Source organism: Rhinolophus sinicus, linkage group LG01, assembly GCF_036562045.2.
Source record: "Rhinolophus sinicus isolate RSC01 linkage group LG01, ASM3656204v1, whole genome shotgun sequence".
Taxonomy (NCBI): domain Eukaryota; kingdom Metazoa; phylum Chordata; class Mammalia; order Chiroptera; family Rhinolophidae; genus Rhinolophus; species Rhinolophus sinicus.
In genome coordinates, this window is record NC_133751.1 from 28,290,009 (window position 1) to 28,405,521 (window position 115,513).

At 41.7% G+C, this 115,513-nt stretch overlaps 3 protein-coding genes across 4 annotated transcripts; 1 reads left to right on the top strand and 2 right to left on the bottom strand.

Moving 5' to 3' along the window:
• Positions 1-2,617: 2,617 nt before the first annotated feature.
• On the top strand, positions 2,618-41,995 carry GFM1 (G elongation factor mitochondrial 1). The gene is made up of 18 exons (XM_019731953.2): positions 2,618-2,823; positions 4,104-4,256; positions 5,556-5,688; positions 6,130-6,334; positions 8,259-8,375; positions 10,332-10,482; positions 11,384-11,541; positions 12,125-12,209; positions 14,718-14,855; positions 16,519-16,620; positions 18,753-18,809; positions 21,319-21,456; positions 22,352-22,434; positions 32,629-32,791; positions 34,387-34,531; positions 40,311-40,471; positions 41,382-41,435; positions 41,645-41,995. The coding sequence occupies exons 1-18, from the start codon at positions 2,734-2,736 to the stop codon at positions 41,774-41,776; spliced, it is 2,265 nt and encodes a 754-aa protein (XP_019587512.2). The 5' UTR covers positions 2,618-2,733; the 3' UTR covers positions 41,777-41,995.
• LXN (latexin) lies at positions 22,485-28,536 on the bottom strand. Its single transcript, XM_019731954.2, has 6 exons — positions 28,221-28,536; positions 26,914-26,976; positions 25,650-25,827; positions 25,219-25,355; positions 23,030-23,092; positions 22,485-22,758 (listed from the first exon to the last, which is right to left on the bottom strand). The coding sequence occupies exons 1-6, from the start codon at positions 28,479-28,481 to the stop codon at positions 22,660-22,662; spliced, it is 801 nt and encodes a 266-aa protein (XP_019587513.1). The 5' UTR covers positions 28,482-28,536; the 3' UTR covers positions 22,485-22,659.
• Positions 41,996-48,386: 6,391 nt separating the features above from the next.
• RARRES1 (retinoic acid receptor responder 1) lies at positions 48,387-80,937 on the bottom strand. Of its 2 annotated transcripts, XM_019731951.2 has the most exons (6): positions 80,533-80,937; positions 63,195-63,257; positions 60,485-60,668; positions 57,558-57,694; positions 50,525-50,587; positions 48,387-50,442 (listed from the first exon to the last, which is right to left on the bottom strand). In XM_019731951.2, the coding sequence occupies exons 1-6, from the start codon at positions 80,818-80,820 to the stop codon at positions 50,293-50,295; spliced, it is 885 nt and encodes a 294-aa protein (XP_019587510.1). In that variant the 5' UTR covers positions 80,821-80,937; the 3' UTR covers positions 48,387-50,292. The 2 variants fall into 2 exon arrangements, 1 of the variants encoding a protein (XP_019587510.1); XR_012494549.1 differs by lacking the exons at positions 48,387-50,442; positions 50,525-50,587 and adding an exon at positions 56,534-56,996 and having other exon boundaries at positions 57,462-57,694; positions 80,533-80,929.
• Between the last annotated feature and the right edge of the window lie 34,576 nt (positions 80,938-115,513).

The window sequence follows — 115,513 nt, forward strand, 5'->3', positions numbered from 1 at the left end:
GTCTAGGACTATCTAGTCCAAATAAACAGTCCAAAGTGTCTAAGAGAAAAAGGCAAACTATTTGTGCTGCTTTTGGATAAAATGTGGACAAGTGAAATGAAAAATAATTCATTTTGTTATGAGTTTGTTCACTTTGTTATAGTTATAAGAATAAAGGTTTAAAGCTAAAAAGATCTTTTAAGTATGATATAATTATGAATGTAAGGTTATAAAGTATATTTTAAAAAAAGATTTGTTAAATATTTCTGATAAGTCATGGATTTGGGCAAAGTAATGAATGAATATTTCGTCAGCTATGTCTTCTTCCACGTTTCATAATATAAAATCAATGCTAATAAATAATAGTAGGTTATACAAAACTGAAGTTGAACGTCTCATGATTTAAAATTTCTGAATTTCCCATATTGATCTCATAGGTCAAATAAGTTATTGACTCTATCAATTGTGTAAGATTACAAAATATAAAATGGTGTTTATCTAAATAAAATTGTGATACAGCTGTCTTTTATAGGGGTTTGATCTTACAAAAATATTAAAATACTATTATAAGGACTGAATGTATTAGCTAAAATTTTAGTTTTTCAAATCCTCAGTGAACTTTCAAAAACCTTAAAAAATGTTAAATTAGTCCTTGGATACTTGGACAATTTCTAAGTAAAAATGAAAGCTAAACAAAGCTTTGGTTACTAAAGTTAGTTTATTTTTATTTTTACACATTATAAAATGACTGTTAGTTAACAGGATGTGCAAATGGTTTGGATGATGTCAATATGTGTATTTTGCCACTTTAAAACTTAACAGATAATGTATAATGTGTACTCATAAAAATTGAGCTGGACAGTGTTTGATTTTGTCTTCCAGTTTTCTCTGGCAAAAAGACAAGTTGATTACTTTGGTTAAAAGTGGTATTAATAAAAATAATTAAGAATATACTCAGAATAATAATTACAGAAAATATGAATATGTATATATACACACACACACAAGATAATGAGTATGAATTTTTACTTAAGGAAACTGTTAAAATGGTAATTTCAGTATAATAGATACACTGTTTTATTTAACATAATTATATCTTAATTAAAGTAAAAACCTTAATTTTATTACCATTTACATAATTATGTATTGAATTTATATATGTTAGACAAATACATATAAAGGCTTATAAAGGCAATTTTTTAAAGTCTATAAATGAAAAAATAGTGAATTTATTCATCAAAACAGCTTACAAATACTTTACTGCAAATTAATACATGGATGATATACAAAATGTAAATTTGAAATTCATTATTAAGTCTCTGATTTTTCTTTTTTTTGTCCCTTGTAATTTGCTTTGATTTCTATTTGATGTGATTCATTCATTCATTTAACAAATATTTATTGAGCACCTAGCACACGCAAAGGGATACAGCAATTAAAATAAAATCATTGTCCTCATGGAACTGACATTTTCATTGGGAGCCAAACAATAAACATACATGTAAAATACCAATATATCTAAGAAGTGCTGTGAAGAAAAATGAAGCAGCATGAGAAGAAAGGGAGGAACTTGCTGTTTTAAAAGAGTTGATCTGGGAACACCTGACTGATAGAGGCTGTTTGAACAGAGAGAAGAAAGTGAGGGAAAAGAGCCACGTTGGTATCTGAGGAAAGAGCAAAAGACTGGTCACACAGCAGCAGAGGCCAACGTGGTTGGAGCAAAGGGCAAGGGAAGTAGGACTACAATAGCTTAGCTGTTCACGCAGGGCCTTGTAGGCGCTTACTCAGAGAGCGAAGAGGCCGTTTCAGATTTTTAAAAGAATTAGTTATGAAAAATTTCAAACCTACCCAAAAGTAGAGATAACAGCAACACAGGATGGAGTGTTTTCAGCAGAGAAATGACATGATCTGGCTTAAAAGGACCCTCTAGATACTGCGTTGGGAATATAAACAGCAGCAGGGACTGTTAACTAATTCTGTCCATGTGGCAGTTGCTTGAGAGGTGGGCAGAAGCAGCAGGTTCTGGATCTATTTTTGAAGGTAGTACCTATGGCATATGCTGACAGATTAGAGGTGTCAAAGAGTGCTGTCAAAGTAACACATTTTTGGTATGGGCAACTCAAAGAACAGTTTTCATTTATGTGGAAGGTTTTGGGAGAACGGTCAGAAGCTCCGTTTTGGACATCCTAAGTTTGAGATGCCTCCAAGAGATCTAAGAATCATCAAGGATGCTGTCTTCCATGTGGACTAGACGTAAAACGTTTAACATTGAACAATGACAGAATATATTGAAATGAGAAAAAGCACAAATAATTGATAGTTCATTATTTTTCCACGTTCTTTTCAGGTCATGTCCTACAGACAATTATTTTTTATATTTCTAATAGCACAGATAACAATTTTGCTTTTTTTTTCCACTTAAAGTCTTTATAAACATTTCTCCACTTTGCTATTAATATATCGACAAAACATCCACGTTTAAAGGCTGCATCTTTCTGGAACTTGCAAAGCTTGATTAGCGCCGCAAAGCGACCGCACTTCCTCTTCCAAGTCAGGAGAGGGCGCCCGGGGAACAGAGGGCGCCGCTCTGCTCTGAAGTCCGGAAGCTCCTCCCTCTTTCCTTCCCCGTGTCCTTCGCCCCGGAAGTGCTCTTCCGGCACTGACTGCCGGCGTGACTTTGAACGCTAGCGATTTGGTACGGGTTGCTAAACTGACCCGGAGCCGCGGGACTTTCTCGCCTGTTCTGCGCTTGCCATGAGGCTGCTGGGAGCAGCCGCCACCGCGGCTGTGGGGCGCGGGCCGCTACCGCGGGTCCTCGCCGTCCTGGGCTGGCAGAGAAAGCAGGTATTAGTGCCCAGCGAGGCGAGACTGAACCTGGGACCTCCCGGGACTTTGCGGCCCTGCGGGGTCAGGGATACAGTAGCACCCCTTCCTTCCCTGGCACTTCCCTCTGACAGCTCCGAATACAAGTCGTCCTGCCTCAGCGCTGAAAAGCCCCTCGGTACCTTCACAATCATGAGCAGCGTCTCGGTGCCCTGGGAGGATGGACAGGTCTCCTACTTATGGTTAAACTTCTGGTTTTGGTGTACCTTAAAAAGAAGTGACTGGAGTGAAGGTCAAGGCAGTTGAAAAATTAGTGCGTCCAGGGCTCGAACCCAGGGCTCCCGACTCATTAGCAAGTGCTCTTTTCACTGTAATGTCATTAGGCCGACTGCCCCCTCTTTTAGCCGACCCTGGGCTATTTGATTTGGCGCTCGAACCTCCCGGTTCTTTTCTATGGTCTTGTGTCAGCCTTTTGCGGGGGACGATGAATGATGCAGGATTAGGTAAGAGTTGAGCCTTTCCTATCGTGCAAACCTCGTTTGCTTTGCTCACTGGTATCCCCGGGATTTAATCAACTGAGTGCCTGTCACCCAGGTTCCACTTAATACTTTACTCCCCTTTTCCAAGGTCTTCTTCCCTTTTCTCAGAAGTGGCTGCAGTGCCTTTTTGATGTGTACTCCTATAGGAAGGGTTTACATTGGGCCTTGATTCCTTGAAATGCAGGATTCCTCCCCTCCCCGTACTAAAATGAAGTTTTTAGAAAAATGTCATGAATTGTTTTTGTGTTGAAGAAATTGGAAGCCTTGTGTGGGCTGCCTTGGAGCTATTGACACTGCTGCGTAGAGCATATAAACCCTCAAACATCCTTGCTACGTAGCTGTGAACTACAATAAGGGGGAAGAGAAAAAAAAAAAAATCAAAGTAAAATTGAAACCAAAAACTATTTCCTATTAGTTGTTGGGAGCTGCCTTTCTGATTTTATCAGCCCCAGTGTATATTTTCAAACCTGTCACATACAGTAAAGATACCTGCCACTTTAATTAATTTATTTGAAAATATATTTTCTGCTTTATTTATTTATTTTTAAGAGTGTCTATTTTTCTGTCCTCTCTTGCGGTCTCTCCTTCGGTTACAGGAGTAGCATGTTGAGACATTTACTCCTTTGGTTTTTCCGGGCTATCTCATGTGATGTGTTCTGTGTGTTGAGATTCCTTGGAGGGAAGATATCCACCAAACCCATTCTGATTGCTCAATGTTACCTCGTAAAAAGTGCATTGACTTGAGCTTTCTTGTTTTTTCAGGTTAATTGGAAGGTGTGCCGATGGTGTTCGTCAGGGGTGCTCCCTAATGAAAAGATACGAAATATTGGAATCTCAGCTCACATTGATTCTGGGAAAACCACATTAACAGAACGAGTGCTTTACTACACTGGCAGAATTGCAAAGATGCACGAGGTTTGTGGTTCATGGTGGTTCCAGATTAGTGAGAGCTATTTCTTTTGTAGTTATTGTTTAATAAACTTCACAAAACCTGGAAGATTTAAAGAATAGTAACAGTGATCTTTAACCAAAATCTTATCACAAAGTGGATAGGTCAAGCAGACTTAAAATGTTGCTCTGAGGAATCTGTCTGGAAACCATTTCTGTGGGTATCCTGAGGAGATTGTCCTTTGAGAATGTTAAGTCAATATGTCCCCTTAAGCAGCCGTTAAAATAGTAGCTACATAATTTTCAATGTTATGAAGAGATATTTATAATGTTAAGTGGAAAAAGTGTTTAAAATTATATATAGTATGAGCTTAGTAGTTAAAAAATACATATATCAGAAAAAATTATTTGAGAAAATCTTGAAACTCTTCTGAAGAAATTACATATCAATGAATAACTTAACTCTCCATTTAAAAATATTTCTTCAGGGGCCGGCTGGGTGGTGGTTGGAGTGCTGGGCTCCTAACACCCAGGTGGCTGCTGATTCCATTCCCACATGGCCCAGTCAGCTGCGCCCTCTACATCTAAGATTGTGAACAACAGCTCTCCCTGGAGCTGGGCTGCCCTGAGCAGCTGGAGGTTGGCGTGGGCTGCCCCGGACTGCTGTGTGCTGCCGTGGGCTACCGTGTACCGCCATGAGCGGCCACTGGCCAGCGTAAGTGGCCAGCAGCTGGTGAGAGCTGCCGTGAGCTGCTGTGAGCCACCAACCAATGACCTGCGACTGACTGCTTCAGCGGGGCGTGGGGGTGGGGGGTCGAAAGCTTCATAATACCAGCATGGGCCAGGGAGCTGCGCCCTACACAACTAGACTGAGAAACAATGGCTTGAACCAGAGTGGGGGGCGGGGGAAGGCGAAAGAGGAAGAAAAAAAAATTCAGATAATGATCATCTTAAATCACATATTACAAAAGCTGAATCCTTCCCACTCAGGCCTCAAAATCCACATGTGGCAGAGCAGGGGAAAAGCTGTTCTCTGTACATCTACTCACAGACTAACAGCACGAGGCTGGAACGGTGCAGGAGGAGTGAGATGGCCCTGTGACTGTGCTATGGTAGCAGTTGCTGAGAATGGCAATGAAAAGGGGATTAGGCAGTGAATGGAGGGCAACATCTGTGATCAGTTTTCTACTTCATGAGATGGTGTGACAAATTAGGTTTCTCTGAAAATTACATCAGTTAACTACCTGCGTTCTGGTTCCGTCTCGGTAAAGATCTCTGCTTGTAATGCAGGGACAGAGAAATCTGAATTGCTGTGCTTGTGTTTAGGTGAAAGGTAAAGATGGAGTGGGTGCTGTCATGGATTCCATGGAACTAGAGAGACAAAGAGGAATCACTATTCAGTCAGCGGCCACCTATACCATGTGGAAAGATGTCAATATCAACATTATAGATACTCCTGGTGAGTTGAGTTCTTGGTTTTATTGCAGCTTGTTTGGCAAAAGCATTTAGTTCTTTACTGTGGCACAGCTCATTTTGGCTTACCAAATACTACTCAAAAGTGTGCCTGAATTCTTACTAGAGAAATCTGACTTGGGACCTAGAGCACCTCATCCTTTTGTGGTTTCCCTGAAAAACAGTGCCAATAAATTGTGAGTAGGAGGGTTCTTGCCTTTTACACTCTGCAGCTGATTCCGAAGGAATCTGTGCCCTGTATCTTTTTGAAGTGATCTTGTTTGGTCCCTGGACCTTATGGTGAGTGAATGGTATTGGTGGTTAAAGAATCCATATTCTAATTAGAAGACTTATGTAATGAGCTGAGATACAAAAACTTTTCATTGTGCGTGATATAAAAATTCAGACTGCTCTTTAAGACCCTCACGTATTCCTTTGTCTCATTTAGGGCATGTGGACTTCACAATAGAAGTTGAAAGGGCCCTAAGAGTGTTGGATGGCGCAATCCTTGTCCTCTGTGCGGTTGGAGGGGTGCAGTGCCAGACCATGACTGTGAACCGGCAGATGAAGCGCTACGGTGTTCCTTTTCTAACTTTCATTAACAAACTGGACCGCGTTGGCTCCAACCCAGCCAGGGCCCTGCAGCAGATGAGGTACTGAACCTGAGAAGGAACAGAGAGGGGTGTGATGATCTGGACAACAAACCTTACATCCAGAAGGACAATTAGTTCAGTATCATTAAGCTTTATCCTTACTTCTTTTTTCCTTTCTAAAATGTATTTATGTGAGTGACTTATTACAGTAAATGGAACACTGAAGTCAGTAGTTGGGTTCGTGGTGTGATATCAACTCCCTTCTCTGTAGAATGGGGGAAATATGACTTAAATTGTAGGGAGGTTGAAGGTGAATTCAGAAAACAATCTGGCAATTTATGCTGTTTTGCTCTAATTATAGAAGTTATAATCTAGAGTAGATTCTAAAGCTACTTTGTGTTTATTTAGACAAAGCTAGAGGATCATCTTCAGTTTCAACCTTTACTTGAATTTTAATTAATGCCCTGAAGTAGTATGCTATATTCCCTTGCTTTCAGATGTGCTAAAACAACAGCAACACTTCCTTTCTGTACCAGGTCTAACCCAGTGGTGTTTATAGCATGTTACATTTTGCATATTTCTATATATTTCACATAACCTTTGAAAAGAGAGTTTCACTTTTGACCTTTTGTAATATGTAAATGGAGCTGAAGAGTTCCTACTCAAGTTTTACACGATAGAGCTGGTGGATATAGGCAGCACAGTCTGTGGTAGTGGAAAGACCAGGAGTGATGTGTCTGTCCAGTATTGAGGAACTTTAAGTGACCGTATTGCTGTGTGCACTTAGACGAAAGTGATGTATTTGAGATGAGAGTGAATTTTTTCTTTATTGGGTGTTTGTAATATTTTCTTGGTAGGATGAAACATTTTCACTTTTTATCTTTATTACTTACATTTTACTTATGGTTGGCAACAGAGGGACTCTTTCTACCAAGTCTTTCAGAATTCCAGGAAAATTCTCTTTTAGCATTTATTTGACTACTTTGGTTTGCTCCGCTCCCTTTTACCTGTTTTCTCATTTTGTAACTTCCATTAAACAGATTTTCGGCATCTGGCCTCTGTCTTTTCTACCATGCTTTCTCATCCTTTCTGTCTCCTTCACATTTTGCACTGGGTTATCACAGAATTCTTGAGGTCAGTCTTCCAGCTCACTAATCTGATATTCATCTACATCCCTTCTGTTATTTAGCCTGTCTTTTTCTTTTTAATTGTAACAGTACATAGTTAATTTTCATAAACTTTTTCTTTTACTACAACATCTTTATTAATAGAGGTCGTTGCTTCTCAGACCTTTACATTTTATTTTCGTCTGGTAACTCTCTCCTTGGAGGTTAGTACTGTTTTTTGAGCTTACACCTCTCTTTCAAGCTATTGGTTTCCTTCAAATATTTGGTGATTCCTAGTTACCTATCTGTCCTTTATTATAGATGGGCACCTACAGTCTAGATTAAACAGTGGTATCTAGAGCATGTTTCTTCTCGAGAAAAAAATCCCTGCCTGTGAATGTAACTTCCATTCAGTGGTTGTGCCTGATAGGGGTACAGGCTGATGCTGAGTGTCTGGCTTAAATACCTCATCTGAGAGTTTTCCCCTAAGAACTTTCTTTTGATAGCTGTACTGTTTTGCTAGAGTCAGCTGATTCAAGAATGAGATGTGGGCATAGTTATCCCACCATCTTTTAATATCCTGGCTCACCACCCGTTGACCTATTCTTTCCCCTTGTTTCTGATCCAGGGTATTTTGGGGATCAGATGGGAAAACATTTTAGAGTTCTTTTTGTTGTCTAAAGAGTGTTGTAGCTTCCTGAGCATGATGAGTTTGACTGTCAGTCTGTTCCCAGCTGCTCTATATCTTATGTTCTGACCTGCTGATGACACTCCCAGTTCTCCAACATCTGCCGCTGATTTCTTTTTATATCTGTTTTGTCATTTCAAAGGGATTTGGGGAGGAAAAAGAGGTAACTATATGTATTTTTATTTTTCAGGTCTAAACTAAATCATAATGCAGCGTTTGTGCAGATTCCCATTGGTTTGGAGGGTGATTTTAAAGGTATTATAGATCTTATTGAGGAACGAGCCATCTATTTCGATGGAGACTTTGGGTAAGTATTACAAATACACTGTTAAAATGTTAAATTTTAAAAGGTATCAGAGAGAAGGAAAAGGATGTGTTCTTTAAACATAAACACCTTTTGAAATGTGGCTGGAAGAATATCCTCTAAGATGATTTTGTTTTAATGCTTTTAATCCTGGTTTCTTCCCTTTTTGCTTAGTATTTATTCCAATGGAGAATGTTACTTTTTGTGGCTAATATGTTCATATCACATTATGACACGCATGGAAGCCTTCAGCTTGGGCCAGTAATACCTCATTCATTCATGCATTCATTCATTCTGCAGACTTTTATAGAGCAGCTGTTATGTCCTATGCATTATGATAAAAACTGGGAAGAAAATAGGGATCATAAATATTTCCTCAAGCTATTTCATGGGATTACAAAGATAAAAAGATTAATATGTAAAAAGCAGTTAAAATGGTACAAAAGTAGTTTGGGCAATACAAGAAGTAAATTGGTAAGTGTTTGATATGGTATTTGGTCCCTCGATCAACTTTTGGGTGACCTTTGCATACGAAGCACTATAATTGCTCAGTGGCATTCTGGGAAAATCACCTGGGGAGTTTGTTAAAACACACTATTTTATCTACCTCCAGAGATTCTCATTCAGTAGATCTAGGGTGGGGCCTGGAATTTGCATTCTGGAAAGCTGCCAAGTGATGCTGCTGTTTCTGGTCTGCAGACTAGACTTTGAGTGACACTAATGTGCACAGTGAGGGGAGTCATGAATGAGCCTTTAAGGAGTGGCCCCAATAGTCTGGCAGTTTCTCCAAAAGTACTTTTTGAGGGGTTTCCTTCCTCTGCAGTGGAACTGGGGTTGCTGGTCTGGCAGGTGGGTAAAGGGAGTTGTGATCAGTTAACTGTAGAATTTATCAGCCATCTTGTAGGCAGAGAAAAGCTGGAGGCTGCTCAGTGAATGAAGTGTTTTTCACACTTTTTGTGTGACAGCTGAGTAATGACAACAAAGTTTGTCTATCATTCCTTAGAATGTAGGGCCCTAGAGCTATCTGGTCCATAATAGCGACTCAAAAAATATTTGTAAATAAATGAATAAGTCTGCTTCCCCAGAATTACCAGGGCACAAGTTTCTGTGTTCTACAGTAGAGGCTTTTAAATTTTGTTGTACATCAGAACCACAGATGGGACTTCTTAATACACCTGCCCCCTTTCCCAACCCTAGTCCACTGGGTATGTGTATTTTGAAAGGACTCCACAGATGATTCTAGCATAAGTCTAAGAACCAGAGAGCTTACCAGGAAGGAAGAAATTAAGCTGCAAAGGCCATGAAGAACATTTTTTAGAACAATTTGCAATTGGCTTTTACTTTTTTATTTAGGAATGTGTTTTCTGAAAAGATTGTTATTTTTGACATTGGTTTCCATTTAAAAAATACTTTGAAACCTTTCGTACCACTATTTCTAAATATCAAGTATATCCACTTCTCAGTTGTATATATTTTATCTGTAACTCTTACCTATTTGACCCATAGAGGAATGGAGAACTGGGGCCAATGTTGAAGAGTCTGTCATATTTAGTAACCTTTTTACTACAAAATGGGATATTCTGTGTTAGCGGCTGTGTTACTAATGGAAAGGAATAGAATCAGGTCTCTGATCCTGCTTGTAAGAGACTGATGTTCTGATTAATTTGGTTACTAGAATTTTCAAGGCTCACAGGGGCTTTGGAGTCAGGTCGGCTTGAATCTTGGCTCTTCCACTCACTAGCGGTACAACCTGGAGTCCTATGCTTTGCCTGTTTTGCCCACTGTCTGTCTGAATTTTAAAGATAGCCATTAGTCTTATTTGCCAAATTAACACAAATATATCAAAACGCTTTCTCATCTAAAAAGACTTTTTAGCTATTAGTTTAACTTTTTCATTGGTGCTTTATATATTTCATTGAATATCCTTCAAATATCAAAATAAAACATTTCTTTTCCTAGTCAGATTGTTCGATATGGAGAAATTCCAGCAGAATTCCGGGCAGCGGCAGCTGACCACCGGCAGGAGCTGATTGAATGTGTTGCTAATTCAGATGAGCAGCTTGGTGAGATGTTCCTGGAAGAAAAAATCCCCTCAATTTCAGATTTAAAGGCAAGTGCTCTCAAAATAAGTTTTATATTAAGAAAAAGAGGGCTCTGTTTTTTTGCTTTTCTTTTTTTGTGGGGAGGGGACATGGCATGGGCTTTTATGCATGGGTTTTATTAATGAAATCAGTAGATTTATTTAACATAATTGGTTTCTTCAAAACATTTGGCATGGCATATTATTTTTAAGTAGTGAGTTATGTAGTGTCTTAAAATTGGAAAGGAGTTCTAGTTTGTTCTAGAAAAAATACACTTAAACAGCCAACCACTTGGGTATATATCCTTATTAAGAAGAGAAGATAAATACAGAAATGCTACAGCAGTGAGTATATATGTTCTTTATAAAAGAAAACATCAGTTAATTAAATGTTTTTTAATAGATGATACTTTCATGTGGTTTAAACATTTAAAAAGTATATATACAAAGATACACAGGAAAAGAAATCTCTCACCCATCTCCCGGCTGCCCAGTTCTGTGCTCCTTCCCTAAAATAGGTAAATAGTTATCTATTTACCTATTAGCTAAATAGAGGGTGTGCTTTTATTCTTTTTTTTTTTTTTTGTAGCTATTGCTTTTCCCTCTATCTCACACCATTAGCAGACTGTCTCACACAGTTAGCACACCATTTACACTGTTCTATGTGTGTGTCTATTTTCTATGTGTGTATTTTTTTTGCCCAGTTGAAAATTAGTGACATTCTAAGAGTGTTGAAAGCGGTTTCCTAGCCCTGAAAAAGGCACTGATTTTTTGTTTTTAATTGACCTTAAGTTATAGAGGACCTGATTCTAGTCTCCATTAAAAGCCAGTACTCAAAGGATATTCATTTCATTCATTTCTTGGTTTATAATTGATCTGAAACAAAGTGTGATTTTTAGGAATTACTAATCTTTTTTTTTTTCTTTTGTAGCTTGCAATCCGAAGAGCTACTCTAAATAGGTCATTTACTCCTGTCTTTTTGGGAAGTGCCTTGAAGAACAAAGGAGTGCAGCCTCTTTTAGATGCTGTTTTAGAATACCTCCCAAATCCCTCTGAGGTCCAGAATTATGCTATTCTCAATCAGGAGAAGTAAGTCTTGGAAACTGATTCTTAGTTTATGCAGAAATACTTTGCACTATGAAAAAATATAAGAATGGTTATTGCAGTTATGTTTGTGTTATTTTTCATTATTTACAAAAATCACCATTTCTATTTGGGTAGCAATTTTAGCACATAGAAAAATATTTATTATACCAGTTCCCATATGCTATTTGTGAGTTAGAAATATGATTTGTTTTATTATTCATCAAGGTTTACATCGTAGAAAATTTTCTTATTTGGGACCAGTTGTTCTCAGTCATATAAAAAAAAATAGCTTTAAGAAACAAACTTTTTTAAAAGCTCTCATTGATTATTTTTCTTTTCTTTCTCTATCACACCATTCCTGTTTTGTTTTGTTTTTTAATTTACTCTGGTCCTATCACAGTGTAATCATTAAGCCCAAGAAGTTATTCTTACTGATTTCTTTCAGTGAAATTTCACTGATGTGTGAGGTCCGAAGTGTTTAGCACATATGTGCTTTTTCTCAGATAATACTCTTTGATGAAATAAATTGATATAAAAGAAATATCAAATATTGCATCTCACAGAGTTATATTTCCTTTATTTTAAGTGACTCAAATGAGAGAACCAAAATCTTAATGAACTCCAAAAGAGATAATTCCCACCCATTTGTAGGCCTGGCTTTTAAACTGGAGGTAAGTTGCTTTCTAATGTATTTAACTGCGATATGTAGAAATTTTCTTGTAGGATTTTATTCCTATTACAAAATTACTCTTATGACAGGTTTGGTTATAGGTTTCTCTACTGTCACTTTTTTTTTCACCCTTTTCATACTGTTTAGAAGGAAGTTAGTATGCACAGCACACACTTAAGATGTGGGGGATTATGCTCCATCTCCTTCAGGGAGCAGTGTCTACTTAAGTTATTTAGGATTCTTCTGTTGGGACAGTTGTCTTTTCTCCCTCATTGATTTATTCAATCATTTATACCTGTATGGACTTAAATGGATATTTATTTTGCACTTTGAGTTATAATCTAGTAGTTCGTTACTTGTTTTGTTGGCCAGATTGGCCAGGTTTGACCATTGGAGCTCTTTCCGTTGGCTTCTGTGTCTTTTTAAACATTCCCCAATGTTTTGCTTTTTTGGCTGCTTCCTTTCTTTCTGCCAATACAGGATGATCTAGGCTTTTCATCTATAGTCCCTGCTCCAGCCTTGGAATCAGCCATTTCTTTAGAAGCTGTGGTTCCTTTTATTCGAGAATGGTATCCAAGAAACCCAGATTTGGGCACTAGGTGTGCTTTTTGCTGTGTTGTTGCTTCTGTTATAAATTTTTAAATGGGACAAAAGGTGGATAAGTTGGAAATGTTAACACTGGTTATTTCTGGGATGGAATTATATTTGGGGGGCTTTTCCTAGATTTTATTTTTAAATTTTTACAATATACTTATACTCTATAATGAGAAAAAAGTAATTTTAAATTAAAAAATAGAAATAACATTGCAGTGGCAATTTTTATGCATAAAGCTTTAAAAAATATGTTTAGGAATATTTTCTTAGGATCCACAGAATAGTGATTATTGAGTTAACAGTATGGAATATTTTAATATCAAGTGATTTATATTGCCAAATTGCTTTCATACTTTTAGAATTAATGTAATAGATTATGTCAGTGAATCTTTATCAGCTTTGAATATTATTTATTAGAAAATCATTACTGATTTCATAAATGAAAAATGATATTTTGATATTTCATCTTGCCTTAATTCCTAATGATAGAGAACATTTTTCCATATACTGGATTTATTATGCAGTTGTATTTCCTATTTTGTAATTGTCTCTTATTTCTTTTGTCTTTCATTTTTTAAAATTAAGATCAAAGTTTTCCTTATTTATACACACGTTTTCTAATGTTGATTTTTTTAAAAAAATTAGCACTTTAAAATTTATATAGTTAAATACCAGGTGTGATAAAAAAATATGGTAAATGTTTAAATTTAAAAAAAATTATTACAGTAAAAGACACATTGCCATTAATCCCCTGCAGAATACTCCTCCTCACTTCGAGCACACTTATCCCATTGTTCTTTCTGAAGCAGTTCTGGAAGTCCTCTTTTGTGAGTGTCTTTAGTTGCGCTGTCGTGGCTGCCTCAGTGTCCTGAATGGACTCAAAACATTTACCTTTCATGGTCATTTTGACTTTGGGGAGGAGCCAGAGGACGCACCATAATGTTTTTATTTGACAAAAATTGCTGTACCAGAAGTGATGTGAGACGGAACCTTTTCATTGTGATCAAAAGTTACGGTGAATGGTGTTGCCGAGTGCCATCCGACGGAAAGGCAGGGATCTTCAACATGGGAAGTGGTGCGTTGCACCTCAGTAACAATATGTGACAAGTTTCAACTTGTTCTGTGCAGTCATTTGGGTGTGAGCTACGGTTGAGAGAAGGTGTGTTTTAAAGCGTGCCATAAATCATCCTCCATCATGACAATGTTCCATGTCACATATTGCTTCTGGTATATGGCAATTTCAGTCACATACAAACATTATGGTGTGTCCTCATCCACCTTATTCACCTTATCTGGCACTGTGTGACTTCTGACTCTTCCCCAAAGTCAAAAGGATTCAAGACATCGAGGCAGCCATCACAGCTCAACTAAAGACACTCGGAAAAGAACTTCTAGAACTGCTTCAGAAAGTGGCAAGAACGCTGGGATAAGTGTATTCAAAGCAAGGGGGAGTATTTTGAGGGGGATTAATAGCAATGTGTCTTTTACTGTAATAATATATATATTTTTTAATTTAAACATTCACTGTATTGTTTGACCAGATCTTGTAGATGTATGACACAATTTTACCATTTCTAATGATATTTTTGTTGTCTTTCCAATAATTATACCTTGTTTTTGTCTTATTGTATTAAAATTAACTTATGAAATAATATTAGAAGTCAAAAGGATACTTCTTTATTATATAAATAATTTAAAAAATTTATTTCTAATAACTTATTTCAGAGGAAGCAGAATTAGTATCTTGAATTATAATACCAAAAAGAACAACACAAACATTTAACTTACCTATACTCAAAGTTACTAAAATTGATATGGAGTATGTGGAGGTAGTTTTGAAGATTTCCTCCTAATTTTGATTTATGTTTTGTGTGTTTTTTTATTCTTTCTGCCCTTACCCAATCTTGACTTCTAGGCAGGTCGATTTGGACAGCTAACTTATGTTCGCAATTATCAAGGAGAGTTGAAGAAGGGTGACACCATCTACAACACGAGAACAAGAAAGAAAGTGCGGGTGCAACGGCTGGTTCGCATGCATGCTGACATGATGGAGGCAAGTACCTGGTCATTGTGAGATCAGAAATTTCTCTAGTGCAGATGAAATAGACCTACCTTCTTGGTATCCTGAGCCCCACAAGAAAATCACTTCTAATTGAATGTGTTTTCCTCGCTTCTTCCTTTTTAGTTAGTTGTGCTACAATTCTGATATAGCTCTTTGGTATGGGCTAAATTAGCAGTTGTTAAGAACACAGTTTGTACACTCTGAGTTAGCTATATATTTCCTCTATGGCCAAGGTTAAGGAGAAGGGACAGTTAGTTCCTAAAGACACAGAACACAAATTTAGTACTTTTCTCAAGAACTATCATTACAGAGTGTAATAGTTTTTAGGACAGTGTAACTGTGGTTCTCAGAGGTGAGAGTAATAAATTCACACATAATTTCCCACATTGTTCAGTGAATTTACTTTCTGAAATATGGCAGGTGTGAAAGCTCTATTTGACCTTAGAGCTTTGTATTTGTTGAACCAACCCCTAGAAGGGCCATAATGGTGTTAGAATCCATCTGAAGATTTAAAACCTCGCAAGGTCTGGTCTGGGAGATAAATTTTGACTTGAATTCTTGAATTGGCTCTGAATCTGTCCTGAAATTCTGCAGTCCATACGGTTAGGCCTTGGCAGGAATACTGGGTATATGAGCTTATTTCCTACTCTCGCCCTTTCCCTATTCAGCTCTGTATTCCTGGAGAAATTTATTAGTCTAAGCAAAATCTTCAAACAGTAATTTTTGGTGGCCATAACTTCTTATATCTCCTGGAAGATGAATAGGCAGTCTTTCAAAATTTAACAGCATTGAACACACAATGTGATATATAGATGATGTATTACAGAATTGTACATCTGAAATCTGTGTAACTTCACTAACAATTGTCACCCCAATAAACTTTAATTAAAAAAAAAAAATTTTAACAGCATTGCTGTTTTGTAAAATAGGCAGCAGAGGCAGGCTAGAGGGATTAGTGGTTGTCACAGCTGGTTTATGGGCCAGCAGCTAGGAGAATTATACAGCTATGTAACCATTAAAGGAAGACACACACACACACTCGCTCATTCACAGCCACACCTGTTATGAATGAACTGTCAATATATAAAAACAAAAACTAGGAAGTTTAGAGGCACCAATGCTTTGTTCTTAGATTTCCTGTGTTTTCTTAACTGCGTGCATCTGTGAGAAATTAAGGTTATTTTAAGTACAATGGGCTCCATTCTCCTGCCTTTGTTTTCAAACCTTCCTTTGTTAGTTTTTCTTGTACATATTCGTCATACACATCTGACTGTTGTACTGTGGCAACACACAAAGAACATGCTTTTTAATTCCATAGAAATAACTTCAAGAGCTGCGAGGCTCTCTATTCTGTCAGTCTGTAGATCCTCCAAGTACTGATGCCGTAGTTCTATTTAAATATAATCTGAGTTTCTATTTAAATATAATCTTGTCGCTTGAGATGTGGTTTAAATAAGGGCCTTGGTTAAGATACATCTTGCCATGGTTGATTGTTAGTGTTGCATTGGTTCTGGCTAGTTCATTCTTTATAGAATTTATGGTGAGATCCTGCCATGTTTGTTTATGTACAATGTTTATTGTTCAAGTACTCTTTAGTCACCTGTTCTGATTTGTATTACTTGCAAGTACAAATTTGTGTTATTTCTTTATCTAGGATGTTGAGGAAGTATTTGCCGGAGACATCTGTGCATTGTTTGGCATTGACTGTGCTAGTGGAGACACATTCACAAACAAAGATAATAATGGGCTTTCTATGGTAAGTCGTTTAATTCCAAAGCCGTTGGTCACTTGAGTTTCAGAAGTATGTTTTTATGTAGTACATGTAGTACTTCAGAAAAACAACCACAGAAGTTTTCATTGAGTGCCACAGGCATCAAGTATAGACTGGTTGTGGCTCTCTAAATGTCAGTTAGACAAATGCTCTGTGTCAGCTAACTTATCTGGTTTTTCTTAGTAAAATCATTCCACAATCCTCTAAGGTTTAGCGTGAGGGAAAATTTCCACTAGACACATCTGGACGGTGGAACTCTGACTCGTGTACCCTGAGATCTGCCTCCCCATGGTGGGTGCCTCTCTAATTGCTGTAACCACCATCAGGCTGGTCCCAAAGGAGTGCTCCTTCCTCAATAACTCAGCCACTAGAAAGGAGAACCTTCCCTCAAGAACTGTAAGACCAGACTGCTAACATTTAGGTTAGACATGGGAATAATATAACAGAACGGAATCATACTCTGAAGGCAAGATGCAGTTAATCTGATTTACTGCACACAGCCTCCACTGTGGAACTAGGTCCCTTTTTGTCGCTGAGGGACCCTGAAGGGACGAGCGTGCAGTTAATACACACAGGCCAAGGGAAGACCCCCAACACCGAAATTCTGCCTCTGTAAGCGGAGGGCAGGGAAAGACCGAAGAAAGAGGCTGGCCACTCCAGTCTGGCAATTAACAGAGTTCATTAAAGGAAACTTACATTATAGCCTCTTCTTGGGCAGCTGCAAGATGAAGTGGATATTCTCGACTTGCCTGACAGGCACCGGAGAATTACATAGCGTAGAAAGGGTACTAGTACATGAATGCTACCAGGTATGAAAATTGCTTTACGTGCTTGACCAGGTCAGGACAGGACAACAGCCTGTTTCAAGAACCAGCACCCAGCAGGAGGCAAGGGAGGAGTGCTGATTATATCAGAACGAACATCAAGTAGGATCAGACAGTCTCTAAGGGGGTTTTGTGGTAAGCAATCCCCATTCTGGTCCAGGTCCAGCTCATGGGCCAGACTGCGGTCAAGACATGGAATAGTCTGTCCTCCACACATGGCTCAGGCAGTTCCTGCCTTTGAATTCCCTTCACTCACTTCCTATTTTGCCCCTATAGGATAGCAGGCTGTCCTACCATATGACTGTTTGTTCTTGAGGGTGGTCCCTCCCCTGAATTCAGTAAAGAAAAATATGAATAAGTACAAAGGGAATTGGTAATTTGCAGTGAACAAATTTACAATGGGTTGTTTATGTAAGAACTCGTCCGACCCTAACAGATGAGCACTATAATAGTTCCTAGATCATATGATGAATTCATAATTTTATAGTTTAGTGTCTTTGTATAAAATATTCTCCAATGTCTGGTTTTAATGTTGATTTAAGACAGTACAAAAATCGTTAACTAAATCTGTATAGGCTTTAGGGGGCTCTAGATAAGGGGAATGCTTTGTAAGTAGGATTGACTAGGCTTCCTATACATGCTTGTCATTAGCAGCGTGAAGGGACTGGAGGTTGTGGGAGGTGCTCAGGCTTTGAAGCAAACAGACCTTGGTTAGAGTCTCACGTCTGCCCTATACTACCTACTGGCCCTTGGTCACGCTATTTTACCTTCTTTCCATACCTGTAAGATTTTATTTGTAAAATAAGGATAATAGTATCTGCCTCTCAGAGTTGTGATTGATTAAATGAGGTATCATGTGCATAAAGAATCTAGTGCCCTTTCTCTGTTTCTCTTACCGGTGATCATTGATTAAATAAAGAACTTGTCAGAAGATAGCAACAGTAAATGTAGCCACCAACCAATAAGAATACCACATCTCAGCATTTGGATTCATTGATATGATTATGTTAAATTGAACATGTCAATAAGCTTAAGGGTCTTAAACTGTTAAATAAATATTTTTATTTTGGGAGGGAAGAGATCATATAAGTGGACACCTTTATTTATTTGTTAATATATTAATATATTTATTTAATGCAAACAGACCAAGATATGTATTGTCTAGCCTAAAGATGTTTAATATCTGTCCTTTGTTCTACTGTAAAACAGAATATTAAAATTAATCCACCCCTGACCTTGACCCATACAGTAGTGTATATGAATTCTTCTCTGTTTTTTAAAAAAATATTTCAGGAGTCAATTCATGTTCCTGATCCTGTCATTTCAATAGCAATGAAGCCTTCTAACAAGGTAGGCATTTGACTTAATGCTCAGATTATCACAATAAAGACTTGAGCTCTTTTTCATGGTCTCCACAATGCACATGGTGTCATGTGATAACCAGCAGGCTTACAGTCTCTATTTCCTCTTTTGGTATTGAGATTACCTTTTAAAATTTGCTAGTCTGTTAGTAGTAATTACTCCTCAGTATATTGAAGAAATTGGTGATATTAAACTATTCATAAGACTGCTTAATAACTCTTTACTAAGTAAAAGTATATCATTGGTTCCACAGTGGTAAGTGTGACTTCCTAGATTCAGATCATAATGGGATGGAAAAGGGGAAACAGGCATTTGTCCTAAGTTGAGGAAAACCTCACTCTGAGGACATTAGAATATTGCATAGATTAATTGCCTCATGCATTATAATACATCTCTAGATCTGTGGTAGTTATAAAGGAAACATCTGATTATAACATGGAAAGCCTGCAAACAATACTGTTTTTCTCACTTTCAAACATGACAGATTTATGATGTTATTTGATGTCATTTTAACTTTTTACAAAGCCAACTGCTTGAATAAGTTCTGCATTCACATTGGCTTGCCATTGCAATTAGTCCTGTTCTTGAACTATAATTATTTCTTAAATTGCCTTGACATTCTTAACAATCACGTTAATTTGGCATATTGAAATTAACTCATTTATGCATTGCATTTATGACCTCTTGTCATCTGGGAACTATCATTTATAGAATGTATTCTGATTTGTCTTGTGGATGCATTAACAGCTGCTACTTTTGAGGAACTTGAGATTTTCCAGACCCTCTTCATTATAGAAAGGAGAATGTTGAGGTAGCAAGAAACATTAAATCACTCCATCTCAGAAATTTGAGGAAAGGCAAACCTTACATCTTACCACAGTAAGATGCCACAGTTTCTCCAAGGTCTTTGCTAAATGGTTTGCTTTTCCCTTCAGAATATGCAGGGCTAGAAGTTAAAGATATTATGCTTCTTTATTCCTAAGTTGAGGATTTATGTAAGACTTTTGATGGTTCACAACAATGGAGGGAAATCAAATGCATGAATATCCAAAAGGTATTTTTGGTGTCTCAGGGCTATCTGCTTGCTGGAGTACATTAATTTAAATCAAATAATGAAGTCGATGCATAAAACTCTGAGTCTCCACGGTGGGGGCAGGGATGATCTAGTAAGTTGGGAGGCCCTGGCTCTTGCAGGAAAAAAGGGAAAGACTTTGGAGCTAGACTAACACAGGATTCAGTCTCGGCTTTGCCCTGCACTATCTGTGTGGCCCTGAGCAGGTCGTTTAACTTCTCTGTACCTGCTTGCCTCCACCTGTAAAACGTGGATAATTATGTCTTGCAGCATTGTGGTTAGAACTTGAGATAACATATACAAAACACATAGCACAGCCCCAGACACTTATAATAGCTGGAAGTACTGATGATTCAGGGTTTGTTTGTTTTATTGCTGCTGTAAGAAATTACCACAAACTTAGTGGCTTAAAACATCACAAGTGTATTATTTTATAGTTGCGTAGGTCGGAAATTGGTTCTTAATGCGCTAAAATCAAGATACTGGCAGGGCTGTGTTCCTTTCTGGAGGCTCAAGGGGGCAATTTATTTCCTTGCTTACTCAGATTGTTGGCAGAATTCATCTCCTTGTAGTTGTAGGACTGGGGTCCCCATACCTTGCTGTCACCTGAGGGCTGTTTCTAGCTTCAAGAGGCTGCCCACCTTCCTAGGTTTGTGGCCTCCTTCCTGTTTTCAATGCCAGCAACAGCAAAATGAGTCCCTCTCGTGTTTCAAATATTTCCTGCCTCTTCCCTCTTCACATCTCTCCGACCTACCCTTCTGCATTCCTCTTCCAGTTTTAAAAGCCTGTGTGATTACATTGGGCCCACCAGAATATTCATGTCTGTAACCTTAATCACCTCTGCCAAGTCCCCTTTATCGTGTAAAATAACAATCACAGGTTTGGAGGGATTAGGGCATATTCTTGGAGGGCCATTATTCTGCTTACCACATAGGGAATTACAAGTAAGGAGAATAAAGATGCATCAAACTACATCCAAGCAGATTGTTTTGAAAGTCTCAGTGTTGATCTTCACTCTCCTCTTGAATCTACAATAGTCTTTCTTGGTAAACATGCTGATTCCTTTGATTCTGTAGAGGATTTTTAAAATACACACAGTAACAAGATTCTGCGTTCTCCTTTATGGGCAGTTTTCCACAAATGGACAGTTTTTGTCGATATAATAGGAAAGGGAATAGAGTTAAATCTTGGACTCTTGTTTTGTATCTTGATGTGGAAAGAAAATGCCAACAGCTAGCTAGTCCTGCTCTCTTGGCTGCGTGGTATCCAAGCTCACCTATTACAAGGGTACGGCCTAGGAACTGGGTGGTGGATCGTTTTTATTTCTTCCCTGCTTATGTATTTGATTTCATTCAGTGTGTGCTTTCAACAATGCCATTGCTTATCATGATTAGTAAAATGTGTAACCACTTTCTTTTTTTGAAGAATGATCTGGAAAAATTTTCAAAAGGTATTGGCAGGTTTACAAGAGAAGATCCCACATTTAAAGTCCACTTTGACACTGAGAGCAAAGAGACAATTGTATCTGGAATGGGAGAATTACACCTGGAAATCTATGCTCAGGTAATGAATAACGAAGAAGTTAATTCACTTTATGTCTGTGTTTTGTTAAGCGCAAAAGTCAGTAATTCTCAGTCTAATGTCCATAAACTAATAGTGGTTCTTCAAGCTTCACTCTGGTTTGTATCCAGAAGTGGTATACTGCTTCCTCTACTGTGTGTTGCAAATTAACTATTTTTGATCTCTAAATATTTTTATTGTAAAACATTGCGAACTTTTAGAATCAAGGCTCAGGGGATTTGCAATAAGACCATCCATCCATCCCCAGGTCATGGTTAGTTGGGTGAAGTATATTCTGGTCCCAGCCTTAGGGAGACAACCTGCTGAGAGAAAACTACTGAGAAAGTCAGCCCACCAGTACCCACTGTTCAGGTCATTTCTTGCTTGTTTTCTTCTCAAGTCAGTACTTGAAGATCATTAGAACACAGATAAAAGAATGGGCAGATGGGGCCTGTTCTTTCCTGGGAAGTGTCTGTATATCTGAATGAAAACCAGATATATTGACTTAAGGTTAAAAATTCTGGCTGTGATCATAATTTGAGACATAATTTGATCATAATTTGAAGTTGAGACAGCAGAAGATTCTAACAACAGATTCATACTTGTATACTATTCCACTGAATATATAATAAAATGGAACAAAGATGAAGTGTTAGTGGATATATTAACTGAAGGTAAGTAAGTCAGTCTAAATTAGAATTCACTTATATAAAATGTATAGAAATTTGTATTTAATATCATGTATCTAATCCTTGTAAGATACATAAATGATTTAAGATTTATTATATGCTTACGTATTATGTTTAAATAAATGCTAATAGTTAAGATTCTTAGGATTTTTCTTCTTTCAGTTTTTTAAATTTAAATACACCAAAAAATTATTTCCCGTTCTTTTTAGAGGATGGAAAGAGAATATGGCTGTCCCTGTATCACAGGGAAGCCAAAAGTTGCTTTCAGAGAGACCATTACTGCCCCTGTCCCGTAAGTATGCAACACATTTGAACATGGCGCTTTTACTGTTATTAGGACACTTTCACATCGTGACACTCTTTATTTTGGAAGCTATACAGTTCTGTGCTGTAATCAAGACATTTATAGAAAGTGACACTTTGGGATTTATTTGGCCCCTTAAGCTAGGTATCAATGGACTGACATATACATCCTCAGTAAGCATACTGACACTTCATCCAGTGTTAGGGTCTTCATTCATTCCAGTTGTGCCTCCTTTGGCAGACGACTGTTATGTTTTACTTTAGTACCATATTGTGGATGCCACAGAACTTGCATTTGCCAAGGAATAATCTCCTGCAAGTAAAGGAAACTAATGCTATGATAAAATCCAGAAAACATTTAAGAAAACAGAGTTGGGTTTATATTTTGTTAGAAACAAAATAGTCCTCAAAGAATAGCACAAAACAAATTAAATTGCTACAAGTATAGTATACTTCAACCCTATTTGATTTATATGGATTTACATGAATTCTGATTTAGAGTCAAAATCAATAAGGAATACTGTGGCTATAAAACAAGTCTCAATTTTCAAAGTGGCATCAAATAAAGGTGACTGATACTTTACCTGAGATGCAATGTCATGAAGTAGAATCGTGTAGTCCAACTCAATGAAGTCATCATTTCTTTGCTATAATAAATAAAAACCTGGTGTGTAAAATGTATCATGGCAAAAATAATATTTTAATTTTAAAAATCAGCTTTCATTAGATGATTATAATACTCCCACTTAAGTAAAAATAAAAATTGAATGTCAACAACTTATTTAGACTGACAGAAAAACTTTGTTATAAATAAGTTTGCTTTCAAAGTACAATTAAAAATTAATGATTTTTCATTTGTTAGTCTAAAAATCATTTTCCTTTCTGTTTTTAGTTTCTGAGTTGTGGTAGCTACTTAAAGCATTATAGTCTATAGCTTGTCATTTAAGATTTCTTAATGTTTACAATATTCAGAAAAGTATCATTTAAGGGATACAGTCCTGAAATGAGTGCTTACATTGAAGGAAACTAATTTTCAATTTTATAATAGAAATTCTTTTAAAAAACAAAATAGTAAAATGTAATGAATATAGTTACGATTTTGTTACTAAAACTTTGATCTATGCTGCTTATCGCTTTGCACATATAAAGTATTTATACCATCAACTGCACAGAAATATTGCATTTATATAGTTGAAAACCACAGTCATCAGAGACAAGGCTTTTTAAGGCTTGTAATCGATGGATTGAAAGAAGCCCTAGACTTCAAGGGGCACACAAGCTCCTGTGGCTCCTCTGGTTAATAGTGATTATAGATGTGGCCCTCGGGTCAAGTGAAAGTATACTATTCTTATAGTATCTTGAAGGAATCTTTTCTTTGAATATATCAACAAAGAATGTCTTTTAATCTGAAAATCAGTAGTAAGGTTTCTTACATGTTGGATCTTAATACATAAAAGATATATAATATATATAGCCTGAAGCAGTGGTTAAACCCTTCTGTTGAGATTTTCATTTAATGATTTAAAACTACAATTTGGTGAAGGAATTTTCTTTCATAAAACTACTCGCCTATCTTTGTGCATATTTTGCTATGAAAACATGGCTTGAAAAATCATAATTATGATTATACAGCCTCTGTAACCTGGACCAGTCACTCAATTATTTGAGGCCTCAAGACCCCCATAGAAATGCTGTAACCAGGGTTGATGTCTACAAAAATGCATTCAAAAAAGGCTTTTTCTTAAAATGTTGTTGTAGTATTTGTTAGGTATTTGACATCACACTCTGAGGACTGTAAGTGGGTATCTAATAACTGGTTACCAAAGCCTGTGGAGTAGGGTGCTAGGGTGCTCCAGCTGTCACGCCGTACGTACAGCTGTAACAACAAGCTGTAACAAGTCGATTGGAAAGTCTTTTGTCTTTTATGGAGCTGACTAAAACTGTTTGTTGTGGCTTCCTTTTTTTTTTAATAACTTTTTTTTTATTAGTTTCAGGTGCACAAAACAATGTAACAGTTAGACATTTATCATTTATATCCCTCACATAGTGACAACCTCCCTCCCCCCATCCACTACCCCTCTGACATCACACACAGCCATTACATTTTGTTGTGTCTTCTTGCACACTATTTTTCTTTTTTTCCTTTAGATGCTACCAGTTAACATATTTTTTTTTTCTTCTTAACCCCTTAATAAAGCTAAAATCAAACAATTTATGTCTTTAAGGTCTAGAAAGAGGCAGTTCAGAATAGTCATATCACACGTAAGGAAACACAAGGCTAACAACAAGTTTTAAGATATGAGGTTGTAAATTATGACTAAATGGGTATAAAAGAAAATGATATATAGCAAGCTTCACAAAGACTGAGATGCTAATATTTTTGTCCCAGCTGATCCCTGGGGGAAAATGGCAACCACGACTCTTAAGTAGCTCTGGCAGTACCATTTCAGTAGAGGAAAAAAAGCAGAGATAGTTTCAATATTTCATGACTATAGTAACTTGAACATAAAACTGAGGTTGCCAAAGGAAATACTCTGCATTAAGCTGAGCACAGAACTGAATGCCAAATTGTTTATAACTCAAGACTTTGCTCTCTTGAAACTGAAGCTTCACCTTCTCTGGCCTTGATTGTCACTGACCTTTCCTTCAGAATACCAACTACACTATTTTAAATACAAAATTACCGAAGGGGCACTACTTATCTAATAATGAATTATAAAACTTTCAGTAAACATTAACCCTGTTAATAGTATATTTTATGGAAATTACTTACCACTTGCTTGACAGTTTGAATTTTTACCATTTTATACCATGTGTTTTCAGTAGAATTCTGCCATATTATATAACCACAGGCAACCCAGGCTAAATGTCGAACTGGCTTCATTTCTGGAGCTATATTTCCAAAACTGTCTGGTGAGGGAAACATGATAAATGAAGTTACTTTACATATACAATGTTAACTTTAAAAAAAAAAAAATCTAAATTCTAAGTCATGTCTTAGTTTCCTTCAAATGTGTGCAGAAAATAATTAAGCCATGGATCTATAAAGTTTCAAGGGCTTTTTTATTGAATTAAATTGGTAATGGATATTTTTGCAAAAGCTAGTATATTTCCAACATAATGTTAACATCTGACAATTTTGAGCGCAGATAATTGATATTGATCTTAAAGTTGAAGATCCTTTCCCATGCCATATTTAAATACCTGGAATATTTTGTGCTTCTAGTGGTTCCTTCATGGACTTGAGTCTTTGATAAAATGTGTTATCTTCTTCATCTGGGTTCTTTCCAATTTCTCCTTCAAATGTGAAGTTAACTTCTGGTGCAGTATCTTCTCCCATTGGAGGGTAAAGTACTTCAGCTGTGCAGTTCACTGTCACTTGCTGTTTGAAACATTTTGCAAAAGGTCTTTAAAAAGATCTTTACATGCAGGTGGCCATCCATTGCTAAATATTGTTGAGCTATAACATTTAAAGCGTTGATTCCCTAATGGTGGTGTTTCAGACTTGACTTCAGAGTGCCTACTCTAATTGGGAGTGGCCTTGTCAAAATTTCTTAGAGGTATCTAAAATAGACAACTTATTTTACAATTTATTAGGTCTCATAATCTTATAAACTCATCTTAAACTTGGACTATATTTCAGTATTAATGGGGCATCCATTTGCAAGGCCAGATTTTAATCCAACTTTGTATGCCACTCTAGACTCTGGTTACTTTTTAAAACCTTTCCATTACTCTTACTCTCTCTGCTCCTGAAACAACAATTTTCCCAAACTCAGAGCAATCTGTATCTACTTATAAAATGAAAAGATTGTAGCATTGGTTCTGCTTTGTAAAGATGGTTGTCTAGCAGCTCAGATGCCTTTCAGTGCATCTCCTTATGTTAGCCTGTATCTCTTCTGAGTTATGCTCAACAAAGGGGCAAGCTTTTTTTAATTTCAAGATGGTTATGGTACAAATTGCAATTCCTTCCTTTTAAGTTTCCCTCATTAATAATTTGACAGCTATATAAAAATTTCCTTGCCCCATTACTGAAAGATTATTGTCTGAACATGATATCAGCCATCTATTCTATTGCTCATAAATATCTAAAAAGCACTTGCTTTCTTTAAATAAATCAAAAACAATGAGAAAGGCAGACATAAAGTAGTGATGATTGGAGAGTAATTTATTTCACTTGTTAATATTAGGCATAAGTTCAGACTGCCCTATGAGAACATAACATTTTTAAAGGGAATTTAAAGGGAAGCATATAAAGTCTGTTTTTCAAATAGCTCAATAGCAATGCTTCCTGTATCTCAGAATACACAAAAAGAGTAAAAACTGACCGTTGTGTGGTCATTCTGTTTTTCAAGGCAGGGTTTTACAACAACTTAAAAAAAAAATTAATCCTATGATTTGATCAGCAGAGGTGATCTTGAATATTTAGAATCAAATTTTATTTAATAATAAAGTATGTTTCACTTACTTTTTGGATAATTTCTTCCACAGAAAATTTAAGGTGATACTTATGTCCTCTTCCTTGAATATCCTAAAATTAGGAAAATGTGGTTAGTTGTTATAAAAATAACTCAATTCTCTGCATTGTTAGAAGAGTCCATTCTCATTTGGTTGGGGGTGGGGGCACTGACTGGGTAAATAATTAAAGCCTTAGACCTTAAAAAGCATATTTCCATGTATGTCAAAATCCAATTTAGCAGGTCTTTTGTGAGGTTTATTTTGGATGAGAACAGAAGGGTAAGATAAAAGCGTATATAAATAAAATGGGTTCCAATTCACTTTCAATCATTAGAGGACTGGATCTGTGATCCTAAATTCTCTACATAAGAAATTTTGAAACAGCTTATAATTCTAAAGATGACAAATAGGACACACCATTGAAAAGGTTTTCCATAAAGTCCTGTGTACCCTCCAGTGTTCAAGGAAGGTGAATTCCATTTTGAGGCAGATTACTGCAAAGTGATTAGACATTAAATACCGTTTTTACTTGTATCTTAGTGGACCTGCAGAATGATACTTTAACAAATTTTGTAACAGTAAGACAAACATTTAAATATTTCACTTTTGAATGAAATAACATCTACTGTCAGCACTTAAAGGCTGTTAGCAGTTAAACGTATGTCAAATAAATAAGGAACAATCTCAGATCCATTAGATTTTAGTAAAATGGAAACAAGCTTAGTGATTGGTGAGGTCTTAAGCATTTAGTTTAACCCTTTAGCCAGAGGGAGTCAATGGCAGTAGTTAGTGTTTGGGTGGTTAAAGCGAAGCTTCAGCTCACACTGCCTTGAATGGTTGTCAGTTTCTCTTGCTGTTTGTTTCTCCCTTCATTTGGGTCAAAGGGTCTAATAAGGATTGGTCTTAAACTGAAGGATCGTTTGCAAGACAGGAACTTAACATTGATCCAGACTGTGGAATAGGAGACGATAAATGTCGTGGCAGTTTTAAGATTCGTTCGAATGGTTCCTACAGGTTTCACTTGGGGAAGGGGAAATGCTGCCCTTCACTGGTAACATGTTCCCATTTCCTTGTAATAGTGTCCATAAAAACTGTCATGTCTCTGCCTTCCTATGAAAACAACAAACAGCCCAGAGCTGTCCCCAGAGACTGCAGTATAGTCTATCCCCAGAAATGTTAACCTATTAAGACCTGACGCCAGCGGTTTGGGTGGAAGAGGGGGGGAGGGGAGGGACGAGATGCAGCGGAGCCTGGCTGAGACCCTTGGGAGTGGAGGAAGCGGGTGCCGTTTGGCCCGTTGCCTTCTGCCGGACTCACCTCCATGCTGGCTTGCGTGACTGTCTGCACCAAAAACACCTTGTGGGGGGTCCCCTGCTGGTAGTTGATGCAGTTCTCTGCCACTGAGGCCGCTCTGGAGGCTGGGTAGTGGGTCGGCGGGATTTCCATTCTTGGTGATCGAAATGCTGGGCGAGCACCGGTCGGCTCAAGCTTAACGGGACGCGTACCAGTGCGCCGCCGTCCAGCCTGCTGCCAGGTCGCCGAGGCGGAAAAGTCTGCAAGCTCGGCTAGGCTGGGCATGGGCGGGATCACCAGCTCCTTCCCTCCCTCTTTTCCCTCCTCCCATTTTCTTCCCTCCTTCCGTTTCAGGAAGCTGCGCCTGGGCGCTGGCTCCCTCCATGGGCTGCCCCTGGGGCCCCGCCCGGTTTCGCGTTACTTTTCTTCTCAGGTTCCGGCGTGGGGCGGGGGGGGGCTCTTCCTGCAGTCTGGAGGGAGGGGTGGGTGTGTGGAGAGGGAGTTGATGGGCTAGGTTGGCTGGGGGTGCTTTATCCTTTTTATCAGACGTTACAGAAGTGAGGGGAGAGATTTTGGGCCTTTGCCTTTATGGAGCGTCTCCTCGGGGGCCACCCGCTCTCTCCGTGGAGAGTCTGGGTGCATCACTTTGCAGACTGGAGCACAGCTTCCTTATACACCACCCACAGTGTCAGGCACAGGGCAAAGTGCAAAGGAGCGCCAGGTAGTGAATCAGTTCTGCTTCCTGCTTTCCCCATCCCATAGTGGGAGCCCGGAAACGGGCTATCTCATCCCCAGCTTTTTATGGGGTTGAACTTGTTCTGCCCAAATCAGGGTATGAGAGACTGCAAACTATAGCATTAATTTGGAGGATTATGTGATTTGGGTAAAGAGAAATTTTAAATTGCCCCTGCACCCTTCTCTCTTTTCACTTAGAAGATGAGGTTTTGATGTAACACCAAAGCTGGAATGCTTCCAGCTTTCTCAGTCACTTTGAAAATTTAAGGATTAAAACATTTAAAAATTGAACTTATACAAAGCACTACATTGATGTAGCTTCTAACAAAAGCAGTTTTTAAACCTGTTTAAGCAAACACAAACTTTTAGTAGGCAGTGCTTTGTCACTCTAGATTTCTTAATTACTTTCTTGGGTGACCTTTAAAAGAACTATAATTTAGGATATTCTTTGGGTTTTCTCTAGATCAAGAAGCTAAGATTTCATCAGATGTATAGTCAACCTTCACTTTAGCTTGTTGACTTGGAAATAAAGATTTTTTGCTTTTTCTCAAAATGGACTTTTGAAGGTTTTTTGGGTAGACATATGTGGTAGTGCTTTAAAAAAAAGTTAACAAAAGTGTACTTGTAAAGTCTTCCTCAAATACCTTTTTCAATTTATTTATAAATAAAGTCTTTCTTTGGAGTAAGTAGATTTTTAAAAAATAGTAAGCAGAAAGGCATTTCCCATCCTTGCTAGTTACATAAGCCAACAACTGTCAATTAACTAGACGGTGAAGGGGTTAGGTTCAAGCCTTTTTCTAAAAAAATTGAAAGTTTTTTCTTTCGGGGGGCGAGGGGTTATGAGTCTTTCAGCTACCGTGTTTTCCCGAAAATAAGACCTAGCCGGACAATCCTCTCTAATGTGTCTTTTAGAGCAAAAATTATAATACAATATAAGACCCAGTCTTATTTTACTATAAAACTGGGTCTAATATAATATAATAATGTAATATATAATATAATACCGGTCTTAAATTAATTTTTGCCCCAAAAGACGCATTAGAGCTGAACTGATAGTCTTATTTCGGGGGGAAACGGTGTATCAGCCAGCTTCTTAGGTTGTCGTGTATGCATGTGTATTTGAATTATGTGCTCCTTTGATAGTGTCCAGGAAAGACTGGCAGGGTATCACCTTCTGATGGTGCAGAAAGAGCTTTTTGCTGATAATGAAATGTTAAAGTTTCACAAATAGCTAGTTAACATCTGTTATTACCAGAGTTGTGAGAAGTACAATATGTGAGCTTCCCAGGTAAAACCACCATTTAATAGAAGCTTTATGAATACAGCTGCCACCTCTTGTAGGTCAAGGCTGGTAGCATAGATTGTGACATTACAGGCACATACCTGAAGTTCTTTTAAAACGATTATCATTTCATTAAAAATCCTAACTGCCTCTTTAGATGTTAAATAAACTGCATTAAGAGAATCTCATTCCTATATCTGAGTCCTTGAAATCTTACTAAAGCTTATTGAATGGTTAGTCAAGAGATCATTATCCTTAAATAATGTATGGGCTTCCTTGAAAGTAACAATTATTATTGGTTTCTGGGATCAGGTAAATTAAATCATAATTTTATATAACTATGAACATAAAACTCAGTAAAAACGCCTATGGCGTGCAACTTTGGTACAACCAAAAACTCAAAAATAAATCTACAAAATAGAGATAAACAATAAAACCAGCACAATTCTAATTCACATTAATTTTAATGTGAGAGACGATGTTTTGCCAAAGCTGAATTGCCTTTCACAACATGTCAGTGGTCTGACCCACAGGGACATGGGTTCTTTTACCTTCAGCATGACAGTCTTCCTTCCACCTCTTCTCCAGTTAAGTTATTGTAAAAATCTATATGTGCAGCTCCCTGTAACGGCTTTTGAAGTGAGTGCCGCATTTGCAGATTAAATCAGTTTATATTTTAGTAACCTTCTAGAGAAACATTTGATTAAGAGCATTGGTTTTGGTGCATATCCTGGCTCTGCCATGTAATAACTGTATCATGTTGGGCAGGTTACTTCCCCTCTGTGATTCTCAGGTTTCTCCTCTGTAAAATGGTGATTAAAAACAGTACCTACTTCATCAGTTTGTGGTGAAGAATAAGTAAGACAATCTATAAAAAGCGCTTGGCACAAGCCCAGCACATAAGTAGGTTTGGTTTGGTTTGGTTTGGTTTTGGAATCCACTTGATTATAAATTCAGACATGATCCCTGAAACTGCATGGGTTACTTGTTTGTGAATTGGTCCTCCAGAGCAGTGCTGTCTGGTAGGACTTCGGGCAGTGATGGAGTGTTCTGTATTTGCTACCCTGTACAGTAGCCATTCTCCACATTTGGCTGTTGACAACTGGAAATGTGACTGTGCATCTGAGGAACTGAATTTTTTATTTTATTTTAATTTAATTTAAATCTGTCAGTGGTTAGTGATCACCATATAGACAGCACAGATCTAGAGTATGTTGTATAGATGTTATATTGTCAGATTAAAAACAAAATTAAAAATACCTCAGAGAACTCATGCATACCCGAGAATATGTCCGTGGAACACAGTTTTGGAATCCCTTCAGTAATTCTGTGGTGATTTGGCAGCTGTCTGTCTTCTGTTTTCCTTCTCTCAGTTCTGGTGGCTGGTTCCCCCCCCCCCCCCCCCCCTGGAGAATTAACCTTCCAGCATTTTGTTTTTCCCAGCCCACCCTGAAGCTCTTGAGCCCTGGAAGGTCATTTATAGGCAGTTCATCAGGCACATTCACACTTAAGCTCTTTATGAAATCTGCTTCTTCCAAGCTAGTGTCTCCTACCAAAATTAATGTTAATTCTTCCAAAGCACTCACAGATCTGTATGTAGGAAAATACTCATTAATGTCCATTTACCGGCAGTTATCTGCAGACAATTTTGAGAGGAGCTTGTCTCTTCCATCTTATGGTCTTGGAAGGTTTCACTTTAAAGGAAGAAATGACTTGCAAACAGTAGATACTCATGCAATGTTTCTTCAGTGAAATAGTAGCCTCTATTTACATATGTTTAATATGTGGTTTGAAGTAAACACTGACCTGTGTCCATTTGCATGATTTACTTATGTTTAGTTATTATCATTTTGCCATTAATCATTTTTCAGGCGTAAATTACTCCACCTGAACCTCCCTTCTCTTTAATTTCGTCAGTCCAAAATATCCAAGTAGTGATATCCAAGTAGGAACTATCTGAATAAATTAACTGCAGAGCTCCTACTTTCAAGTAACTATCCTCAGTTGTAGAGATTTCAGAAGAGAACACTGTGTCCTAGGAGAGGGAAGAATTCCAAAAGAAATTGGTAAGCTCTGTGGGATGGTCTAGGTTACTAGAACAAGAATCTTATACTGACTTTTTATTAATTGTCTTTTACTTTTCTACTTGTGAGATTCAGAACTGGCAGAAATAAGGCAGTGAATTGTTTTGGTGCTGTACTCCACCCTCACCTCTAAGTAAGAACAGAAGGGAGAGGTTTTCTTTTTAAATAAATTATACAGTAAAATTGTATAGCAAGGCTATCATATTCAAAGGAAAAAGCAAAAGTGATGAAATGTGGGTTTTCACTGAAATTAGTAGGAGTTACTTCGTTTTGGTAATTACATAATGCCATATTGATTTTTTTTTTTTTTTACCTCCTAAATCACTTTCAGGTTTGAGTTTACACATAAAAAACAATCAGGTGGTGCAGGCCAGTTTGGAAAAGTGATAGGTGTACTGGAGCCTCTGGACCCAGAGAACTACACTAAGTTGGAGTTTTCGGATGAAACATTCGGGGCAAATATTCCAAAGCAATTTGTGCCTGCTGTAGAAAAGGTAAAAAAACAAACAAACTTTCTTGCATTAAAAAAAATCAAAAACAGTTTATTGGGTATCAAATCGTATTTTTATCACTTGTCTTCCAGGGTTCATTTTAGTTACAGTCCCGCTTCTTTACCTAATTGTTAGTTTTCCATCTGATTTAGAATCTTCAATTCATCTAAGTTCAGAAGTTACATATCTATGGTATGACAATGCAAGGAAACCATTTTGTTTCTTAATCATGGTTATTTCTCTTGATAAATTGATTTTTTAAAAAGTTACATGTTCCTCTTGATAAGTTGAAACTACTTCATTGATTATAATCAGCAATTGAAATTTGTAGTAGACATTAGGGATTTATGAAAGTTTTAGGAGACTGTTGTAGAATGATCAAGATTCCCCGCCCAGGGTGCTGCTGTCATCTCCGCTGCTGGTTACTGTGCTCCTTGGTAAATCACAGTGCTCGGAGCCAGTTTCTTCATCTGTAAGCTGAGAGTAAAATGCTTAAACTTGAGCCGCTCACAAAATTGAGGATCAGATAAGACTGCCATTTCTTTGGGAATTGTGAAGTGCTTTGCACATGTAAGTGGTTAGTGTTTTATTTGCTTTCCAGGTCACTGGCTTTAAGACTACTGTAAACTTTTAGCAACTGTCTATTATAGATTGAGCTTCTTAGTTTTTATTATTATTTTTTTAATCTTTTAACTTAGAAATCTTTGTTAACAGATTATAATTTTGGTTCCAGTGGTGGTAGCGTTTTTTCATGGCTAGTGTATTTCCTTCATTATCCTTTATTTCAAGACAATATTTTGTCATTCACACTTTTAAATTATCTTCTCTTCTCCAAGCTGAATGAGAGCTTAGGTACGTTTTTAGCATACAGAGTTTACAGTTTTGAAATGTCAGAAATACATTGTAGTGTATGTGCAGTCATGTGATTGTCTTGACAAGAAAAACTAACTTGAATTGTAGGAGCTCTACATGTATTTGTTAAGTGACTGAGTGAAAAAGAATTGTGAACTTATCAAATCGTACTCTTTACATATGTATAGTTTATTGTATATCAGTTATACCTCAGTGAAATTTTTTTTTTAATAATTGCATTTGGAAAAATTACCGTTTAACTTTAATTCTTACTGATATTGTATAACACTAAAGCTATAATGTAGTGGTCTGCCAATGAAGCAAAGCAGTGATAGATAAATAGTAGGAGCTCAAGATACAGCTGTGGAATGAAATGCCAGCTTTGGTGGAGGTTTTCTTTTAGATCATGCTGTCTCTATAATGGGTTATGAGAGCGAAGTAACTCCTAAAGATGGAGTTTTTGGAAAGATGGTTAGCACCCTGAACGTCACTTTCAAACCAGCTCACACCTTTAAGTAATATGCTTTTCCAAGAGATTACTCATCTAGATGCCGCAATAATAAAACTTAAATAGTAAGGCTGTTCCACTTCTTAAAGCTTTTTTTTTTTTTTTTTTTTTTTTGAGGAGTGAAATATTGCCTACATAAAAATGTTAAACTTCTGAATACTAAAATGTTTGGGGTTCTTGGTAATGCATCTGCAAGTGGAAGCCACTCACCCCAGAAGTTGTGTACATTCATTCACAGGGGTTTTTGGATGCCTGCGAGAAGGGCCCTCTGTCAGGTCACAAGCTCTCTGGGCTCCGGTTTGTCCTGCAAGATGGAGCACATCACATGGTTGATTCCAACGAAATCTCTTTCATCCGCGCAGGAGAAGGTGCTCTGAAACAAGGTATGCCGTGTGCTGGCACTCGCCACATCGCTGTGACTGTTTTCCCTTGTGGACCATCAGAGTCTGAGAAGGCAGCGCTGGGCGTCACACCAGGGAACAGGGTGGGCCCTGTGCAGATATCCCTCACAGAACCGAAGTGAGGCTGGATTACTGTGTTCTCTGTCTTGCCAAACTGAAAGCCTACCTGTTCTCCTGTTATCTGGTAATTTTTATATGTTTAAAAACATAAATAACCTGTAAGTTCTGTTTTTAATAGAAAAGAAAAATACTCAGAATCCTAAGAAATATTTTAAAGAAACATTACAGTCATGCTATTTTTCGTGATGTATTCAGATATCAGGAAATCCATAAATTTGTAAATAATTTTTTCATGTATGCCATTGTAGGCTGTTGGCATTTTGAGAATGTCCAAGTATTTTGAAAGAATTCAGTGAACCTTTTTTCTCAGTGGAGGCTTCTTGCTAAGCTGCTAAAATTGTCAGCCTTTCTCACACAGGGTGATATGCATGTTAAAACCCTTATGAAACAGTGCCCAAAGCAATTGCGAATGTATCTGATTCCTTGCTTTTAAGAGAGAAAAGCAAATGACCACGCAGCAGTTTGACATCAGGGTTATTCAATCAAAAGAACTTCAAAGCTGTGTCCTGAAGCCAAAACATTCATCCCCTGTCATCTCCTCCGTATCTATTATGTGGTAATTCATAAGTGTCTTTAGTAATGTCTATAAGTCTCTTTAGGAGAATTATATCATGATTCATAAAACATTTCAGAAATGTTTTCAACTTTTCATTTCAAAATGGACAGTAGGAAATAATAGATTGATCATGACACATGTCGTAAGCATTCTGTAAATCAGGATTTTATTGATTCTGTATGAATTTTGGACTTTATGTTGTTTTTCGTTTGTTTGCATCTGTGATTGGCTCTGAGGCGATGGTTGGAAAAGGTTGCTCATACCTTGACTAGGTTCCTAATTCTTTATTTTAATGAAACTAATGGGAGCCATTAGTCATTTTTAAGATATTTAAAGTGTACAATGTGATGATTTGGCAAATATATACATTGTGATACTTTTTAAAAATACAGTTAAAACAAATAGAAAGCACCAATAGTTCTATGCTGGTTCTTGACTAGAAATTGGTAGCTTTCCTGGAGACAGAGATTACATAAAGTAAGATAATTGGTATGGTTATCAATTAACAAAGAGCCTCATCCTTTTTTTTTTCCCTTCTTCTACCTCCCGCCCGCCCCTCTCTGCTCCCCCCCCCCAAGGGGTCGATGGTTGGCAACTGTGACCTTGGCATTAGGAGCAAGGCGCTCCAACCACCTGAGCCACCAGGCTGGCCCCACCTCATCCTTTTCTATTGTTCCTATATGAAATATAAATATATATATATATATGCCCATAATATACACATACATACATGAAAAAGTCTACTAATCTGTTAACTAAACAGTTGAATATGTATCATTTAATTCCATTTAATTTTTAATTATTTAAATGTACAGATATTATTAAGTATGACTAATTGCCTGTTGCGTGTGCAAAGGAAAAGATGAGAAGTTCGGTTTTTGGCCAGATAAACGTGCAAATAAGTAGGGTGCTAGCATGAAAAATGAACTACTTTGCTGTTCCTTCATGTAATTCTCATTTCTCCATGAATAGAAGACAAAAATATAGAGGGTACAAGGAAGTTTTTGCCAAGTAAGAAAATCAGCTTTTAAGCGTGCACCTCCATTGAATGCCATCTCCATTGAATGTTAGAGTGAAGTGTTGATAAATGAAGTTAGTAGTAGAAAATTTATACTTATGAGCTGTTACATTCTTATCAAAATTGGAAGAAAAATAGTTCAAATTGCTGTATATTTTTCATTTTAAAAAAAACTGGAACTATTTTCAGTCACAATTTAAACTTTGTCCCTGAGATTATTCAGTGAGGTAACCAAAACTGAAATGTGAAATTGAACGTTCATTCTGGGCATGTTTCACCCTGTGGATGTGACTGTTGCCATCATTTCCTAGTTGCCATCATTTCATTTCCTACGGCCAAAGTTTAGGAATAGCTCTCTGCTTGGTCTCCCCAGAAACACTGAGCTTGTGGCCACTCTGCGAGAGAAATAAAGGCCTACCAGGGTCGTAGTGAACTCATTTAACTTGACAGGGCCCCTGTTTTGATCTCCTGCCAATTACGTGATGCGCTTTGAGTTTGAATCCTGGTTCCATTGCTTCCTACTTAACTGCATGGAAATGGGCAAGTCATTAGGATATATTTTTGTTTTTTCAAGTGTTGAAAATTTTATTAAGATTCAGTTTACAAAGCTTTACACCTGTGGTGCACCAAGACATAGGAAGTTACCCTTTAGGCTTTGGTCCTTGGTTTAGAAGTTGTGGAACGTTGGTGGTTTTTTGTGAATCACTAAGAATTCATGAGCTTGATGCCGGGCTGGTAATATACCGTTTTCTTCTTTCTCAGAAAGTGGGTCTCGATAATGTTTGAGGCAGTCAGGGCAACCTGACTATTCTCATGAAGTTGCCAAGCTTCGATTCTGTTAATCCCACCGAGTTTTTCTATCAGAAGACCCAGGATTTCCTTCTTAGAAAGCTTCTCTGCTGCCTGGAAAGTGTTGACTTCGAGGATGATATTTGGAGATAGTAATTCCACAATATTAAATGAGAATGGATTTGAAAACACTTGCACATACGTATTTGAACATAGTGAATGCTAATCTCGCTTCCCTTCCTGTTACCTTTGGCCTAGCATTGTGCCTTGCCACCCAAGCCTCAGATATATATATATTATTTTTTTAGGAGGGGAGCAGGACTTTTATTGGGGAACAGTGTGTACTTCCAGGACTTTTTCCAAGTCAAGTTGTTGTCCTTTCAATCTTAGTTGTGGAGGGCACAGCTCAGCTCCAGGTCCAGTTGCCGTTGTTAGTTGCAGGGGGCACAGCCCACCATCCCTTGTGGGAGTCGAGGAGTCGAACCGCCAACTTTGTGGTTGAGAGCCCGCGCTCCAACCAACTGAGCCATCTGGCACTGACCCATGTGGGAATTGAACCGGCAGCCTTCGAAGTTAGGAGCACGGAGCTCCAACCACCTGAGCCACTGGACCGGCCACAAGCCTCAGCTTTTTGTCTCAGAGTGGCCATGCTAACAACATGGATTATTTATGTGCTGTGTATTATGCTGAGTACGTGGATTATTATATCCTCACAGTGACCTTATAGTTGAGAAAATTGGGACTCAGAGTGGCCCAATGGCCGAAGGTTCCATGCTATTTAGTGGTGGGGCTGAGAGCTAACCCAGACCAGAGTCCTAGCCCTTGACACCTCCTCACAGAGCCTCTTCAGCACCCTGCCTGGTGTTACTACGTTATTCCTTGTGGGCTGAAATAGAAACACTACCACCTCTACCCACCGCTTAGGCTTAAAAGATCCTATGATGATAATGGTATTTGTACTTCTTGCTTTAAAAACCTATACACTGGGCCAGCCCGGTGGCTCAGGTGGTTAGAGCTCCATGCTCCTAACTCCGAAGGCTGCTGGTTCAATTTCCACATGGGCCAGTGGGCTCTCAACCACAAGGTTGCCGGTTCAATTCCTCAAGTCCCGCAAGGGATGGTGGGCTCCGCCCCCTCCAACTAAGATTGAACATGGCACCTTGAACTGTGCTGCCTCACGGATGGCTCAGTTGGTTGGAGCGCGTCCTCTCAACCACAAGGTTGCCGGTTCGACTCCCGCAAGGGATGGTGGGCTGTGCCCCTGCAACTAGCAATGGCAACTGGACCTGGAGCTGAGCTGCGCCCTCCACAACTAAGACTGAAAGGATAACAACTTGAAGCTGAATGGCGCCCTCCACAACTAAGACTGAAAGGACAACTTGACTCAGAAAAAGGCCTGGAAGTACACACTATTCCCCAATAAAGTCCTGTTAAAAAAATAAATAAATAAAATAAAATAAATAAATAAATAAAAAACTATACACCACATAAATCTGCTTGAGGAAAAATTGTTTTCAGGGCTTGGCTGTCATCTGACTGTTGAAAAATGGCCGGGTAAATTCGCTGTGGAGTCTTGTCGCATGGATTGGGGTTAGAGGAAGGCATGAATAAAGGCAGGGTTCTTCGAAAGTGAATCAGGAGGTGGATTTAAGGAGAAGGAGGAGGTTAAAAGGAAAGGAGCAGGGTGAGGGAATATGGAATTGAGAACTAGACAGGCCATTCTCAGCAGTCAAGTGATGGGTAGTGTATACTTGGCCCCTTCCTTTACAATATGACCCTTTCACAGTGTTGCTTTTATATTACTGTCCTTGAAAACACTAGATAACATGTAACTAAATCCTAATGTGTCTGCTCTGCTCACTTCTGTCTTTCTGGGTGTCTTCTTCTGCATTAAATGCATTGATTTAGAGCCAAGGAGGCTTTGCTGTTGTGGTAACCCAAGAAGTAACACAAAATAGAACTGTTAATATTTCTACAGTCCAGAATTGTTAGTCTACAGCTTTAGATGTCTGTGTAGGGTTCTGCAGGGCTTAGCCAATGAAGCTTAGGAGTCTGCAAAGTTCAGTTTTTCCTCTTTTCAGAACAGATTTACTCATTGGGACTAATTAGTCAAAGGTAGGTCTGAGCTAAGATATGATTTGAGTTAGAAAATACTTCAAAGAAATGCAAGAATATTAAATTGCTGTTATAATTATTGCACTTAATAGTATCTTACAAAAAAGAGCTTTAATGAGCATACAAGAATAATTGCTAATTAGTTTATTATAAACAAATTGATGCTTGGGAAATTATGGTTATTTTAAAACAAATATTTTTCTTCATCATCTTTTCTGTGTTTTCCTTAATGTCTTTATGTAAAGATAATTCTTCCAGTCTGAGGCTGAAGTATTATACCGTACTTTCATAACATCCAAGTTTAATAGGAATGTTTGAAGTTTTATTATACTTGTTTAATCTCCCCACATTGTTACATTTAAAACTCAGCATTTGTCACAGTAAGAAGTGTTCTGGTTATGTATCAAGTGGGATGAAAAAATAAACATGGGCATACACATTGGGTTTTAGTGTTTAAATGGCCCTTCGCATCTAGTCCAGTGTCTTTATTTTTTAGGCGAAGAAACTTGAGACCTGGACAGATTGTGCTTTTCCAAAAGGTACATAACTTAATAGAGGCAGAGCAGAGCTAGAAACTTTGTCTTTCTAATTTTCAGATATTAAAATTGTTCACCCTAGGAAAGAAAGACAGACCTCAGCATGACTTGATTATTGTCTCCACATAGATGAAGGGTACCCTCCTCTTCACTCCTGCTGGTGATACAGGTTGTTTTCATATAGTTAAAAACAACTGTCTGCCAGGGACCAACAAGCAAGAATTGGTGTACCTTGGTCAAAGACCTACCAGTTAGTGTCATTACTCTTGAACATTTTCAGAAAGAGAGAATAAGTAACTCTCAACTACTGGTACATGATTTAGATGGTAAATGACTTCATTGAATGTAGTTTTAAGACTCCTTTTATATTATCCTCTGCAGCTTAATGATTTTTAAGGATAAAAATGTGGTAATGGAAATACTAAAGCTAAGTTTTGTCTTAGTGGAATTTCCATTTAGAAGAGTGACTGTTACTGCTACCAGAAAAATGAATCCCAATTTTAACCTCATCATTTGAGTGTGTACGCTTGGGAGAACACACTGTGTCTCACTTTTGTATACCTGGATAGAAAAGAATTACAGTTTGTTTAAAGATTAATAAATTAACTTTTTTTTTTTTAAATCCAGCGTTGGCAAATGCGACGTTATGTATTCTTGAACCTGTCATGTCTGTGGAAGTTATAGCCCCAAATGAATTTCAGGGACCAGTAATTGCAGGAATTAACCGGCGCCATGGGGTAATCACAGGACAAGATGGAATCGAGGGCTATTTTACACTGTATGCAGACGTAAGTACTATTGGTCACTTGACAATCTTGCATTATTAACCACAAGAGGAAATTAGAGTTAGCTTTTGTTTTTGGAGATTGTAGAGCAAATTGACACGTTTCCCTGGCTATTTGAGTATTGGATTACATACCGAGGGTGCCAAAAATATGTATACACATGACTTGTATTCATCTTTTGTTATCAGTACATATTGATATTACAATTTTAATGCAGTTTTTTTTCCTTTCTTAAAATGTGTATACATTTTTTTGGCACCCTCTGTATAAGTGGCAATTTCTATAATTTGCTATTAGAGCAACTGTTAAGTGCAAAGGCAAAAATAAGATTCATTTCATGTAGGCTTTTGTGAATGTTATTTTCTTAGATATGTAGTTATCTTTTCTTTGTCATTATAGCTTTATTTGCATAGCTCCTTTATTATGTTATCTCTAATTTTGGGGGATAATATTTTATTCCTTTTCCTGTACCTTGCTTGAATTACAACTCATGAGAGAAAGTGTTTATCACATTCTGTAAGGCTTCCTAGAAGACACTGCCATCAGCATTATCATCGCGGCATCCACAGGAAAGTTGTATTAACATTTTCACAGCAGAAACACTTGGAAATGCTTGAGCTTTGGCCAGAGAGTGGAGTGGGGATGAGGAGGGAAGCGTGTCAGTGATGTCTACTCTGTGAAACTGAAAGATTTAGTTTCTCTCTAGTTATGACTGTCAAATAAACTTATTTTTAAATAGGGTTGCTACTTCCAGTGAAACAAAAATGTTTCTCTTTGGCTTTTAATTCTTTTAAACTAAGAATTGTTAGTAGAAAACTGAGTCTGAAGCAATTAAATGGCTAAGGCTTCCCTGTATTTTCCTCAAATATTTTTCAGTAAACAATGTTAAAATATCTACTGTGTTTATTTCCAGGTCCCTCTAAATGATATGTTTGGTTATTCCACTGAACTTAGGTCATGCACAGAGGTAAGCAAGTGTTGCAATTTTACTTTAGTGCTCTGTAAAAGACTACCCTACAAAATTATCAAATTTGTGAACTCTTGTTTTTGCATGACTTTACTTGATAGTTATATATATATATATATATATATATATATATATGTTTGTATATATTTGTATTTATATTTTTAAAAATCTGGGTGTTTTTGTTTTTGTTTTTGTTTTTTAACTCCCAGGGCAAGGGAGAATACACAATGGAGTACTGCAGATATCAGCCATGTTCACCATCCACACAAGAGGACCTCGTTAATAAGTATTTGGAAGCTACAGGTCAACTTGCTGCAAAAAAAGGAAAAGCCAAGAACTAACTTTAGTCACTTTAAGTTGACTAACTTTAACTGAATCTGCAAGGTTTAGATACTTTAATGGATTCTAGTGGAATGAATTCAGACAGAAACAAATTTCAGAAGCCCTTTCTGTTAAATTCAGGAGCTTCTATTATATCAAAGTTAATTCTGTGTATATCTCAACTATATTGACTGATTTTATAGTTCATTAAAGCTCAAATAAAATATTACTGAAATATATTTAATATTTATTTTAATGGAGGAAGAGACTTCTATCAATTGTACTTCTAAGTTTAGAATGTGTGTAAACTTCCTTTTCAAATTTTTTGTCATAAGTATTTTATTAGGTTGGTGCAGAAGTAATTGCGGTTTTTGCATTTTTTTTACCCTTTTAAACTGCAATTACTTTTGCACCAACCTAATAACATAGAAGAGCTGAAAAACAATACAAAGAACAGCCATAGACCTTCTATCTAGACTCAACAATTAACAATTTTGTTAACAGTTCATTAATCAGATAATAATTTGTTTTGTCATATTTGCTTTATTTGTTTCTGTCATCCATCTATGTATGTGTCAAACTTTTATATTTTTAATTTTTAAAATACTGTTTTGCTAAACACTTGAAAGTGACTTGCAAATTTCATGACACTTCTTAGAGTGTCATCTTTTTTAAGATTTTTATTAAAATATAGCCAACATACAATATTACATTAGTTTCAGGGGTACACCATAGTTATTCAATATTTATATACCTAAAGAAGTGATCACCGTGGTAAGTCCAGCAACCATTTAACACCATACTATGCTATCACAATATTATTGACTATATTCCCTATGCTGTACATTACATCCCCATGACATTTCAGGTGTACAACATAGTGGTTAGACATTTATGTAATTTAAGATGTGATCCCCCTGACTAGTCTAGTACCCACGTGGTACTATTCATAGTTATTACCGTATCATTGACTATATTCCCCTATGCTTTACTTTGCACTCCCATAACTCCTTTGTAACTACCAATTTGTACTTCTTAATCCCTTCCCCTTTTTTCACCCACACCTTGAACCCCCCCCATCCATCTGGCAACCATCAAAATGTTCTTGGTATCTATGAGTTTGTTTCTGTTTTGATTGTTAATTTTGCTCTTAGATTCCACATATAAGCAAAAATCACATTGCGTCCATCTTTCTCTGTCTGACACTCCACTCAGCACAACACCCCCAGGTCTGTGCATGCCACCTCAGATGGCAGGAACCCTTTTCTTTTCATGTCTAAGGAATACTCCACTGTATATATGTACCACCTCTTTATCCATTCTTCCGTTGACAGAAACCCAAGCTGCCTCCACATCTTGGCCATTGAAAAAAATGCTGCAATGAACATATGGATGCACATGTGCCCTCAAAGTAGCATTTTGGGTTTTCTTCAGATACATACCCTGAAGTGGGAATACTGGGTCCTTCATTGTCTCCTGTTAGAGTCTGTTTTAAAGTCTATTTTATCTGGTATAAGTATTGTTACTCCTGATTTTTTTTGTATTGTGTTTTTTTTTCATTTCCATTTTCATGAAATATTTCTCCATCCGTTTACTTTCTGTCTGTGTGTCTTTCAATCTGAAGTGATTCTCTTGTGGGCAGCATATGTAAGGGTTTTGTTTTCTTATCCATTCAAACACCCTGTGTCTTTTGATTGGAGCATGAAAGTAATTGTTGACAAATACATAGATATTGCCATTTTATTATTCATAATTTGTGGGGTTTTTTTCCATCTGAAAGAAGTCCCTCTAAAATTCCTTGTAATACTGGTTTGGTAGTGATGACCTGTTTTAGCTTTTTTTCGTCTGGGAAGCTCTTTATCTGACCTTTGATTTCAAATGATAGCCTTGCTTGGTAGAGTAGTCTTGGCTGTAGGTACTTGCTTTTCATCATGTTGAATATTTTGTGCCAATCCCTTTTGGCCTGCAAAGTTTCTGTTGAGAAATCAACTGACAGTCTTAAGGAAGCTCCGTTATAAGTTACTAGGTGCCTTTCTCTTGCTGCTTTTAGGATTCTCTCTTTGTCTTTAACCTTTGCCATTTTAATTGTAATGTGTCTTGGCGTGGGCCTGTTTGGGTTCTCTTGTACACTTCCTGGACTCTCCCAAACAGAGTCTCCTGTTTGGGACTCTGTGCACTTCCTGGACTTGTATGTCTATTTCTTTTGCCAGGTTAGGAAAGTTTTCAGCCATTATTTCTTCAAGTAGATTCTCAATCCCTTGCTTTCTCTCTTCTCCTTCTGGTACTCCCTATGATGAGAATGGTGTTACTCTTGGTGTTGTCTCAGAGGTCTGTTAAGCTATGCTTATTTTGGGGGATTCTTTTATCTTTTTGCTGTCCCGATTGGGTGCTTTCTGCTTCTTTGTCTTCCAAATAGCTGATTCAGTCCTCTGCTTCATGCATGTAGTCTGCTGGTGATTCCTTATAGTGCATTCTTCTTTTGAGTTATTGTTCTTCACTTCCAGCTTGTTCTTTTTTATGGTTTCTACATCCTTATTTATGCTTACTGTCTCTTTGTTGCAGTTGTTACTAAGTTCCTTGAACATCCTTATAACCATTGTTTTGAACTCTGTCTCTGGTAGGTTGCTTGCCTCCATTTCGTTTGGTTCTTTTTCTGGATTTTTCTCCTGTCCTTTCATTTGGGACACATTTCTTTGTTTCCTCATTTTTGGCTGCCTCTCTGTGTTTGCTTCTATGTATTAGGTAGATCTGCTCTGTCTCCCAGTCTTGGCCAGGTGGCCTAACGTAGTAGGTGCCCAGGGCCCCATGGAAGGGTCTCCTTGATAACCTGCTCCGGGTGCTCCAGGAGTGTTCTTTGCGTGGATTGTGTGTGTCCTCCTGTTATAGTTGAGCCTTGATTGCTATTGGCACATCAGTGAGTGGGACTGACCCTCAGGCTGACTGGCTGTGGGGTTTGGCCATGTCCGCAGCTTATGGGCTGCTGTGCAGGGGCCTTACCCCACTGAGTGGGATTCACAGCAGTGGGCTCTGGTGCCTGTTGTAGGTGCCGCTTGTGAGGCTAATTGGGCAGTGCTCTGCTGTGGTCTGAAGCCAACCTCCAAGTATGTTGGTTCTGGGGCCTCCTGGCAGGGCCTCCAGTGCAGGCCCAGGTTACCCAATGCTTATGACTGTTCAGGGAATTCCTGGTAGGAGCTACAAAACAATCTGCAGTTGTTCACTGCCAGTGCTAAACCTGGAGGCACGTGGGAGAGGCCACACTGCAAACCAAGGACGTTTGCCACCAGTGCCAGGCCTGGGGTAGCTCCACAAAAAGCCAGGACACTCTGAGGCCTGCTGCCACGTGCCAGATCCCTTAAGGTTCAGCCACTGATAGAGCCTGATGCGGTATGCAGGTTGGGTGAAGCAGGGTCTCAGAGTCACTAGAGTGGGAAGAGTTGTGGTCACCAGGTTAATGTAAATTCTGGTTTGGTGCCAGTGCTGAGCCTGGAGCTACTCAGCAATAGTCTCAGAGCACACGGAGGCCAGTTCCTGCTCACCAGGGTCCTGCCAGTCTTCTCCAGTAGTTTGCCAAGAAACAGTGCAATGCAGGTGGGGCTGGCTGATCAAGGAGAAAGTGTCTCCGGCTGGGGGAGTTGGGTGGCGTGGGGTCCCATTACTCAGTAGGGTGGAGCAACAGAGCTCACCAGGCCAGTCAGATTCAGATTTGGCCGTAAGCGTAGGGGGTGGGATCAACACAAAGATGACGCCTGCCTGCCAGCTGCACGGCGGAAGACCGCTCACAGGAAAAATGTCAACTGCCCTCCAGTAGTTGCCTCGAAGCCACACAGCTGTGGGCTCCCCCTCCCACCCCCCGCCGTGTGTCTCTGATGCCTCTCTACCGGAGTCCAAGGTGAGTGCTTGTGAGCGAGTGAGTCTGAGTGCAGGCCATTTAAGAGGACATCTGGGTTTCCCACAGCCTCTGTCCCACCCGGAGGGTTGGAATCCCCACTGTTTTTAATAGCCAGATGTGGGGGCTGCTCTTCCCAGCACCAGCATTCTGGGCTGGGGAGCCTGGTATGGGGGCCTGGGTCCCTCGCTCCTGGCGAGGGGAACCTCAGCACCCGAGATACCTGTCCTGATTCTCAACCGCCACACAGAGGTTTGGGTCCTGTTCCATGTCTCCACCCCTCCTACCAGTCTCGACATGGCTTCTTTATATTTTTAGTTAATAGGACTTCTGTTCAGGTAGACTTCAGATTGTTCTATAATTTAGTTGTAATATTAATGTGTTCACGGAAGGACTCAGGCACAGTGTTGATCTACTCCGCCATCTTGGATCTCTCTGGAGTCACCTTTTAATAGGCAGGACTTTTTTATTGCATACAATCTTAATAGAGAACATGTTTCAGGTTCTTCATTGCAATCAGCTCTATATAACAGCTAGAAATTTCAAATGCCAGCTAAATTTCTAGCTGTTTTATATAGAGTTGATTGCTTCAGTTTGCTTCCGCAAATTTGTAGCTGCCTGTTTTCAGGAGTTTAAATGTTACTTTCTTGTGGACCTGTGAGTTGAGAAATAGATCCTTGCATATGCTATTCTTGTCTATGTTCATCTATGTTTCTGCAGCTCTAAATAATACAACATAATTTTTAGAGTTCCTGCCTAGTCAGTTTCCTGCACCTACTAGATGCTGGTTGAATTTGAGTCTGTTGGAATTTATCATGTATTGTATTCATTGAGATTATGAAAGAACAAATGTTAAGCTTTTGTTTTTAGAACGAGCTGGACTCCTCGGCAGTTCTACCATATTGTTCAGAATTGCTTCATTCAAAAATCCAATGTGATAGATACCCTAATTATTTTCTTTAGTAAATAATAGAAACAAAATAACTATTTTAAATTCCTTTGCTTTTCTTGATTCATAGATTGGCTTTATAACTTAAGGTTTCAAGAAAAAAAAAGATTTTTTAGAAATATTGAGTACATTTTCAAGGCATTTGCTAAGTGCTTTAAATGCACTATTTAGTTTAGTTTTCCCAACCCTATGAAAGTAGGTAATGTCCATTCTGTAACAGAGGAAGCAAAAGCACAGAGAAGGTGAATAACTTGACCAAGACCACATAATTTATTAGGTTTTCAATTGATAATTTAGTTACGATTATTCATCATCCCAAGTGCATTTTCCCCATAAATATGTCTGGTGCCATAATAGCATCAAGCCTGAAAAATATTGCGTTGGCATTTCATCAGTATCTCATGCTATTTGCAGTGATTTAGAATATTGTTCCTAAAAAAAAAAAAAAAAAAAAAGAATATTGTTCCTGATGAGGAAATAGAATTTAGAATTTAGTATAGTTCTGGCTATTACCAGCAGTCAGAAATATTAGAAGTAAGATAAATTTTGATGCTTTAACTTGTTAAAATTGTGGTTATAAGGATATAGTGTCAGAAAACTGCCTAGATAGCTAACCCAACACCAACATTTTATAGGCAACGACACAGGCGCAGTTGGTGGGAGTAACTAGAGTAGGATAACATCGGGACAGACCCGGGATCAGCCCCACACCTCTTGCTAAGTCATTAGTTTGCTTATAGGTGGTAGAGAGCATGTACCGCCAAAGTCTGTAATGAGAAAGAAATTAATGGGATTATTCATAAATGAGGATTTTTTTATACTCTATTATGAGAGATAATTGTTCGCTAATTTAAAGAAAGACAGTATGACTTGTGTTGGAAAATGGTAGCAGCCCTAGGCAGTGTTGCCCTGATTAACAGCCGTGGCCACACTGTTAAATTAATCACCTGGGGAGCTTTAAAAAGAAACACTGAGGCCAACCCCTAGATATTCTGATTCTCTGGGTCAAGATCAAAAGTTTTCCACGTGATTATAATGTACAGGTTCAAGACTACTGCAGTACTGCCTGCACCTTCAACACGTGAAATGGATGCTGGTTGAATTCACCTGGTTTATTCAGGTGTGTGCTATTATTAATATTCTTTTGTGTGGAGTTTGGGCTAATGGTTCTTAGTTTGATAACTACCTTTGAAGAAATAGTCAATTTCCCCCCCTTTTTTTGCACCTCCCCCAGTTCAAGCCCTCGTTTCTTAGTCTAGTTGTGTAGGACAGCTCCCCAGCCGTTCATGGCCGCACACAGCGGCCCACAACAGCCAACAACCTCCGGCTGCTCACAGTAGCCCAGCTCCAGGGAGAGCTGTTGTTCACAATCTTAGCTGTGAGGGCGCAGCTCACTGGCCCATGTGGGAATCGAACCAGCGACTTCTGCGTTAGGAGCACGGCGCCCCAACCACCTGAGCCACTGGATTGGCCCCCATACAGTCAATTTTTTGTTACCATTTTCCTCCTTGCTTACTCTCAGATTGTTTAATTGTAAAATCACTAAAATGTAATAAACTCTAAAGTTTTAGGATTTTTTCTTATTTTAATTTTTTTGACATCTGGATGAGCCTTAAAATTGATGGCAATACAACTAGGCAGCCACCAGGTAGTAGTAAATTGTGACATGTAGGAGTACATTCCTTTGCAGAAGACAGCTATTTGCATTGCTAAGTAACTATAAATGATTGAATTAGAGCTTTAATTGCTGCTTAAAGTGACTTCAAATAAATAACACTGGAGTGCATTATCGAAATAGTTAATTGTATTCAAGGCAATTTATTGTGAGCTTTCATTCATTTATCCATTCAAATAAGTACCAGGCAGCATGTTAGGTAATTGTAGCACTTTGAAAGCTAGGAAAAATCACAGAACAGGTTCCGAGAAAAATTTATGTAATAAACTCGTATGTTATGAAGGACTATCATTCAAGGACAAATACAGAAACTTCCAAATGACTTTCAGAAGAATTTAACTTCTAACAGCTCATAATTCAGGCAGGAAAAATGAAACTATGTGTAGAATCAAAAGGAATGTAGACAAAATCCGGATACTATTTTGTATGTCTTAAAATTCTGGAAGTTCTAAAGAGAACAGGAGTGATGCTGTATATAACTTCTTGGCTCAGAGTGATTCAGAAGATATAGACTCTTAATGAAAAGAGGGAATTTAGAGTTTCTCATTTTATGTCAAGGAACGTGAAGTAATTTTCTCTCTGCTGTTAGCTAGCAAAATCAGTAGTAGTAAAATCAAATCAGCAATTTTAGAGTTTGTGCTAGAAAAGATGTTCTAATGGTGATATTGAGAAATTTGTAGTTGGTTTAGCTTTTGTGGGTTTTGTAAATTGATAAATTAGGTAATTGTGTTTGTATGTTGTCTGTATGTGTAGAATTCCCCCTTCATAATCTCTTATACTGAAATAAATCTGTTAGAAGATTACCTTAGAGTCCTCTATTTTGAGTCTAATCTCACTAATAAAAATGCTTTTATGAGGCTAAGACTCATAAAAGCTGCAACCCTTTTCTAGCACTTAATGGGGTACTAAAAGAGTGATTAAAGATCACAGGACATTGAATATGTGGTTATAATGCTCTTGGGACCTTCTTTGAAGATTATTTAGGGAACTTCAGTTAGAGAGAGTTTATCATTTGGTTTTGGCATGATTGAATGATTGTAGATTGATCTTTTAGAAAAAGTATTATCTCTGTGTTATCACATAGGTGGGAGATCTGATGTTTTCTTTAAATGATTGTTTTCAGTGCTTCAGAATCCTTATAGTTCTTTAAATCAAGTGGATGTTGTAAAGATGAATGCAAAGGGGTTGGGGTTTTACTAGAAAAATATATAAACTAGATCTACTAAAAAGTAGCAGTATCATCCATCTTATTTTTATTTTGTAAGAATCCACATCTTTAAATTTTTCTCTTTGGTGTCAACTTTCCCAATTTTCTAATAGTGCAGACTTAAAAGTAATATTTTGGTGTATTTTAAGGCTGATGCTTCCTAACCAATTATTGGTGAAGGAACCTGGCTAAAGGTTTTTAGACATGGATATAAGTGTTCCATTAAACGATACTAATTTTCAGAGCAAGTGATGGCCATAATTCCTGGATCAATTCTTCCTGCCTTGGGCACTGGGTGCAAGTTGTCCTTATAAATGAAAATTGTTAACACTTGTTATACTTACTTTCAGTTGTATCACTGTTACATTTAATACATGTTTGAAGACACTCAGTTTTATCTGTGAGACACTCTATATTTTTATTTGTGAAATATGAATTAAGCAATATTCAGAATTCATTTAATTCCAGGTTAGCACAAATTTTGCCTACATAGATAAATCTCTACAAGCACATTTAAACATTTTATTTAGAAATATAAACATTTATTTAAAAGTACCTATCAGTTAAAAAAGAATACTTGCTTGAAATCATAAAAAATAGTAAAATTCCTTTTAAACAGATAATATTTTTCCCACAATTTGCATTCATTGAAATATATTATCTTTTAAAAATCTTGACATCTTTTAATTTTTGAGTATCATAGGCTTTCCCGAATTATTAAAATGCCTTATACCTTAGCTATTTTACTAGAATACTGATTTAGGCTACTTAGTACAGTCATTTTGTTTAGAATTTGGGATAAGCAGACTTTTTTTCTGTTCAGAAATTACTAAGCTCTGTTGGTGCCACAGCTGAGCCTTCTTCAATTCCAGAGGCTTCTTCTGGTGTCTGCAACCCATGACAGTGGTACTTCACTTTAAGTGGTTTGCCAGGGTACCAGACCAAGTGAATACGACAGGGAATGATTTCCTAGGAAATAAAGAGTTCAAAAACATTATGATACGCAAAAACTTCTGGTGAAAACAATTCTATATATAATTTTGTGTTTTACCTGTGTTGGGAATTCATGGAGTAGAACAGTATAATCAAAATCAATTGCATTGTCATTTGTTTTCTAGAGAAAGAAAAAAAGAGTGAGTAATAAACAGGGTAGGTTTATATTAGCTCAGAATTTGGAAGGCTTATCTTATATAAATGTTTGTGTTGAATCGATGCCTTGAATCTCCTGCTGCCTCTTTGATTTTAGCCTCATTTCCCTTTGGTAGTATCCTGCGTCAAGATATGGGAGTCACTTATTGTTGTTTTATCACTGAGGTATATGAAAATCTCCTTAATGTCTATCACTTTTTCTCTCTAATGTGTGTGGGTTGTTTTTTGTTTTCCTCTTTCTTCTGCCTACCCGCCCCCCCCACTCCGGTTCAAGCCCGTTGTTTCTCAGTCTAGTTGTGTGGGGCGCAGCTCCCTGGCCCATGCTGGTATTATGAGCCTTGCGCTCCCCCTGGCTGAGGCAGTCTGTGCTCACAGAAGCTCACAGCGGCTCTCGCCGGCCGGCAGATCCCGGCCACTCATGGCAGCACACAGTAAGTAGCCCATGGCAGCCCACGCCAACCTCTGGCTGCTTATGGCGGCCCAGCTCCAGGGAGAGCTGTTGTTCACAATCTTAGATGTAGAGGGCGCAGCTCACTGTGCCATGTGGGAATCGAACCAGCGACCTCGGTGATAGGAGCACAGCTCCAACCACCTGAGCCATGTGGCTAGCCCATGTTTGTGGTTTTTGATGGAGGCTAAGGTCAGTGGGGACAGGGAGAATCTTTTGACAGGCTTAGGAATTCAATACTGTATATGCACCTCAAGCTGATATGGTAGCCCTGGTATGCCAGGCAGTGACAAGGGGCAGGGCAACCAGGACTTCTAGAATGCCACCGTGGGCCAGGTTCTGTGCTAGGTACTTTATACATGTCTTCATGTAATGCTCCTGACTGCCTCGCAAGAGTGTGTATCATGAGCCTGGTTCTATAGGGGAGGTAACAAGTATACAGCAACTAAGTGACAAGTGGGGATTCAAACCTGGATCTACTGACTCCTCCGCCCACATTCTTCCTTCCTTCCCACGCTGCCTCTAACACCAGTGCCTGGATATGTATAGGGAGGCCAGCAGTCTTCCTCACCTCTCATTCACTTGATTCCTCTAAACTAGTATCTAAACCAATTTTCTATTTTGTTTTCGACACTTCCTGGGTTGTTTCTTTTATTTGGCGGGGGGCGGGGGTGGCATGGTGGGCAAGGGTGCTTATCCCTTTCTAGTAAAAATGGAAGAGAAGAAATTAAAAAAATAAACTCAACTTAGATTATAATTTTACTCTACCAGGTTTTTATTGAGACTATTAAAGAATATAAAAAAGCAAAGACAAGCAAAAGAACTTAAGTTTTGTCTCCCATTTGCTTCCATTGATGGCGATTTTTACCAACCATGAGATTTCCAGCAGGTGGGGAGAGTGCTGGAGGGAGAAGATATAAGAGAGGACCTGGGTAGATCAGAAATTGACTGCTTTTCTATGGTGTCTTTGCATCATTGGGTAGGTTTCCCTCCTGTCTGGCAGTGTACATGTGAAATGTTCAAAGCAAATATCTGCGGCACAAGCTGCCTGCAAAGTCAGAGAATTCATGAGAGAAAATTCAGTGTCTCTTTCATAAACGAACAATTTCCAGAGGCCCCAATGATCAACCGGGCATTGCTGGCTTTGGGGGTGTTTTTAGCCTTGCTCCACCCTCATTTGGTGACTATCTTGACCTTGGAAGGAAATGGTTCTCAGCAGGCTGCTGAGTTGTGTGATTTTTATCTCAGACTTCCGTGTTATCTGCACTGTTTCTCAAGGCCTGACTTAACCATGTATTGTTGTAATTTAAAAACTAGTTTTACTTATAAACTGACAGTACTTTTTCAGGTCAATGCCTTCTTACTGTTGTCGAAAGTAGCATTTCTGAAGGAGATCATGGCAGTCTCCAGATTTGGGGCAAAAAAGGAGGCAAGGCTTGAAACAAATGATGGGATTCCAACTCCATTTGACAAACTATTCTGCTAAATACACAGAGTGTTACCCATTTTTTAATACAAAAATTTGGATTATTATAAAACCCTGTTCCATTTAATGAAGACCTTCTTCAGTAAAGTGATTGAAGCAGACTCTCCCATTTCTGTTTTTATGGATTCTTCCTCCTCCAGGAGAAAGCACCCTTAAACCCAATGAAAAAGCAGAGCTTATTAAAGAACTGCAGAGGGGACATTGCACATCCCAGCCTGCCAAGGTATTCCAGGCAGACCTCACCAAGTTGAGGTCTGCCAAGAAATCATTATTTTGAATATTATTCAGAAATAATCTCCTTGGCTTCTATTCAAATCACCACAAAGGCCAAATCCTTACAGTCCAAATTGATGACAATTCCCTGTTACATTTTCTGGTAACTCAGCACTGTACTCTTCGGAGAGACAGACTGGAAGTGTTTTGTTTGTCCCCTTTTACTTACTTGTTACCCCTCCCCTACTTCCCTTCCCCAAAAAAGAGAGAGTGATCCTTAGCAGACCTGTGTGGTTTTAGTAGAGAGTAAGCTTAGGTTACTGACACATACTATGAAAATAGATTTCGCTGAAAAACAGACAGATGAGATGGTTTCTGTCATGCACCTTGGCCAGTGGGGCCTCTAGTTAGGTAGGACTTGTGCTGATGGATAATGTGCCGCTGCAGGTCAGACAGCTGGGGTGCTGACAGGAGCTGCCATCAACTGATAAGAGCTGGAACAACACTCAGTCTTACTTTTCTCAATTCATATGAAAGGCTGAGGGTGTAGGGAAAGCCCTTAACCATTTATTTTTCTCGAGCCAGCAAGTCTCCCCTGCCCTTGGCATGATCCTTAATGGTTTGGGAATGACATCTGTTCTTTGGCTCTAAAGCCGTAATTGTGCCGGTAAGATAGGTCTTATTTTATGTTTGTATTCAGTGCTTTCTTACGTAGCCCACTCTTCTCTCAAGCTTTGTTCTTTTGGGGCTGTGAGTTTATACGCCTGCACTTTCTTACATAGTCGCGTTAAAAGGCGAATTTACCCCTGAGTGTAAAGATAGTAACGCACACCCAGAGCCTCTGCAAAAACTCTAAGCCCTGTACTTTCCTGAGCTACCTTGTGTCACAATGCACCTCCAGTCGCTCCTGCTTCTGAGCCGGGCAGTCTGGCGTTGTCAGCCCTGCCGTCCTGCTTCTAGTGTCCCAGGACGCTACCTGGATTTTAGTGACCTTTTAAAGTTGCTTCTTTTGCTGAAAGATTATGGGAATCTTCAGTGGCCACCCAATAGCCGAATTTGAAAATCTATGTGGATATGTGCATGCTTTTCTTTAAGAGAACTCTAAGCTGAAATGCATATCAACCTTGAAACCAAGTTTCGCAGTTGCTGCCGTGATTTAGATTTAGGTTAGTTTCAAGGACTTCCATAAATTTGTTAAGCCCCATTTAATAGACCCTAAGAGATTAATGGGTGATTTGCTATGGGTGACCCAGCAAGTCAGCTGCACATTCATTCATTTATTTATCTAAAACCCAAACCCCACAAGGTTAAAAAAAAAAAAAATCTAAAACTTCTAATCAGGGACATTGTTTCTGATCAGTCAGCGTTTTTTGTTTTCTTAACTCCACGGTTACATTTGTTCCTACGGTTCCCATTTGCAGTTGGTTGAGAGATTAATGGGCCGATGATGCACTGGCTAGAATGAGAGCGAAACGGGGCTTCTGTTGCTGAACTGTATGTCCTGGGGGTTAGTTTGGTAATGTGTCATCTACAACTGCAGAGGAGAGGAAAACACTGATGTTAAGAGATCCTAATTTTTCTCTGCTGTGTCTGGTGATCTGTTCCTATTGAGTGTCCATCTCATATTCTTGTTGAGTGTTCGTCAACAATTAGTTCTAAATGATCTTGACACCATTTTCTATACCGTAAACAAGAAAAATTCCCCCTGACTTCTCAGTTAAGGTAAAGCCTCTTATTGAGGATATGATCATCTTGGTAGATGAGAGAGAAGGTGGAAGTTTGATCTAGTTAAATAGCAACTACCAACTAAGTGGTAATTTCTATTAAAATTCTATTAAAAGGCACACTATAAAGGGGAAGAAATGTATTCATTTTGAGGAGTAAAGAGAAAAACTACGTCTTGTCCATTTTCCAAGTGGCCTCTAGAAAGCACACCGAACTATTTTGGGCATGACTACCTTAATTCCCCAAAAATAAGACCGGGTCTGATATTAATTTTTGCTTGAAAAGACACATTAGGGTGTATTTTCAGGGGATGTCTTATTTTTTCGTGTACAATCTACATTTATTCAAATACAGTCATGTCATCTTCTTCTGGAACATCGTCATAATGTACTAAATGCGTCCGTGTGGCTGACGATCTTAATTGGGGCTTATTTTTGGGGTAGCTCTTATTTTCGGGGAAGGTCTTATTTTCGGGGAAACACGGTAATGCTGACTCGATGCTGGGTGAGTCCTCGCACTCAGAAGGTGCTAACTGAAGAGCCATCCAGGGCTGAGCCCACTGCTTCTCACATCCGTGAAGAAGATGGTTTTTAGGAATTTGTGCCTACGGTTGGCTTAGCTCGCCTCTCTCAGAACAGTGGATTTTGTTTGCTCTGGAAATGGCCCCCTCTCTCTCCATCACACTTGCCTGCTGCGTACCCACATCACACAGTGACTGGTCCTCTAAATCAGGACCACAGACTTTGAGGGGCCTGCAGTGCTGTGTGAGGCTCATGTGCACGCACTCCCAACACAGCCTTACTCTCAGCAGATGACTTGCCTCGCTTTTCACTGAGAAGACAGAGGCAGTTTGAATAGAACTTCCACAACCGCCGTACCCACCCTCCTACCAGCGTCTGGGCCCCTCTCCTCTGCCTGCCCTCCAGGTCAACTCTCCTGTCAAAGCTCATCTCCGGGATTGCTCTTATCCTCTCTGGCCTACTCAGGCACACTCACTCCAACAATTCTTCCTTCTCTTTCCTACAAGTCGTACTCTGACCCTCTACTGGATTTTTCCTCGTCAACATATAAATATGCTATTAAATCTCCCAACCTAAGAAGACAGCAGTAAGAAGACAAGCCTTTCAACCCAATGCTCACCCATCCTCCAGCTATTGCCCACTCCCTTTCTTCTCCCCTTTATAGCCAATTCTTTTTTTAAAGAGATGGAGGGTCCACTTCCTCTCCTCCCATTCTCTCCTGAACCTCCAGTCAGGCTTTGCCCACATTGTGCTGGAGAGCCGTAGATAAGCTCTTCATTGACTTGCAACTGCCTCAATCGAATGGCCGGTTTTCAGTCGTCATGTCCCTCGACTTTCCAGCAGCATTTGACACAATCTATGCATCCTCATCTTTGAAACACTCTTTTCTCATACCGCCAACCTCTAAAGTTAGAAATGTTCCAGGACTCAGTCCTTATATAACTCACTCATTCTCTGTGATCTCATCCAGTCTTGTGGCTTTAAATACCATCTACATGGTGATGACGTCAGCCCAGACCTCTCCCCTGAACTTGAGACTCATATCCAGAAGACTATATAAATTCTCTACTTGGTTATGGAATTTAGTATGCCCCAAATCAAGCTAATTTCCCCCTGAAATCAGTTCCTCTGATAGTCTTACCCAATCAGTAAATAAAATCTCCCTGTCCAGTTACTGTGACTGCCAAAAAATCCTGTGACTCGTCCTTGACTTTTCTCATTCTCTGCTGTCCATATCCAACCCATCAGCTAATGCTATCGGTCTATCTTCAAACTATATCCTGAGTCCAAACATTTCTCATCACTTCCCCCACTACTACGGTCCAGGTTCTTGCAATACTTTACTGGTCTTCCTGCTTCCACCCTGTCTCTACAGTCTGTTCTCAGCAAAGCAGCCAGTGATCCAATTGTAAGTCAGATCATGTCCCTCCTCTGCTAAAAACCCTCTGATGAGTAAGAGAGAGGTCCTTTGAATGGCCTCCAGGCCTTACATAACTGGCCCCCTCCATTTGATCTCACCTCCTGGCACAGTCCCTTTGTCACTGTTCCAGCCACACTAGCTCACTGCTATTTCTCCAACCCAGCAGCTACTGTGCTACTTCAGTTCCCTCTGCTTAAAATTCTCCTCCCTTGTGGAAGCGTGGCTCCCTCTCACTTTCCTTAGGCCTCTGTTGCAGTGTCATCTCTGATCAAATCAGAGAGGCCTTATTTAGACTATGTAAGAAGTAATTCTGAACATATTCTGCATTCCCTTTTCCCTACTTAATTTTCCTACATAGCACTTACCACCATTTGATACATATTTACTTGTTTATTAGTTCACTGTCTTTCTTCTCTCACTAGGATAGCTACACTAGGTAGAATCTCCATCAGGATAGCTACCTTGTGTTTTTTGTTCGCTGCTATGTCCTCAGTCCCTAATATAATACCTGGTCCACTGTAGGTATTCACATATTTATTGGAAAATGAAATGCAATTAAAACTGTTGCCATGTGGGCTGGCCCGGTGGCTCAGGCGGTTAGAGCTCCATGCTCCTAACTCCGAAGGCTGCTGGTTTGATTCCCACATGGGCCAGTGGGCTCTCAACCACAAGGTTGCCAGTTCAGTTCCTCGAGTCCCGCAAGGGATGGTGGGCAGCGCCCCCTGCAACTAAGATTGAACACGGCACCTTGAGCTGAGCTGCCACTGAGCTCCTGGATGGCTCAGTTGGTTGGAACGTGACCTCTCAACCACAAGGTTGCCGGTTTGACTCCCGCAAGGGATGGTGGGCTGCGCCACCCGCAACTAGCAACGGCAATTGGACCTGGAGCTGAGCTGCGCCCTCCACAACTAAGATTGAAAGGACAACACTTGACTTGGAAAAAAAAAAGTCCTGGAAGTACACACTGTTCCCCAATAAAGTCCTGTTCCCCTTCCCCAATAAAATCTTAAAAAAAACACAAAAAACTGTTGCCATGAGATTAGAAATTCACATTAACTTAGTCTAAGCATACTGCCTTGGTTGTATCTCTTGTGGCACAAGTTAATCTTCAGTTTTTCTTACCCACTGCTTCAGGCTGCTGAGCTGTGCCATGTAGTAGTGTGAGAACTGCGTTGTCTTTTCCCACATCACATACGAGCCTCCAAGAAAAGCTAACTCCCAGATGGGTCTCAGAGAGGGATCAATATGCCCGTGACTGTCTGTGAGCAAAACGATAACATTAAGGCATGTTGGGGACAAAATTTCAGAAGTTTCAGTAATGAAATACGGGCTTAAGCTTAGTCACATCAGTCAGCTCTTTCACAGCAAGACCTTCAGCATGATTTGTATGTTTCTACGTTATATGGAAATTCACAGACTTCAACTTGCCCTGCTAAGTAAAGCTATAAAGCAATTTCAGGGCTTTTTACTGTGCTATATAAATGTGAAGTAAGAGCTATAATGATACTCAAAGTTAATCTAAAATCTTGTTAGTTGAGAATAGGGTTTCCAGGCGGGAATTCCCACCCATTCTCAGGATTTTTTTCCTGCTTTCCTGTTCCCAAATCCTGAGAAAAGTTGGCCAGGAAATTGGGAAAATCGGCTCCTTGAACCCAGGTGGTTGGTAGTATCGGCCGTCACTTTGTGGTAACGATTCATCGTGGAGAACAGAAAACAGTTTATATCTCAGGATTCGGGAAGGGGAAAGAGAAAAAAATTCCTGAGAACAGGCGGGAATTCCCGCCTGGAAACCCTAGTTGAGAAGCACTTTGTAATTAGATTGATTGAAACATGTATCAGTTATCTTCCCCGCATTACCTCTGGTTTGGGTTCACAGCCAAGGTGATGGTCTTTGCCAGTCTGCCAGATGGCTTTGTCCTTCTGTGATCTTTGTCTTTAAAGCTAAGCAATATATTTGTAGCATCGCTCTCTTTTTATTTTTTTTATTTTTTTTTGAGCACATGAAGAAATCAAGTGGGCTTTTTGTGTGGTATTGTTTTTGGACCTGCAATCTTTTTAATTCAGCAAACACTTGTAAAGAAAATTTAAAAACCTACTTAATATTAACTACTGCTAGAGGTAAGGATACAGTGATTCATAGATGACCTCTTGTGACTTTGAAGAACTCAAATCTTAGCACATAATTAATTTATGATGTAACTGTTCATGGACTTGTGAGAAGATAAATTAGTCACACTAAACACGGCGAATAGTGAGGACATTTGAAAGTGTCAATGCTAGGGCCACTGCTCTAGAATCAGGCGATGGGACTTGAGCTGCTTATTCCCAGGTCCTCAGTCTTTTCCTTCGTATGCAGTATGCTTGGGCTCATCTATCAGAAGTTTATGAATTCATTAGAAGGAATAAAGGTTTTACTCAATGAAAACCAGACAACTACTTTTCTAGGGGGAAAACAGTGTGGAGCAAGGATATCCTGAAAGGGATTAGATCTTCTCACTTAACCATGGTAGAGAAACTGATGACTGATGACATACTGAGTATAGTCTGCTGAGATTTGAACTGGGTGCTCCAAGGATATCGCCACAGTTTTGATGCACTTTATCTTAAACCAAACCTCTTCAGATTTAAGTAGATAATTGTATGTTCACAGACAGGCTATGAATAGCACCATTACATGTCTTCACTGAATTTAAATAGTGGCATGAGAACTTCTGTTGATGAAAAGGTGCCCTCTATTCAAAACTGGCTTTGCAGCTTTACAGTAGCCACAGTAGGTTAGATTTGTTGTAGAATGATCCTTGTGGGCACCTAGGATTTATTAACCGAATATGATCCAGTTAACTTGTACTATCAAAAAGTATCCAAAACCTAGTGATTCTGTGGCTAATAGTCAAACAGGTCCCATACAATTTCCAAAATTTGTGTTTTAGGGAGAATACATAAAACCCTATTTCCCCAATTTTTCTGCTTAAGGGGAGCAAAAAAAAATCCCTAAATAACAGTAGATTTTAACTATTCATCATTAGCCCGTTTATTTCAGGCAGTGCTCAATATTAACAAATTCTATCACATAAGATTTTGAATTGTTCCTCATAATTATTTGAAACAGGATTTAATCGGAGTTGTCAGACAACTATAATGAGACTTATCCAAGCTTCTGAATGTTAGAAACGCAAGGAGCCATGGTCCACCCCCAGGTTTTTAAGAACACTCAGTCTCAATAAATTGCTGGGGCCCAGATGCACAGAATGGAGACTAGGTCCTCCCCTGTTCACAGGGGCGTGTCACAACCTCTGGGCAAATCAGTGAACTGTGAGAGTGTGGGACGGGAAGTGCTGTGGCAGGCAGATGTCAGCCTTAATACCCAAGTGCGAGTCCAGAGACTACTTGTGTGGTTTTGCAAATCAGATTTGCCAGTAAGTGCCGCGCTCCGCTGCTGCCCACACACGCTGCTGAGTGCCAGAACAAAGGAGCTTTACTGCGCGTCAGCTGGGTCACTTCAGAGGGCAGAGCTTGTTTCTTATGAGAGATGGCACCGCTGCCCATTAGCTCTTGACCTAAAACAAGATAAATTTGACTCCACTGCAGCCTCCCAGCAAAGCCCGGAGACAGTCAACTCGCTCAATCCTCAGGCAGAAAGCCATATGGGCATAGCGGAGGCCCTGCATGGTGTCTCGTCACCTCGTGTCCAAAGCCACCACCAGAAATGTCACCTCAGGTTCTGGACTCAGCCCAGACAACTGCAGCCCTGTGTCCATGTCCTGTGGCAAAGACCTGTGCCGATGCCTCGGAGATTCACCTCTGGCCTTGCCCTCATCTGGGCTGGGGAGTGGGGAGGTTACAAGGGCGCAGATACTACAGTATACTGGAGGCAAAGGACAGGAAAACAATACTTCAGAGTCTGGTTTAAAAAATGAGGTGTACCACATTCTACAGTAGGATTAGAGGGCCATTTGGGGGGGGGGATAAAAATTTAAATGATCCTTCTTTTTAAGATTTAGTGATTACATATGTTCTTGAATATAGAAATTCCAGATACTGGTTCTTACCAGGTATGCTGACTACCTCCAAGGGGGTTTTCAGTTGCTTCATGTGCTTGTAAAGCAGGTAGTCCTCTTGTTGTCTTTTGCTCTTCTCAACAAACCGTGTACACGTGACATTAATGGCCGGTCTGGGTTTCTCATTCCTGAAAAACACTCGAGCAGAACATTTCCCCAAACGTTCCTCACCTTCCTGAAATAAAGATTTTGGAATTAAATGGATTGGTGCCTTATCACTCCCACCCACCCCAGTACACACACACACACACACACACACACACACACACACACGGTTGAGAATTTCCTTGCACATAGCACGTAAGGCACTGGCATCAACAGATGTAGTGGTCTTTGCTTTGTGGAAAGTGATTTTTGTGCTCGTAGCTGAACACAATAGTCCTTCACACTTTGCTGTCATTTAAACTCCTGCTTTCCGATGATGTCATTATAAAACAATGCTGGGCCTATTCCAAAGAAACACTATTGATGTCTCTTGAGTACTGCTTGGCTCAGACCTCCAGCACTTCACTCTCTATTGTGGACCAACATAATGCTTAGTTGGACCTCAAGCTTGCCAACTTGAACCAAAAGGTGACACTGGTTCCTATTAACCGAAATGACAACGTCTGCTGCTGCCTTATGAGTCTGGTCTCCTTATTACAATTCTGCAGATTAAGACCCTGAAGTTTAAAGAGGAGCCTACTCCGTGTGTCACGCTTGTAAGTGGTAAGCCAGGACTTGAGCTCATGTCTGTCCGATGCCAAAGCTCTGCCCTGTGCTAACTCCCTCTCTGTACCCTGAGACCCCATCCAGAGACGTGGAGGCAGAGCTCACCCGAACAGGACTAATTCAACTACCTGAGTGACCAAGGGATGTTTGTTTGCATTAACACCTAAGTATGCATGGACTGAGCATTCTGGGGTCACTTCTCCTCATTTTCCACTCCAGAGACATGTGGAGCTGGGAAGTGGATGCTTCAAGCAGACATCAGATGTGTGACTCATTGCTAGGACAGTGCTCCTCCCGAACGTCACATATTCCATTACCTGACAATAAAAGCCAGGGAACATATCCCCAGGAAAATGCACGTATCATCAATCTCTTAAACTGGGGGGAGTCCCAATTGAAACAACAACCCCCCAAAAGAAAGAAAGAAAGAAAAAGCCCACAAGAAAACAACTGTAATCAAAATTAGATCTGCGTAATACACCAATTTCTAGAATTAACTCAAAAAAACTGAAAAAGGCCTTTCCAAAGGCAACTTTTCCTCCTGTGAGTGCTGCTTTTGAATAAGGGGACATTCCAGTGGTGCACTAAAATCCTAATGAATAGCGCCACACAGAAAAAGAGAAGCAAGGAGCAGCAAGAAGAGGCTTATCAAAGGCAGAAGACAGGGCTGGTACACGTTCTCCTTTGATGTCAGCCATTTCCAGAGAAAAGAAAAAGAGCCGGGTACCGCTCCCTTTTGTTTTCCTTTCCGTCTCCCCTACCAAAACAGCTCTGCAGAATCAAAGCTGTTGTCTGGAGATGAAAGAACTCTCCTTGTGCCCTGAAATGGAATGTTGCAATTAGCTGTGCTCTTCAGAGAGACATATTGTTGGTCAAAATAATCTAGTAATTGTTTTCCCTTTAGCTTTAACACTTTCAGTTGGCAACACTAGAAATCATGCTTTAAGAAAAATTTTAATTCTTAGGTTAATTAGCAAGGTCAGAGTACAGTGTTGTCTCGTTCAGACTTGTTTCTGAATACTGGGGAGCACTCTTCTGAAAGCATCAGACTCAGGGGTCATGGCTTCCCCTCCGAAGTTCTGCCACCCTGGCATACTTTAATGCTGGCTGCTGCCTGCTCTTCCGGCCATGTCGACACCACACCACACAGGGAATTTGGGCTGGTCTCCACTCCACCCGTTGCTGCCTCCCAGCTTCGCCCAGCAAATGGAAGCTCATCTGGTTCTAATTTCTGTATGAGTTTTCTGTTTACTCTCTTCTTGAAAACAGGGAAACGGAAACACACACCATGGCCTGCTTTAGTAAGAATTGTAGAGACCAATAAAGCCTATGGCATGCACTGGTCCTGCTCTATTTTTCAGAATGCTTCTATGGACAGGAGCCTGTGGAATTGGCTTCATGCTATGCCAGCCTGCTAACGAGAAATGTCACCAGCCGACGGGAAGAGAAACAGGCTGGCATTTGAAAGTGAGTCATTCTAAGAACTCGGAGGTGCTAAGGAGGGGTACCAAAGGGAGCTGTGAAATTCCCTCCCAGGGCAAAGGAAGGAGGGAGTGATGGCTGGCTGTGTGGACTGTTTTAAATGCAACCCTGCATAAGGCCATGATGCTGAAGGAGTGAAATCTTGAGCTCCTGCCTAGCTCTGTTCTTCAGTTCTTGAAAACAAATAGGAAACAAAAACAGGAAAAACAAAAACAAAAACCCTGCATGTCCCTATAGAATGATATTCTCATTTTTTTTTAAATTAAATTTATTGGGGTGACAATTGTTAGTAAAATTACATAGATTTCAGGTGTACAATTCTGTATTACATCATCTATAAATCCCATTGTGTGTTCATCACCCAGAGTCAGTTCTCCTTCCATCACCATATATTTGATCCCCCTTACCCTCATCTCCCACCCCCCACCCCCCACCAATAGTCTCACTTTTTAAAAAGTAAATTCATGTGAGTTTCTTATAAGCGACTTCGTGAATTATGACAGCTTACCTCTGGGTTATAACGCTCTGTGGTGAACACCAGGTCAACTTTACGTTCCTTTTTTGAATTAACCTGAAACACAGAAAATGACTCTTAGCCAGGGAAGCTCTGCTAACATCTTCATATCCAAGAAACACATTCTTGCAATAACATGGCATGCAAAGGGCAGCTGTAGCATTTATATCTGGATAAAATCAGTGCTTTTATAGAAGGAGAAAGGATCTCATATTTTGGTCTGATCGTGCCATTTTGCCTACTAGTTGACAAAGAGGGAGGTTGAGAAAGAAATGGTGGTATTGAGGCTGCACGTTGACTCTTGAGAGCAGCTGGATGAGAAATAGACGTGCGTATGCAGGGCTGTGCGGTTCCTTTACTCCCCAGTGCGTCAGTGCTTCTCCATATCCTCTCCTGGGCACTGGGTTGCATCAGTGAGGAGACGACCAGGGCTCTCCCTCTTGCCGCTCACGGTGGGACAGGGGATCTGGCAACAAAGGGGTACCCAGTAATAAATAATGGGTTTTCAAAAGGTGATGTGGAAGAGAGAGTGTTCCACGATGTGACCGCTGCCGGACTCGAGAGCGAGAGCTGGGCCAGAACAGAAATTGCTTCCCGTAAATCCCCTTAGAGAAGGCCGACTGACCTCTCCCCTCTGCTGGTTCCTGGAACAGGCTGTTGCCCTCCCCCAGACGAGCCTGTAAGGCAATTTCCCTTATCTGGGATGAGCCACTCACCGAATCCATTTCCATCCTGCTCTGTTCTATATAATTCTTTTATCACCTGCCAAGTAGCATGGGGGATATCCACTTTGTCTTGCTATTGCCCAAAATTTGCCTTGTATGTAAATTTCCCTTAAAAAACTCTGTTAATTGCCAGACAGTTTAGCCTGCCTCTTTCTCCAGTCTTTCTCTGCTCTCTTCTAATGGAGATAGACTTTTCAGTCTCAGGATTTTTCCCTGGGTCCGTGTCTACCAACAGGTGGTCAATGAAGATATCTTGACCCTAACCCTAACCCTAACCCTAACCCTGACCCTAACCCTGACCCTGACCCTGACCCTGACACTAACCCTAGCCCTGACCCTAACCCTAACCCTGACCCTATCCCTGACCCTGACCTTAACCCTAACCTTGACCCTGACCCTAACCCTAACCGTAGTCCTAGCCCTGACCCTCACCTTCACCCTGACCCTAACCTAACTCAGTTTGATTTATTCCTGAAGCTCCCAATGAGCAGTTGAAGGGTATAAAGTGCAACCTGTATGACAGGCTGGACAAGGCTCCCCCTCCGCGTCTGTCTCCTGAAGTTTGGTGCCTTCACCACCCACGCCCAAGTTAGAGGAATACACAGTACCGTGGGCTTGCTGCCTGGGATGCTTCAGCTTCACGGCCTCCCACAGACAACTGATACTCACAGGAGGCAGCACTTCCTCTTGCCAGCAGGTTCTAAGCCTTGAATCGCTGGCCACACGAGCCCCAGGGCCCTCCTGCCTACTGCATGTAGGACCTAGAAGTCTGCCCTTCATGTCCATTCGGGGCCCCTGAGTGCAGGTGACGGGTCAGTGGGGAGGCCATTCATGAGAAGAGGAGGAAGCAGAGTTGGCAGGTACAGTCTTTGGTGCTGGGGGACATCGGAGACGTCCAGGAGGCAGCTGGATGTACAGAAGGAGTCTCAGTAGAAGTAGTAGTTGAAACCATGGAATTCGATGCAATCTCCCAGGGAAGGTGTGTACCCCAGGACCACCACCCTTCACATCAATATGAAAGTGGGGCGTGCTTATTTGCTATACACGAGGATTCAAAATGTAGATGATAAAAGGGGTGCTATGGAAAGTAACCTCACAGGGTGATCTGATCATAAATTTCTAGCTGGGCAGGTCATGGTTGGTAGTCATGTAACTTTTTACTAAAAGGCTTATCTTTGCCTTTAGCAAGCCCTGTCCATTGTTTCTCCACATCTAGGTTAACACACCTTTGAAATCACCACCCTCGAGGGAGCACATATTCTTGCTAACAGTCCTGTATTCCAATCCCTGCCTTGCTTTTTCCCACCTCCAGGTAACCTTCCTTACTTTCCTTCCTTAATTCCAAATGCATAGAAGGAATTGCAAAACTGTCACTCTCAGGAGCATCTGAGATCTTGCTTCCAGGCAATTGTCTTCAGTTTGGCTCAAATAAACTCTTATAAAAAGTCTACAGGTTTGGGCATTTCTTATGTCAACAACAAAAACAGTCTTTGTAAAATTAGTGATACAGTCGTGCTTATTTTAAATAGAGTACTTAAGATATTATCTGACACAACAGTTTTTTTGGAAACACATGGAGGCAAGGTAAGGTGCCAATACCCATTCTTTGTAGGGAAAGAGAATTTGGTAACAGCCTGTGAGCTGGGTCAGAATGGAGCCTGTCCTTTTGAAGAGTTGTTTTTCTCACTGATTTGATTTCCTCATTTTGTTTTAATTAGGCACTCTTAAAAGCATCTACATTCTGTTCAAAGTAAGATTTTTATATTTTTGGTTTGTACTTTATCATTTATCAAGATGCAGCCCTTTTATCTCCCACAAAGGCCTCTGTTTCTGCCTTCCTCTGAGTCACAAGGTCCCCTGAGGCGGCTTTGCTGGGTCTCCGGAGATAAGCAGCTGCACCAGCCAGGGCCTTCATCTGGGACAGTGTCTCCGGCTGTTGTAGGATTGTGTTTCACTTCGGTTAAAATTATTCTGCAGTAAAGAGGTCTCTGTTGTTCCACATCCACGCTAGGATTTGTTGAGCATCTACCTCTTCCGAGCCCTGTGCTGGAAGCAGGAGAGCAGGGGACAAAGCAGTCACAGCCCTGTCCTCAGGGCAGTGAGATGAGGGAGAGGGACTTGAAAGAGACCCTTTTGGAATTGACTTTGATTATGGATGACTTACGGGCTGTGAAAAGAACTGGAGAACTGGCTCAGTCTCGGGATGGGGCAGTGATATTTGAGCTGAACTTTGACGATTAAGAAGGAATTGACTTTGGGAGTTGTGGAGAGTGGGGCGGCAGGACTGGAGGCCCCAGAGAGGCAGCCAGTGGGGCCAGAGGGCAGAAAGACAGCAGCCGGGATCCAGAAGAAGCAGACCCAGTGGGCAGGTGTGGCCCCTGAAGGCTAAGGTGAGGGCTTCATCCTAAGAGAAATGGCAAGTCGTGGGCAGGAAGGAAGGAGTTTGAAAAGATCCCTCTCGCTGGAGTGAGGTTTCCAGAGCGAATGTAGAGATTGTAGGAGGCTCATTGACAGGGTGGAGGAACCAACGTGGGGACAGTGAGAATGGAGAGAAGTATTTGGTGGACAGATATGAATGAGTCCTACTAGAAGGCGAACGATGAAGAATAATTCAAAAACAGAAATTATCACTAGAATACAAGTTTTGTGTCAAGACAATATTATCACATCAACCACATTTAAATGGTGCTTATATTTGCAGAACAACGACAGCTGGCCTTTTGGGCCTGTGCTAGACTATGTAAGCATTTCACGTATCTTTATGCTAACAGAGCTCTGAAGACGTGTTTCTACTCGTGAGGAATTGGAGAAATGCAAATTAAAGAAGTAATGGGGTGTCCTTGTGCAACTATTAGACTGGCAATAAATCAGAAAGTGGATAAGGCCCATTGTTGGCTGGGTTTGGGAGTTTAAAACTGCTCCTGCACGGCTGGTGTGAGGGTGGCTGGGCAGTCTGGCCCACTGGGTCAAATCAAGCGTACGTATGCCCTACATCTAGTAACCCCACTTCTGGATGTGTATCTAGAGACACTGCAATGCAGGGGTCGGAGACTCACAGGACAACGTTCCCTGAGGCCATGTGTGTATGCTGGGAAGTTGGAGGCAATCTGGTGTACGTACACCCCTGGGGGATGGGCAGGAAAATGGGGGGTGCCTGCTATGGAGTCTTATGCAGATTTGCCGCACATAGGGCAACACAGATAGACCCTAAACTCTGTGCATAAAAACAGAAACAATAAAATGTATGGCCTAAATACCATTTACAAACGTTTTTTTAATATTAGGTTGGTGCAAAAAAAAAGTCATTGCGGTTTTTGCAATTATTTTTAACCTTTTAAACCGCAGTCACTCCTGCACCACGCTATAAAAATTTGCACACAAACCAACAATATCTTTTATAAGAATACTTATAGACAGAAGAATACACAAGACCTTTTCCAGTGGTCACCCCTGGGAGGGTGGGGTGACTGGGAAGAGGGATACAAGAGGATAAACACACAAACGCCACAGAGGGAAGCCTCCAACAATGATAATGGACCTGAATCCAGGAGTTGTTCCCTCAGCTTCCTACCTGGACCAACCAGCACAGGAACGGGCTTTCACAAAGGAAGTCATTAAAAAATGTTAAGTCCAAAGTAACTCTGCTGGATGTCCCCACCTCATCTCTTAAACTTGTGTCTTTGTTTTTCACACTGTCCATGAGATTAGATTTGAGGAGTGCAGTATACGTGCCTCACTATATGTGGCTAAGAATCTAGAAACTCAAGGTCAGGCAGCCCTCTCTCCGTGGCTTGCACACAGGTTGCTGCAGCCACAGGGTGCAAAGCTATTATTTAAACAGTAATAATAAATAGCTAAAGAGACATTTTTGAAAGAGCGGAACCTGGTGCTGGGGAAAAGAGATGCCCATTTCTGGCTTTCCTGAGGGAAGGAGTGTTCCTGCAACAGCAGATGACAGCATTTAGTTCTTTGCATCCCCACACTGCCCAAACCGTCCCTCTGCGAAACATGAGGAAGTTTCATACCCTTTTCTTAAAAGGCCGCCAGAGGCACAGCACATTGTTCTAATATTTTCCAGAAAAAGGCTCTTGATATAAAGAAAAAGTCAACAAAGCAAATGACCATGTGACTGTATAACCTGAAGGAATGAATTAATAGTTCTTTGCTACAGATTTCTTTTTAATTATTGTCGGTCTCCTTATCTGAGGGAGAAAGGGAGATGCATTCCGACACCCCCGTGGATGCCTGAAACTGTGGATAGTACTGAACCTTGTGTAGACTATGCTATTTCTATACATGCACACGTATGATAAAGTTTAAATTACAAAATAGGCACAGTAAGAGATTAACAACAACTAACAATAAAAGAATAAACATAACAATCAACTGTAATAAAAGTTATGGGACTGTGGCCTCTGCCTTCCTCCCTCTTAAAAACATCTCATAACCGAGATGGCTACTAAGTGACAAACGGGAGGGTAGCTATACAGCTAAAAGGGGTGATTCATGCCCCCCCCCCCATCCAGAGAGTCCATCATGCTACTCAGAACAGCATTCAATTTAAAATGTATGAATTATTTCTGGAATTTTCCATTTAGTATTTTTGGACCACCGTTGACCACGGGTAACTGAAGACTGCAGAAAGCAGCACTGTGGATGGGGCGGGGGGCGGGGGGGCTGCTGTATGGATAACAGAGGACTTATGTGCTTATGTGCTACAGCCTAGAACTCAGCGCTTGACCGTCACGGACCACTCATGACTTGGTTTATGATCTAATCTGTTTTTTTGTGTGTGTTTTATTTATTTTATGGGTTTCTTGTTTTTTTGCTGCCACTGGCCATTAGAAGGGCCGAATCCCCCCAACCACCCCCACCCAACCTTCCCCATGTACATCTTCCACAGGCCATGCCTCAGGGTGGCTCCTTAGGGCAATGGTCAACACTTCTATTTGGAGCTCCCTTGCAGGCCGTGAGAGGGAGATGGGACCTGCTCCCTTTTCTCTTAGTTTCAAGTCTACAAAATAATATAATGATTAGACATTCATAACCCTGAAGTCTACTACCCCTCTGACGTTGTACATAGCTGTTACATAACAATACCATTGGCTACATTCCCTGTGCTATACTTTACATCCCGTGACCACAGGTACAGATATAGATTATAGATTTAATTATAGTTGACATTCAGTATTATTTTATATTAGTTTCAGGTGTACAGCGCAGTGGTTAGGCATTTATATAATTTATGCAGTGATCCCCCTATTAGGTCCAGTACCTATCTGACACCCTACAAAGTCTGTACATTATTGATAATATTCCCCATACTGTATTTCATATCCCCGTGACTATTTTGTGACTACCAGTTTGTACTTCCTACTCCCTTAACCTTTCTTACCTATTTCGCCAATGCTCCTCTCATCTACCGGGTTTTCCCCGAAAATAAGACCTAGCCAGACAATCAGCTCTAATGCGTCTTTTAGAGCAAAAATTAATATAAGACCTGGTATTGATATTATATGATTTATATTATATAAGACCCGGTCTTTTATAGTAAAATAAGACTGGGTCTTTTATTAATTTTTGCTCCAAAAGACACATTAGAGCTGATTGTCTGGCTAGGTCTTATTTTCGGGGAAACACAGTAGCAACGATCAGTTTGCTCTCCGTATCCATGAGTCTATTTCTGGTTTGCTTTTTTTTTTTTTTTTTTGCTTGTTTATTCTGTTCTTCAGATTCCACATATAAGTGAGATTATATGGTATTTGTCTTTTTCAGTCTGACTTATTTCACTTAGCATAATACCCTCTAGGTCCATCCATGTTGTTGCAAATGGTAAGATTTCAATCTTTTTTTTATGACAGAGTAATACTCCATTGTATAAATGTACCACAATTTCTTTATCCAGTTGTCTATTGATGGGCATTTCTTTTTTTTAAGATTTTATTGGGGAAGGGGAACAGGACTTTATTGGGGAACAGTGTGTACTTCCAGGACTTTTTTCCAAGTCAAGTTGTTAGAGGGTGCCGTTCAGCTTCAAGTGGTTGTCCTTTCAGTCTTAGTTGTGGAGGGTGCAGCTCAGCTCCAGGTCCATTTGCCATTACTAGTTGCAGGGGGAACAGCCCACCATCCCTTGAGGGAGTCAAACCGGCAACCTTGTGGTTGAGAGGATGCACTCCAACCAACTGAGCCACCCGGGAGCTCAGCGGCAGCTCAGCTCAAGGTGCCATGTTCAATCTTTAGTTGCAGGGGGTGCTGCCCACCATCACTTGCGGGACTTGAGGAATTGAACCGGCAACCTTGTGGTTGAGAGCCTACTGACCCATGTGGGAATCGAACTGGCAGCCTTCGGAGTTAGGAGCATGGAGCTCTAACCACCTGAGCCACCGGGCCAGCCCTTGATGGGCATTTTTGTTGTTTCCATATCTTGGCTATTGTGAATAGTACTGCAGTAAACATAGGGTGCATATATCTTTTTGAATTAGTGTTTTGGATTTCTTTGGAAAAATACCCAGAAGTGGAATTGCTGGATCATAAGGTAGTTCCATTTTTAGATTTTTGAGATACCTCCATACTGTTTTCCATAGTGGCTGCACCAATTTGCAATCCCACCAACAGTGCACGAGGGATCCATTTTCTCTACATCCTCACCAATACTTGTTGCTTGTTGATTTATTGATGATAGCCATTCTGACAGGTGTGAGGTGATATCTCATTGTGGTTTGTATTTGCATTTTTCTGATGTTTAGTGATGTTGAGCATCTTTTCATGTCTGTTGTCCATCCGTATGTCCTCTTGGAGAAATGAGACAGGCCACTTTTAAAGTCCTGTTTGAGAAACAAGTATAATGGAAAATCTACAAAGGACTGAACTCATCACTGTGTGTGTGTGTGTGTGTGTGTGTGTGTGTGTGTGTGTGTGTGTATTTTGGTAGAAAAAAATGCTCCTCAAATCCTTATCAAATCAACATCAAGCATTTATTCACTGCCTGTGTGTGAAGCATCCTATAGCCACTGGGTGGGAAACATGGTAAAAGCTACACTACAGACAGTGAGCTCTCACACATGCTTCTCGTGGTTCTACACAGAGGCCGTGCGTCACTCATTACATCACAAGGGCCTTTTGAGATAAAGACTATTGCCAGCTCCATTTTAAGGATGAAAATGCTGAGACATTTGCCCAAAGTGAAGGAATTGCCCAAAGTCACAGAGCTAGTGAGTAATGAAGCCAGCCTCCAGAGCTGCCAGTCTGCTGGCATATGGTGCAGGTGAACACAGCCAGCAACCTCTCTCTAGGAGAGGATGGGAAGAAATCTGCCAGGGGTGTGTGTGGGGGGGCCGGGGGGGGGCGGGGGGACTGTGCTTACAACAATGGCACCTGTGGACAAGGCCACCCCAAACCTTCTGGAAAGGAGCCAGCCAGGCAGGGCATGTGTATTGTGCATGAGTTTTCGAGGGCCGTGTAACAAAGTACCACAAATGGGGAGCCTTAACACAACAGAAATGGATTCTCTCACAGATCTGGAGGCTAGAAGTCCAAAATCATGGTGTCAGCAGGGCCGTGCTCCCTCTGAGACTCTGGGCGGAATCCTTCCCTGCCTGTCCCTAGCTTCTGGCAGTACTGTCAGCCCTTGGCACTCCTTGGCTTGCAGCTGCATTGCTCCAAGTTCAGCCTCTGTTTTCAAATGGCGTTCTTCTCTCTGTATGTTCTCATGGCCTTCTTATAAGGACACCAGTCATAGGATTTAGGGTCCATGCTAATCTTCTTTGGCCTTATCATAACTTGATTACACCTGCAAAGACTCTGTTTCCAAGTAAGGTTATATTTACAGGTACAGGGGCTGGGGGTTCAGGACTTCAATACATCTTTTTGGAGGATGCAGCTCACCCCACAGCAGCATGGAAGTGAAGATGACCTGAGACTTTGGAAGGAGCCCCTGGATGCCCTCTTTCTGGCAGGGTATTCCCGGGAGCACGAGCCAGTACAGGTGGGGAAATCTTGAAGGAAGGTTAGGACTGAGACCAGGGGAGAGAGAGAAAGGGGCATTCAGCACAAGGAAGAGAGTGTGAGCCTGGGCCTGGACGTCGCAGCCACTTGGGGAGATGAGCAAGTTTTTTTTTTTTTTTTAAAGTTTTTATTGGGGAAGGGGAACAAGACTTTATTGGGGGAACAGTGTGTACTTCTAGGCCTTTTTTCCAAGTCAAGTTGTTGTCCTTTCAATCTTAGTTGTGGAGGGTGCAGCTCAGCTCCAGTTCCAGTTGCCATTTTCTAGTTGCAGGGGGCACAGCCCACCATCCCTTGCGGGACTCGAGGAGTTGAACTGGCAACCTTGTGGTTGAGAGCCCACTGGCCCAGGTGGGAATCCAACTGGCAGCCTTCGGAGTTAGGAGCATGGAGCTCTAACCGCCTGAGCCACCGGGCCGGCCAGATGAGCAAGTTAATGGAGGGGTACTGGAGGAAAAAGCTTTGATCCACTGACACGAGAGCAAACCTCGATGCTTTACAAAGCTTGATGCTTTTGACTGAAAATATGACGTGACTTTGCAGAGTTGCTATTAGAATGTGCAGTTTTGACTTCTCGGTGCATATATAAATGTCTTAGCATGGCAAGATAGCCATCCACATAACCAGAAGCAAAGAGTGAATTTTCTTCAAAAACTATTTTGGTCCAGACTGCCTTCTTCAAATGTCTTACTTGAAAAAGAGCACATCCTGTCACCGAAACCGGCCTCCTTCAGTTTCTAAGGCAGCGTGACCTGATTTGCCAGACTCGGGGGTCACCAAACTTTGAGATAACATTCCTCCATTTCATTTAGTCCTCTGGATACCCTCAGGCTTTTGGAGAGACCTAACTGTCATGACCCAATCTCCTTCCTGTTGAGCTGCATTCTAGTGACTGTCACTGTGGCTACTTGTCATTTCCTACCCCTCCCTCAGAAGTCAGTGGTTTTCCTCAACATCTAGAGAGACGTTCTCTAAGTGTAGTTGTTTGACCAGCAGCATCCCAGCAGCCCCTGGAAGTCCTCAGACGGCGCCTTCCCAGGCTCGACCCCAGATTTACTGAATCTGAACATGGGGTGGGAGCCAGCACCCTGGGCTTTAGCACGTGCTCCAGGAGATTCTGATGTAGCTCAAGTCTGAGACCCACGGCTCTGGAATAATGTCCCTGTAAGAACTTCTGTATCCGGGCCCCCAGCCACCATCTTGACCTCAGCTCCATGTGTCTGGACTATCTTTATATGAGACATAATAGTTGTTTGTTTAAAGTAGAATCATTGAAACAGGGTGTGAGTATTGGAAATAAACCTGAGGAACTTGATGAGGGATGGAGACTAGGTACTTATTCCAAGAGCCCATTAGAAATGTAACACCCCCCTTTATACTCACTCAAAACCTTAGAGCAAATGGCAGAGTGGGGACGGTGCCCAGAGAAACCTCGGTGTGGGCTGCTGCAGGGAGGCCACAAAACACTGGGACTCTGGGTCTCCAAAGACACAATTCTGCTGAAAGCTAATCTACAGAAAGCAAACCCCATGCTCTGGAGAGATGCTGCCCCTTGTTTTTCCTGTCTCTGCCATTCATTGCTAAGCAGGGTCCCTTCATGTTGCCTGAGAGCCGGTGGTGACAACTTTAAACTTCATGTTTTCAGGTTGTGGGGGTTGGGGGTGGGCACAACTCCGGTTGCAGGAGTTCTCGGGTGACGTTAATCTCTCCTCCCTCACACACTGGGCCACCCTGACCTAACAGACTCGGCTTCTAAATGTCCCCTCCAGCCTTCACATTTGGTAAGAAAATGTAAATGTCATGCCATTCCAGTAAAAGCAAACTTCTTCATTTTATAAGGTTAGTTTTATGAGTCAGGCTTAGCTAGAGATACGTAAACAACTCATTTGTGGATAAAAATTGCTGTTTTGTTCTTGTGTTTGGACAGAGAGAGCATCAATGTATTACATTATACCCCAGAATTATCTTATTGCATTTTCCTTCTCTTGGGCAATGCCAGATAAAGTGAATATAGTTTATGGAACAAAAGTCAGTGACTTTCAGCTCAGGGCCCGTCCCATGGGGTCCAAGGAGATCTTTTACACGTGGACACTTGGCTTAAGTGGATTAAGCAATAGAGAGATAGAGCTGGAACACTGTGCATTCATTTCTGTACAGACAACTCTGGGTAGGAGTCTCTGACCCTTGGAAGGAGACAGAGTGGAAATGGCCGGGGGCAGTGTCCTCTGCTTTGTCTCTAGCTCAGCATGCGGCTCCTTAGAAAGGCTGGTAGTAAGAGGGATGCAGGCGTTGTCACCCTCCCTCCTCTGGAAGGGCTGGGAATGGTCAGAGCCTGGCCTGGCCTCCTGTGCCAGGGGTCCAGTGGTCCCAACACCCTTGCAGCTACCTTTGTTTTCATTTTTAAAATATTCAATCTTTGTGTCTTGCAGGGCCCTATGCTAATACCGTAGAGAAGAGAGATAAAGGGACCTTCTACAGGCCTCCTGTCCTGTAGAAGCAGACACACGTGCAGAGTGGAAACACAGTTGGCTGTTGAGGGGCAGGCACAAAGCAGCCCGCAGTCTAGTACCAGGGTGGGGTGTGGAGGGCAGGCGTGTTCGGAGGTGAGAGTAACTGGGCTGCAGAGAGCAGCCAAGCAAGAGGTGGAGCGAGAGCTGCTGATTCTTGGGTACAGTCCCTTGTCCGGCAGCCGCCCGGGAGGGAGCTGGGTACGGGCGGCTGAGTAATCACCTCCAAGAGTACCCATGTCCTAATCTCTGGAACCTGCAACTGTTGCTTTACCTGGCAAAGGGGACTCAGCCAATATGATTAAGCTAAGCATCCGGAAATGGGCAGAGTATCCTGGATTACCTGGGTGGGCCACTGCCATCACCAAGGCCACCTCAAGGAAGGAGACAGTAGTGCTACTCTCAGGAGGGGCTTTGCTGCTCGCTTTGAAGACAGAAGATGGAGCCATGCGCCAAGGCCTACAGGTGGCCTTGAGAAGCTGGAAAAGGCAAGGAAGTGGACGCTCCACTAGAGCCCCTGGAGGGAATACAGCCTTTCCAACACCTTGATCTTAGCCCAGGGAGACCCATGTTGGAATTCTGACCTCCAGAATTATAAGAGAATACATTTATGGGTTTTTTTTCACCTACCAAGTTTGTGGTAATTTGTTACAGCAATGAAACTCTACAGATACAGAATTACTTGTGATCCTAAAAGTCTTGTTCTGTGTGGGCACCTCTCCTTGCGGCCTCATGGAATCACATACATCTCGTGCGTAGCAATCGTACAAGACCCGCTTTCATAAATGGACTTTACTGGCATCCAGGACAACCGTAAGAAGTAATCCAGAATGCAGACTGGCTATGGCTACTATCCCCGGATACTGTGGGACCAGCTCTGTAAAAATCTCTTCAATCCAGGCACCACTGCAAAGGCAAATAAATGTCAAGGCTGCATAAATCTCTAGGGTGTCAGCACATTGAGATCAAGGGTCAGGTTGGATTTGGGAGATTGTGTGTGTGTGTGTGTATTTAACCTTCCAATCTTGTTAATATCAGTCATTTCATTCACTCTCCAGCAGAACAACTTAGGTCCTTCGAGGAAGCATGTGCAGCTAAGCTTGATTCCTGATGGTTCAATTCGCAACCCACCACTCATGGTCTTTATTTGGGGCTACTAGTAACGCTCTGGGATCACACACATCCGTGGTGATGACACCATATGTGGGAAGACAAGTCAGAAATATTGTGGCCTGGTACACAAGGTTTGTGGTTCAAAAATCAATTTATTAGAAGCTGGTTAAAAGCCTCCCTACTTGCTAACTCACCTGGGTGCAGTTGGCCTAGGTGAGTGGCACAGTGCCAAGGAGGTCAAGGCCAAAGCGTTCCCCCAGGGCCAGGTGGCCTTTCCCAGTCCATGCTACACCCAGACTGTGCAGGCAGAGCCCGCAGACCAGGTGTGGGCTCTGGCAGGAAGCGGGGAGGAGACCTTGGGTGCACCTGTGCCATGCCAGCAGGAGCAGTGCCTGCGGAGCGAGGAAGGGAGGCAGGTGCCTCTCTGTTCTGTGCTCTCAGGATTGTTAGGTTCATCCTCAGGGCAGTGTGAGAGCGCTGAAGGGCGAGTGCCTGGTTCACCTGCAACCCCCAACCCCACCCCATTCTTTCACAGTGTCTGTAAAAGCACTTAGGAGCCTTCCTTGTATGAAAGTAAAGATCATTTCATTTTAGTATTTTATTACTTATCTTTTCCCCTCCATATTCATTGTGGCCCTTTTCATTCTCCAGTTTTGTTTCTATAGCCTGCTTAATGCATCGCTTTCCTCTTCTTGTGAACAACCACCTCTGAATTATCAACGTTAATGGAGGGAAGCCTTCAAGAAGAACAGTAATTACATGAATTGTGTTTTATTATAGTGCTTTGTAGACTGAAAGGAGATAAAGGAAAGTGTTTCTCAGTATGGTAGGTGGTCACCTAGCTGCCTTGTGGCTCAGCAGAGAAGCTTGGTGTGGCCTGCCGTCAGCCACACAAACAGGTGCCCACAGGGGCCTAGCCCATCTGCACCGGTGCAGCTTGACACTTACCAAAAGTCAGTTGTTTTGCTCCCAAACTTGCTTAAGGCGGCTGTACTTATTACCTAATCGCATAATTAAATGTTATGTGAAGTGGTAAAGAGTGGGTACCCAAAAAAGATGTAATTTCCACAAAATCCAAGTTAAATGCTCTAGAAGGAATTGATAAAGTTAAGTCTCTAAAACTCTTGCTGTTGAACTGGGGGTGGGAGAGTCAAGATTGGGCATGAAAAAAGAAGGAAAAGGAAAACTAGAGGATTATGCACTGTATTCTTTGCAAATGCTCCCTCCACTGTAAGTAAACCAAAATGCGAATCACAGATGACCCACTTAGGTGTCTTCTTGCTAAACAGACCTCAAGGAGCGCCAATTAAATGGCCTTGGCCCTATACCAAAAGATAGGTGATACATTTACATTTACATTGATTTTAATTTAAATTGAAGCAATTAAGGTATGAGCCTAATTCCCCATCCCCCCACTATGGTCAGTTGTTTCAGTTATGTTCCTAACTAATGGTCCAGTCCAGGGCACAGGGCATTCAGCTTAAGTGACCAATCTCCAAACAACAGCTGATTCCCAAATGGGTTGAACTTATCACGAAGTGTGTGCACTCAAAGATCTCAGCCAGTCTCTCTATGCGAGTCTGTCAGGAAAGTCTCTCACCGGCAGCTGGGGGCAGGGGTCAGTGGTCCCAGGGCTTGCTGAGTGGCCAGAGGAGACTTGTCTCAGTGTAAGGGGTAGGCTTGAGTAGAGGGGAGTGGGGCTGACCTAGGATACCCTGGGTAGCATGAGAACTCACAAGACCACTCAAAATCGCCCGCTACTGGTCCTGAGCTGTGCCATGTGATATCAGAAAAGTTGCAGCCTCCTTGGTCGTGGAAGAATAAGACCACGAAGGAGATGGCATCAGGCGGGGGTTAGTGAGGGAACAGAAAAGCCTGTGTCTGTGACCACTTCTTACAATAGGTAAACAGAATGCTCACTGGCTCTTTCACCAGTTAGCACCGATATCTTCTCAATGCTCGGTTGCATTTACTACCACAGCCATTACTGCATTTCACCACTAGAGGGCAACAGTGTTTCTAAAATGAGGGATACTTGCAGAACCAAGAAAACACAATTAAGGAAATTTCCGACCCAGAAGAGGTCTCAAAAATCTCTTGATTCACTGATTTTCAATTTTTTTTTTTTGCTGAAACTCACAGCAAGAACTGCATTTTTCATAATGACCTAGTTCATACACATATATTTGAAACTTTTTGAGGCATTACTTACCCTTACTTCCGTGATGTACTCTAATAGTTTGTATTTCCAAACTATCTCAATAAAAACAAACAACCCCCGCCACACACACACACACACAAAACAACTACAACCTACCAAACTGATTTCATAACCAACTAGTGGGCCATTAATTTGAAAAACCCTGACTTGGTCACAGCCTCTCATCTTACAAAGGGACGCGCTGACCCCCAAGGATGGAGAGGGATCCCTGCCAGCTCCGTTCCTCTCACCCACTCAGCCACCTGCTCACCCTGGAGTCAGTCCTGGATGCATGACAGACATTGTGCAGCAAGTGAGTGCTCGCTCTGAAAATGCACTGATTGGGTAAAGAGTGCAAGAGTTTGGGGGGATCTACCATTTTTCACTTCTTGTCAATGCTAGGACTGCTCTTGTAATTGAAGCAGAAATTCCGTAAGTCACAACATTGAAAGCTCCATGCAGGTGGTACCTCGGCTCCTCATGCAGGCAGCTGAGTGACTTCTAAACTGAATGAATCTCAGGGGCTTTCCTGATGATCCCACCCCATCTGAATTAGGGCCACAGTATTTAGCCCAGTGCCTGGCACATAGTAAGTGCTCAAAAAATAATGGATGAAAGGACTGCCCCTCAGCCAATAGTGGTAGCTAACATTTTTATACTTTACAATCAATATTTATAACACCTTACATGACTCGTAAGAGTACCTGTCATGGTTGGCAGAACATGGATTATTTCCATTCCGAGTGAGGAAATAGCCCGAGAAGACTTTTATGACCTTCTCTAAGTAGTATGGCTCACTGGAGGCAAAGCAGGGGCTGGTATCGGGGGCTCCCCGCAACACCCCAGCAGCTGGTCCTGCACCTTTCGGGAAGGCAGTCCGTGGCAGTTCCCTCGTGGGAACCAGCACTCACTCTCAGCCACTTTGTCCTCTGCTTCTGCTACCCAGAACCCTGGCAAACCTTGGTCACAAGTTTAAGACACATCCTTCCCCAGGCTGCCTGGGTCACCCTTGAGGTGGCTCTTCTTTAGTGGTGATGTTTGGAGGCCCCCAAAATAGAGGAAAATAATTTCACTGAATTCCAGAGAGAAACTGAAACCACTTTAGGCTTCACAGAGTCTTGGCCCTGAACGTTATTAAGCTCTCTCTTCTTTGGCTCCTTGATGTGAAAACATTTAAAACCATTTTTTGGAGGCAATGTAAAGGTAAACCAGATGACCATAGGAAGTTATTCTTTCTTAAAGTCAATGCCCGGGAGTCTTTTCCTTAGCTCCTCCTCTCGCTCATGCCCATCTGCCTCTCCCTTATTGACTTATTCCCACCCACCCCCCTTTTGGGCCCCACAGGAGGATCCATCCCTCTAAAATTCAGGAACATTACACTATTACAGATGCAAAGCAGTAACTGACCTCTTTTTGGAAGAGGAAAGGAATGTTTTTAACTCACTTGGGTTTTGAGAGCTGGTTTATTCCATTAAAGATGCCAAGTATTTTATTTTTTCCAAGGGGATGACTAAATGTGTCAAAAATGCAAAGTATTTCATTTTATTTATTTTTTTCATGGTCCTAGAAGGAAGATAACAATTCCTAGCATTTGAAAACTGGTGTACCTTAGAAATCTGAACATGGTTTTCTGTAGGGAATGTCACTGGCTGGTAACCAGGGAGCAGATCTTCAGAAACACCCTCTTTGGGCTCTGGGAGGTGGCTGCTCTCCGATTTTGATAAACATTGGGCTAGTAAAACTGAACGTCTTTTTGCCCCCCCGAGACAGCAAGGATTATTAAAACAGGTGACAGGAATAGGCTGCCTTTTCCAAGGAACAATTTGATTTCATCTTCAATAAATTCAGCCACCCTCGAGCAGGATTACGTCGTTGAGGAACCAAGGCCTTCCCCACCTGTGTCTGACATCAGGTCTGGAACAATCTTAAATGAAAATCCTACTGCCATTCGAAAACTCTATCTGTTTACACTCTATACTCAATACCAGATTCTTTGAGGCTGAGTCTGCAGGCTCTGTGGAATATTTGGGAATTGCTGGAAAGAAAATCATAATTTTGGGGGCCAACTGAGTGTAATTCAGTCCCTTTTGTAATCTATATGATGAAGAAAGCAACGTAGCTCGATAGACGCAGAACAAAACCTACAGCCAGTCCTTTGAAATCAGCACCAAACAACGACCTGCAACGTTCTCATTTATTCCCTTCATATAGAAAACTGAACCCTGGTCCACTCACTCCCATTAAAGCAGACGCCAGGATTACCGAGGTTCCTACCTACCCAGGCCCACGGGTAAATTCCAACCACATCCTGAAGCCCTTGCACGGTGGCCCGCAATTGACAAGCCAGTCTGTCCCTGGCCTCGCGTGGGAATTGGCTTACAATTTAGAAATCCCGCCCAGGGCTTTTGCTGGAGCCACTGGTGGGTCGCGCCCGCCGTGACCACCCCAATAGCAACCAACCCTGGGTAATCCCAGACAAGTGTAACTCCTTGATTTTTGGGCCTGTTCCTCAATTTGGCCATGCACCTCTTTCCCGGGTATGGGAGCTTCCCTGTGAAAAATCTATGGCCTCATAAATTCCAGAAAGAACCCGCCAGTTTTCCGAGGACTCTGCGCACCGATGAGCCCTTTCCACGCCTTGGACACTTCGCGGGCGCGGGAGCACTTAGCTCAGTCTCGGTCACCGACCCGCCGCAGGGCGGACAGGCACGCGCTCACAGGCGTCACCGCCTACGCGGTGCGTGGCCGTGGCCCGCACGCCCCCTCCGTGTAGCTCCCGCACTCACCCACGCGCGGCCCTGCTGCACCGCCGACACCACTCGCAGGGCGCTGGGCGAACCCGCGCGGAAGTTGAAGAAGTGCAGCGCCGCGCGCGCCGCCTGCTGCAGGAGCCCGCTCTGGAGCTCTGCGTCTTGGCGCCACCCGGAGTGCTCGGACCCTGTGGACCCCGCGGACCCCGCGGGCGCCGCCGCCGCCCCCTGGAGGGCGAGCAACAGCAGCAGCGCAAGCATCGGGGCGGTGGGGCGCGGGCCCCCGGGCCCGGGCGCCGGCAGCAGTTGCCAGCGGGGCTGCATGGACACGGAAGGGCTAGCGCAGCGCAGGACAGGCTCGGAGCGGGCCACGCCGGCGCTCGAGGAAATAAAGTCGCAGCGGGCTCCTCCCCTCCGCCCCCGGGGCAGCGGGCTGCAGGGAGCCCGGGTCCCCCCTCGGCCGCGCCCTCTCGGCACTTCCCGCAGCCCGTGGGCCCCTCCGCCCCGCCCCGCCTGGGCTCCCGCTGCCCCGGCTCAGAGCCCGGACTCGGCGGCGCCGCCGTGGCGCGGGGCGGGGGGTGTCAGGCTAGGGCCTCGCGGGCAGGGGATCGAGGGGGGCAGAGGAGACTCTTCCCCGAGGGAGCGCGGCCCACCCAGTGTCACCCCTGGTCACGCCCCCAGCCCAACTCCAGGACCCAGTTTCTCTCCCCTGCAGTTGCTGAGATTTGGAAACTGTTTTTCGAACGAACTTGCTTCAGTCAAGGCTTAGAGCTGTGATTTCCCCCAGAAGATGAAATTGGGGACGGGTGGAGAAGGGGGCTAGACGCAGCCGACACTGATGAGGGTCACTGTAGCACAATGACCTTGGAAGTGGGACAGGTCGCTGGAGAGCTGGGGCTGGAGAGGAGGCTGAAGTGGTCAGCAGGGCAGAGTCACATAAGGACCAAAAGGCCCCATTGGACTTAGAAACACGTAGGTCAGTGATAACCCTGATGAGAGGCAGATTGAAAGGCCAGAGGTGGAAGCTGGATTCCAGCTGGGTGAGGCATGGATGGGGCTTTAGGGCAGTGGAGGCAGTGAGTACTGACAACTCTTTTTAGACACAGGGAAGGAATGAGATGGTCATTGTTTTTCATCCACACACAAGAGAGAAAGCCCAGGAGAACCAGAGGTTGGAGGGTAGAACTGGTACTGCTAGGTACGGCCAGCATCCATTTCTCCATCTCCATTTTGTTCATGGGTTCACACCCCCACCCCCAACGCCCACTGACCCCAGCCCTACTGGAGCTAAAGGAAGTCCCTTCTCTTTGCCAGTGACTGGTTGAAGCCTGGCATGCCTGATTCTGGATGAGATGCTGGGGGAAGGCTGGGGGGAGGGTCTTATTGAAGGGGAGGGGAGTCTCTGAAAACATCATCCTTCCTCCACTTCTTCCTTGAATGTTGTCCATTTCTTGTCTTTCCTTCCTTGATTCTGCAGATATTTATGGGATACCTACTCTGCTAGGCCCTGGGGACAATGAGGGGGGACAATCAGAAAAGCATCCCTGTGCTCCTGGAGCACACCTTCTAGGCAGGTAGACTCCAGACAGTCAAACAGGCAAGGGAACGTGCCCTGTGTTGGATGCAGCTACGTGCAGTAGAGAAAAATTAAAGAGGCTAGGGAGTTGCGAAGTGGTTATCATTTTAAGTAGTGTTGTCAAGGCAGGCTTGACCACTGTTGGTCACGGGGCAAGTGACAGTTGAGTAGAGGCCTGAAGGAGATGGAAAGCTAGGTAGACTTGTATGGGAAGAGCACTGTAGGGAGAGAGAACAGCAAGTAGAGAGGCCCCAAGGCAGGGGTCCACTCAGCATGTTTGAAGAAGAGCAAGCAAGTAAGTGCAGCTGAAGGAACAAGACAAAGGGGAGAGTATCAGCAGGAGAAGTCAGAGGGGTAATGGGGGATGGGACTCCACAGGCCTTGTCATATGTGGATGTGCCACCTCAAAGTGTGCTTCTGTCTTGCTAGCAGCCTGAGAAGGAAGCCCATTTGAAGAATTGCTGAGCAGAGAGAGGGGAGGAGCCTGGGTTCCTGAAGACATTGTTGAGCTCTCAAATCAACTGATCCTGGAGCTCATTTCTTATTGTTTAAGTTCCTTGGAGTGTCTTGCCTTCATAGGCAGCCTAACACAGATAATTATCTCCCCAGAACCCAGTTGTCTTCCCCTCCAAGGGGTTACAGTAGTAGGCTTCTTGAGAATTTATCACCTCCAGGCCTTATAAAGATGAAGTTTTCCTTATTTTATTTCAATGCTTTGGTCTCTCCCCGCCCCCCTCGCCCCAGTAGGTGTTAGGCTGCTTTCAGCTGCAAGTAACAGGGAAATTGGTTTACACTGTAGCCTATCCAGTAGTGTGGAGGGGCAGATCACGGGGATGGTTTGGTAATTCAGTGATTTTTGGTTTCAGGCTTTCTCCATCTTTCTGCACAGCTATCCTCAGTGCGTTGTCTTTTTGTCTATAAACTTGTCGCTTCATGATTATAGAGTGGCTGCCACAGATCCAAATATCACATCTTCATATGCTGCAACCAAAGGCAGGTAGCAGGGAGTAGGTAGCCAGGGTGGCAAGAGAGCTTTATATCATACAACTTTTTGGTTTTTTTTCATCTGAGAAAAAAATCTTTCCCTGAAGCTCTTCCCCCAAACCCTTCTCTTACCCCACCAGACCTCTCCTTACATCTCATTGGCTAGTACTGGGTTACACTGGCAAAACTTAGCTGCAGAGGAGGCTGGAAAAACAAGTGTCTGTCTTTTTTCAGCCTCTGTAGTGGTGGTCTGGTCTATAAGTTAGGATTAAATTTGGTTACATACACATAGAACAAAAAAATCAAATGACATTGGCTTAAACAAGAGAGAAACTTATTTGTCACATAAGAAAAGTTGGGATGGGGTGGTAGGTAATCTGTGTTTTATATTGGCAGGTCCATGAAGTTGTTAGGGTTCCAGGCTTTTTCCAGATCTTTGCTCCCACATCCCGAGGGTGTGCCCCTGTCCTTGGAGTCCAAGATGACCTCTCGCTATCAGCTGTGAACTTTCTAGAAGTCCCACAGTGCACTTCTGCTTATATCTCATTGGCAAGAACTTAGTCATATTCTTAGCTGCAAAGGAGGTTGGGAAATGTAGCCTTTATTCAGGAAAGACATGCGCCAGAACAGAAGTCAGGATTTTGTTACTATGAAAGAAGATTGTGTCTTATGTTAGGTATCCCAGAAGCAGGCCCTGAGACAAAGATTGTGTGCAAGTGATTTAAAAAAGAAACACTCCCAGGAGAAACCAGTATAGTAGGAGGGCAGCGAGCATGAATCTCAGACAAAGTTATAAGAAGGGTAACCACCTGATCCGAAGGAGAGCTTTGGAATGTCAATTGCACCTCAGAGTTGTCCCCACCCCAGGCAGGGGATCTGGGCTTCCATACTTCTATGTCTGTCAGTTATTGGCTAAGGGCCACCATGGTGACAAAGCCCAGGCACTGCAGTCTCTCTCTTTATGTGGATACAAAGGGGCAGTAGCACAAGGACAGCCCTCCTGAAAAGCATCACATGTCCCTCAGGTTGGAAGCAAAAGGATGCCAAGTGGCAGGGCCAGAATTCAGGACAGGGATCCCAGGGATCCAGGCCGAGCCCAGCAGCATCACTGTGGGGAGAGTGGATAGTGGCAGGCAAGTAGCAATGTCTGTCACTGTAGCGTTAGTGCCTATGAGGGGTGAGAATCCCAGACGTCATAAACAGGAGGGAAGAGACACAGAAAAGACCAGGGGTACAGGTGCTGCTATGTGAACACAAGGGACTCTTCCAAGTTCCGTCATTTTTAATAGTGATAACAACTACAATGGGGTAGGTTGATATTGACTGGGAACACACATTTTTAAAATGTGTAATTATAACGTTCATTTTATAAACAGATTTTCTGGAACACAGGAGAATATTTACTTCACTGAGAATTGTCTATTCATGTCCTTTGTCCATTTATCTGTGGGGTGGTTGGATTTCTAATTGATCTGCAGAAGTTCTTTAAATACTAGGGAAATCAGGCCTTGGTCTGTCATGGAAATCCATAATATTTTTTTCTCAGCTCATATACAGTGTGTCCCAGGTGTCACGTTTTCTAGTTCCTTAGTCTTTGCACAGGTTGTCGTGAGCAATTTTATACAGAGAACTTGGTTTGTGTTTAAGAAGCATAATGGTATAAAAAAATATGACTTTTAATCATATGAAAAGATATTCAGTACAGAGGGTGAGAGAATAAATTGATACAACTTTTTGGAGGGCTATTTGCAATGTCTATCAATACTAGCAATGCACATACCTTGTGACCCAGCAATTCTACCTCTAGACTTTATGGTAACGATAAATTCACACTTGGACATGAAGTATTCATGAGAATGTTCATCCCTGAATGTGGATTGTACAGCCCTTGATTAGCTCATTTTCTGCTCTCGGTCCCTAGAACAGGGCTGGGCAACCATTGGCACCAATACATATTTTGGGAGAAAGCATGAAGAGTAAAAGGCTGAAAAAAAAGTCTAAGTTCCATGGTTGAATAATTATGATCCCTCCCTCTTGTGAAATATTATGCAGCCGTGAAGAAGGAGGGAGCTCCAGGCTGGTGGACACTGAACTTTCTCTAAGGTATAATGTTGTTAGCAGATGGCAAGGTGTAGTGTGGGGCAAATTGTGTGCTGCAGTTTGTTTAAAAAGAAACAAATAACATATACATAAGTCTGCATACATAAATGTGGAAATATGCGAAGATGTCTCTGAAAAAGTTTATAAGAAATTAGTAATTATGGGATGGAAGACAGAGGTGTGAGAAACTTTTCACCACATGCTCTTTTGTGGTGGTTGGTTTTTCATTTTTGGGGGGAATGTGTTACCCATTCTAAACAACTAAGTGAAATGCTCACACTTGTGGGATTCACACTGGGGTGCGAATACACTTGATACCAGTTCTTCCTGTGGTAGGAAGGCCCAGCCTCTACGATTGCATCATTCAGCACAGCCAGGGTAAGCCTGCCCTCAGACTTAGTTGCCATGCAGCTCAGGCGTGTCTTGCTCTCTCTGAGCCTCACCTGTCCATACTCTTCCTTTGCCGCGGGCCCAGTCAGGGTTTCCCACTTCAGAGCACACCTGGAAAGGAGTCGATGAGCTAATTCATACTGTGGTGTCAATGGCTGCCATGGCGGACTGCACTGCTCCTCTGAGAAGTATTCTCTTGTTAACAGGGACAAAGTCTTGAGCCTGGAGACCTGAGTTCTGATTGAACCAATGGCAGGCACTGGCAGCTGTTCAGTGTGCTATGTAGAGGTGTTCAGCGGCCTCCAAGCGTCCACACCTGCCCCTTCCTACCCCTTTGAGTAATAAGAGGCCAGAGAGCTGAGTGGGAGGGTTTTGAGAGGCGTTAACTGTGCAATCCCCTCCTCCAGGAGGGAGGAGCTGGGATGTGTCTTCCCTGCAGTGGCTAAACACAGAGGCTTGCTGAAGTACCCTTGCCAGAGCCCTGAGACGACTGAGCATGAGGGGACCGGGCCACGGTGTGCCGATAAAGACATACATGGTGACACTGCTGTCATGGCTATCCCAGCTCTGCTGGCTCACAGAGAGTGTGGGCAAGAACTCCAGAGCCAGTGCCATGAGCCCCAGGACGCATGTTCCTTAGCCAAGCCCCGAGGCCATACCAAGAACAGGTGAGATTCCAGTTACTGCGCCTTTGAGAGGAAGCCTACGATCCCAGAAGCTGCTGGTGCCATCTTGCCCCCCTCAGGTGAGTGGGCGACAGGATGAAGGTGGAGATGAGGCATGGGAAGAAATCAGGTCGTTGGGGATATTACTGAGCTGCTGGCTCACGACCTACCTGAAGCCCGCTCTGTGTAGACTTTTCAGTTCTAAGAATCAATAAACTAATGAGACAACTTAAGCATGATTTTCTTACACCAGTTGAAAAATCTCTAATGGATCATTGAGGCAGGTACTACTGGTAGGAACCAAAGAGATACGAGGCTGTCCCATGGGGGTTCTGCATATGCCCGTACTGGGGGACACAGTCTGGGAACATGTCAGCTGCCTCCACCTTGAGAAGGTCATATTGGCAGATTCCATCAACTTTGGGCTGAACCTGCTGGTGAAGGGTCTCCCTGCCCCAACAACTCTCAGGCGTGGCTGTCGAAACTCCCAAGCCACAGGGCCCAGGCCAGGCTGTGAGTCCTCATGAAAAAGGACTGAAACCAGGCTGGACAGCTGTCAGCGCCACTCTCTTGGGCTCTTCTCTAAAAAGACCAGGGTCAAGGGGAGTGGGAGGGAAAAAAGACCCTGGGGGAGGAGAATGAATCCCTAAAATAGAGACTGGAACCTGGGCCATGGCTCAGAGTCAGACGCAGGGGAGACAACAGCATCACTGGGTGGGTGGGATATCTTGCAATGGTCTGAATACCTTGTATTGACAACTTTAAGTTTTCTCCCCCACGCTTCCCCCTGCTCTCAGTAGTACAAGCACCCCCATGGGGGCTTGGAAAACGAAGTAGATGTCAGTTATTAGAAAAGATGAAATCATCCTCTGTTTATATGTGAGACCATGGGATGTAATACCCCAACTTCTTCTGTGGGAACAGAGCCCCAGAGAGCAGTTTCCAGGCTCTTGGCCTCACATGGAAAGGTGCTGGCTCAGGTAGTAAATGGCCATCAACTGTGGCTAGTTGGCCGTCAGCTGTAACCAGTGAGGTATTGGCCACCAATATAACTGCCGTGGCTACGCTAGCAGAAAATGGGGGCTAGCAAGAAAAATGGGGGCTAGCAAGAAGATGGTGGCTGAGCTAGCAAGAGCAGATTGCAGAGAGATGGATGCCGCCAGCGAGAATATAGTGGTATGACTCCCCTACTTTTGGCTCCGTGGGTGTTCCTTTTTGGCCTCACCATGTCCTGCGTTCTTATGTGGGGAGCGGGAGCAGAGACCCCGCAGGCCTCCCCACACGACATCTTCTTTCTAGATACTGATATTTGCTGACTGACTCTGGAAGGACAGAAGCTGCTACCAGTGGTTGCCTCTGGGGAGGGAGCCGGGGCTGGGAGGAGCTCACTGCAGGTCTGTGGTTCTTTTCTGTTACCATTTGCAGGTCACACCGTGGCTCAGAGCATGGACTTGGAGCCAGGCTGTCTGGTTTGAAGTACAGCTCCACCAGTGTGAGCTGAGGCGAGTTACACACACACTCACACACACCCTCGCTCACGTACTCATGTGCCTTTGGGGTACCTCCTCCCTCGTAGAGCTGTTGGTGAGGTGCCTGTGCACTGATATCTGTGCACATGTAAAACACTTCAGACAGTGCCTGGCACACAGTAATGGCTAGGAGCATTGTTGCGTTACTATGGCTGTTAACTTTAAAAAGTTAGGTATAATCTTGAAGAGAATGCACTCAGCTGTGGATTTCTTTTCACAAATAATGAGAAGGGATGGTACGATCTAAAACCTGCCGTGCCATCACATAAAATCTTAGCTGTTACATTTAGCACCCTTGACCCAATCTCTTATTGGAGCTACTAGCAAGTCAGAAAATGTGAATCTGTATTCCTTTTTTAGTCTTCTTTTTGGCAAAGGTGAAGGTAGGTGGGATTGGGAGACTATGAATAACCAATCCTTGATTTTGAAAGCTGATTAACCAAGCTCAGGTGTGACTGAGACGATCCTTATTTCCAAGCCTTGGAACTAGGAACACTGGTGGAGAAAATGCATCTCACCTGGTTCTTTGGGTCTGCATCTTGCATGCTCTAAGGTGACCTCAGGTTTTGTTTTGGTTAAACAAGCCCTGTAAAACCTACAAAGTTTCCATGCTGTGTCCCTGGCCTGTAATGTTTGTCCTGAACCCCTGGGGGAAGGCACTCTGCTGGGTGGAAAGCAAGCCGCTCAATGGAGCAAGCCGCTCTCCTAGAATGTTGGGCTTCCTGATCTCTCCCTGGAAGGTGCTTGGGACTCTTGGGGGAATTCACAATGTCCTAAATACTGGACCCATGAGCTATCTGAGGCTCACGCTGGCTGCAGCAAGTCCCCAAAGATGGTATTTTGCTTCGGGAATAAGACCTAGGCCTTAGGCCTTTCAGCACCATGGCTACACACCCACCAGACTCTCAACTGCCAGGGAAAGCCTGTAGGACAAGGGCCCGAGAATGCAGGTCTGGGAGGCGGCAGTGGTGGTGGTGGTGGCAGTGGCGGTGGCGGTGGCGGCGGATACCACTAATGATAGTTTTCTGGATTGTGAGGTTAAGGAGAGAGCACTTCCAGCTTGAGTCCAGTGAGACTGAATTCTTTGTGATGCAGAACTGGAGAAAAGGGTCTTTCCAAAAGAGATGCGATAGGAAACAGTGGCTGTGTTTATTCCTGTCACCAAGGAAAGCATTCACATGATGTAGTTCAGGTAGCGACTGACAGGGATGTGTTTGGAAGCCTCTAAAATCAAGTGAGTAAGGTAACCAGCACTAGCCGATAGAAATTTCTGATGAAAATGTTCCATATGTGCACAGTCTAATATGGTAGCCACCAGCTACATGTGGCTACCACTGCTCAAAATGTGGTTAGTGCTGCTGAACAACTAACCTTCCCATCTTACTAAATTTTAATGGGTTTACATATACATAGTCACTTGTGGTTGGTGATTACTGTATTAGCACAGTACAAACAATTGACTTTTTACTACAGCAATGATTTGTGGAAAGAAAATATTTTGGGGGGTTATGTTACAGACAGGATGCTAAATGCTTTCTGTAACAGAATTGTCTCATTTAATCTCTACAATTTAGAGGTGTAAACTGAGCGGGGGGCAGCGCAGAGAGAGGCTAAGTGACTGAGTGTGGATCCCCTCCCTGTCCCTTGCTAGGTGGCATCACTAGCAAGGGACAGGGAGGGGATCCACACTCAGGTGTGGCCCACCCTTTCTCCAAGCACCGTCTTCTGTGTTTCTCAACCAGAGACTCCAGATGGACTGGAGGGGTTAGGTTACAGCAACAAAGCTAATTAGGAGTCAGAAGAATCTGACTTTGTGGTTTAGGAGAGTTGGGATTATTTTATTTCAAGAGAAGAATGGTGAAAGAGCCACCCAATCTTTAGTACTAAATTAAGAGATCATTTTTTACAGTAGAGTGTCAGGCGACCTCTGTCATCACCACTGGCGAGTGCTTTGTTTTATTCTGGTTACCATGGGGGCCAGGGAAGAATGTAATAAAGCCTTGGTTCTGAAGTGGGAACATATGCCTCCCCATCCCAATGAGCCTGGTTAGACCTCAGGCTGCGTGACACCGACTCTGGGCCAGAAGAAACTTGGCCACCTGGCTGTTGGAACACTGTACCAGGAGCATTTGGGCTAGCCAGAAACTGGTGGTTTCTAAGGAAAAAGCCTATAATGGTATTATTTGGTGATCTCAACACTGGTTTCAGCAAGAGTACACAGTGTGAACAGCCTAGCTGCTCGCCTCCTCTTGATGCGGAGTTCCTGCTAAGCCCGAGCAGATGAATGGAACTGTGATGCGGTTCTCTGCTCCACACACCTGTGGGCATGAAACAATGCTTTTAAAATCCGCCATATGCTCACATTTAAAACTGCAAGTAATTTAGTTTGCATGGCTTTGAGAAAAATTTCTTCTCCTGCAAAGATTGGGCAAGCCCATTTTGACACATAATTGCCAACAGATGGTTTTCTAAATGTAATGACATGAACATGGTCAGTACTACATGTACTGGATTTTGCAGATTTCCAAAGAAAGCCCTCATTGGTGGCATGTCATGCTCATTAAGAACACAGCATCCTTATGGATCAATTGCACATTTTCTGGTGAATTTGGCATGGCATTTTGTTTTTCCATCGATCACTTAAGATAGTATATTTGCCATTTCAAAAATGAACTAACATTCTACTTGGTGATCTATAAACTGAGAAGTAAATGACAAATTGGGACTGTTTTAATTTTCCCAACAAATGATATTTAAGTAAAGGATGAAATTGTAAAGTTTATTCTTTCCTGTTTAACAAGGTCCCATAATAATTGAAGAGTAAAATAAAGGATTTGAAAGTTGTTTTTTCCGGCAACAATACCTAGAATTTTATGTTCTTCAAAGAAAAGTCTCTAATAGTTGTTAGTAGTTATATACCATGAAGTCCCTGGAGTGATTGATTTATGAATCACTGTTTATGACACTAGTGTTCACCAATCAAATGCATAGAGTATGTTATCTGGGCAAACCAAAACCAATTCCACTTACCACAAAGGAAGGCCCACATATGGCAGCCTAGATAACAGGACAGTGTTAGAAAACCCACATTTTATTTTTTTTCCCTCCTACTCATTCTTTCCTCAGGGTGCAGGATGCTGCACGTGTCTAATAGTGAGAACAAAGTACTGATAAGTAGATCACCTGACTGAGAGAGAGATGACACCATCTCCCAGATAACACATATGTACAGAGGTTGGGTGAGTTCCTTGGAATATAAATCATGCAATGGATGGACCTTCATGTTGGGAAGTTATTCAAGAAAAGCTGTATTTGTGGTGGGCCTATTAGAAGAGTTGGCAAGTTGTGGAAACATCAAGGGGCAGACGTTCCAGACAGGAGGGGTGGCCTGAGTGGGCAAATTATAGGGAGGATCAAACATGGGACAGCAGTGAGACTGGCTGGAATGGCATCCACGGCTACCTGAGGCAAAGCAAAACGGTAAAAGACCTCGAAGCCCAGCAATGGGCATTTGTTCTTAGAGGCTCCTCAGAAGTTCCTGCACACCTAGGCTGAGGAGAGTTTGCATGCGCAAGATGAGGTGGATTATATGAACATTTATTTTTGGAAACAGTGCAATAATGGTTTTCACTGGTAAAGAACAGAATTATGACCTTGCTTGAGGATAAGGAGGTACTATTGTTGGCCCAAATGAAATTCTATCTTGATTCTTAAAAGTCTAATAAGTACACTGCAGTGCAAAGGGCTCTGGCCTGAGAGTCAGGAGGAATGAGGGCCAGGCCCAGCTCAACCACCCAAACTGGCTTCAGCCTCTTCTGTGTAAAATTCTGGGTGTGGGATGAATGAGATGATAATCAGCGGGAACTGCCAGTTGGGGACACTGGTTATTTTCTCCTTCAGCTGTGCCTACCCAGTGCACAGCGACTCGCTACGGTGTCTTTTCTTTTTTGGACTAATCTCAGTGACATCTTCCCACTTTCTACAAGGAGCCGCATGCCCTCTTACCAGCATGCGGTTACCATACAAGGCCTTATTACCAGATAGTTTTAGGTTTTAAAAAATCTAAACAAAAAAATAGCTTGATTGATATGCCTATTATCTGAATTAAATGAAACAAGTGAATGTTTGAAAATTGATAAATGAGATGACTCATATTTTAAACGGTGAGCAAACTGATGTAGCAGTCAGGATAAGCTGGGATGTGCTGCAGTCATGACAATGCCTAAATCTCAAGGCTTAAAAGCACAGTGGTTTACTTGTCGCTCTCACTACAAGTCCATCATGGGTTGGCTGGATGCTCCGTTGGTGTCACTTGTTCCAGGGAGCAGGATGATGGAACAGCCTCTTTGGGAGCACTGCTCCTTGCTATGGCTGAGGAGAAACGAGGTCAGGAGGAATTGTGCTCAGGCTCTTTTTTTTTTTTTTTTTAAGATTTTATTGGGGAAGGGGAACAGGACTTTTTATTGGGGAACAGTGTGTACTTCCAGGACTCTTTTTCCAAGTCAAGTTGTTTTCCTTTCAATCTTAGTTGTGGAGGGTGCAGCTCAACTCCAGGTTCAGTTGCCGTTGCTAGTTGCAGGGGGCACAGCCCACTATCCCTTGTGGGAGTCGAGTAATCAAACTGGCAACTTTGTGGTTAGAGCCCACTGGCCCATGTGGGAATTGAACCCGCAGCCTTCGGAGTTAGGAGCATGGAGCTCTAACTGTCTGAGCCACCAGGCCGGCCTTGTGCTCAGGCTCTTGAAGTTCCTTCCAGAAGTGACATGTCACTTCAGTTTATCTTGTATTGGCTAAAGCATGTTACATGGTCATGCCTAACTTCAGGAGGTGGGAGGTGCAATATTGTTATGTTCCCTTAGAGGTGGAGAGCTAGAAATATTTGGAACAGCACAAATGCCTACCGCAGCAGTAATTGCCAGGCAAGGCCCAACCTTGTCATGAGTCTTTTGTATATTGTATTAGTCTGCTAGGGCTGTCATAACAAAGTGCCACAGACTGGGTGGGTTAAACAGCAGAAATTTATTTTCTTACAATTTTGGAGGTTAGAAATCTGAGATTAAGGTGTCAGCAGGGTTGGTGTCTTCTAAGACCTCTCTCCTTGGCTTGCAGGTGGCCACCTTCTCCCTGTGACTTCAAATGGTCTTCCCTCTGTGTGTGTCTGTGTCCTCATCTCTTCTTAAAAGGGCACCGGTCACATTGGATTAGGGTGACCCATCTTAATGACTTCATTTTACCTTATCTCATTAAAGCTCCTATCTCAAAATATAGTCAGAAGTATTGGGGGTTAAGATTTCAGCATATGAATTTTGGGGGATGCAATTCAGCCCATAACATTTTATTCTGCTAAAATTGGGGCCTATCTCACTAATTGGGGCTCTACCAATGGTAGAGTTTTTTGATACATCTTATCCCTATATTTGGTGCCAAAACTCTAATGAGATCAATTTCTGCAAATAAATTATTTCTTGCTATAACCTTCAGGACAGATATAAAGAGATGCTATGATTAGAATAATAAAAGCAGATTTAAGAAATTTAAATTTAATAGCAGGCCTGTGGAATGTTTTCCTAATTCATCTCATACCTTAAACTTTCTCTGAATGTGTTAGATAGTACGGAGTCCAGAAGACCAATTGACCTTTTTACTGGTTTTTAATAATTCTCTTGTGATATGTGTTAGAAAACCACAGACAGGTTACTTTTATTGACTATTTCCCTGCTGGCAGACATTGATCTAGGCTGGCGGTTGTCAAACTTCCACGTGGGTCAGAATCCCAGCAGGTCTGGTCTGGGCCTGAGGCTTTGCATTTCTAACAAAGTTCCCAGGTGCTGCTGCAGCTTCTCAGCCAGGTCCAGGGACCAGATTTCAAGCGACTCTAGTTTAGGAAGTTGCAAGAGGGATGATGGAAACCCATCTTCATAGGCTTCCTCGTCTGGGTGCCTGTGTGGGGGCTACCGAAAGGCAGCCAGGTTAATTTAGGTACACTCAATGTCACCTCAAAGGCACGGCCCTCAGCAAGAGTCAGGATTGTGAATCATCTAAGGATTTCTATTATTATCATTATTATTATTATTAGTTTCAGGTGTACAGAACAACATAATGATTAGACATTCACACCCCTCACAAAGTGACACCCCCCATCTACTACCCCTCTGATATCGTATACAGCGGTTACAATACCATTGACTCTATCCCTTATGCTGTACTTTATATCCTGTGACCATATATATAGTTAATTATAGTTGACATTCAATGTTATTCTTCTGCAGCTTCAGGTGTATAGTGCAGTGGTCAGGCATCTACACAGTCTATGAAGTGATTCCCCCGATAACTTCAGTACCCATCTGGCACCCTACATGATCTTTACAACATTATTGCTTATATCCCACATACTGTATTTCACATCCCCCTGACTATTTTGTGACTACCAATTTGTGCTCTCTAATCCCTTCACCTTCTCCCCATCCCCCAGTCCCCCTCCCATCTAGCAACCATCAGTTTGTTCTCTGTATCCGAGTCTATTTCTGTTTTGTTTGCTTATTTATTCTGTTCTTTAGATTCCACATACAAGTGAGGTCCTATGGTATTTGTCTTTCTCAGTCTGACTTAGTTCACTTAGCATAATATTCTCCAGGTCCATCCATCTGTTGCAAATCAGGATTTCTTAATTGCTACATAAACCACATAATATTAGCCACAAGGCCTGCTTCCTCTTGGCTTGCTCTTCCGTCATTCTGTTTTTGTTTTTAGAACAAAGGGTACTGGTGGAACTTTTTTTTTTAACAGTAACGCCAATGCCTCCAAAATCTTGAGGAAAAAAGACTTACCCAATCCTTTTTTCATTTCCATTTCATAAACAAAAATTTCCTGGGTCCTGTGTTATCTGTGACCACTTCTGCTTTGGGAGTCACGGAGCTCCTCGTCAAGACTCAGCACTCTACCCATCCTCACTCTTCTTGACATCCTTGCCTTCTTATTTGGGGCTGCACACTCAGGCCCTGCCATTAGGACTGGTGGTGTTTTTTTTTGTTTTTTGTTTTTTGTTTTTTTAACTTTATTGGGATGACAATGGTTAGCAAAGTTACATAGGTTTCAGGTGTACAATTCTGTAATACATCATCTATATATCACATTGTGTGTTCACCACCCAGAGTTAGTTCTCTTTCGATCACCATATATTTGATCCCCTTTACCCTCATCTACCACCCCATTCTCGGACTAGTGGTTTTTCAGTTCCCCAAGGAGCAGTGACAGCTGGGGAGATGATGAGTGTATGTGCCCAGAGGAGGTAGCTTAGGCAGACACTGCTCTCCGCCTACCCAATATCCATCCTTCCTTACTAACTGGACCCCAGTGTCATTCAGGGGGTTATGTGTCCACTAAATATTGTGCCAACGCCCTTGCAGCTGGGGGTGGCTGTGTGACCTGATGCTGGCCAATGATATCCACGGAGTTTCTGTACGAGGCGTCTGGGAATGGCTTTTAAAAGGGGTCTGGCTCAGCTGGGGGCTCTTATCACCCTTCGCCCTTCACCTTTTCCTTTTCATCTTCCTGGAATGCAGATGCGAGGTTTGGAGGTGCAGCCGCTGCTTTGCTACAACGAAAGCTACATACTGAGGGAGTTGGAGGGGAAGACAGAAGGAGCCTGCTTCTTTTATGACTTTCTGAGCAGCTGCTGACTTCCAGACTTCCTCGTACGTGAGACAACAAATGCCTTACTCAGCAAAGCCTCTGGTTTTTGGTTACTCGTGAGGCTCGGCCTCAGGAAGCATGGAGTCTGAGAAGGAAGAGAAGGGGTTGGGAGATGACATGAGAGTGGTCCTGGCCACTGAGGTCGATGGTGATGATGATAGCAAGCACGAGGTCACACTTCCTGAGCACTTCCTTTAGGTCAGGCACGATGCCAAGCCCTCGACGGGTCATTGTGTACCTGAGGAGTCTGAGTGGTGCAGCCGGCATCCTAGCGTGGGTCTGTCTAACCTCTCCACCGCTCATCCTGACTCTTGGCCCCTCCACCTCTGGTCCCAAGGCCTCTGCTTTCTGTGTCTGGAGTCAGGTCTCCAAGTTCATGGCTCTGGCTTCCAAGGCCATGACCTTCTGTTAGGGACTGAATGTTTATGTCTCCCCCAAATGTGTTGAAGTGCTAACCCTCAATGTGATGGTATTTGGAGGTGGGACCTTTGGGAGGTCCTTAGGTTGAGATGAGGTCATGAGGGCGGGGCTCCATGATGGAATAGTGTCCTTATAAGAGGAGGATGAGACTTGAGTGTGTTCTCTCTCTCGCTCCACCATGTGAGAACACAGTGAGAAGGCGGCCATCTGCAAGGCAGGGAGAGAATTCTCACCAGCAACAGACCCTGCTGACACCCTGATCTTGGCCTTCCAGCCTCCAGAACTGTGAGAAATAAATGTCTGTTGTTCAAGCCACACATTCTATGCTATTTTGCTATAGCAGCCCGAGCTGACTAAGATACCCTCCATCCACCAACCTGCATCACCCCTTCTCTGGCAGATGCAGTTACTGCCCCAGGGCACCGATGGAAGTGGTCCCACCTGCGAGTCCCTCCTCCGCTCCCCCCTCCTGCCCTCTTCTCCCAGGGATCCTGCAGCTTCAGTGGTTAGTCTCACAGAGAACAGCGGCTCATGAGCCCCCTTCCTGGTGTTCTCCTTTGCCTTCCTCATCAGGCTAAAAGTACGCACAGGCCTTCTCTTCTCAGAGTTTCATTCATCAAAGTTGCAAACACATCTGTTCTTCACATTGTATCCTCCTTTTGTTTGATGCCAGTTTCTCGAACACCTAAGATGCGCTTATGTAAACCTAAGTACCAGAGAGAAACAATATAAAGTTACATATACATTATAAAGAAAAATCTGTGCAATATTTATAAATTGTAAAGCCTTGGATTTAAAAGGAATCTTGAGCCTCATCCAGCCTCACCCTTTCCCCTGAGGATAGCAAACTTGGGAAGTGGGCTGGGGTGGGGAGGGGGGTCGGAGGACTTGCAAGGATGCTGGGAGCCTACCATTCTCTATAGAAAGAATAAATCATATGTCTCCCACTTTCCAAGTGAATCGAGATATTGTTGTGATTAATATATCGTGGAGTCCTTTAAAAGCATGACTGAAATTGGAGGTTTTGACCATGATGAATTTTCCGTGTGTGTGTGTGTGTGTGTGTGTGTGTGTGTAGATGGTTTTCATATCCCAGGAGTCATGAGCTCCTCATGAAGTCCTGCCATGTGCTGCTCATTCTGAGAAAGCTGCTCGGGAACCTCAGTGCTTCCTTATCTTGAGTTCAGCTCTGCCTCTGGGTAATTTCTACCATTACCCTGCTCCACTTTAGTGCAACTGAGAATGAGCCCCTTCAACATTTGGAAATCAGCAGCCATGTGTCCTGGCACCTGTTACCCCACTGTCACCTCCACCTAGGGTGACAGCTCGTCCTGATTTGTCTGGGACTATCCCAGTTTTAAAATTGAAATCTCTGTGTCTGGAACTACCCTCCCCGCCCCCCAAGTCTTGCGCACACCAGGAAGGTTGGTCACCTAACCTGTACCTGTCTATTCGTTTTCAGGCTAAGCAACAAGTTTCCTAAAGTGTTTGTAGTAGTGAGGTGTCTGCATCTCCTACCGTCTGATCCTCCTTTCTGGCTTACACTCCAGTTTGTTAATATCACTCTTAAAATGCTGCACCTGAAACCAAAGGAGAGTCAATGCTGAGTTTAGTGGACCTTTCAATGCATCAATTTTTAACCAACTGTATCACATACCATTGACTCATAATTGCACATGTGATCAATTAAGACCCCAGGGCTTCTTTCTAAGTCAGGTTTCCCAACTCCCACCCTGGATTTGGCAATTGGCCTTTTTGACCGAATGGCAGGTAAAAAAAAAAAAATGTATTCTAGTTTAACTTTTTGGCTTTGGCCCGGTCGTCGTTCCTGCTCAGATCATGTGAACTGTGAGCCTGTGGTCCATCTTATTGGCGGTCTCATCCCTGTGTGGCTTCTGAATATTTGGTAAGCATGTCTTCTATGCCCTCATCCATATTGTTTGATTAAAATGTTTGAGAAAGGGCTCTGGGGCACGCCACTTGGAATTCCCATTTAGATTAACATCAAGCTGTCACTCAATCAATACTCTGTCATCTTCTTGTTCAGCCAGGTAAGAATAGATCTAATTGTTTTGGCCCCCAGCAGCCACCCCAGAGGCTTTGAGAGCATACTTATGAAAACTCGAGATCCCTCAGGGGCTGAAGCCTTTTCCTAAGAAAGGCTAGAGTGTCATGGAGTCAACCCTGTTCTGAACGAGCAGAGATAGCTGAGGCGTTGACCTTGTAATTATGTGGGCGGTCTGCTCCCAGCAAAGGCCTAATCTTTCTCTGACTCCTTTTTGTCATCACAGACCTCTGAGTCAACTCCTCTCACCAGCATTTATTTAGCCATCTCCTGGGGAGTTCAGGTCGATTTGCTTAGTATTTGAAGATTTTATTCTGTCACATAAAGAAATTGGTACAGTAGGTACAGTTGCCTTTGAGTGTAACATTTTAGAACTTTTTTCCCCCTTCTCCCACCTCTCTCCTCTCTCCACAGATTCAAGCCATTGTTTGTCAGTCTAGTTGTAGGACACAGCTCCCTGGCCCATGCTGGTATCATGAGCCTTGTGCTCCCCTGGCTGAGGCAGTCGATTGGTAGGCCACCCACAGCAGGTCACAGCAGCTCTCGCCGGCTGCTCACACTGGCTGCCGGCCGATCACGCTGGCCACTGGCTGCTCATGGCGGCCCACGGTAGCCTATGGCAGCACACAGTGACTGCTCCCACTCACGGCAGCACAGCAGCCTGTGGCAGTCCATGCCAACCTCTTGCTGCTCACACGGCAACCCAGCTCCAAGGAGAGCTGTTGTTCACAATCTTAGCTATAGAGGGCAAAGCTCACTGGCCCATGTAAGAATCGAACCAGCAACTTTGGCGTTAGGAGCACAGCGCTCCAACCACCTGAGCCACCGGGCCGACTCTAGAACTTGTGTTTTAACTTTTTTGTTCCTCTACATGTTCCTAGACTGCAATTGAGTTTCTACCTACAGAAAAATGCCCAGGTCTTAAACGTATAGTTCCATGAGTTCTGACAAATGCATAGATCCTTGTAACCAGCACCCCAGATCATGTCCCATCACCCCAGAAAGGTCCTCTAACTTACCCTTCACAGGGTCTAAGGCTCTAACTCTCTACCAGGTCTTAGATGTGATGCAAATATAATTGGGTGGAATAAATATCCTATATGAATAAAATAAGGCAGATATACATGATTTGAAAATACCTAACGGTTTAAAATTTTCCATCCCTCTCCATGGGACAGGTAAACAAGTGTTTACTACATTGTTTTCCCACAATTCCTGTTGCATAATTTTCTTTAAATAGTTCAGCCTGTCATACTAAGTAAAGCACTTATTCTGCATTGTAACTTATAGTATTTTAAAAATATGTGTATAAAATCTAACTTAAACGGGGATAATGTGCCTGGACATGCATATTGTTAGGCATGCAAGGACCAATGTCATGGTCCCTGGCTGGCAGAAGTCACCTGTGGGGCTTGCAGCCAACAGAGAAGCACACAGGTACAGGAGTGGGCGGTGGCTGGCCTCACGGCTGGTTTGTGTTGGCTGCTGTTTAAGGAGACCTGCCTTTGCAAGGATACCACTGGCTGCTGTGGCTGACATCCCTGCAGGTGTCTGTGAAATGTGAGCGATTAGTGCCACCTGGCCTTGCAGTTAATGAAGGCTTCTCGTTGCAGGAGATGAACTGGACTGGCCCGTTCATTGTAAGTGGACAGAAGACAACTCTGTGTCATTCTAAGTGGTAAAGAGAGTTCAACATTTATTATACTAGTGACCTTAAGAAAACTCTGGAAGTTTTTAAAGTCTGATAGTAAATTCTGTTTTAACTATCTTGTCTTAGGTCCAGCATTGGAGTTTTGCCTTGCTATGGTTAGGTGCTGCTCAGATCCCTGGGTAGCAATGAAGATAGGAGTAGTAACAACAGTTACCACTGAGTAGTAACCCCACCTATAATACCAATAGCAACCATTTACTGACGGCTCACCATGCCGGGTGGGGTGCTGTGCTGAGGAGCTGCCGGAGATCATCTTAACTAAGCCTCACTTATAGGTGACGTAATTGGAGTCAGACAGGCTAAGGAACTTGCCTAAGAGGGTTATATCACGTTGAATGCAGAATTTGTACTAGGTGTACCAGTGTCCCAGGAGAGAATTGATGGCAAACTTAAATTGGGCAGTTGGAGGTGAGTGTAATAAAGGTGTGGACACAGTTCAGGGAAAGCATAAGAGCTACTAACAGTGGGGGGCTATTGTGTCCTTAGGCAAATGGGACAGCAGAGGAACCTGGGGACAATGGACAAGGCCTCTTCCACGAGTTCTGGTCTCTGGTTGATAGTCACAGCCTGTCATGGCGACATCCACAGATACCTGCAGAATAGATGCCCTGACCTCACAACACTTGCCTGCCTCCAATCCACTGGCATCTCCATTGATAAACCCAATGGAGCCCTGCTGATGTCATCAAGCGCATGTGTTGAACATTTCCTCTCTCAGTCTATGGCTTGTTTTTTTCACTTCATGTATACTAACATTTTTCTACATTTGTTTTACAGTTTAATGTCATCCAATCTATCTTTTCTTTCAAGGTTTGTACTTTCATATCTTATTTAGGAAGTTCCCTCTAAAAGTAGCCTCTATTTTCTTCAAAAGGTGTTAAGATGTTGTGTTCCAATGGGGTCTTTATCATCCATAATTTTATATATGTGCATGAAAAGGCCCCCAAATCAATAGCCTTATTTATTGGCCTGAATTATAAGGCCACCTTTGCCATAAATGGAGTTTTCATAAGTGTGAGGACCTGAATCTAGATGTGTCCCTTGGTCTATTTGTCTGTCTGGGCTTGTTATTTTATAAATACCTGGCACTTGTTATTTTAGTGTCTCTAGCTTCATAATAAGGCACATTATCCAGAAGCTGGAGTCCCGTTCTCCTCCTTCAATTTTTTCTTGCCCGTACTTTTCCTTTTGTTCCTTGCTATTAATTTGAGGATGAACTTGACAAGTTCCAATAAAAAAAAAATCTGTTGGGGTTTTGATTGGAATTGCATTGCATTTATTGATTAATTTGGAGATAATTGGCTTATTTAAAATGTTAAGTTTTACAGCTTGTGACTGTGGTAAATATGTCCACTTATTTAGGTGTCCTTTCATGTCCTTCATTACAGTTTGATCATTTTCTCTGGATGTTGTACTGCTTTTAATAGATTTGTTTTTCCCTAGTGAGATATGTGGTGTTTTTGTTTTGTACTAAGATTGGAATCTTCTTGTCCAATGCATTTGTATTACTTGATTCTGGTTCAAATACTTTTGTTTTTCATCTGTTGATCTTGTATTTAGCAACCTATTAAACTGTTATGTTACTTGTAATCGTTTTTAAGAATCTCTTGGATTTTCTATGTCATGGCAGGCGATATCTAAGACAGTCCCTAAGATTTTCACCTTCTGGTGTGCAGTAGGTCCTCAATGTCATTTCGTTCAACACTGTTTTATCATAACACTGATGAGAAAAAAAACTATATCGATGCCCGACCTGGGCCATGATCTGTGTGGAGTATGCACATTCTCCCTGTCTGTGTGGGCTTTCTCTGGGGACTTTGGTTTCCTCCCACATCCCAAAGATGTACATGATGGGTTAATTAGTGTGTCTAAATTGTCCCAGTCTGAGTGAGTGTGGGTGTGGGTGTGCGTGTGCCCTGGCATGGAAGGGCTCCTGTCCAGGTGGTTTCCACCTTGTGCCCTGAGCTGCCAGGAAAGGCTCTGGCCACCTGTGACCCTGAACTGGAATAATCAGGTTGGAAAATAATGGTCTGACTTGTTTTAATTCATCTTCCTTAAGTGTGTGTATAGCTTACGTTTATTTCAATGTTTACTATTAGAAATGTTTTGGGTCTTTATTGAGAAGTTTGGTGATGTTTTTGGGTCAAAATTATGCCATAGGAATTTAACTCTTATTTATATCAATTAGCTTAGGGTAAAATTGGTTTCGTTATATGTCATTTTGGTTAAAGTTGCAAGTTCCAAGAACTTATTGATGATGTTAAGTGAGGACTCGTGGTACACAGCTCATATAATCCCCTCCCCTGAGTGTGGGCAGGACCTGTGAACATGATGGAATAGTCACCCCTTGATTGGGTTATTTTATATGGCAAAGGTGAAGGAATACACACTCCCATTACTATGCTATGTTATATAAGACTAAGTCTTTGCCCATGGACAGCAGAGATTCTCCTGGTGGCTTTGAATAAGTATCCTGTCACAGTGTTGGCCATGTGGCAAGTGACTTTGGGTAGCTTCCAGGAGCTGAGAGCAGCCCCCAGGTGACAGCCATCAAGGAAATGGAAACCTCAGTCCTACAACCACAAGGAACTGAATTCTGCTAATAACCACACTAGCTTAGAAGGAGACCCTGAGCTCTGGCTGAGCTCAGAAGCAGGGCCCCACCTTGATTTCTGCCTTGTGAGACCCTGAGTAGAGAACAGAATTCTGACCTATAGAACTGTGGGATATTAAATGTGTGCTGTTTGAAGCTGCTAAGTTTGGGGTAATTTGTTACCCAGTAACAGAAAACAAATACATATGTAAACAATCATATTGTCTGCAATTAATGGCAAGATTGTTTCTTCCTTTCCAACCCTCATGTATTTTATATTCGCTTTTGGTCTTATTTTGTTGACTATAAACTTGGTTAAATAGAAGAGATGATATTGAAAATCCTTGAATTTTTCTTGATTATGAGGAAATTCTTCTGTGTTTCATAATTAAGTATGATGTTTGCTGTAATTTTCTGGAGGACATCTTTCTTGAGGTCATGAGCTTTCCCTTTCATTACTATTTTGCTAAGAGTATAAGAGTATTTCTAATTATCAATGGATTTTAAAGTTGTTAAATGAGGTTTCTCAATCTATTGAAATGATTATTGTATTTTTTTCTTTTTTAACATAAGCTCCTACATTAACAGATTTTACGAGGTTAAAACATTGTTTCATTCTGAGACTAAACCTTACGTGTTTATTTTTTGAAGTTTCAATAGTGCTACGGGTAGCGTTAGCTTGCTAATGTTTTATTTAAGATTTTTGTTATCTACATATTTTGGTAAAGCAATTGTAAAACCATCAAGGATTGTTTCTTTCTTTCTTAAATAGAGTTGGGTTTTTTTTTTGGTTTTTTGTTTGTTTGTTTTTTTGTTTTCTTTAAGAGCAGTTTTAGGTTCATAGCAAAATTGAAAGTACAGAGAGTTCCCATGTATCCCTGTCTCTTCCCCCTGCCTTCCCCCAGCTTCCCCCACTGTCAACAACACACATCAGCAGTGGCACATTTGTTACAAATGATGAACCTACACTGACACATCATCATCATCCAAAGTCCATAGTTTACATTAGAGTTCACTCTTGGTGTTGTACATTCTATGGGTTTTAACAAATGTATAATGACATATATCAACCATAATGGTGTCAGGCAGAGTTAGTTTCATTGCCCTAAAAATCCTCTGTGTTCTACCCATTTATCCCTCTCTCTCTCCCCCTACCCCTGGCAATGACTGATCTTTTCACGGTGTCCATAATTTGGCTTTTTCCAGAATGTCAAAGAGTTGTAATCATACAGTATGTAGCCTTTTCAGATTGACTTTTTTTTACTTAGTAATATGCATTTAAGTTTCTGCCATGTCTTTTCATGGCTTGATAGTGATGAATAATATTCCATTGTCTGGATGTACCACTAGTTTATTTATCCATTGACCTGCTGAAGGACATCTTGGTTGCTTCCAAGTTTTGGTAATCATGAATAAAGCTGCTATAAACATTTGTATCCATATTTTTGTTTGGCTGTAAGTTTTCAACTCCTTTGGGTAAATACCAAGGAGCATGATTGCTGGATCATATGTTAAGAGTAAGTTTATAGCTTCATGAGAAACCACCAAACTGTCATCCAAAGTAGCTATGCCATTTTGAAGGACTGTTGCTTTCTTAATGGTTGATTTTTTTTTTTAATTACTGATTCAACTTGTTTTTAAATGCTTACAGTTTTTTTCAGGTATTTTAGTCTTCTTGATTCAAGTTTGTTTATTTATACTTTTCTAGGAAATTGTCTACTGCATCTAATTATTGTCACATTGTATTTTCATCATATTTTTTTCATGAAATTAAAATATTTCTATACTAGTATTTATATTTAATTATATATATATAAAATAAATAATATAAATAAATATATAATTATATTTAATTTTCATATAGTATGTTGATCTCTGCCTTTCTCATTTATTATTGACCAGTTTTGTGAGAGTTTCATCCATTTTACAAGTCTGTAAACTCAGCATTTGATTTTATCAAACCTATGTAGTTATCTTTGTTTTATCATTTCATTCATTTTTGTTCTTACATATATTAGTTGTTTCCTACTTTATTTTGTTTATTATTTTTATAATTTCTTGAACTGAGTGCTTAGATGGTTAGTTTTTAATTTTTTTCGTTTCTGATATGTCTAATTTTTTAAAGTCCTGTATTAGTTGCATTCCATATGATATATAGGATTTTTTTTTTGCATCCATTTCTAAATATTTTGCAATTTTTAAAATGATTTTTAACTCATGAAATATTTAGAATGTTTCTTATTTTCTAAATATATTGGCTCATTTTTTAAAATTTGGGTTTGTTTTTTTAATTGTATTTTCTTGAGGTTAGAGAACTTCATTTCCATGGTACTGAGTTTTGGTAGTTACTGAAAAAAATTCCTTTTGCTGTTGGTCAGAGGTAAATTTTTATAAATGTTCAACTTTTATGAATGTTTCATGTATGACAGGAAAAATATGTCCTCAATGCTGGGTACGTTGTTTATCTGAAATGTTTGAAATCCTGATTCCTTTTTGGTATCCCTACAGGATAGTTTGCTTAGATCGCAGGACTTTTGGCCGCCCAGATTAGCCCTCACTTTAATGTAAATGTCAATCCCATTTCTATGAGTAGAGCAGGCTTGAGGGTTTGGTTTCACATGAGAAAACTTACTCTTTTTATCTATATTTGTAGATGGCCAACTCCCTGAATACCCATAGTGTTAGGGGAAAAGTATATTTGTGTGTATAGTTTTTCTAGCATTGTTTTCATGGAGAGCTTTCACAGGGAGTTCCAGAACTTCTGCTGCATGTATTAGATATTGGAGTAGCTAACCTGTCAATGAACATTTGGTTGGATAATACAGATGTGCCAGTTATAAGGTATATAAGCCTAGGTGACATATTTTATACCTAATACTTATAACACTATAAGCTTAGGTTTTCATTGTAGTATTTAACCTAGCACCTATTTCCAACATTGCTTTTGAGTTTGATAGAAAGACTTCAATCATATACGTATAGTATTTTTAAATTATCTTTTAAAACTTCTATCCAATTGGCCGCAGTTACTAATTAAGTCACTCAGAGCTATTTTAGCTAACTTATTCTGTCCTTGAGAAATTAGGAACTGAAAGGAATTATTTATTGTCAATTTGTGCAACTGTCCACAGAAACTGAGATAGCTTTGACTAAGACAGATTGGCTATGTACCAGCAGTTTGAGGATTTCCTTCTGCTTTTTAAAAAAAAAAAAAAAAAAAAAATAGATTTTATATTATGTGGGACTTTCCAATTTTCTCTACTACGGCATGTCCACATCCTACTGTGCTGATTGCAGTTTATTTGGTCATGTGGAAAGTCATTGAAGACTTTAGTAGACCCTAATTTGGGAATATAATCACTGTGAATGAAGAAAACAACAACAACAAAAACAAATGTACTATATTAGGAGGAAGTAGGATTGGGGTGAAGTAGAGTCTTTTTTTATGTGCTAAAAACAAGATTGCCCTTTGACTTTTTGATGAAGGCAAGACATCTTAAATTTAAACTTAGGCCATTTGACTTAATACTTAATAATTATGTACATTTAATTTACTTTAATCCATCGTAGTTTTGAACTCAGTTACTTTCTGACTCATTTATTTTTCTCAGGCCATGAAAGAAGATGGGCAGAAGCTCTCCAATGAAGCACGCCAAGTGTATCCCATTCCTCTGAGCTGCCTTCCCCATCCTCTTCCAATCCATCTTCCTCTAACTCAGAATAGCACCTTGTAACCTTTATCAACATTTCTAGCCACACAATTAGCCTTTGAAATAATTATTTTTAATTGTTTGATGGATAGGATTGTTTGTTTATACAGATCGCCAGCTTGAATCATAATCCTGTACACATCACATCGCAGGTGCTCCATAAACTGGCTGGTTCAGAAAGAGGTAATACTAATAATGGTCGCTAGCATTTTTTGAGCATTTTCTCTGTGACAGATGCTGGACTAAGAGCTTTAAACAGCCTCTTATTTGATCCTCTGGCCAATTCTGTAAGGAAGAATCTTGAAATTTAGAGCTCAACAAGATTTGAATCCTCATATTGATTCCCTCTAATATAGTCTTCATTTCAGTTATTGTAATCTTTTTTTCTGACTGGTTCTTTTTACATTTTCTGTCTCAATTTTTATGTTTCCTATTTCTTTGTGGAAGTTCTCCCTGAGATCACTGAGCATCCTTATAACCAGTGTTTTGAACACTGCATCTGGTAGATTGCTTGTCTCCATATTATTTAGTTATTTTTTTCTGGAGTTTTGTTCAGTTCTTTCATTTGGGAACATATTTCTTTGTTTCCCAATTTTTGCCACCTCCCTGTGTTTGTTTCTATGTATTAGGTAGGGCTCTATGCCTCCTGGTCTTAGTAGAGTCGCCTGATGTAGTAAGTGTCCAGTGGGGCCCAGTGGCATAGTCTCCCTGGGTGCTCCAGGTGTGTCCTTTGTATGGGTTGTATGTGCCCTCCTGTTGCAGTTGAGCCTTGGGTGCTGTTTGCACATCAATAGGAGGGAATGACCCTTGGTCAGATTGGTTGTGAGGACTGCATGTGACTACAGTGGAGGAGCTGCGGTGCAGTGGCTGACCCTACAGAGCAGCATTCGCTTTATCAGGGCTCTGTTGCTTGCTCAGTCTGCCTTTTGGGTGTACCATCCTTAGAGACGGGCGGATGATGCTCCAGTTTGGTCTGAAGCTGGCCACGAACGTGTTAGCCCCATGGCCACCTGGCATGAGCAACAAAGCAATCTGCAGATGACCATCACCCATGCTGGGCTTGGAAGTTCTTCAAGAGGACAAGTTATGATCTGAGGAGGGCTGCCACTAGTTCTGGGTTTGGGGCTGCTCAGCAAGATGTATGGGACATGCCAAAGCCAGATACTGACATTTTGGGTTTTGTGAATCTTTGAGACATTTTAGTAAAGTCTGCAGCATGAGCCAAGACAGGCCTTTTGTATGGAAAAGCCACTGGAAATGGCTTGGGTGTGACTGAAGGTTGGTTTGGACAGGGTCTCAGGGAATTATCAGGGTGGGACAAATAAGAGTATTAGCAAGATTGATGGAGACTCTAATATGGTGGCTGCCTGTGTCTGCATGCCAAGAGTGGGATGGCTCAACAAAGAAACAATGGCTTCCTCCAGTTCTTCCATCACAGAGAAAGCTGCCCCTTCAGCCCTTGCCCTGAGGCCAGACAACTCAATTCCTCCCCATATGTCCCTGGCACCTTTGAAGCTGTTGCCCCAGACCTGGAACTCAGAGCAAGTAAGTCCATCAGCAAGTAAGTCTGTGTGTTGGTCCTTTTAGAGGAGCACCTGGGACTACAGCTGCCCTCGTCTCACTCAGCCACAATCTCCATTGGTTTTCACAGCAAGAAATTATGGGGACTTCTTTTCCTGTCAGTGAAATTCTGGGCTGCGGAACCAGGTGAGCTTGGATCCATTGTTCCTCAGTGGGGACCTCTGTAGCCAAGATATCCCTCCCAATTTTTAATGGTCACACATGTGTGAGACCAGCCTGTTCTGTGCCTCTGCCCCTCCTACCAGTCTTGAGCTGGCTTCCTCTGCATGTCTTTAGTTGTAGGGCCTCGGTTCAGCTAGACTTCAGGGGATTCTTAGTGATGATTGTTCTCAGTTTAGTTGTAATTTGGATGTGGTTGTAAGAGGATGCAAGCACAGTGTTTATGTACTCTGCCATCTTGACCAAAAATTGAGAGAATAGTTCTTGAAGTTATAAAAATAATTTAAAAAGAACTCTTTTTCACTTTGATGCAGTCATAGGAATTTTTCTTCTCTTCATCATTGGCAGGGTATCCAGAATGGACAGGATGTAGTTACAGCACTTTATAATCACATGACAGAACACAGAGAAAGAAAGACAAGTCCTAAGCTATAAAGGAGGACTGATTCATGGGATAAATGAACAAATGACCAGAACTATAGCTTCTGTTTCACAAGGTGCTGTGCAGTGGAGAGAATATGAGCTTTGGGACTAGATCAAGTTTGAAACAGCATCTGCTGCTCACTGATGATGTCATCCTGGACACATTACATAAGCTCTCATAGCCTCAATTGCCCTGATGAAAGAAAACGTAGAAAAGAAAAAAAGTTTTGGTTGTGAATGAAATCTCATACATAAGCAAAGTAGGTTACAATAGTATGTGTTAAATCAGACCATTATTGTGACTACAAGTCCTTAAATATACTTCACTCGAGTACCGCAAATGATGGAGAATAGTAATGGGGGCACTTTCCCTGGCATTCTTGTGTACCCCCTCTGCCCAGAATTGGTCTCTAGAAGGAGCCAGGACCCTTGGAGGGTAGCTGATTCTATGTCTTGGCCTGAGGAAACCTCAGGATTGATCTGAAACAAAACAAGAATGATTTCCAGGACTTCAGGAGCCATGCTGAAAGGACACAGCAGTTGACCTAGAGAGGTCCTACCTGACTTTGGTAGTATGAATAGCACAAAGAAAATGGTCCTTATCGTTCATTGAAAGAGTTCAATTTATAAAAAGCTACTGATATGTAAAAGAGAAAAGTTAATATAAAGTTGATATAATAGTAGAAGAGTGAATGCCGTGATGCATGTTTAATTTGGTGTTGATCGTATGAAGTAGGAGAACAGCAATACATGTGGGCTTTTTATTTTTTTCTCTTGGGCTATGTCTGCTTAAAAACACTGGGTATGGATGCACGCGTGTTTCTGACCGTGTGAGGCGAGGAGGTGTAGAACATTACTGGGTTTGGCTCTGGTACTGAGCAGTTGGGCTCTGTGTCAGTGAAAGGGTGAGCTCTTGGATTCTCGCAAGGCAGGGGTGGCAGTGGGTGCTTGGGAGCCTGGGACACAGTGGTTGTGTCCTCTGGTAACACCACCTTCCCCTTTGCTCTTCAGGCCAAAGGATGGTGGTGTCCTCCTGCTGCTTCCAATCTCTGGTCAAACTTACCTCCCTCTTTTTGTTCCTCCGGCATCTTGGTGATCAAATCTCTGTGTTAATTCCCTATGTCTGAAATACCCCAAGTGGGTTTGGTTTTCCCAATTGGTCACTGAGTGATACTGCCTGACTTTTCTTTTGGTCTGGGATATTTGTATAGTACTTGGAAAGTGTTGAAATAGGTAGTACTGAATTCTGTATAACCTTGAGAAGGTATAAGAAGTACAAAAATAATTAGGAAATGAATTGTGTTGATATTTTGAACAGTTTTAAGGATTTTGTAGTCATTGTGTTTGTGTTTGAAGTATTGAAAAATTAGTTATACTAAAATTTTAATTGTAGCTTAAATAATTTAAGGTAATTTAAATATATGATCATTGCTTGAATGGATAAGAAAATTTGATTTTCAAAGTTTTGTTTATAGGTTTAATAAGTTGAACATTAAACAAAAATACAAATAACAATGAGTGTCCTTTCTGTGGGGAGTTCCTTAAATATAGAGAATGTAATCACCTTTTAATGTGCATGTGTTAGAGATATTTATGAGTATTAAAATAATTATAGTCTGAAAAGAAGGATCTAAACTTTCTCTTTAAACAAAAATATTTAACTTTTATTGTCTGTTTCTTTCTGGTTGGCAAAGAGCTGTTTGGTCCTCTCTGGGTGTGAGGACAACTTTCTTGAGGGCTGAGAGGCAACATCTCTCTTCTGTCCTTGAAGTGAAGATTAGACTGTTGGGTTCAATGGCGAGTGAGCACTGCTTGCCCTTGACGACTGACATGGTGATGTCACTTGCTAACAATTGGGATTCACCATTTACAGGATGATTGAAAACCTTCCCAATAGGTCAACCACAGATATTGTGAGGAAAGATAGGAGACCAAGTCTTTGGTTCAGCAGATTAAAGGGTAATAGCCACAAGACAAGAGATGCCAGGAAAGCCAGGAGAAACCAGGCACCCTGGAGCTGGTAGAATAATCCTTGAATGGGGGCCTTGGCCTAGAGGCAGCCTCAAGTCGGTCAAGTACATCTCAGGAGCCATGAGGGATTGCAGCCCTTAACAGGCACTGTCCAAGATTTGCATTATGGGGATTTCACATTCTTCTTTCAGTTACTCTGACCATGGCTACTGCAATGCAAGTCTTGGCACCGGTCACAGCAGTTATCATAGCTTTATAATGTATTTCGTATTTGGCAGAGCAACTTTATCATTGCTATTCTTTTCAAACAAACTTGCTTATTCTATGACAGCTCCAGAGAAGCTAAGAAGAAAAACTACCTTAAATAAAGGAATTCAGCCAGAAATGGGGGTGTTTATTTCAGAAAAAAGGAAGTAGAGGATGTGTCTACTATGCAGAGAGTTCTGTGAAAGATGAGGAATGCACTGCCTCCACACTTTGTTGCTCTCCATTTCCCAGACAATCATTCAGAGGAGAGTACATGAAGAACAAGGAGAAACGTTCTTTGTCTATTAGGAGGAATAAAGAGTTAAGTGGCCTTTTCCAGACTTCTGGGGCAGGGAGAGGATCTCTAACAGTAGAAAAATTTAGGAAGCTCAGTTGTGTTGACAAGACTGCTTAATATTTGCCTACTGTTTAAACTGTTCTGTTAAAGTAAGTCCCCATAGCGCTGAGTCCCCTGTAGCAGTATGAGTCTCTGATGATTTTCTTTCTTTTTGAAGGATGGAGATGCACGGATTCAAGTAATCAAAATACTATTAAATTCTAGAGAATGAGATAGGAGTAAACTTTTACTGTCTTTGGGATAGAAATTTGCATGCTGATAATACCCTGTGCTCAAGTGGTGGGTGGGAGTGAACCCAAATCTTACATTTGTAAAGGATGGGACAGCACACTAGCATCAAGCATTTATTGAGAGCCTATGAGGGACCTGTGCCAGGCATTAGGAAATAACACTGTGAGCAAAACAGATATGGGCCTTGCCCTTGTGGAGATCCCAGCTTAAGTGGGGGAGGAAGAGGTTCATCAAACAATCATGCACATGACTGCATAATTGCATATTGCACTAATTAATTGAGGGAAAGATACTCGTGTTGGGACAGGAATGTTATTGAGGACCAGACTTCTAAGCTGACACCTGAAGTATGACTGTGAGACAAGGCAAAAGGGTAGGAAGGGCGGAGAGTTCCTGGCAAGGGAACAGTTTGTACAGAGTTCCCATCAGAGGAATGGCCTGTACGCTGTGTGGTGGGGAAGTGCCCTCATGAAATGCTTGAGGAACTTAAAGAAGGCCAGTGTTCAGGAGCAGGAAGTGGAAGCTTATGGTGGAGAATTGGGCCGGAGTTGATACCAAGTCCTGAAGACCCTGTTATGATTTGGTCTCTGTTCTAAGATTGACCTGCGGTGTGACATGATCAGACTGTGTCTGAAAAGGGTCACGCTGGCTGCCCTGCTGCGAACGTATGGGAACAAGCTCTAGTGGATGCTGGAAGCTCAGTGATGAGGGTGTTACCATAACACTTGGCACTCAGTATTGGTTTATCCCCCACTCCCCATGCTGTCCACTGGCATGGAAGATGTCAGGTTACATGATATTTGTAGCAGTGACCTTTCTCAGCAACTCCGTGGCCTGGGCCTATGGTAGGGCTTTGAGGGGCTTCCAAGGTTTCAAAAGCACCCCAGGAGTGCTAAATGTTGTTGTTATTATTAACTCAAGGGGCATGAGGCCTCCTACATCATAACGACCATGTCCTGCTGTACCCCACATGCTTTTGGGTGGTGTTTTGTTTGGGTTCTCTCCAACCCTAACTCCAGTTTGCCTGAGAACATGATCCTACAAAGCTCGAGGGGGGTATGGTTTTGGGCCATATCTTGAGCAATCTTAATACTTTATGAAATTCATTTCTATTTTTCTCTTTACTGACTTGCAGAACTTTTACTTACATCATTTGGGGATTAATTACAAATTTTGAGACAATGTCCATGTAAACGGATATGCTGTCTTTCAATCTTTATTAAGGAGAAACAAAGCTTTTTCTGTGGTGAAATTGTTCATGGAACTACTACTTTTTTGTAGTGTTAATTTTTCATCAAAAATAGTAAATGGTACCAACAAAATAATATAACAACCTGTTGGAAATTAAAGCCAGTTTTAAGGAAGCAGAGTAAGAATTAGAAGGATATGTATCATAGATCTTAGATCCAGTAATCAAAACAGTTTATTTTTTGGATAAATTGTATTTAAAAAGTATTTTGTTCTTCTCTAATTAGAGAGAGATTCTTATCATATCAAAAGAGATCAAATCCACTCTGTTTGCCATTTTGGAGCCTGCGGAAGGCTGCCAGGAACAGGACTTCTAAAGTGGTAACTGTCGGGGAGCTGAGGTCCGAGGCATTTTTGCTGGCTATCAGTGAGGCCTCCAGAATGAAAGTGAGCACACCGCTCTTGAAATCGAAGGTGTTTATGCAGACATGAAACTGAATTACATTTTTGGCGAGAGATGTGCTTCTGAGCATAAAGCACAAGGCAGTGACTCCTGGTGGCAAACCAAACAAAACCAGAGACATCTGGAGAAGGGTAACTGGTTGCCTGTGGAAACAGTGGCATGGTTCTTGCCAAACTCCAAGGCAGCCTGCCCCCCACGGCTATTGGACATAGAATCCATGTGCTGCTTGCTGTACCCCTCAAGGATTTAAACTCATTGAAAAGTAAGTAAACAAAATTGTGGATTTGTTCTCTTGAAAAAAACAAAAGAAATCAAATTCTGATGTGTTGGAAGGGCTGAACAATGGAGTTTGGAGTTCTGAGGTGAGGGCAACACACGAAGCTTCCTCCTCCCGACCGGCCCTTCGTGTCACTTTGGCAGCCTGTCTGGAGGGTCCCTCCACTTGCCACCTGCTCCACTTCCCCAGCGGGTCACTGACGGGCTGCTCTTCCTTCCCCGAGTGGACTTTTGTGGGGACTCAGGGGTGTCCCTTCTAGGGTGATGATCCCGGCAGAGGTAAGAGCTGTTCTTGGAAAGAAAACTAATCTGATGAAAATGTTAAGCAGCTTAAGGTCAGGACAGTGAGAGTAGGTCATGAATTTTATGAAGAATTGTTAAAAGAGCTGCCACCTTCAAGCTGGAGACGGAGGAGAGAGAGAGAGAGAGAGAGAGAGAGAGAGAGAGAGAGAGAGAGAGAGTTTTGCCGTCCACAAGTGTAATAGGCCCCTTTAGTGTGATGGGCTGCTGCAGCAAACCTTGCTGACAGCTTGAGCTGAGGTAACAGCCCCTGGCCTGGTCAGCTCAGTGGGTGGTTTGGGGTGGACATATTTGAACTAGAGTATTCAGAGAAGTGCCTATAGAACCCCCACACCCATCAGGATGGCTACTATCAAAAAATAGAAAAGAACAGCTACAGTGGGAAACAGTATGGAGTTTCCTCAAAAAAATTAAAACTAAAATTACCATATGACCTTGCAACTCCACTTCTGGGGATTTATCCAAAAGAATTGAAAGCTGAGTCTCAAAATGATATTTGTACACCCATGCTCAGAGCAGCAGTATTCATAATAGCTAAAATGCAGAAGCAACTGAAATGTCCATCAACAAATGAATGGTAAGCAAAATGTGGTATGTACATATCACCATCAAATGCAAAGTTTTAATTTTTCATTGATTTAAAAACATTTATGGAGGGACTACTCTATGCCAGGCTCTGTTCTGGACACACACAGTTAGAACTGAGCACTCTTAACGCACACACACAAAAGCAACCAGATCCCTAGAAGGAGCCATCCCATAAGAGTGCAAGAGCCTTTTAAAGATTGTACCCCTCTTGTAGTTATGTTATTTCCCGAAGTCAGTGACATTGAAATGCCAAGGGCATGCATTTTGCTAAAAAGGAATATTTACAAAACTGGAAGAGCATTGCACCTCCTATTATTTTTACAAGAGTAAATAAATCAAAGCGAACTAGCCAGTGCTAAAGAAATGCATTTGGTGAAGACTCTACTTCAAAGTCTGAACAAGTGCCGAGGGAGACCAAGCATTCTCTTCCATTAGGATATTCCTCCTAGAACAAATGAGGAAGGGGCTGCTATGATATGAATTGGTAGGGCCAGCCCTCCTTAGACCTGGTTGATTCCTGAGGACACATGAGTATAGACACAGAATTCCAGAATTAGTAAACACGAAAAGAAGGAGCATAGACCAGTGTCTCTTACCACCTAGATTATGGTTTGATCATTGTCCTAGTGGGAAGAAATACCCAAAGTGGAATCAATTGACACCTGCAGCCATGGAATGAGCAGAGCAGGCTGGCAAATGTGCCTCGCATTGACCTCCTGGGAGGAAAGGCTAGTGAGATTTCATCACCAGAGGAACTGTTATGTCTCTGCCTTAGAGTGAAAGCATTAAGATAAACATCAGAATGCATGTGGGAAGCCAACCAAATTTGCTCTTTGTTGACTTGTCAACAAGAGTGTTGCTTGGTGTGACACTCTCTTCCCATTTTCCCATCCTCAGTCTGAACAAAACACTTGGAGGAGGCTCTAGGGACTTTGCGGCTAGTGTTGGGAATGTCACGCCTCCCTGCACTAGCCTCTCATTAAAGTTATGGGTTCAGGGCCACAGTAACTTCTTCCTTTGCACCCATCCTCGATGGTCTGGGCTGTGAGTTTTGCCATCCTAAACAGATCATGGTTCTTTGACGACAGGAGTGTCCCTTGCACCTGAGAGGTGCCCACTTCATGTATCACAGAACACATCATAGGTCATTAAATCACTAAGGGAATCAGAAAGAAGTACTAGCGGAAAACCAAGGCTGTCCGTCTTCACATTTGTTAGACATTCATCATGTATGAAAACTGATGGGTTCGTTGGTGTTCATTCATTGATTCAAACATGTACTGAGTGCCTGGTATGTTGGGTGACAGTGAAGACACTCAGACTTCACGTTGGTAAGAAATGTAGATGCGAGCGGCTCAGGAAATAGACCCTCTGCCCTAATACCCACATACCCACCCGTGTGGGCTCTGGCTCCTTCCCTATTTGTTATGACACTTTGGGTTTAGGACAAAACAAAGTTCAAGTGAAGTTCACTATGTGTTACTTTAGAGCTTACACTTGGCAATCCTCAAGGGAGGACTTTGGTTGAACCCAGTGAACTAGGGGAAAGAATCACAGAAGTCTGAGGTTGTTTGACCAGAAAAATTCCCTGTGGTCTGACAGATTTCCATTTCCCACACAATCCTCCTCATCAGAGAAATGAAAGTCCTACTTTCAATTGGCTCAGCTGTTTCTTCTGGATATTTCCTCTGTGTGTCTAAATAATTTGCTTCGGTATTGATTTTTCAGATTTAGATATAAACTCTTGACTTCCTCCCATGAAAGATGAGGATTTAGTACTCTTGTTCTCCCCATTCTT

What these genes read in the sequence shown, in the direction of transcription:
- LXN (XM_019731954.2), bottom strand. Translation starts at nt 28,481, where the DNA reads ATGCCCAGCCTAGCCGAGCTTGCAGACTTTTCCGCCTCGGCGACCTGG. An exon ending in TCACGCAAGCCAGCATGGAG is followed by an intron (nt 26,977 to 28,220) that starts GTGAGTCCGGCA and finishes TCCTAATTTTAG; the next exon opens with GATATTCAAGGAAGAGGACA. An exon ending in TTCAAACTGTCAAGCAAGTG is followed by an intron (nt 23,093 to 25,218) that starts GTAAGTAATTTC and finishes TATTTATTATAG; the next exon opens with CAAAGAAATGATGACTTCAT.
- RARRES1 (XM_019731951.2), bottom strand. Translation starts at nt 80,820, where the DNA reads ATGCAGCCCCGCTGGCAACTGCTGCCGGCGCCCGGGCCCGGGGGCCCG. An exon ending in TCAGCAGCCTGAAGCAGTGG is followed by an intron (nt 50,588 to 57,557) that starts GTAAGAAAAACT and finishes TTCTTTCTCTAG; the next exon opens with AAAACAAATGACAATGCAAT. An exon ending in TCCATGAATTCCCAACACAG is followed by an intron (nt 50,443 to 50,524) that starts GTAAAACACAAA and finishes TTTATTTCCTAG; the next exon opens with GAAATCATTCCCTGTCGTAT.
- GFM1 (XM_019731953.2), top strand. Translation starts at nt 2,734, where the DNA reads ATGAGGCTGCTGGGAGCAGCCGCCACCGCGGCTGTGGGGCGCGGGCCG. An exon ending in TGGGCTGGCAGAGAAAGCAG is followed by an intron (nt 2,824 to 4,103) that starts GTATTAGTGCCC and finishes TTGTTTTTTCAG; the next exon opens with GTTAATTGGAAGGTGTGCCG. An exon ending in GCCTGGCTTTTAAACTGGAG is followed by an intron (nt 12,210 to 14,717) that starts GTAAGTTGCTTT and finishes CTTGACTTCTAG; the next exon opens with GCAGGTCGATTTGGACAGCT.